Source organism: Bidens hawaiensis, unplaced genomic scaffold (genome assembly GCF_021521415.1).
Source record: "Bidens hawaiensis isolate Kalapana, Puna unplaced genomic scaffold, B.hawaiensis_p1.1 tig00037590_1, whole genome shotgun sequence".
Classification (NCBI taxonomy): domain Eukaryota; kingdom Viridiplantae; phylum Streptophyta; class Magnoliopsida; order Asterales; family Asteraceae; genus Bidens; species Bidens hawaiensis.
This window is the reverse complement of record NW_027505489.1, coordinates 22,501-125,922: the sequence shown is the minus strand read 5'-3', so window position 1 is coordinate 125,922 and position 103,422 is coordinate 22,501. Positions and strand designations below refer to the sequence as shown.

The 103,422-nt window shown below is 36.6% G+C and overlaps 4 protein-coding genes and 2 pseudogenes across 8 annotated transcripts; 3 read left to right on the top strand and 3 right to left on the bottom strand.

Annotated features, from left to right (window-relative positions):
- Positions 1–14,604: 14,604 nt before the first annotated feature.
- Positions 14,605–19,697, top strand: LOC143613484 (protein LAZ1 homolog 1-like). Of its 3 annotated transcripts, none has more exons than XM_077087174.1 (9): positions 14,605–14,860; positions 15,112–15,168; positions 15,793–15,901; positions 16,548–16,732; positions 16,815–16,903; positions 17,523–17,778; positions 17,875–18,120; positions 19,148–19,424; positions 19,652–19,697. In XM_077087174.1, the coding sequence occupies exons 1-8, from the start codon at positions 14,705–14,707 to the stop codon at positions 19,418–19,420; spliced, it is 1,371 nt and encodes a 456-aa protein (XP_076943289.1). In that variant the 5' UTR covers positions 14,605–14,704; the 3' UTR covers positions 19,421–19,424; positions 19,652–19,697. The 3 variants fall into 3 exon arrangements, with proteins under 3 accessions (XP_076943289.1, XP_076943287.1, XP_076943288.1); XM_077087172.1 differs by having other exon boundaries at positions 14,605–14,929; XM_077087173.1 differs by having other exon boundaries at positions 14,605–14,929; positions 19,148–19,379; positions 19,652–19,687.
- Positions 19,698–22,141: 2,444 nt separating this feature from the next.
- LOC143613486 (uncharacterized protein C57A10.07-like) lies at positions 22,142–24,151 on the bottom strand. The gene is made up of 3 exons (XM_077087176.1): positions 23,689–24,151; positions 23,251–23,375; positions 22,142–22,557 (listed from the first exon to the last, which is right to left on the bottom strand). Exons 1-3 carry the CDS (start codon positions 24,128–24,130, stop codon positions 22,240–22,242), a joined length of 885 nt encoding a protein of 294 aa, XP_076943291.1. The 5' UTR covers positions 24,131–24,151; the 3' UTR covers positions 22,142–22,239.
- A 6,123-nt stretch (positions 24,152–30,274) lies between these two features.
- Positions 30,275–34,480, top strand: LOC143613483 (endoglucanase 9-like; annotated as a pseudogene). Its single transcript, XR_013150125.1, has 6 exons — positions 30,275–30,641; positions 31,034–31,331; positions 31,452–31,931; positions 32,989–33,118; positions 33,189–33,364; positions 34,106–34,480. The product of XR_013150125.1 is annotated as an endoglucanase 9-like (transcript).
- A 448-nt stretch (positions 34,481–34,928) lies between these two features.
- LOC143613482 (glycolipid transfer protein 3-like) lies at positions 34,929–43,987 on the bottom strand. Its single transcript, XM_077087170.1, has 5 exons — positions 43,762–43,987; positions 43,579–43,634; positions 35,994–36,124; positions 35,770–35,905; positions 34,929–35,120 (listed from the first exon to the last, which is right to left on the bottom strand). The coding sequence occupies exons 1-5, from the start codon at positions 43,946–43,948 to the stop codon at positions 34,929–34,931; spliced, it is 702 nt and encodes a 233-aa protein (XP_076943285.1). The 5' UTR covers positions 43,949–43,987.
- Positions 43,988–60,117: 16,130 nt separating this feature from the next.
- On the top strand, positions 60,118–62,771 carry LOC143613481 (putative cinnamyl alcohol dehydrogenase 1; annotated as a pseudogene). Its single transcript, XR_013150124.1, has 6 exons — positions 60,118–60,236; positions 60,310–60,423; positions 61,083–61,313; positions 61,380–61,665; positions 61,738–61,888; positions 62,423–62,771. The product of XR_013150124.1 is annotated as a putative cinnamyl alcohol dehydrogenase 1 (transcript).
- Positions 62,772–75,170: 12,399 nt separating this feature from the next.
- Positions 75,171–76,046, bottom strand: LOC143613488 (dof zinc finger protein DOF3.5-like). Its single transcript, XM_077087177.1, has one exon. It carries the CDS (start codon positions 76,044–76,046, stop codon positions 75,258–75,260), a length of 789 nt encoding a protein of 262 aa, XP_076943292.1. The 3' UTR covers positions 75,171–75,257.
- Between the last annotated feature and the right edge of the window lie 27,376 nt (positions 76,047–103,422).

The following is a 103,422-nucleotide window of genomic DNA, read 5'->3' as shown; positions in this document are numbered from 1 at the left end:
GGGGTGTTTGGTAGAGGGATTTGATTGGGGAGAAATGGAATTAGAAATATTTCTCCGACCACCACCCCGTCTCCGGCCGCCACCCTCGTCTCCAAGTCTGCAACAGCCACCTCGTCTCCAAGTCTGCAACCACCACCCCGTCTCCGCCGTTCGCAGTGGTGAACACAGAGATGGTAACCGGTTGTAGGTTGCAGGTGGTACGGGTGAACGGAGATTAGGGTTTCAAGTGGTGGTTCGTGGTAGGTTAGGGTTTTCAGATGGTCGAGTGATTGTGGTCGCAGGTGGGTGACAGTGGTGGTGGAAATCGGCGGTGGTCGCAGGTGGCTTCTGATTATCATCATCATCATCGCCACCACAACCACCACCACAAAATCTCCAAAGAGGCAGTGATGACAGATCTGAGCCTCCTTTTTCTATATCTTATGTTACAAAAATTTGAATCTTTTTAATTTCTTGTGTACTGTGGTTGAAGAAGGGGATTTGGTGGCGGCAGCCGGTGGTGGTGGGCTGTGGTTGAAGAAAGGGCTGTGGTGGTGGTGGTGGTGCTGGTGGTGTGGGGCTGTGGTGGTGGGGCTGGTGGTGGTGGTGGTGCTGGTGGTGGTGGGGCTGCGGTGGTGAGTGGTGTCAGGTTGGGTGGAGGTGGGGTTGGGTATGGAAGAGTTCTCTGTTTATTTTCTCGTGTACACGAGAAATGATTCTCATTCTCCATACCAATTCTCTATCTCTACAATTCCATTTCCATTTCTATTTTTTCTCCTTTTCCATTCTCTGTACCAAACACCCCCTTAGAGTTAGGGCTGCTAGTTAGTAAAGAAAAGTAATAAATGCTCTTAAATTATTTTTGATTTGTGAACAGTTTGCTAGTGAACAGTTGTAGTACGCTAATCAAAAGACCGGACTCTAAAAAACCCAAAACCGAATATTCATGTCGAGCAGACTCTTCAAATACGCTGACATGGCAAAACTACAAATTAAGAGGATTTTAGTGACCTTAATCAGAATGTAAATTCATTAAGCACATTATGTTAGATCATATATAAAAATGGTTTATTAACAATGAGAATTGTTACAAGTATTATTTATTATAGAGGTAGGGTAGTGAAGCTATCCGCGGATTCCTAATTTGACCCGCGAATTGTCAATAAACATCCGCGAGAGGAACACGTGGACCAGAACACTTGCAGTCATAACAAGACCAGCAAAGTCACCCACGGTTCTGAAAACACGCTTCGTGGGTCTCCACCACAAACCGCAGATCACCAATGAGTATCCGCGGGAGGAGCCCGCAAGCAACACAAGGGACTCATCACGCGCATGATTCCCACGTGATATGGAAGAGTAATTGTAACAAACTATTTCTAGAAGATTCCCCCAATATCCCCTGATAGCGATATCGACCAATGGAAAGAGGACACCTGGACACGTAATGACCATCCAACGATGTGCACAGATAATGGCTGTCACATCCAGTAAAGGCTTTCACATCCAGTAAAGGCTTGACACGTGTCCATTCAGGTGAAGGAGGAATATTACGATAGTGACAACTCCACCAATCACCTTCCCCCACCTTCGGCTATAATTACCAAGTTCATCCACTTTAGGTATTCATTCACTCCCACATGCCTTACGCAATTACTGGTATTTGTATCGATTACTCCGATCAATACAGTTACTTATTCTCACGCCGGAGGGTGGTTACGGGAAGACCCCTCATCGTGTTCTTCCCGTGACGAGACTCACGGTGTTCTGTTTTGCAGGCAGATAGTTTGGATCTGACTTCATTGTTATTCAGTAGACTCACATCTGAGATAAACGTAGGTTCGGACTATTCAGTTCAGACTTGTGTTTCTTCAAGAATGTAAATTCATTAAGCACATTATGTTAGATCATATGTAAAAATGGTTTATTAACAATGAGAATTGTTACAAGTATTAATTCAGTGGCCTTATATCATAGTCTCGAATGGTACTGGTACTGGTACTGGTACTGGTGTATGGTATATTATATCGTAGTCTCGAGTGATCCTGGTACTGGTGTATATAGTATAAAGGTGTAAATAAACATTTTGGACAATGTGGTCAACCATATTTGTAGTTATGAAATTTGAACTATAATATAGTAATATATTCATGTCATAAAATGTGACATGATCATAATGATGGCAAGATGATATTTTTAGCATTTACATATTATGGTAATAGCGTAGCATGGTTTTAGATCAATGTAAAAACTTAATCGATTTTTAGCAAACATCGCGATACCGATATTGGTATTACTAAAACGGGTACCGACACTCATTTTCATTTTCTTTGATCGATGTAAAACACATGTAGACATTCTTTTGGGCATACCACAACTTTATTTTTTTGGGTTTTCTCTTTTGGTTTGATATAGCAAATGCTGGTATCGTAACGAACATAGTCAAAACTAACCAAATTTCCGTAGCATCGCGCAGTGAAATCTCTCTAGTTATTTTTTAAGCAATAAGAAAATGGTTTAAACTGTTAAAATCAAACAATTAAACCGTCAAACTATCAAAATCGCACGGATCAACCAACCTACTTAATTGACACACATTGTGTCGTTTCTCGAAATCTTAGTTGGCTAGTTTAACCCATAAATTCACCCTATGAGTTAAAACTTAAAACTTAAAATCATAAAAACGTGATGAATTTGAAGAATAGCAGCCAATAACTAAATCATGTGCATCACTGTAGATCGAACTCAACCTTCCAAAGTTGATGAACATTTTCTTTTTTCTGTACACATGCAAATTAATGTTACTGTAGCAACTAATTAATATCTTTGTACTTTCATATTCAATCTCTCTCTCTCTCTCATCATATATATCTATACACACAAAGCATTTACAAAACTTGTTCTTGGAAATAATGGGAAGATCACCTTGTTGTGAAAAGGCAGGGCTCAAGAGTGGGAAATGGACGCCCGAAGAAGATGAGATATTGGTTAAGTACATTCAATCAAACGGTGAAGGTTCTTGGAAATCTTTACCCAAAAATGCTGGTACCATTTACATATTATTTATATAACATATCAATTTATAAATTTACTCATACTTCACGGATATCTTATTATTGAAAGGTTTATTGAGATGCAGAAAAAGTTGTAGATTGCGATGGATAAACTACTTGAGAGGAGATTTGAAAAGAGGTAACTTCAGCGTTGAAGAAGATGAAAAGATTGTCATGTTACATAACGTCTTTGGAAACAGGTTTGTTAGTTCAATTCTCAACCTTGCACATGTAGATATTAATTAATGATTCATCGTTCATAAACAACTGATGAATGAATCAAAAAGAACTCAAGCATTTTCTTTGTTTTCATTAATGTTTGTCATTTATGTTCGTTCATTTACGTTCCTTTATGTTTGTTCATACATATTCGAGTGGAATATTAACGAATGAACATAAATGCACATGCACAGGCCCGGCCTATGGGCAAGCCAAATAAGTCAGTGGTTTTGGCCCCCCATTATTTCTAGGCCTCAAGTTTATATATTTAAAACTAGGCTTTTTTATTAAGAACTTGTATAAAAAATAAAACAAAAATAAGGGCATAATCTAATGGTGGCCGATAGTTAGAATCCTAGATTATTTATAGTTAGATTTTTTTTTAATGTCAAATAGAATTCAAAAGTTTGATTCGGGTCATTCTAAAAGGTTAAAGAAATAAAAAAGTAATAACTCCGCAACTATAAACTTATTAGTTTATTATTGCGGTCGTAAGCCCGGAAAAGGAAAAGAGTTTACATCAAATAGATTTTTGAAAAAGGCCTCAATATTTTAATTCGCTTGAGGATTCCACGAACGTTGAGACGACCCTGCACATGCACACGCGTTTAATTTGGTAACAAACAAATTATATGAACCAGAAAATCCATTTATTTAGGTGTTTGTGTTCGTTTGTTCGGTTAAGCTTCGACGAACAAACACCGACAAGCTCCGTTAATGTTTCGTTTAGTTTGATTACATGAGTAACATGACTACTGCCATACAGTGATACTTGAGTCAGGTGCTTGTTGAAAGTCACACCTGACATCAGAAAAATGTCTTTGTTACTAAAACTATGAAAGTCACCTTAAAGGGCATTAATAGTCCATATGAAATTACTTTTAGTCAGTCAGTCAGTCAGTCAGATGCTTGTTGAGTGGTACCCGCTCCGCTCAAAATAAATACTCAAAGAATATATTTATTTTAAACAATTGGAGTTTAGAATAAAAAGTATTAAATAAAAATAATTACAGCTTTTCTAGTTAAAAGATATTCACAAAAGCTATCATACTTTCTTGTAAATCAAAATTTGTAACACCATAAAAAGTTTGTTCATCAACTAACATCATAAAAAAATTCTCTTTAAAAGTTTATTCATCAAACAAGTATTCAACCACAAATAATTGCTGCATTATACAAAGTGACACTAAAAATAGGGGATTCAAAAGTCGAAGTTGATGCTTTGAAAATCTAAATTCATCATAATAATATTCAATATTTATCCATCTTGATTCATTCTAAACCTAGATTGTCATTTCCGATTGTTAATCAACAATCAATTTCAATCCCGTTCCAATTCATATTTCATCAACAATCAATTTTAGATTCGCATCTCATCATTAATCAAGTTCAGTTATAACTATTTCCAAAATCAAAATCGTTTGATTCTAATTTTTTTATTCACAAGGTTCAATATCGTATTTCTTTTACATTTGCACGTTTACATTAATATTGTAACGTAACAATTAAAGTACGTAAATTCGTTTAAGTTACTAAAGGGTTCCTTGAATATTTTGTGTAGGTGGTCGATGATAGCTAGCCATCTACCCGGGTGTACAGATAATGAGATTAAAAATCATTGGCACACTCGTCTAAGTCGCCAGAGTTATCGTTTCTCCATGAACAAACACAAGATAAACACATCAATAGATATAGATAGCCTGATTAATCAAAAGAAAAGAAGAGTTGGTCGTGTCAGTCGCAAACTCGCAAAAAAGTATAACAAGAGTGAGGTTCTCAAAAGTAACAAGACACCTTCATCAGCCATCAAAAAATCAAGCCCACCAACAATGATGATCAACAAACAAGGGGATACGAATGTGGAGGATCATTCAAGTTTTGTCAAGAAAAATATGAAAGAAAGTGAAGTTTATGATAATGTTAATAGTGATGAATTGGAGCCAAACTGGTTTGAGTTTCAAGATATTGAACAATTTAACATTGATTGTTTTTTAACAGGCGAAGCTATGAATTCTGTTGGAGCATCGAACATCTATTACGAAGACCAGATAGAACTTAATTTTGGAAATCATAAGAAAAATGAGAGGATTGATGATAGAGAAGTTGAAAACTTGAACTTAAATTCTTCAAAAACAATGGAAATTTGTTATGACAAGAATGTGAAGGATTGTTCAATTTTTGTTGCAAAACATACTAAAGAAAATCAAGTTTACGATAATGTTACTAGTAGCGAGTTGGAGTTGAATTGGTTAAGGCTTCAAGGTGATGAATTGTCCAACATCGATTATTTTCGGGAAGGTGAAGCTATGGGTTCGAATGTAGTTCCAATCAACCATGATGAGGGTCAGATAGATAAATGGTTGGCGGAAATTGAAGTTGAAAATCTTAAGAAAAATAAGAGGAATATTGATGAGAGGAATGTTGAAGGGAGAGAAGATGAAAACTTGAACTCAAGTAGTTTAAAAACAATGGTGTTTGGTTACGATAAGGCTGGATGGGATGTGGAGTTTGACTTTACACAACTTAATATGTGTGATGAAGAAGATGGCATGTTGGTTTCATTATGGGAGGATGCCAATCTTTAAGCACAACAAGTATAAGGATGGGATGGGACTAGTGGCTATTCCAAGAATAATTTTCAAGGTTGATAGAAATTTTATGATGTATGGCTTTCGGTCTGGTAGGGTTACATGATAAAAGGATAAAATCAAATTCATTATGTAATACATAGTAAAAATATGTTAGTCTTCATGTAGCATCCGTTGACTTAGGAGTCATTTTAATAAATAAAAGAGTGTTTATTATATTCTGGGTTTAAATAATTTAATTATGGGCTAGGGTGGCCATGGGCATAATTATGAGCTTCGAGGGTAGATCATTAGTATAAATACCAGCCTTTAACCCTAAAACAAGCCTCTCTCAAAGATCCAAAATGGCGAGTATAAAGAAGGATATTCTATCAGCTTTGTGCAAGAATCAAGCGAGAAACGAGATTTGGCCTCAAATATCATAAACAAGTGCTCATATAACAAAACTATACAGTTTTGAACCCAACAATACTCCCTAGCTATTTGTTGATGAATGATGCATAGACCAAGTGTTACAAAGATAAAAAGAAATTTTAACTATGGCATCTTCAAGTATTCGGTCTTTTTCAAGTGTGAGTGTTTCAATTAGTTCAACCCCTAACTGGCAAATTTAAGGTAATTAGATTGAACCGCCAGAGGTACGGTTTCAATGTATAATACTATAAAATAATACCAATTGTGAATTTATTGCTTCCCGAAATGGAATTTTGAATTGATTAAGAGAGTTACTTTTTGGTAATTGAAGAGACTAACATTATATAGTTTCTGAACCAAATATTACAATTCACAGACTCACAATTGAGGAGGTGAAATAGTATATATCTAAGAATCTTTGATAAGTTTCATGGGGTTTGTTTGTTGCTATCAACAATTACACTCACACTTTTGCCAACAGAAGAAGAGGAGGAGGAGGTAATTAATTACACATCTATGTAAAGAAATGGTCATGCTAAATACTTAACATATTTGTATTTGTATCACTGCAGGACTTGATTTCCGCTTTCCTGTTGGAGCGCCATTTTGCCATCTCATAGTTTTGCTACCTCAAACTTGGGAGAACTGAAGATTTGATTAGAAGGGGTTGCCGATGGATCAGCTTAGCTGCATTTTTGAAAGGGTGAACCACGAATTTTCTTGGGTATAGTATATTATTATACATGTTGATCAATGCTATGCAAATACGTCTAGCTAATTGTGCCTTATTGTTGATGATGTCATGTGTTGGACTCACGGTCACAGATTGAGGATATTGAATGGGCAATTGCTATGCAGAAAAAGGGAAAAGAAAGCATGTGATTGATAAGTAATTGGTCACCAATTCATGATTTATATATTGGTGAATATGTTATATATCATCAAAGATGGAATGTGGCTCAAAACACTAATCACTAGCAAGTAAATATGATAATATATGTATTTTTACATTTAATGTTTTCTAATCGTGCGCAGATTGATATTCTAAAAATTTGGACACTTCAAGCTTGAAGATGCTTATACTTTTATATGTATGCATAAATTTTTTATTTATGAAAGTCCTATATATTTTACCTACATTTTAGACAAAATTTCAATACTTTTGATGCATGGTTTGGAAAAGACACAAAGTACTTTAGACTATGTTCAAAGTACAAAAATATCAACAACAAACCCAAGGTTAGTGTTGACTAGATCAATTTGTTTGTTAATTAACAAGCTTCTGTCTTTTTTGCATGTCATGACTGGACAGAAGACAAATACCTTCAGGAACAAAAGGAGAAAAAGGTAATTTTTCCATGAATCCATATACATGATTAAAATTATTATCTTTTTTCTGAAAGTTTAGTGATTTTTTTATTACTTAATCTAGGCAACGGCTGAAGAGCGCATGAACCAAAATATGAATATCATTAAAGAGGTTCTTTACACTGATTCTATTGGTAAGGTTTTTATCCAAATAACTTTCATTAGTTAAATATATTTATTTCCAGTTGGTAATATTTATGGATGTGTCGGTTACACGTTAAGCTGCAATTTCTTCTATTTTGACAATAACTTTTCGTGTTCGTTTGTTTAAAATCTAAACGAACAGTTCACGAACATAAACAAACATAAATTAACATAACCGAACCACGATAAACGAACATAAATGACCACATATGAAAAAATGTAAATGACTAAATAAACGCACATAAATGAACAAGAACGAACAAATATAAAACCATTAAGTAGATGACTCATCCATAAACGCACATAAATGAACAAGAACCAACAAATATGAAACCATTAAGTAGATGACTCATCCATATAGTATTTAATTATTATCTTTTACTACGTAAACGAAAATAAACAAACATAAACGAAATAAATACATAGACAATAAACGACCATTTACAAACATAAATGAACGAATGAAATATGTGTTCATGTTCGTTCGTTTGATTAAACGAACACATTTTTTTGTTCATGTTCCTTCGTTTATTAAATAAATGAACATAAATGAACTTTCAGTTTGTTTACAGGCCTATATATAACAATATTAACGCATGCAGTTTTCACTACTTTACATTGAACCATAACTCATTTTACATATAAGGGAATAATATATTTTCATGTAGGATCCAAAATTGCTTAATATGCTATTTGCCCAATGTTCTAAACTTATGCTTCAAGAGCTTTCCTCTATCTTTGATGGGTCTGTAAGAACAACAGCTGAAGCACATGATGACTTAAAAGCTACTTTAGCTCCAGAGGTAAGTTTGGTTTTATGGCAGCATTTATATCTTGAGTTCAATTATATAATTTGAAACTAGTCATTGCAACCAGCAATTGTTTTTTGTTCGCTGTTTCACAACTGAATTATTTATTAATTTCAACTAATATGTTTCAATTTTATCACATTTTTTAATAAATAATTATGTTTAGTAACAAATTAAGTTTCTTTCGTTTTCTGTTTCGATCACTAAATGGGCGGGTTGGGTCGGGTCGGGTCGGGTGACGCGTCAAAACAGGTTCATCTCAGACTTGATTTGGTTAAATGGGTTCGGGTGAAAATGAGTTCATGTTAAAACGGGCCACTTTTTAAAAAAATCAATTTAGTTCACGTCAAGACGTTCCATTAAAAAAATTAGGTTCAAGTTAAAGCAGGTAGGTCGGATTGGGTGTCGGGCCAATACAGGTTCGAGTGGACTGAGTTCGTATGAAAACGGGCCAGTTTAAAAATATTAAATCGGTTCGGGTCAAGATGGGCCACCTAAATAAACCAACTTGGTTCGGGCCAAAATGGGCTACCTAAATAATCAATTTGGTTCGGGTTAAATTGAGTCACTTAAAAAGTCATTTGGTTTGGATCAAAACGGGCCACTTAAAAAAACAATTTGGTTTGGATCAAAGCAAGCCGCTTTGATTTGAAATCGTTACATCGATTTGGAAAAAAAAAACAATAATGGTAACTTTATAACATGATGATGAAGTACATAATTTGCAGGTTTATTGTGGCAAATAAATAATGGTAACTTTGTAGCACGATGATAAATCGTCATATGGCTAAGCAGTGTGCACTTATCTATACTGCCGTATTTGAAGAATGTGTGTCTCCATTTTATCATTGTCGTGCACAACTATGCTCAACAATCTTTTTTGATCAACTGATTTAGACACCCAGTTTTCATGTTTTCTAAAGCAAGGTATTCATATATGGTTTTCTAACTTATTTGCTGATTATTGTGACTTGAAATTAGTTTTTAATGTTGCGATGAATATTTTTATAGGTAAATACTATAATGACTAATTAGTCTTCTTTATGTCGCAGTTGCAAATGGAATACCTTCTATACCGTTAATGCAAGTGAGGCATTGTGTGATAGATATTTGCATTAGTATTCTTTATTCTTATCGAAAATCTAATGCGATGGTTTTGTCATCTGGATAGCTTATTCTTATTTTATGCAATGGTTTTGTCATATGGATCGCTAGCCTTTATATCGTATGTTTTTTTTTCTTTCAATAAAGGGCTTTTGAATGTACAATTATGCTTTCATCTCGCAAGAAAAGACAAAAGAAAGAGGGGTAATATGGTAATTTTAGAAGCTTTCATGCCATCAAGTTACCATTTTTAGTTAACGAGTCTAAATGAGCTAACTTAATAAACGGGTCAAACTCATCATTTGTAGTAAACGTGTCACACTCGTCATTTTCAGTAAACGAGTCAAAAATATCATTTTCTGTAAATGGTTCAAAATTATAATTTGAGTAAATGGGCCAAAAAATCATTAATTTTGACTATTTTTGTCAAAATTTGTTTTAGGAGATGGGATGACTTTTTTTTTTGAATTTTGACTTTTGGTTAGTTAGGTGGCTTAAATTACAGTGGTTTTTGATCTTTTTGTAAAACGTGTAACCCTTTTGTTGTAACACATAAATATATAAACATGATATATGAAGTAATAACTTATATTTGCTATTCTTGTGAGCCCGTACCTCCTAGAACGTATTGGGCCGTATATGCTATTAATTTAATGCAGTTGTAACATTTTTGTGTTGATATTCCTGTCCACCGGACGGGTAAACCACTAGTTAATTATTATTAATGTATATAATTTACAAGTTTGGTTCCGCAAGTGGCCATTTGCGGCACCGTATTGGTTGGTGATTTTTTTAGTTCAGTTATCGTAATAAACGTACTGGTCGGTGATTTTTTTAGTTTAGTTACCATAATAAACTAATGGAAACCCACCAAACACCATTTTTTTTTGTTTTGTTCCGGGACCATAACAAATCTGAAAGGAACCGGTCGACGCTACCGACCGACCCCCTCCAAATTGGTCGTTGGTCCACCTCAAGTTTTATATTTTTTCGTTTTTTTAGTTCCGGTACCGTAAGGTATTTAATTAAAACCGACCAAATTCGTGCCAAGTTACCGCCTCAATGCTTGGGACCGGCAACGCTTGGGTTTTACCACCGCCCGGGTTTGCCAACCAAATAAACATCATCTTAAATATATTGTTTTTCTTATATGCTAATGTTTTTTATGTTAATTTGACGAATTAATTTTTTGGGTTTTAACTCTCAAATTTTACCAATGGTGTCTATATCGTAACGAACGCAACTCATATTGGCCGAATTCGTGTTGACTCAACGTCGTAACGCTCGGGTTTTACCAATGCCCAGGTTTCAACGCTGGGGCTTTGCCAACTGTCTCGGCGCAACGCGCCGGGTAGAAAAACTAGTATAGAATAAATGAGAACTTTGGCAACGTAATAGTATTATTGGTCCACTTGGCGATGTGAGATTGGCCAAGTAGTTTTTTGTTGTTTTATATTTGATAAAGAAATTGTTATTCGCGTCAACTCATCGCGGAAACGCTCGGGTTTTATTAACCCGGTTTTACCGACCTTTTGTGTTTTAGTTCTAGTAGTGTAACGAACGTAAACGGAATCAACAAAATTTGTGTCAACTCACCGCCGCAGCGCCCATGACTGAAAATGCTAGGGTTCTACAGACTCACCACCGCAACACTCGGTACTTACAACACTTTGGTTTTACCAACACTTGGGTATTACATGCCCTTTGTTTTAGTTTCGATACAGTATCAAATGTAACCGAAACTGACCAAATTCGCATCGACGAATGCCCAGGACCGACAAAGCTCCTGTTTTACCAATGTGTGGGTTTTACCGACCTATCGTCGTCGTAACGAACATAACAAAACTAGCCGAGCGTCGATTTTTTTAATGTTTTAGTTATGGTGCCGTAACGAACATGTTGGAAACTTACCGAATTTGATTAGACTCACCTCCTCAACTCGCAGTATTGATAACGATTGGGTTACCAACACTTGAGTTTTACCGACCGACATCATTCCATTAGTCCACCTCAATTTTTATAATTTTTTGTTTTACTTCCGGTATAATAATGCATGTAAATGAAACGAACCGAATTCGTATCGACTTACCATATCAACGCTTAGACTGACAACAATTGAGTTTTGCCGCTGCCTGTGTTTTACCGGCCTATCCCGGCGCAACATGCCGGTAAATTTCTAGTTAATAATATATGTTAACGGACATTGGCACAATCCTAGCCCAACTATGTTACCGAGGCCAATCAGATAAAGTCATAAAACGCAATTGAACTTAACATATGGCTGACCATTTGAATTCCTTTTAACACCCGATTGTATCATAAACATCCTTTTCTACACTTTGAATTTGAAGATATATATAATAAAAGTCAAAGATCTTTATTTATACCAAAATACGATGTTACACTACGCCTCTATAAAGTCCTATTCTTGATTAGTAGTCTAACAAATTATGCTTAATTCACTCATCTCAAATTCGTTTGGATATGCCTGTGAGGGTTTCCATAATGGCGTTGTCTATCTCAACTTCAAATGACTAAACCTTTTCAACCTCCCCCTCCCCCCCCCCCCCCCCGGGTCAATCTTATCTGATATACCATTCATCTTAATACTAAAACTTCATTTTTTTATTCGATCCAACTTGGTGTACCCACACATCAACCTCAACATTCTCAATATCTGCTAGCTATAGCTTATGCGTATGTGTCTTCTTGATTACACATTAATTTGTTTAGTATAATATAGTTGGTTAAACTACAACCCTATGAAATTTCCTTTTTTTTTTAATTTGATTGAGAACCTCATGTCACATTATACCCTAATAATGCTTCCCTCTACCCAAGCAATCCATTTGTATGCATAGGCTACACCTCTATCTATATCCCCATCTTTAGATATAAGTAATCCTAAATATTTGAACTTGATTGACTACAAAAACTACTTAACCTTCGATGGTGATTTGGACGTCATCATCGTCAGTTACACCACCGAAATCATAATAAAGATAATCAGTCTTAGCATGATTTAACTTGAAACCTTTGCTCTCTAAAGTTGTCCAATCATTCCTTTGATATCACTTTACCGGTACTAGTTGCTTGCTAAATACTTGTTTAACTGCCTAAGGTAGTGGAATTCTTCTGCATGATGCAACAAGAATTCAACTTCGGTCAAGCGTAATTCGGTCAATCATTACGGTAACGATTAGATACATACTAAAAACATCATCATCATCATCAACATCATCGTCGTCGTCGTCATCATCATATTTAGCTGGCTTCTCTTCATAAATGCATATACGCATCTTCATTAAACTAGCATAAAATATTTTTAATTAATACAATAAATGAAGATGCTTGATATTATCAACACACTTTAATCATCAAACTTATTTACTTATAATTACAATCTCATCCATTTAATACGTTTTCAATAGACACCCAAGTTCAAACTCCGCCAACAACATTTTGAAGGTGGAATGTGTGGCTCAACGAAGAAAAACTTGGAACTTTGTGATCTCCAATTTGATCATGAGGGACATCTGGGTTTTACCATAAGTGGGCTTTGAGCGGGTGCATTTTCCCCAAAACTGAAGATAGCTTGAAGACGCCTCAGAACTCTGTACGACTAGGTTACACTTTTGTTATTAGGTCAACCCATACGAAATACGTAGACAATTAATTCTCTCTCTGTTAGCTTGTCGTTAAAAAAGAATACGTTTACAAAAAAAAACACATGACCGATGGCGCCTGAGAAACTCGGTCACAGCACAGATACAGAATACATATCCACGTCATCAACTTGCTAACCCAGTGAATAGACCGTCACGCAAAAACCACATGACCGCTGTGACTCAGAATCCCATTAGATATTGCGATGCAAAGCCCCACCAACCTCTTTTTCCCAACCGCCAAGGCATCAACAAATCAAATCATATTCGAACCTCTTCATCTCTGCAAATATTAATATTATTATTATTATTATTATTATATCAAAAAGCTTTCCCCATTTTCCGGCCAGATTCCGCTCCGGTTACCGAACCACGCCGGCGAGTTATTCGAATCTCAATCAATTAGATTGTGGAATCGTCCTTCTATTTCTATTTCATCAACGGATTCATTTGTAAGTAATATTTAGGGTTTCATTTCGTAATGTAATGCTGGTCGTGTGCATTTAGGCGTATTGTTAATTCATCATCTTGCTGAATAATGAAATCAAACGTATATGTTATAAAGGATTTGTTGATGATCTTCGTGCCGGATATTATTCGTATTTGACCTAACAATGTTAGTTTGATTGACTTTTACACAATTTTGTTAGGTTTTGTGGTGGAGGAAGGGTATATTAGGAAATAGATATCTATTTTTTTATTGTTATGTTTTTTGCTTATAGATTCTAGATTGAAGAGTTTTCTTATTGGAAGCTTTCTCTTTGCGTGAAATGCCTTGAACGTTGGGACCGAAAACAGATTGACGCCTAGTTTTCTATGAGGAATCAAATCAAAGCTGATAATAAGTCTTTTAGTTTTGTACTTTTTCAACGAGGAATCAAATAACAATCTCATTTTTGCAGAAGTTAGTATGCTTTATCATCAATCAAAGCTCATAAGTCTTTTAATTTTGTAATTTTGACAATTTGACATGGAATTATGTTTCGGTTATGTAGTTTTTCGGTGTGGAATTGAATCAAAGCAATAATGTGAAATCTTGTTAAAAAATGCTTAATATATATATTAGTATCAGTCTCATTTTTTGCAGAAGTTACTATACATTATCATCAGTGTTTTGACTTTTGATAATGTGAAATCTTTGCAGGCTTCTTTCTTGGTGTTGCTGGTTTGATCAACTTATTGGTTAACAGAGATTGATTGAAGTCTGTAAAAACATGGAATGGGCCTGCTAGTTTTCAGTTTTGATTTGTTCTAAATGAATGTATTGCACAAGATTAAAATTCAGCATAGTTGTAATCAATCAAATAGCTGATCTACTTTATGAGTTAATGCTTCATTGAAACAGTTGTGGGATTAAGCAGATGTTTCTGGTTAGATGGAGGGCAGTGTTTCTTTTTCTTTCTTTTTTTCTTACTTTGGCAGAGTCCTCGACTGGACCGTGGTCAATTTGGTCAGCCAACCTTGGTGCTGAGCAGTCATCGGTTTTCACCTGGACAATATTGAGTGCAAGCATTTGTGTACTTGTTGCTCTTTTTCTTTCCACGTATCTTATCTTTGAGCATTTAGCTGCTTACAATCAACCTGAGGTTTGATATTGCATATATCTTAATTCCTTACAAATTTTGAGTTTTGCCTTTTACATCACTAGTTTTTGCGTTGTCTTTGATTTCTGAAATTTACATCATTTACTTTCAGTAATAGCGTTCATATGGTCTTTCTGTTTTTTAACATCTCTAGCTGATGATAGTGAAAATTAATTTGTTTTCAGGAACAGAAGTTCTTAATTGGGATCATTCTGATGGTTCCTGTTTATGCATTGGAATCGGTAAGGGGACCTCGTAGCGGGTATTCTGTTTGTTTATCTACAGAAGTTATAAGTAAACATTAAATTTGTAAAAGTAAAGCTTGCTTGTGATATTTATGGTAACACAATAAGTAATGGATTGGACAGGTTGTTATCTTTCCGAAATTTGCCTTCTGCTATTGAGTGATATAAAAAGAAATATTTATGAGTGCGCTGACGATCTGCTTGATTGGAAAGTGATTGATTTTATTCTGTTCTCTTTTTCTGTATTCTGTTCAGTGAGGTTGAGGAATTTTGATGGAATGAATTATTGATGATCAAATACGACAATCAATAGAGAGAATTTTTTTTACACATTATGAAGAAGCTTGTATATGTTATAATAAGAATAATTATGATTCTTGTATCCCTACACTCGTCTTTGCTTCTCTTTTAATTGCGGTTGATGATTTACTCATAATACTCTGGATTCTGTTCTGCTTACAAACCATTTTTCTGTCAGTTTAGTCTTTTTGAATTTGTTCGCAACTTGTAGTCATATGCAATGATAATGCCTGAGCTTTTGAACTTGTTTGCAACTGATTTTGTATTCAGTCAGTCATATGCAATGATCATGCCTAAAATTCACTTTTCCAAATTGTACAGTTTATGTCACTATTGGATGCAGATGCTGCATTCAACTATGAAATAATCAGAGACTGGTATGAAGCTTTTGCATTATATTGCTTTGCGAGATATCTCATAGCCTGCATAGGTATGTTCTTGAAAGATCCTCATGAGACTATTGGTGTTCTGGACATAACACTTGCCAATGTTTTAGCTTTCTGTTTAGGATTCAAAAAGAATTGAAAAAAAGTCAGTGTTACTGATTCGAAATATCCAAAATTGTCTATTATGTACGAATATGCTAAAGTCAAAGTTGCAATGTTTACATATGAATGGGTCGATTTGGCTTATGTTCTATCCAAACTTACCAATGTTTTAGCTTTCTGTTTAGGATTCAAAAAGAATTGAAAAAAACTCATCAAATTTGTCTATCATGTACGAATATGTTAAAGTCAAAGTTGCAATGATTACATATGAATGGGCCGATTTGGCTGATGCTCTATACAGGGTCAAATGGGTGACACTAAATAAAAATAATAAAATGCAAAATGTGTTGAAAGTGTGTTTTTAATGCATAAAGCCTTTTAAATATTTTAATTTAGTAAATTTGATTAGAGTTGTCATAAATTGAACTTTCAAATCATATTCTGCAGACTACACACTGGTTCCTTATCAAGAAGTTGAAATTTTTGAAAAGAATGTGTTTCAGAGCAACCCTATTTAGCATTCTTGTAAATTGTTCTCTCTTTTTGATTTTTCGTACATGGTTTTAACTCAATTTATGGTTATTGAAGGTGGAGAGGATAGTACTATTGAGTTCATGGAAAGTAATAGCCGGATTAGCCACAGCATACCTCTTATAGAAGAATCATACACTTATGGAATTGTGGAACACCCATTTCCACTGAGTTGTTTCCTGAAAGAATGGTATCTTGGTCCTGAATTCTACCAGGCTGTAAAAATTGGCATTGTGCAATATGTATGGACTACTTCTGTGTATTTTAATAATATGTTTCCTGATTGATTCATATCTTAATCTGATCAAAATTGCCTGATTGCAGATGATTTTGAAGCTGATCTGTGCGCCGTTAGCAATGTTATTTCAGCTTCTTGGTGTTTATGGTGAAGGGAAGTTCGAATGGGGATATGCGTAAGATACTTTAGCATTCTAATAATTTTTAATCAGATTTGTCACACACTCATAACATCCATTATTCCAGCTGATTATGCGATTCTGTTTATAGGATATTATATAATCACTTTCAAAACACACATCCAAACACCCACTTAATCTAATTACAACAGCTTGCTTTAGAATTGTATATTGTGTACCGTATAGGACAAATGGCTAAAAGATCTTGTTTGCAAGTTGTTTCGCTCTTTCTGCAATGCTAAGGGGCTGTGTGTGCATGCATGCATATTCATATGTATATGCAAGGTTTGTTCAATATGGAACCAATTTTAAGTTAGAACTGCGAGAACAGCATAAAAGCTTGTAGATATTGCTCTAGCCTCTAACTATGATACATAAGGCGGTTCTGTAACTGGATAGCCGCCTCTCTTTCTATCTCTCACTATATCTTTAAAGCACCACGTCAAATTGCTTATGCGGTTCTGAAAGTTCTCTACTTAAAAATTCTTCTGCTTAATGCACCTCGTATGTGTATATATACATATATATATGTATGCATGTATATATATAGACGTGTGTGCGAGTGTGTATGTATGTATCTATATATATGTATGACACGCATGTGACGTGCATGCAGGTACCCGTACTTAGCAGTTGTTCTTAACTTCAGCCAGAGCTGGGCCTTATATTGTCTGGTGCAGTTTTATTCAGTAACCAAAGATAAACTATCACCAATCAAACCTTTAGCCAAGTTCTTGACTTTTAAGTCAATAGTATTCTTGACTTGGTGGCAAGGTGTTGCTATAGCCTTCCTTTTCTCAATGGGCGCCCTTAAAGGATCTTTAGCCCAGGAACTAAAAACCCGTATACAAGATTATATCATCTGTATTGAGGTATGTTTTCATTGCTTAAAGGCTAGGGTCTGTTGTGTAATTTTCAAAATGTTGAAGGGGTTTTAGCACTATTGAGTTCGTTACTTGTTTGAGCAGATGAGTGTTGCTGCCGTGGTGCACTTGTATGTTTTTCCAGCTGCACCTTACAAACGTGGAGAACGATGCGTACGTGATGTGTCTGTGATGACCGACTATGCATCATTAGGAACTCCACCCGATCCGGAAGAGGTTCAGGACTGTGAGAAAACACCGAGACTAATTCTTGCTTGCCATGAAGATAGACCGCGCCGTCCCAGGTTACATCAGAGTGTTCGTGATGTTGTCTTTGGAAGTGGTGAAATTGTAAGTTTTTATCCATTGCTAGTAATATATAGGGGTGTAAACAAGCCGGCTCAGGATTGACACGCTTATTATTAATTAGTTATTTAATTTTTGTTTATATACGTATATCAACATATCATTATATATATATATGTATGCATATATATATGTATGCATATGCATGTTTTGGATATCTTCAGAACTCCAAAAAGTTTAAGAACTTGAATAACTCTCAACACCAATCATTTTATTTATCTATTATTTATTTGAGGGTAGTTTTGTAATTTATTATTTGTAATTTTGTGAATACATATATGTAATCACAGGTTTACATAGTGTAATAACCAATTTACATATATGTAATCATAAAATTACATATAATAAATGACAAAACTACGCTTAAATAATATTAAATATATAAAAATGCATAAATAAAATGATTGGCTGTTAGAAGTTTTTAAGTTATTTGGAAGTTCTGAATGATCCAGATCCTATATATTTTTTATTTAATATATATTTATATATAGGTTAAGTTTTAAATACAAAGGATTGTTAACGTACGAAGGACTGGATATAGGCTGCATAATTAATAACATAGGCTGCTTATTATTTTTATAAGTTGCGTAATTATTTAACTTTATGCGTAATTATTTGTTATTGTGCATAATTATTCTCACATTAGCCCCCTTTGTACGATAACCTGTCCCTTTTTATATATACATATATCTATATATACATATATATGCATGTATATTACATTAAGTAAAGTTGTATATATGAATCTGGCTTGTTTAGACTCACAAGCCTAGCTAAGCATGTGCTCGTTTTATAAATGAGCTTATGTTTATATTCGGGTTCTCATTTAAGCTTGCCTTGATTCGAGCTTTTAGCGTGCCGATCTCAAGTATCTCACGAGCAAGTAAGCAACTCGACTTGTTTACACCCCCAGTAACATAAGCGGGTCTGGTTGGTTAACCCGAATAAATCCATTTGTTAATAAACGTGTCGAAAGTATATTAATTATTCTTACCTTATATGCTTGTGACAGATTGCAGACGACATGAAGTATACAGTTTCTCATGTTGTAGAGCCAGTAGAACGGGGATTTGCAAAGATAAACAGAACTTTTCATGAAATATCAGAAAATGTAAAACGACACGAGGATAGAAGAAGAGGCCCGAGAGATGACAGCCATCTAATTCCTTTAAATTCATGGACCAATGATTTTCCTCAAGTTGATGACGTGGAAAACGGCAGTTTTAGTGATAGCAATCTAAATGGTAGGCGACAAAGACAACAACCTAAGACGCCGTTTTCTTAACCATGTAAGACATCAAAATTGATTCCCTATTCATAACTATCATCAACATAACAATCAGTGTGCCAAATACGATTACGAATAGTAAGCTGTTTCAATAATAATATAATAAATGAAAATACTATCTACAGTTTCCTTAATTCCTCTCAGGGTATTTTTGTAATTTCACTTGTTGGGCATGTAGTATATATACATATGATTCAACTTCTGATGACAGTTTACTCTGTTTTCCAGGGTTTGATTAATTAAAAGCCACTGTACAAGTATGTTAGAGGGTAGCAACAAATTGATAAACTTAGGATATACGGATGCAGCTGATAATAGAGGTACTACTAACTAACTACTGATCTTGATATGTGTACTTGAAACGCAAATTGCTTGGTTTTTAAATGAATGATTGATTGATTGTATATATTTCATAGCAATGAACTTAAAATTGACCATGTCTGTGAGATTATTTTTAAGAATTTAAGCCAATGGTCTTCATGTGAAGTTTGAAAATTTCAACTTTTATGGTTGTGATATCAAGTCAAAGTTATTGGTTTTCTGTTTTCATTATGACCTGCTTTTTTCTTCCAGTAATCAGATGCTTATTATGTGTTAGTTAAGTGCTGGGGATTACGGCTGTGAATGTGATTTCGTAAATTACACGGATCATTCTTTATGCTAGGGTTTGTCATGAATTTAGTTCTTTCTGCTAGCTGCTGTTAGAAATATGTTAGTTCTTTTACTAAATGGCCAGTTTGCCCCTGAATTTAGTTTTTTCCGCTAACACGGTTATGTGATTAATACTACATAGCAGTATATCTTTAAACACAAGTTTCTTACGTTATTTAGAGCACGAGAACAGAGTATTACATATTCTTGTATCTCTAGTTTAGAAAATCCCAAAATTTATTTTTGAAAAACGCATGTGAATAGACGAGCATAGCTGTTTATTATTATTTTCACAAAACTATATGTAATACAATTATAGCTGTTTAATCTTATTTTCTATGGACCTATTTTGCTCAGCAAATGACATAACTACATGAAAGACAACTAAACAAACGTGTATTTTGTGTTAGACTTCTAGTCAATCATTTTTATAACAAGTATGCATTCAAATTCATTTTCAATCATTTGCTCTCCTTGACATAATATATAATCCTTTTGAAAATCAATCCTTTTGCTCATATTTCACGAAACCAAGGTCAAAGCAGTGAAGCACTACTCCAAGGCTCTAAACATTACTTCATTGGTTGTAAAAAGTCAGGCCATGAAGGGGTGCATGAGTGCATCTACGAAAGACCAATTCGATGACGAATAAGGAAGTCGAATGTAGGAATCATAGGGATTGATTATAAGTTACAGAAAAGCAATTTTAGCCTTTTTATGATTGTTGGTCACCGTCACCATTGTCTTGTTTTTGATAGTTGGTTTATGCCTCTTAATACAAGGACAATCTTTCTTCACATTGTCAAATTGGGCTTGGGTGAGTTTACTATATTCTTTTTGTTCCTCTTGTCATGAAAGGAGTGTGCATGTGTGATGTGTGAACCCTCATACAACAAAACCTTTGCAATAATGACATATATTTGTGTTTAGAACCTTTAATAGAGAAATTACAATGGAGCATATACGATTATACGAACCACACGTGTTGATGATGCTCTAACGCGGTCATTCCTTTCCCTAACGATAAGAAAAGGCTTAAATCTAGGAGATCCGGTCTTGTGTAGTAAGGCGCGATGCACAAATGCACAACCAAATGAAAGAAAATATCTTATGGGGGACCTATCTAATACCTCATACTGTTGCATTTTGATTACACCTAGTTTGATTGGCCTAAAGCAAGGAGATCCTTACATATCTGTCACTAAAGCAAGTCAAGTAAACATCAATATCTTATAGGTAGATAGTTCCTTACACATCTCTCATCAAGGCAAGTAAGCATCACCATCTTCTAGGTGAATGGTGCCTGTAAGAGAGAGTTTGCCCTCTTAAAAAATATGGTGTCAAAACACTTATAACTAGTGTCTTCATATTCAAACTGTGTATCTAACTAATATATTAAAGCAAAAACCAATTTGTCCGCTTGTCCTTCTCCTAGGGTGTCAACCTAATGTTCCATGTCATCCACTTTCCATGCTTATAATTTTCACATAATTAATCAATTAATTTTAATGCTAATGCTAATTAACATTTAAACCAATATATAACACAAGCATTGTTCAAACTTAAGAATTAAAGTTTTGAATTCATAACTTAACATTTACTTTGACTTTGTTACATATAATCTAATCTATACATCTTGTGGTTTTGTAGAAAACAATGTAAAGAATTCTTATGATAGCTATATATATATGTGTTTGAAATTTTTTCCACCCGTGTGTAACACGACCCACTATCCTAGTTGTACTTATATAGTAATAATGTTAGAACGAATTCTCCCGTATACAATATTTATTTCTCATATTGTCATAATGTCTTGAAATGTACCAGACTAACTCACATTTTAAGAATATAACACGCGAAAAAAATTTGACACGCAAATAAATAAACAGAAAGTGAGCCAAATACTTAACTTTTGAATGAGACTAAATGATACACCAGAATAAAACAGATGCAAATTGTGTTCAAGTATTTCATAGGTATATGTGAAACTCGTCTGACATGACTATAGAGGTATGCGATTTTCTATGTATTTTATGACTAAGTTTTTCCTCATATCTCTGTATAATATATCAAATCCATCTACTTCACATCACTAAAAAATAATACAATCTTTAGAAATAAAGAAAAAAGAAGAAAAAAAGGAAAAGAAAATATAATCAATTTTCTTAGGCCCAAGGAAGTGAACCTGCATATATTGAACCACTGCAATATCTAAACAAGCCTTCAATTTCAGGGCAACCATTAGGGTAAGGTATTGACCTATGAAACGGATCACGGCCGATCTTTTTGCGACTCAGTGAGCCAAAACACGCGTACGGGTCGTGTTCAAATTGAGTTCTCACTAATGCTTCCCCTTTTAATGCTGCTTCTCTTGATGACGTGGCAGCTGGAGTACCCAAATAGGAAAACCGTGACTCGGGGAACCGAATTGCAGACCGGTGCAAATTAACGAACCGTTCTTTCTTGAAATCATAGCCCACAACCTGTGTTTAACCAAAAACTATTTCATTAAGTAAAAAGTTCAAAATCTTAAAAATAAATTCAAGAACTTAGTAATGTTACAAAGGAAGCAATTTCGACCAGTTTAGTTATGAACGGGTCGATTTGGGTTATGTTTTATCTTAACAAGACAAATGGGGTCGATTTGGTTATGCTTTATCTTAAAAAGACAAACGGGTCGGGTAAAAAAAGGAGTTATTTTGACCCAGTTAGCTATAAGCGGGCTGATGTGGGTTGCGTCTATCTTAACAAGACAAATGAGTCGATTTTGGTTATATTTTATATGGGTCAGGTAAAAAGGACAGGCGATTTTGACCCGCTTAGTTATAAACTAGTCAATTTGGGTTATGTTTTATCTTAACAATACAAATGTGTCGATTTGGGTTATGTTTCATCTTGACAACACAAATGGGTTGATTCAGGTTATGTTTCATCTTAACAAGACAACGGGTCTGGTCAAAAATCATTGCTTAAAAGGTAACATGCAGAATGGGTTGAAACTTCAAAGATTTAGATCATTACAGTAACATTTGTTCTTCAAATCATATGCTACCCACTGATTATTTAAAAAGTAATAATTTGAAAAACATGTCTTTGCAGACAAACCCAACCCATTTGACCCGCTACTTAACACATTGACCCACTCATCTTACAAAAACATCTGGAAGCAAACTTACAGTAATATTTTGTGGAAAAGAGCCGGTAAGTTCCCTGAACCGACATACACTAAAGAGAAGATTCTCAAAACTGTCCCTCGCGTGCTCTTCTGTTAATGCTTTCCATCTTACCTTCTCTTGGTTGCCTGTATCCACAATAACAGAATAACGTTAAAAGAATCATTTAACCGACATATGTTGCAGATATACACAGTTAAGTGGCCTGATAATTAAATTAGCTTAAATTCTTATGCTAGAATTTAGATAAATATAACAATTGTTTAACAAGGTGATCCATCAATGAAATACAAAATGCATACAACAAACTAGCTTAATTATCATTCTTTTCGAATAACTTGTTACCATAGATAAACTCAAAACTCAATCTACTCATCATATGCAAGTCATAATAGATAATAAATCAAACAAAACAGATCAAAAAGACATATAACAACTTACCAAACCATCCTTTAGATTCAGCAACCATCCAGTAACTCTGCGCCTCACTTCTCGGCCCGTCATCTTTCCTCGTCTCACCACCACTAAACAACAACAAAGCATCCTCATCTTTCCCAGCCGCCTCAACCCCCTCCTTTATATGCGCCACAAACGTCAACGCCTGGCCCGGATTCTTCTGATACGACTCAAGAAACCACGAATCCTCCTTATCCACCTTGTCACAACTGCTACTAGTATATATAGAATGCCCTGCCAACATCACAAGGTTCCTAAGCTTCGGAAATGGATAACTTTCACCCGTCCCAATATTATATTTGCTAGCATTGTTCATCTTAGTTGTACTGATACCGCTCGTGTAAATGGAAAGAATAATGAGGGTGGCGATACCGAAGGACAAGAAGATTAACAGGATCATTACTGGATGGAGTTTGTAATAGTACATTATTTGGTTTCCGAATGATTTGATCATTGTAACCGGATGGAAATTGGGAAATGGTATGTGTTTGGGCTTTCTGGGTCGTCTAATGTTATTGGATTCTATATCGAAATCGCCTTTCGGGTACGCGTTGAAGATTTGGGAGTGTCTGAGGTGAATTGGTAATTATTGATCATAACTGACGGAGTTAAAACATAATATACCAATTATGGAATGAATCAACAGTGGATCGTGAGAAATAAAAACATTGGAAGTGCATCTGATCTGATGGAACTGGAAGAAGCAATTTCAGATCATAATACTTCAGTTGCTGTTGAGTTTGGAACACGGGAATGAATATGTCAACATATGATCACTGACCTCCCCCCAGGTTACAATATACAGTAAAAAGGACCCCTATAAAAGAATGTTTATTAGTTATACTTCTCGGCCCATCCTCTAAATTATCATGAGAGGTTTTTGTAAATTATATGATAGGAATGTGAATGAAGAAAAGAGAAAATTTAGTGTTTGTTTGTTTTTTTTTTAATTTGAGGGAAGTGTTTGTACGAGTGTTTTGAAACCAGGCCGGTCGTGACCCATGTAACATTCGTTAATTTTTAAACCTGAAACCCGACCCATTTAAAATGTTCAATGTAATTCAGGCATTCAATTATTATTAAAGATGGTTAATTTATTTAATATTTATGATCATTATGTTGTTTATGATTATTATGATGTTTTATTAATATTGTTATCTCAAGCATTAAATTGGGTGTCAAAGTCAATTTAATTCATTTATGTTTTGATTAAATTTCAACTATTAATCTTTCTATAATTATGATTAATTGCATATTTTGAATAGCATTTGTCTATATTTATTTATTTTGATCGATTTCTCACATTTTGACTTATCGTGAATATTGTGATATGTATCTAGACTCCTTTCCAACTTATATGCATGATCCTTTATCATCAAATGGTCATAAAACTTATTTAATTAGTGAAATCTTTGTTTCAAGTCCTTAATACTAGCCTTTTGACTAGTCATTTGTATTTAATTCATTTTGCCTTGTTATTAACGAATCCTTGGCTATACAAAAAGTACTCTACTTGTGCTCATTCTTTGTCACAACCCAACTTCCACTACTATTCATTTTAGCTTTCTCTTTGGTGTTCAACAACCAAGTTCGACTTCAAGTTCTATTCTTTCGTTTAGCATTCATCGGGTAATTAATATGATGTTTTTAGTTTATCTATATATGTTGTCAAAATAATTGACATATGTGGTAACAACATATTCTCGCACTCGGTTCGTTAATGTTCAGTTATGTTCAAGAACATAGTTTTCTCAAATCAAAACCTTTTGAATATGACTTCCAAATTTTGTAACATTATTTTCACATCCTAAAAATGTTGGACATAAACCCGACTCAACCCCAGGTTTGTACCCGACAAAAAACAAAAAAAACTAGTCGCTTAGCCCTTTCTTTTCTTAATAAAATTGGGTTCGTTATTTAAAAACGAACCGAACTCGTTAATTTTGACTAATAAATATTATAGCCAAATCTTTCTTTATAAACCTAAAACATAATGATTTAAAACCAAAACAACCAACTTCTTGAATTATAGAGTGTAATTATAAACCGTTTACCGAACCCGCGACTTCTCTACTTGTCTTTTCTTTTTCCTTTATCATCATCATGAAACTAGAATATTTTTTGAATCTAGGGTCACTTGTAGAACCTAACTACGCCGGTTCACTCGCTTAAGATCGCATTCGTTTCTTTGTTTATTTACATGCAACTTTCATGTGAGTTTTCATAACCTCTTTTTACTTTTACACGTTTTGGGGTGTAGCACGTTACAAACTTTTATTTGCTATTTCATGTTTCATGTTGTAAACTAAAATTCACAAGCGTGTCTTGATGTATTTGTTTGTATCATATTGCTTGAAAATTATGTAATTATGTGATAGTTGTTTATTGTTTTTTTTGGTGAAAGAGAATCATACACATACTCCAGCGCAAAGTGGGAGGGTTCGACGAGACGTACCTGCGCCGCCTATTCTTCCATATTTGTTGGAACGTTTGACGGTACCATTATCATTATCTATACTCCAAGTAGCTCGGCAAACAGGGGTTTCTTAGTAGATTTGACTTATGTCAAACGAACGGGAATATCACGCATTTAATTTCTTTTACTCTATGATTGAGACATTATATCTTGACTTGTGAATTTTACACTTTTCGTATTATATACATATGCAAAACTTAATGAATTCTCACCAACATTAGTGTTGACAAAATATATTATTTTAAACGTGCTGCAGGTTGAAGTTCAATTTAAAGATTGAAGACTAGATAGTTGGACCATTAGGTTATTAGAAACATATCATAATGAATTCAAAGTTATTGTATTATTACTTGATTAATGCCAAATTGTGAACTTGTGATTTAATGAAATTAAATAAATATAATTATTGTCGCTTTAATAGTGTTACGAGCTTATGAGTAATATGTACGTTATACCCGGGCGTATTCTGCTTAAAGCTGGGGTGTTACAACCCAGTCCCTATACTGGGCCGGGTCAAGGTATTTGGGCCATTTTTTAAAAACCCGGACGGGTTTTGTAGGAGGCGGTCGGCCTGGACCCGGTGACCCGCTGGTGAACCAGTAATACCAATTTTTTCATTAAATCCAAAACGGAATGTGCATGCTGGGATTCGAGGAAGCATTAATAATTACCCCATGAGCCAACCAACCAAGTTTCATCAATACCTTTATTGATTAAACGTTAATCATATATATTTAAAAAGCAACGTACATAACAAAAATAAGTATTAAAGTTTGATATTATTATTACTTTTGGTTATTATTATTTTTATATGCATATGAATTATATATATATATATATATAGAGAGAGAGAGAGAGAGAGAGAGAGTTAAGTGTCATTTTAGTATCTGTGGTTTGTCCAATTACGCAACTTTAGTACCGGTTTTGAATTTATTGCAGACTACTTCACTTTTCTAAAACTTGCAATTTTAGTACTTTTTTCTAACCCTGTCTATTTTGTCTGTTAAGTCAGGGGCAAATTAGTAATTGGATTATTTTATTTATTTTCTCTTTTAGTTAAGTGTCATTTTCATACCCGTGATTTGTTCAGTTACGCAACTTTAGTACCTTTTTTGAATTTATTGCAACTGGATACTTTGATTAGTTTTGGATAAACAGGCAAACCAAGAGAGACATTACATATTACAACTAAAAGATCATCTCTAACTCTAAATGAACAGATCAACCCCCTTCCCATGCTCATTGATCCTTCAAACCCTAAACATTGTTCATCTTCAAGTTCAATGAATTACGATATATTGTTTTGTCCATGTGATTCATCAACCGTCATTCATCTACAAGTTCAATTGATGTTATACTAAGAGGTGCGAAGTTGTGTGATTAATATTTGGCTTGATCCTCCGATATATATATTGTTATCATACCCGAATTTTTGAAGAAAAAAAATCAATGTACATAAAGAAAATACAAGAAAAATGGCTAAGATGAACTCGAACCTTAAGCTACTAGTAGTAAATTGACAATCAAGAACAAAAGGCTAAAAAATATGTTATACATTTCATAGTTGTTTTTCATCTTCTATCATGTATTTAGTTACCTTTTAATTGTAATGTGTAATATGTAATGTCTCTTTTGGTTTGTCTATATATCCAAAACTAATCAAAGTATCCAGTTACAATAAATTCAAAAAAATGTACTAAAGTTGCATAATTGAACAAACCACAAGTATGAAAATGACACTTAGCTCAAAAGAGAAAATAAATAAAATAATCAAAATTACTAATTACCCTTGACTTAACGGAAAAAATAAAGGGGGTTAGAAAAAAGTACTAAAAAATTGCAAATTTTAGAAAAGTGAGGTAGCCATTTGCAATAAATTAAAATCGGTACTAAAGTTGCGTAATTGGACAAACCACATGTACTAAAATGGCACTTAACTCATATATATATATATATATAATTTATGACGTCATCCGGGTCAAACACTGGTTCGCCCTCACGGGTCGGTCCGACCTTTGACCCGACAAGGCATCCGGGTAGACGTTCGGCCAGGTCTGAAAACATTGGTAGTAAGTAGAGGAGAGAAAAAAAAATGATGTAAAGTTATGAAAAAATTATTATTTAATTTAATTGAATAATAAAGAAATATAGTGATTTTAATGTAATTATAGAGTTGGAGTTGGGGTGGGCTGTGAATGTTCTTATAATGAAAATAATATGTTTGATGATCGGTGCTTATTGTTAGGACTTTCAACGGGATGTGTCACAATTCAGAACGGGTTAGGTCGGAACGAGTTGATTAAAAAAAATGTTAACTTGGTTTGGGTCGGTACGAGTTTAGATCGAGTTAGAATGGGGTTGGTTAGAATGGGTTTGGGCCGGAACGAGTTTCAAGTCAAACAGGTTGGTTTAAAAAATGTTTTGTGTTATTTTTTTAAGTTATTATACATTTCAGCTTTGCTTATGGTTTTCGATATCGATTACATGTGTTCAGATGTCGGTTATGTGGAGTTTGGTGTTTGTTACGCATGCGGAGCTAGTTACACGTACCAGCGCCGGAAAACGCTCGACCAACACTACAAAAAGCATGTAACATGGCCCAACAAGCGCTTACCTCAACGCTCCGCGCGAGTAGCTGGTATTGGTTACATGCGTTTAATGTCGTTTGTGTGCATCAAGTTGGCTACACCTGTTTGACTAAGGGCTTGACACGTAATTGGCTCCACAAGATTAATCAGATATAATATTAGGTTGTACGTGTATCAGTGCTCATTACGCGTTCGATACCATGTTACACACGTGCTGGCGTTGGTTTACGCACGCATCGCACCGATTACGTGCTTGATGCAGCGTTACACGCATACCGATAATGAATTATGCTGCATCGGTGCTCGTTAGAATCCAATGTCATGTTATGCGGGTACCAACACTAGTAACCCACATCGATATTCGCATGTACCAGTTCCAGATTGCGCTTCCACAATCATGATGACGTGTTACATGCATACCTACGCTGGGCTACATGTGTACTAGCACCGAGTTGCACGGGCTCTAAATTGTGGTTAGAACACGGAGGGAGGGAAAGGAAGGGAAAGAAAGAGAGAATTGCAATTTGCGTCCTTACGGGTAAATATCTCGTTTCACATGGTTTTCAACGTTCACTTAAATGATAAATAAACGGCTAATCTCATAGTAAGATCGTCCGCTATGGGACGCGGAAGAAGGAGGAAGACTGTCGGGGGGCATCGTCAGTGGGGGCGCAAAAGGGAGGGGGGGGGGGTGCGTTCAGGACGACCAGCGCGGAGGTGACTCACTCTCTCTCTCACAACCAATTAATTCCTTCACATTTTTTCTACATTCCAAAACGGCGATCTCAGTCCGATGAAGAAATCCGACGGCGATCTCAGTCCGATGAAGAAATCCGACCAAGAAGAAATCCCACCGGAGCATATCTCAGTCCACCTCCGGGCGCCATGTAACCCCAACAACCACCGGCAGCTTCTCCGGCAACGTACCTCACGGATTCGGCAAATACCTATGGTCCGACGACTGTATGTACGAAGGCGAATGGAAACGTGGCAAAGCTTCCGGCAAGGGTAGGATTTCGTGGAGGGGTTATGTTAAAGGGCTTCGATGCCCCCTCACCATTGAGGGGCATTATACCTTAGGGCTCCGATGCACCCAATGCTCGCGTGGCGTTGACGTAGAATTGTGGAGGGGCTTTGAACCCCCCCACCTTTTAGCAGATAGCCTAAAGGTAAAATAGTAAAGATAAGTGGATCCAAGGGGTTAAAAATTTAAAATATGGTTGCAAGTTCATTACGTGTTTCCAGCATAGAGACCAAATTAATGGTGAACTCTTTTTTGCATTTTTCTCCAATTAAAAGCAAGCAAATGAATAATTCGTTCACAATTTTAAACAGTAATTATGTTTTGGATTTATGGAGATGACAAAATTTGTTAATTAATTAATTGGAGCACTTTCCAAAGCCATGCGCGCTCGTCGATGAATTCATAGCATAACCATAACCAAAAACATATATCACTTTCTCATAAACCACCAAATCTAATTCCTCCGACTCCATCCCATCTCCGATGGACACTGCCGAAACCGAACCCACACTTTACATCCACTCAATCTCTCCGGCCTGTCGCCTTCTGCCATCATCGAGCCAATGGAACTCAATCGAAGTCAACTTCAGCCTCTTCCCTCAAACCCGAAACACTTGGGATTACGAATCCATCCCTTCAAGATTCTCAAAATCCGTTGATTTCAAACTAACAGTTATTAATAAGAAAAACTTCAAACGCTTCATTTATGCTTCATCAGCCATTGTATCACTCATTATAATCCTATGTTTGTTGTTACATTTCTTGTCAAATAAGTATCGTCATCATGGTGCAACAAAAGACTTGACACTAGCACTTAAACATGCTCTCGTTTTCTTCGATGCTCAGAAATGTACGCAAAACTTATATTTAATGGAAGGGTGTTCGAGTTGCTATACAAATCAACATGACTGTCACATCATACGAGCCATATGATGCTGTTATACGTCTCGTATGATGTCAAGTCAAGCCTGACCGTTTTCTTATGTCAAATAAGTGAAGCATATGCTATGTGACATATGATTTTCCCCTTAATTATACGACCTATTTGGCTATTTTTCTCCTGTTACACACCTGTATGACCATTTTCCCCTGTCATACGGCTGATATAGACTATACGACACGCATGACATGTCAATGGTGCCTAGATAATGTGTCAGTTATGTTTGTATAGCTCATCAACATGATATAGTGACGAAAACTTTATTCATAAATTTTTCTTTTCGTTTTTGTTAATTTTGGCAGCTGGGGTGTTGTCGAAAGATAACATGGTTAAGTTTCGAGGTGATTCTGGATTAGATGATGGGAACAAAGTCTTGTTGGTGGATTTTATGACTCCGGAAACAATATTAAGTTTAGCTTTCCTGCAGCGTATATGATCACGTTGTTGAGTTGGTCTGTGATCGAATATCATCCAAAATATGAAGAGATAGGAGAACATGATCATATCAAGAGTATAATCAGATGGGGCAGTGACTATTTGCTCAAGCTTTTTATCCATCAGAATGAAACTTCTCCTGGTTCGGCTACTTTGTTTTCACAGGTACACTAAAAACTCACAATTGCGATATGTTTTACTGACAAAGTGATCTCCTTAACCAGCCTTTTTATGTAAATGTGTCGTAGTTAGACTAATTAGTTTCCTAAACTTAATTATTTATAGGTAGGTGCCATGTCAAACAACAAAACGTCGACTGAGGACGATGACAATTGTTGGCAAAGACCAGAGGATATGAGATACACAAGACCGGTCTCTAGTTGTGACCAGACCGCCTCAGATCTAGCTGGAGAGATTATTGCAGCACTTTCAGCAGCATCATTAGTTTTCAAGGAAGACAATAAATACTCAACTAGTTTAACCAAAACCGCAATGGAGTTATTTGATATAGTCACAAAAGATGACCCCGGGTTTGTTCAAGGTATGTATACAACGAAAGAAGAATGTGGAGGACAAGCTAGAGGTTTCTATAACTCAACAGGGTACAAAGATGAGTTAGTTTGGGGAGGGACATGGTTATTTTTCGCTACAGGTAATACGAGCTATCTTAGATATGCTACTGAAAATCTTGTTTCGGCTAAAGAAGAAGAAGTATCGGTAGATAAAGGCGTCTTCTATTGGAATAACAAGTTCACTGCTAACACGGTATGTATTCATGTCAATCATGTGCTTCTAGTCTCCATTGATTTACAAGCTTGACTTCTATGATCCAACCTACCAATTTCTTCCCAAAGATCATGAATAAGTAATTCAGTTTTTTCATTTTTTGAGAAAGAAGCATAACCAACTCGAATCATTGATTTATTATTACAAATTAAATGATAATGATATAACCATAGAAGATTAAATGGTTTTTCTCTCTAATTATTAACATACAACAACAAATATACCCAGTAACATATGAACACACGTACATAAATATATCAATTCAAGTCATCATCATCATCATCATCATCATCATCGTACTCAGTATATCCCACCAATAGCAATGCTATGGTAGGGTCTGAGGAGGGTAAGATGTAGACAGCCTTACCTCTATCCCATAGGGATAGAGAGGCTGCTTCCGGTGAGACCCCCCGGCTCGATAGTAGTTTTGCATCAAGCCTTGGACATAAGGCACATAGCACTCAATCATCGGGACACCGGCTGATCGGTGCATGTGCCCTTGTCTTTCGGCTATCAACGCCACCACATGACGCCTGATTAACCTTCCGCCACTTTTAACGTTATTTTCACGAGATTAGTAAAATAACGTCAAAATTAGTGCAATTTTACTTTTGCCCACCCGAGGGTTCACACATATATACATTATATGCGCGCACCGCAAGCAGGGCGTATATCAATTCAAGTACACAGGCTAATAGTTGTGTTAATATTTTAGATAAATACGAAAATAAATGAATGTTTAATGTTGATTCTCTAAGTTTATATTATTTACAATTTCGAATTGAAGGTTTCCTATCCAAGGGTGAGGGTTAAAGTCCCGTGGTAGTTAGAAATATTGTAATTTAGGAGTAGAGTAGAAAATGTGTGTGAGTTGCCATTCTAACACACACACATATATTATATACAGTCATGAAGTATTTTGATGATAGTGTAATCCTTTTCAATAAGAATCAATGTTGCATTTGGGATTTATATAAAACACAAACATCAATTAGATTTTTTCTTGGTACATATATTTACTTATTTTTATCTATAGGTTTTGTTAACAAGGCTCAGATTCTTTAAAGATCTTGGATATCCATACGAAGAATCCTTCACATCATCAACCAACAACGTAGACTCAGTCATGTGTTCGTATTTGTCTCCTACTATGCATAAAACACAAGGTACTTCTGTCTAATTTATATTGAATTACACGCATAAAGCACTCTTACTATTTTCTCTTGATACAAATAGGTGGACTGGTATTTCTAAAACCGGATCAGTACGCACCTCTTGAGTATGCAGCAACCACATCCTTTCTTAGCAAACTGTATAGCGACTATCTTGCTCTTTTGCCCAGGTCCAGTAGCAGTTGCCCTGATGGTACTAGTTTTTCAGTTGACACTTTGCAGGATTTCTCTATGTCTCAGGCAAGTGCTAAATTAGTTATCATAATTGAATGTTGAACAAAGAATCTTTAGTAATAATAACAAAATTGATAAACACATGGTAAGTGGGACAAAAAGAACTAAAATGAAGGACAACGGTTTTGATAAGTATTATTTTCTGAGTATTACATAATTGAAAACTAGACCTCTTTATATAGAGATTACAATTAAAAAGATAATAATAAACCTAATTAACCTAACTATTATAAGCCTATGGTTGAAGCCACCACCAAAATTCATCTTATCATATTGTGTCATATAGCGCTGACTGAACCTGATCCTTCACCCTACCCAGTCATGCCCTCCCTCACTTAAGCCTGTTGTGGTCTGTCAGCCTTTAGCGCTCCCCAAAACATCCCTCCACTCACCATTAGCGGCTGCGAGTGGGCTCGCACCCAACCGTTTGCGTCCCTGTTCGCTAGAAGGTGTTATGGTGTTCATGAGTGACGTGGTTGAAGCCCACTGTTCGGGCTTCCACAATGGATAGTCTAATATTCAGACTAGTAACAGAATAATGACTAAAAAATAATATTAAAGATAAATGATAAATTAAATTTTAGTAACTATGATAATCAATAAATTTTGCAAACAGGTGACAACTAATCATTTCTTGATTATGTTTTTGTTCCTCTTCGTATAAACACATAATTAGTATCGATGATCCCTAGCTAGCTAGCTAGCATCAACTTCAAATTCATTTACCTACTATTAATTTTGTTTTAGGTCAATTACATACTTGGAGACAATCCCATGAAAATGAGCTATGTGGTAGGATTTGGGAACAACTACCCAATACATGTGCACCATAGGGGTGCATCTATCCCATGGGATAATCAGTGGCATTCTTGTGCTGAAGGCAATACATGGTTGAACTCTGAAAAACCAAATCCTAATGAACTTTTGGGAGCTATGGTAGGAGGACCCAACCGAAATGACACGTTCTTAGACGAAAGGGATAAACCATGGTTCACAGAACCAACGATTTCTAGTAACACTGGTCTAGTTGCAGCGCTCGTGGCACTCCATGATCCTCCACATGGTGCAGATATATTAGGTATAGATAAGTCAGGCATCTTTCATAATATTCATCTAATTTGATAATTTTGAGTGTTTGAACTTTGAAGCTATAGAGTGTTACAAACCTGTTACTCGACTGCACAATTTTATATTAGTTATTCAACTATCATTAGTCATATACATCTCATGGCATTTACATACTCTACAACTGGGCACAGCTGTAAAAGTTTAATACTTACACAAGACTCAGCATGGGGTTTCTCTAGGTGAGAAAAAGGTAACTATGACAACATACATTAATAAAGCATGACAATTGTTGTCATATGTACCTTTACCAGATAGTGTTATATGATATTCTATGATCTACTGTGTGCATAATTTACAATAATACATATAGTGTTTGTTGTTTCTAAACCGATTTGGAATTCTCTTGGATCTTCAAGTTGCCTTCAGCCTATCCAAACCGTACGTTTCCTGCGGTATATATAAATAAATGTTGATCAAGAATCAAGTGTTGAAATTTCAAGATTTAACCCAAAATTAATATGGGATCACTAAAAATCAACAAGAAGCGCACCAAAATCGAGTGTATGTCATCTAGAAGTGGTATTAGCAAAGCCGTGAAGGTCTTTAAGTCATCTTTGAGTGTTTCTTCGTCTTTTGCTTCAGATAAGAGAATCTCAATGATGGCTTTGTTATCAGGAACTAGTTTCAGTGCAACCTGAAATTCCGATTTAAGGAACTGTTTCTTAGTATATATTGCAATACATGAAACAATATAAGACTGCTATCTCCTAAATGTGACAAGTGTATCATGTTAGAAGCATAAAAACTTCTTTACGAAACAATATTTGATACATCAAATTAATGTGAAACTTTTGGCGAATCCCACAACGCATTGACACTATTTGAGGAAAGAGTTTCTTATCGAACAACATTCTTATATGGATAGGCCAAAATGATATTGTTTTGTTCTATCCACATAGAGATACTAGGCCATAAGAAATTATCCTCAAATATAGTCAATTCGTTTTGGCACATTGGCGTGCATATGGGAGTAGAACTTAAATCCGCATTGAATACAAGGATGTGTGACCTACTTAGAAGCTACCACTCAAATTTGTGAGTTCCTATGGGCTAAAGCAGACAATATTAGGTATGAGGCTTATCTATGCTTCTAAAGAAGTGATAAAGATAAATGCGATATATAATTAATTAGTACTCTATAAGCAGAGGAAGAGATCCATCCATGCCATGGTTTTAGAAATTTGTGAGTTCCTATGGGCTAAAGCAAACAATATTGGGTATGAGGTTTATCTATGCTTCTAAAGAAGTTATAAAGATAAATACGATATATAATTAATTAGTACTCTATAAGCAGTGGAAGAGATCCATCCATGCCATGGTTTTAGAGTAGATTCGTATGCTTCTTCAACAGCGTGCTGCATGTCAACCGCATTATCTTTTTCTATCAACTCCAATAGATTCATTGTAAAGTCTAGAGATCTGTAAACATGAATTATATCTAGGATATTATAAGCCAGCAATTCAAATATAGTGAAGATGTTGTCAAGAAAGATTAATGGTCAGTTACCTAGTTAGCCAAAGGAAGGCTTTGCTAGAACTAGTAACCTTTCTTGACATGCCTTCATGTGCTTCTTTCTTAAGTATCTCCACAACATTAGAATAAAGTTTAGGGTCTGATTCTTGCATCTTCTCCAATCTCTAAGGGTCAAACATGAAACATAAACTCCAATAGTTCCAAATAATAATGATAGGTCAAAAGGAAAAAAAAAACGAAAAAATAATTGTTTTCATCGAATTTCTGGTTTAGTTATTTAAAAATAATTAAAAGTGTACTACAACACGTTAAAAATTTAATCGATCAACTCTATACACTGTATTTGACATATTCACAAATCTATACAATTAAATAAATAAAGCTTTCCTCTAGCCACGTGTCATTCATTTAGCCCACCCTCACTCATCCATTCCCGCCTATGTCCACAATCCATTTAGAAACCATTAACCCGGCCCGATTCTAATTGTTACCACCAGATCTTTCAAACAAACCCTAATTCATCCTTCATGTCCTCCTCACTGGTGTAATCAGGCTGTAGAATGCCTTCATCTCCGTTCGTCTCCTCTCCTGTGTTGCAGCCGCACCCACACCCGCCACCGCCATCGCCAACCCCGTTTTCTCACCGGATTCCACTTCTCCGGTGTTGCAGCACCCGCCACCGCCACCGCACCAGCCACCGCCACCGCCGGTATGCTATAGTTTTTGCTTTCTGATTTGATTCGTTGTTCTTTAACTATTAATATAAACCTTAAATCGATTTGATTATGTATTTAGGCATTAATCGATTCCACTTCTCCGGTGTTGCAGCAGCATGTTCGGACCGCCAGTATGCTATAGTTTTTGCTTTCTGATTTGATTCGTTGTTCTTTAACTATTAATATAAACCCTAAATCAATTTGATTATGTATTTAGGCATTAATCGATTCCACTTCTCCGGTGTTGCAGCAGCATGTTCAGACCGCCGGTATGTTATAGTTGTTGCTTTCTCATTTGATTCGGTCTTCGTTAATTATTTATATAAACACTAAATTGATTTCATTATGTATTTAGGCATTAATCAATTCCACTTATCCGGTGTTGCAGCAGCATGTTCGGAGCGCCGGTATGTTATAGTTGCTTTCTCATTTGATTTGGTGTACGTTAATTATTTATAGAAACACTAAATCGACTTCATTATGTACTTAGGCATTAATTGATTAATAAGCGTCATCTTCGGTGTTCGTTAGTTATTTATATAATTAAGTTAGATCAAGTTATATTACTCTGTCATCAACTCGATTACATTTGCTGTTCGTTAAATTTATTTTATATAAACACTAAACTAATTTCATTATGTATTTAGGCATTAATCGATTCCACTTCTCCGGTGTTGCAGCAGCATGTTCGGACCGCCGGTATGCTATAGTTTTTGCTTTCTGATTTGATTCGTTGTTCTTTAACTATAAATATAAACCCTAAATCGATTTGATTATGTATTTAGGCATTAATCGATTCCACTTCTCCGGTGTTGCAGCAGCATGTTCAGACCGCCGGTATGTTATAGTTGTTGCTTTCTCATTTGATTCGGTCTTCGTTAACTATTAATATAAACCCTAAATCGATTTGATTATGTATTTAGGCATTCATCGATTCCACTTCTCCGGTGTTGCAGCAGCATGTTCGGACCGCTGGTATGTTATAGTTGCTTTCTCATTTGATTTGGTGTTCGTTAATTATTTATATAAACACTAAATCGACTTCATTATGTACTTAGGCATTAATTGATTAATAAGCGTCATCTTCGGTGTTCGTTAGTTATTTATATAATTAAGTTAGATCAAGTTATATTACTCTGTCATCAACTCGATTACATTCGCCGTTCGTTAAATTTATTTTATATAAACACTAAACTGATTTCATTATGTATTTAGGCATTAATCGATTCCACTTCTCCGGTGTTGCAGCAGCATGTTCGGACCGCCGGTATGTTATAGTTGCTTTCTCATTTGATTTGGTGTTCGTTAATTATTTATACAAACACTAAATCGACTTCATTATGTACTTAGGCATTAATTGATTAATAAGCGTCATCTTCGGTGTTTGTTAGTTATTTATATAATTAAGTTAGATCAAGTTATATTACTCTGTCATCAACTCGATTACATTCGCTGTTCGTTAAATTTATTTTATATAAACACTAAACTGATTTCATTATGTATTTAGGCATTAATCGATTCCACTTCTCCGGTGTTGCAGCAGCATGTTCGGACCGCCGGTATGTTATAGTTGCTTTCTCATTTGATTTGGTGTTCGTTAATTATTTATACAAACACTAAATCGATTTCATTATGTACTTAGGCATTAATTGATTAATAAACATCATTTTCGGTGTTTGTTAGTTACTTATATAATTAAGTTAGATCAAGTTATTTTATATATTACTCTGTTGCAGCACCCGCCACCGCCACTGCACCAGCCACCGCCACCGCCGGTATGCTATAGTTTTTGCTTTCTGATTTGATTTGTTGTTCTTTAACTATTAATATAAACCCTAAATCTATTTGATTATGTATTTAGGCATTAATCGATTTCACTTCTCCGGTGTTGCAGCAGCATGTTCGGACCGCAGGTATGTTATAGTTGCTTTCTCATTTGATTTGGTGTTCGTTAATTATTTATATAAACACTAAATCGACTTCATTATCTACTTAGGCATTAATTGATTAATAAGCGTCATCTTCGGTGTTCGTTAGTTATTTATATAATTAAGTTAGATCAAGTTATATTACTCTGTCATCAACTTGAATACATTCGTTGTTCGTTAAATTTATTTTATATATACAATTTGTTAACTTGATTGATTTATGCTCAATCAAATTACTATGTTAAGTCTGGACTTTTAAAAAGAGAATCTTTTTTTGTAACATGAGATACGAAAAATTTATAAAAAAAATAGACATTCAAATAAATTATAATACACATTTTTTTCGTAAAGACATTAAATTTATATTAATCATGACGAAAATTGAATACTTATGCAGCTTAAAATTCGGACTAATATACGCTCATTCAATAATTCTTTAATTAGGTAAATTTATATTAAATATATAATTTTTTAGGTTGACTCATTTATGCTCAATCCATTATCTATGTTAACTTTTGACTTATATAAATATATATTTACCCCAATTTATAATTGCTTTAATTAAGGTCAAAATTTACTAACGTAAATCATGGGCACTGATTAATTTATAACTTTTAAATTTAATGTATTTTTGTTAACATAAAAGGAATCTATACTATATAATAAATAAAGCTTTCTAATGCCACATGTCATCACCAAAATGTTTCTTACCAAATTTTTCCTCCTCTCTCTCATATTAAATACATTTATCCTTCTTATTAATAGTTTTGTACTTCATTTTTTTTCTTTTTAATCTTTCATTTTTCTCTTTTTAATAATTTTTTTCTTGATTTTAAAAAATTAAATACCAGCATAAATATGTTATTTTTTTGTATAAATTTATTGTATTGGTTATTAATATCAGTTTTTGTAAAAGTAACCAATTTTCACATTGATTTTGAATAATGATTGAAAATTTTAATGTTTTAAATATATTATAAATTAGTTAATTAATATTAAGGTTTTATAATAAATGATATTATTGGATGAAGAGACAAGGTTAACTTAAATTTAAAATTTCAATAAACTTTTACCTACTAAGACTAGGTGTAGTGGCCAACGTTTTGGTGAAAACGCGGGGGGTACACCGCCCCCCCCCCCCCCCCCCCCGCGTTATGTTGACTATTTTTTTTGTGCGTTGTATCTAAAACGCGGAGAATGGCACGCAGATCCAAAAAAAAAACCGTTGGTCTTGGAGCCGTTGGGCTTTTTAAAAAAAATTATATTAAATATATTTATACTATATAAACAAACCAAACTCATATTTTTTAACACATTCCTTCCAATCTATACCAATTTACACAAATATTTATATCTTTTACACTAATATTTCTACCATCATGTTTCCAAACAACAACCAAAATATTCTCGGTTTCGGTCAATATGCCCATCAACCCAACCAAAATCCACAACCGAACCAATCTACCGCCCCGACGCCAACCGTATCCGTCCCGCAAATGTATGACCCGCAAATGGTCGCGTACATTGCATATCTACAAAACGGTATGCCAAATACGGTGCCCGGTTTTCAAAACCCGACGGCGAACATTTTTGCCGGTTCGGGTTCCCAACCCGCCCCGGAGACCCAACCCGAGGTCGAGTTCGTGTCGGAGACACAACCCGTCCCGGAGACCGTAGGCGGTTCGAGCCAACGCAGACGTTCGAAAAAACACGCAAAGAAGCCCGCCGGGGAACCTCGGGTTAGAAAGACGGTGATCCAATGGAGTCCCGACGAGTGCGTACTATGTGCTCGTGCTTGGTGCCAGATATCGAAAGATGCCAAATGCGGTAGGTTTTTAACATGCATATATATTTTTTTAAATTTCTTATAACAAACATTAAAATTGTAATGTTTTTATTTTTTTAGCGAACTATCAAAAAACGGGGGTATTTTGGCACAAAATTATAGAGAGGTTTCACAACCTTGGCGGGGACTCGCGTCGAGAAAAAGATTCATTACTGTCGAAATGGGGCGACATAAACACTAAATGCATAGCTTTCCATACGGTTTTCTCTCAGATGAATCAAATTAGGAGTAGCGGTGTCTCGGACGCGGAAGTCATGGATAACGCGTTGGTTGAGTTTCAACATAAGGTCGGTGGGACCTTCAACTACTTTAGCATTTGGAAAGACCTATTGAGGTTTCACCCAAAATGGGGCTTGGTGTTGGGTGTCGAAGCCGAACGACGGTGGCCCGAGTAAAAAAAAAGTCTAAAACATCGTCTTCGGTTGATCCAGACACGCCCAGTTCCGACGCTCGAAACTTCAACTTAAGCGATAATGACCCCGTGAATACTACCGACATGCCTCGGCCTGGGGGTAGAAGAACCAAAGGCAAAGGAAAGGGGAAAGGGGCCGGTTCGTCGTCGGCAACGGGTTCGAATCCCGAATTGGAAAGCCAATTCTAATTAATGAACTCTCGACTCCAAGATTTACACCAACTTGGAACCCAACGACTTCAAGTAAATTTGGACGCCGTCGACCTACTTCGAAGGAATGAGATGGACAAAGACATCGAGTGTTTATCAAACGAGCTATCCGAAGACGACCCGATAGTCCAATCTCTAAAAGCCGCTCGACGAGCGAAAATTTTAGAAAAATATAAATGAGTTTTAGTTTTATTAGTATTATTTATGTTTTTTTATTTTAATTTGATGTATTTTTGTTTAATTTAGTTTAATGTATTTTTTATTTGGAAGTTTAATGTAATTTTTAATTTTATGTTAATTTATTTAAATGATTTAGTATTTAAAAAAAACAAATAAAATTAATAATGACCGGGCGCCACGTGGCGCATAATGCCTGGGGGTGGGAGTTATGACTACAGCCTGTTTTTGTACAAAACCATAACTCTGACTGGGCGCCACGTGACGCATAACCCCTGGTAGTGGAGCTTTATGACTACACATGGTCTAAATATATATGACTGTTCACTAAATTTCAAGTTTTTTCTTTCAAAACCTTAAAAGACAAATTCAGTGTTTATGTTAGTTTAAATGAGCCGGTTTTTTAACTGATTAATGTATCAAACATGGTTAAGGTTAAAACAGTTTATGATTAGAACGAGTTCGGTCACGGGTTGGTTTAAAAATTAACCATTTACAACTTCATTTTTTAATTGATTATTTAATCAACTCATCGTTTATGTTAAGTTCATCATCATAAAAATTAAAAATATATATATAAACACTAGACTACATGTTTTGGTTTTCAGGTAGATAAGACAACTTTTTATCTTTGGCATACAAATGTTAGACATTAGCACACTGTTAATCAGATGAAAAATTGACTTTGTATATCCTTCTATTATTGAAGTTTTCAAAAATATAGAATTCTTTAGTGAATGAGTTGTAGTTGCACCAAAAAAATGAGGTCGTACAAAAAAATTAGCAAACGTTTGTTATCCATGTGTCCGGGAGATGAAAATATTACCATTTTTCAGTAAAATGATACCTTACAAGAAAGTATTAGTTTTATGATGTTTTAAATGGCCTCAAATATAAGGTTGTCAAGTCATAGATTAGTCCTAAAGCCGATGTTGAAGTGATGTTACTTAAAATAAAAAAAAAACTAGAAAATTGGTCTATGCAATGAAACTAAACTACATATGAAAATACAATATGATAGTCGTGCTATAAAAGCCGAAATCATATCCAAAATTAATATTGGAACACATACTTTTATTCGTAAAAAAAATCCTACACCTTTAGATAAAATAATCAATTTCAAAGAATGAAATTTCACTTTATTTTTGTTTTGCAATGACGATTAATAAAAACTAAATTTAATCTTTAGGCAATTTATTTAGCTTATGGTCAGTTATGTGTTGGATTATTTAGAGTTTAAAGCAAAAACAATGTGAAACTACTAAGTTTTGATATATAAAATAAAGTTACAAATAAAATTACAAATATTGTGTAAAAAGAAATATTTTAAAATTTATGAATTTTGTAACAACTTTTTATTTCCATATTGTGTATTGTGTAATTTATTCTACCGTATAATATATCTTTATATTTATTGAAAATATTTTTTGTATTTTACATTATGTTATTATTTAAATAAATTTATTTATTTTAACCCGTGTGCTACACGGGTAACTAACCTAGTTAAAAATATATAGACCTATAATAGAGTATTTAAATCTGAATATTCACATTTAATAATATGGAGATTCGGGTTCACACTCCACATTACTAAACGTCTATATAAATTACTAAAGTCTCAATATATACCTATTATAACTTATGCATAAATTTATAAGATCTAATAGTTATTAGTATTTATATTAGTAATATTTACATGTATAAGTGTAGAATTTTTTATTGATATAATTTGCAGTGTTTTAAAAACCGGTTCAAACCGGCCTGTTGAACCGGATTTCACATAGCAGGCCGGTATTTTGGATCCGGTATTTTGGCCAGTTTGCTATAAAATCGTACCGGCGGTTTTTCTAAAATACCTATTTTACCGGCAAACCGGTTTTATGTCCAAGAAAATTTTGATATTTGCGGCCCATATTTTATCAAAATTACTTTTAACCCAACAATTAATACTCAAATGTGTAAACTTTAGGACTGTTTTTTTAAAATTGAGTGATTTTGTATTATTTTTTTAATATGTTTAAAGTAGTATTTGAAGAAAATTATAAGGTAAACTATTTAAATGGTTGAACCTTCCGGTATAACCCGGTTCAACCGGTTATACCATTTTTTAGCCTAATCCAATACAATTAAAAAAACCTTTTTTTAAAACATTGATAATTTGCTGTGTTGTTCGAAAATCAAAGATTCAAACAACACCTTATGCATACCCTTCTCCTTTTTGTTTCTGTTTTTCTTTTTTTGCAAAATAACAATCCACTTTGAATAAAATATCTGCAATATTTACATATGTTTTTAGACCGAGAGTAAAGTACAAAGTAAAAGGGGGCACCTGTATATTCCTACTGATGTCTTGTCTCAGAACGGCCATCGTTGGCCCTATCTTATCTGCGAAACAAAAAAGTCACAACTTTAATGAAACTCTAGAAGATTACTAGATATACCCATCTCATAAATATAAATATGTATATGTGTAGTGTAGTGTATATATATTTAAAGAGAGAGAGAGAGATACCAAGAAGATGGAGAAGGAAGTTGCAGAGAGAAAGGAAAGGTTTGAGGGGCAGATGAGTGTCATTCTCCTGATTATTTGGAACAACAGGATCATGATTGAGCTTCATGACAGCTAACAAAGAAAGCTCTTCAATGGCGGATCTTAACTCTGATGAGTTTTGTTTCTCACTTTCTCTTCTTCTCTTCATCTTTTTCTCTCTGACTTGTGTGAGGTTCTGTAGCTTGTCGTGGTTCAAATTATATATACATACATATATGCATATATAATTATATAACATAAATAAATATGTTTAAGAGAGAGGCTAGACCTGTGAACTAATATTTTTTAGATACCAATGGTAGTAGAACTAAACAAGAGGGGGGGTAAGGTGGGGGCCATTAAGTTTATTTTTCATCATTATCCATCTTCTTGTTAGCATTGCACCCATTTATTACAACTAAATAGAAATAATTGAGGGAATTTGTTTACATGTTACGATATGAATTCGGAATATGCATGTTTAGAATAACATGAAACGTAAACAAATAGATGCTAGAAATATAAATTTGTGAGTTACAAAGTTATGTTATAGTGCAGTACCACTTCGGTACTCATAGCGAAAATATCAAATAATACTAAAATTGACTCGTATTGTAAACAAAAACCATAAAACTGAATACTGCACCCGATATTCTTAAGTGGCATCAGTTTCGTAAAAGGTTACGTGCATTACATAAAACTGAGTACAGAGCCGTTTTCAAGAATTGTAAGAAAAAAAAAACGAAATTTAAACCTTAAATAAAAGGGTTTTTGGTTCGGATATAAGCAATTTTTTAATGAGTTTACTTAGTTATGATCAAGGTTGTGCAAAAATAATTTGTATAGAGTTAATTGCAGTTATGGTCCATGTGATGAAACCCAAAATGCAGCTTTCAACCCTGTGGTGCTCATTTCGAAGATAAGACCCCCTGTGGTGGTCCTTTTTTTTTTTTTTTGCAATTTGGGTTTTCCGTCCAGTCAAACATTTGGTTGATTGTTAAATCCATGGATAAAGTCGTCTTTTCCAAACAACAACCAAGCTCCTCAAAACCAAATCCAACCAAGACGTACAAGATTTCAACCTAATACCAATAACCAACCGCCGAGGAATCAAGGAATAAATATAGTTGTCATAATAAGACTTAATTGCAGTTTTGACCTCCGTGGTGAAACCCACTTTACAGGAAAGACCCCATGCACCCAAATCTGCAAGTCACATCTTCTTCTTCAATATTCAACCTTTGAAATCCTAACGCTAATTCTCTATTCACTCAAAGTAACATAAAAATTATTGTTGTCTTCTCCATTCATTCAAAACCATCACTGTCTCACACCACCGATTAACCAGCCCCACCGTACACCACAACCACCCACAGCAGCCGTCTCCACAACAAACCGCCACCGTACCCACCGTCCACAAGCCATCGACCTCAGCGTCTTCACACTACCAATCACCACTGACGTCCACATCCCATCCACCAATCGGGAAGGCCGTGGTATCGATTCAGATCATTTTTGTGTTACTTACCAACCCGCTAAAATTCAATCCCAACGCCATGTCCGATCACCCGGTTCAAACGTTTGTCAACCTCAAATGAGGTGAGAGAGTTTTGAAGCAGAATATATATATTGGCAATTAGGTAAACAGAATCAAATCAGTATTTAAATAAATAGAGTTAAAACATTTATTAATACCCAATTTAGTCCAGTTGGTATGGCTAGACCCAGGTTCAAAAACCCATGATGCACGGTTTTGTTTTTAATTTTAATAGCAACTTAACAGATCAAGGGTCTAAATTGCATATGTTTAAAAATCACAGGGTTGCAATTGCAATGGTATAATAGTCTTTTACAGAAAACTAACCTTGGGTTCACGGTGGGATCCTAATTGCAAAAAAAAGAACACCACAGGGGCCATATCTGCGAAATGGCCACCACGGGATTGGAAGATATTTTTTGAGTTTCATCACAGAGACCATAACTACAATTAACTTTTTTGCATAAATATATAAAAATAGACTTAATTAAGTAATTGTATTTAAACATCAATATAAAACATTTGTCATCATGCATGTAAAATAAGGGGATTTATTAGACTCCACCCATTTAGAAAGCATTTTTCTTAAAAAAAAAACGACGTGATTCCTGTTTACGCCCGACCTATGTTGAAAAAGTGGATACTCAGCTCGCTCTAAATCAACAACTTTTCGTAAGAATACATAGATGTTGACTGACACGAAAACGACGCCTAAAACTTTTGTCATCATACATGGGGTTCTTACAATGGTCGCGTACAAGTTCGTCATCAGTGGTCACACGATTCCGATCAACTCAACGTCTTTTAGCAATCGCACATAAAATTTTAGCATGGTGGTTAATATATCGGATCTTGGCTTGAGAGGTTTCTATGAATAGCTCGTCTTCCTCGATCCGATGACGACATGTCCATTGTTTTTTTTATAAATAGATGATTTAGTGTGGTATAGCTAGGTGTAGAGAAAATTAGTTGGAGATTGGAAAGTAGTAGAGGTATAAAAAAATTTGATTGTTTAATTGGCATTTATAGAATTATATTTTATTAATTAAAAAGAATAGGCTCTAGGACGTTCCAATTCGTTCTCTCACACGGTGTGAGAGAACGAATTGGAACGTCCTAGAGCCTATTTTCACGCCCCCATCGTTCTCTCACACGGTGTGAGAGAACGATGTGAGTCACACCTATCAATGCCCTCGCGGCCAAACTTTTCACGCCCCCATCACATTAAGGATGGGCGGTGTTCTACGCCTTTACCATATGAATGCTTCTAACGCCCAGCTTAGCCTCAAAACACCTACCCTTACCAATTAAAAATATTTTTTATGGAATCACAAGTAGTAGATTATTTTGAGATATTAACAAATCATGCATTAAAAAGGTACTTATACTTAAATATCCACTTAAATTTGGAGGTTTTAAATATATCCCTCCGTCTATGTACGTCACTGTATACATTTAATATTTAAAAAGTAAGAATAATTAATGGTGTGAAAACACTTGAAAGGGCATCAAATTATGAAAATAAGTTTAAACGATTCCAACTTAATTATAATTGTTAATGGTCGTTACCAGACAACTGATGGATAATCCATTCTAACAACTATCAGCCATAATCAAAATATGTATACAGTCCACATAATAAGTTATTGTTGGTAAAATTGGGAAACTTAAGTGAAAGACAATTTAATTAACATATTGGACAAAAAATTTAATTTTGAAATTTACAAAGTTATAGAATTACTGTTCAATACTTCAATCTATATAGTTTTAATCAGTATTAAAAACCGGTTTAAATCGGTCGGTTGAACCGGATTTCGATGAGCAGCTCGGTTTTTTGTACCCGGTATATTTGAGCAGTTTTATGGAACATCAAACTGGCCGGTTTTCATAGAAAACTGGTTTATACCGGTTTAAAGACCCACAGGATTTTTGAATAATATTTTATTATGGAATTATGTATTTTTTGGTTTTTTTTGAGTTATAGTTGTATTTATATGAAATAATAAGGTTAAACTATACAACCCGGTTGTACCATTTTTTAGTTCAATCCGGTACGAATAAATTAACGGTTTTTAAAACATATGTTATGTTTTAAAAACCGGTATTTTATTCGTACCGGATTGGACTAAAAAAATGGTATAACCGGTTGAACCGAGAGGTTCAACCGGGTTGTATGGTTTACCTTATAATTTCATATTAATGCAACTTTAACTCAAAAAAAAAAAACAAAAAATACATAATTACGTACATAATAAAATATCATTCAAAAGTTAATACATATTCAAAAAACAATACAAAAGCACTTGCTTTTCAAACAAAGTTATTTTAAAATAAAGATTCGCAATAGATTTATGTCATCGGAGTGTTGTACGCATCGAGTTCATGATCGCTTAAAAGTTGAAATTCACTCTCTCGTCATCCTCGTCAACAAGAGTATAAATACTTTCATTTCCTACAATAATATATAAGAAGTTTTAGTTACCTATAATCATAGTATACAAAAATCACATAAAATAAGTAACATTTACAAAAAAAAAGGTCTGAAACATAAAAAATCTCATGTGCTTTTAAACCGGTTTACCAGTATAAACCGGTTTTCTATGAAAATCAACCGGTTTGATGTTCCATAAAACCGCTCAATCTATTGAGTACATAATACCGGGCTGCTCACCGAAATCCGGTTCAACCAGTTGAGCCAGCCGGTTTAAACCGGTTTTTTAAACACTGGTTTTAATCACCCAAGGTCCGTAAGTGCAAATTTTCTTCCTCGCCCCGTGCCCTTGTTTAGAAATCGTGATCTATATGCGACGGACATAATAATCTTTTTGAAAACTTACAAATGCCGGTATCGTTGATGTAACAAATGCCGTTTCATGTTGAAGGGTTTGCTTCATAACCTTAGTATAACAACAAAGGCAAAGCCCGTCGATATGTTACTTGTAATAATTTTGCATGACATGTGGATGGTGATATACAACCATCACATACTAGATATAAGTCTTGGTATTAACCAATGCATAGATTTTGAGGTTTAGTAACAAGTTCTATTATAGATTTGGACGACTTTTAACTCAATATATAAGTGTTTGTCGGCCTAGTTAAACTCTTTATACAAATCGTTTAAAAAAAATCCTTTATACAGAGATTGAACTCAAGCTAATGTATTATGTATTAAATTAAATAAACTCTAATTTAGTTTTAAGCGCGCTTATGTTAATTTGTCTCGGTACAGGCTTTTAACGAGTTGAACTTATCCAATATCGAAAACTTGTTTATACCCTATTTAAGTGTAAGTTGAACAATTCTCCCAGACAAATAATAAATTGGTTTGGCGGTCGAAATGGATCTCAATTAATGAATTGTGATTAGAATATGGTTCTTGATTCCTTGCAAGTCATTGCTTAGATCACTTTTTATTTTATTACACAAAACCTTGTGGTTGTTTGCTAACGTGTTTTGGAGCATCAAGCATGGTTAGATACAAGTCTGTTTATAATTGCACTTTTTTATTATCTAACAATTATAACTGTTTAATTGGTCTAAATTTCCATCTTTTCTAGAAATAAGAAGCTAGCGAGAATCAGAAAAAAAAATGTTTAAATTAGTATTTTACATAAAACTTTTTATAAAAAGAAGAATGCAATATTTAGAACTAGACCCAAAAATGGACTAGTCGTCTAACCAGTCCATCAATCGGACTAAATTTTAAAACAAGATAACAGCAAAATTAATTGAATAAAAGTACTCTTTTAATAATGGATCACGTTATTTTACAAAGGGGAACAAAAATAAAAAGAATGAGAAGAATTTTTAGCCATACAAAAAAACCTATCAAAAATAATTTAAAAAAATCATAACTCAAAATTTAATAAAAAAAAACAAAAAAAAAGTGAAAACACAAAAATGTTTCCACCGTCTTACTCGTTCTAAAAAAAACAATGTTGAGGGAAAAAAATAATTGTGCATTTTTGTTTATAATTGTCTTTTGTGTTTATTTTCTTTATTGATTATTTCTTTTTTCCTTGACTTTGTGTTTTTTTTCTTGATATTGTGTTAAAAAGTACTTATACTTAAATATCCACTTAAATTTGGAGGTTTTAAATATATCCTTCCGTCTATGTACGTCACTGTATACATTTAATATTTAAAAAGTAAGAATAATTAATGGTGTGAAAACACTTGAAAGGGCATCAAATTATGAAGATAAGTTTAAACGATTCCGACTTAATTATAATTGTTAATGGTTGTTACCAGACAACTGATGGATAATCCATTCTAACAACTATCAGCCATAATCAAAATATGTATACAGTCCACATAATAAGTTATTGTTGGTAAAATTGGGAAACTTAAGTGAAAGACAATTTAATTAACATATTGGACAAAAAATTTAATTTTGAAATTTACAAAGTTATAGAATTACTGTTCAATACTTCAATCTATATAGTTTTAATCAGTATTAAAAACCGGTTTAAATCGGTCGGTTGAACCGGATTTCGATGAGCAGCTCGGTTTTTTGTACCCGGTATATTTGAGCAGTTTTATGGAACATCAAACTGGCCGGTTTTCATAGAAAACTGGTTTATACCGGTTTAAAGACCCACAGGATTTTTGAATAATATTTTATTATGGAATTATGTATTTTTTTTTTTTTGAGTTATAGTTGTATTTATATGAAATAATAAGGTTAAACTATACAACCCGGTTGTACCATTTTTTAGTTCAATCCGGTACGAATAAATTAACGGTTTTTAAAACATAGGTTATGTTTTAAAAACCGGTATTTTATTCGTACCGGATTGGACTAAAAAAATGGTATAACCGGTTGAACCGAGAGGTTCAACCGGGTTGTATAGTTTACCTTATAATTTCATATTAATGCAACTTTAACTCAAAAAAAAAACAAAAAATACATAATTACGTACATAATAAAATATCATTTAAAAGTTAATACATATTCAAAAAACAATACAAAAGCACTTGCTTTTCAAACAAAGTTATTTTAAAATAAAGATTCGCAATAGATTTATGTCATCGGAGTGTTGTACGCATCGAGTTCATGATCGCTTAAAAGTTGAAATTCACTCTCTCGTTATCCTCGTCAACAAGAGTATAAATACTTTCATTTCCTACAATAATATATAAGAAGTTTTAGTTACCTATAATCATAGTATACAAAAATCACATAAAATAAGTAACATTTACAAAAAAAAAGGTCTGAAACATAAAAAACCTCATGTGCTTTTAAACCGGTTTACCAATATAAACCGGTTTTCTATGAAAATCAACCGGTTTGATGTTCCATAAAACCGCTCAAATCTATTGAGTACAGAATACCGGGCTGCTCACCGAAATCCGGTTCAACCGGTTGAGCCAGCCGGTTTAAACCGGTTTTTTAAACACTGGTTTTAATCACCCAAGGTCCGTAAGTGCAAATTTTCTTCCTCGCCCCGTGCCCTTGTTTAGAAATCGTGATCTATATGCGACGGACATAATAATCTTTTTGAAAACTTACAAATGCCGGTATCTTGATGTAACAAATGCCGTTTCATGTTGAAGGGTTTGCTTCATAACCTTAAAGTATAACAACAAAGGCAAAGCCCGTCGATATGTTACTTGTAATAATTTTGCATGACATGTGGATGGTGATATACAACCATCACATACTAGATATAAGTCTTAGTATTAACCAATGCATAGATTTTGAGGTTTAGTAACAAGTTCTATTATAGATTTGGACGACTTTTAACTCAATATATAAGTGTTTGTCGGCCTAGTTAAACTCTTTATACAAATCGTTTAAAAAAGATCCTTTATACAGAGATTGAACTCAAGCTAATGTATTATGTATTAAATTAAATAAACTCTAATTTAGTTTTAAGCGCGCTTATGTTAATTTGTCTCGGTACAGGCTTTTAACGAGTTGAACTTATCCAATATCGAAAACTTGTTTATACCCTATTTAAGTGTAAGTTGAACAATTCTCCCAGACAAATAATAAATTGGTTTGGCGGTCGAAATGGATCTCAATTAATGAATTGTGATTAGAATATGGTTCTTGATTCCTTGCAAGTCATTGCTTAGATCAGTTTTTATTTTATTACACAAAACCTTGTGGTTGTTTGCTAACGTGTTTTGGAGCATCAAGCATGGTTAGATACAAGTCTGTTTATAATTGCACTTTTTTATTATCTAACAATTATAACTGTTTAATTGGTCTAAATTTCCATCTTTTCTAGAAATAAGAAGCTAGCGAGAATCAGAAAAAAAAAAGTTTAAATTAGTATTTTACATAAAACTTTTTATAAAAAGAAGAATGCAATATTTAGAACTAGACCCAAAAATGGACTAGTCGTCTAACCAGTCCATCAATCGGACTAAATTTTAAAACAAGATAACAGCAAAATTAATTGAATAAAAGTACTCTTTTAATAATGGATCACGTTATTTTACAAAGGGGAACAAAAATAAAAAGAATGAGAAGAATTTTTAGCCACACTAAAAAACCTATAAAAATAATTTAAAAAAATCATAACTCAAAATTTAATAAAAAAAACAAAAAAAAGTGAAAACACAAAAATGTTTCCACCGTCTTACTCGTTCTAAAAAAAACAATGTTGAGGGAAAAAAATAATTGTGCATTTTTGTTTATAATTGTTTTTTGTGTTTATTTTCTTCATTGATTATTTCTTTTTTCCTTGACTTTGTGTTTTTTTCTTGATATTGTGTTATATTTTGTTCGGCATTGTGTTATATTTTGTGATCTATTATGTGTTTTTTAGTTATAATCTTGTCTTTTGTTAATTTTCGTCATTGTGTCTTTTTTCGGCATTGTGTCTTTTTGGCGGTTTTTAACGGAAACGACGGGGGAAACATTTTAGTTTTTAAAATTTTTCAATTTCTATTTATATTTTGAATTATGATTTTTTTTTATTATTTTTTGACTTTTTGAGGGGTTTTTTGTGTGTTCACAAATCATTTTCACATTTCTCGTTTTTGAATCCCTTTATATTTTCACTTTTCCCTTAAATTATATATATATACGGGAAATATAGAATGAAGACCCATTTGAATTGTGAAAACCCTATGTAATATTGTCTTTTGTTTTTTTTTTTTTACAAACGTAATATAACATTTAATACAAGACATCGAAAAATATAAAAAAAAATTGTTTTGCTATTTTTTAATATTTTTTTACTAATTTTTATGTATGTTTTCAGGAGAGAAAAAAAGTGTAACAATTTTATTTTTTTTTAATTTTTTTTACACAAGCGTAATATATGTAGGTTATATACACTTAAAAAAATTACAAAATTTTTTACGCACCGAGTCGACTTTTACATATGTGTAACGGACGTAAAAATTAGTGTAATTACTTACATCTTTATTCTCTCTCATATTTTGACTTTTTAATCAGATTCAATCTCAGCCACATAATCTAATCCATTTAATTAAATGTGTGACCAAGAATGAAGTTATTAAGTTCTTCAAACTAAAGATGGTTCTCAAAATATTCCTCCTATATATAGAGAGAGAGAGTTTCAGGATCAAATACAAATCAATCTTAGAATGAAAACAGTAAGAACCAATTTGCTGTTATTATTAGTTTTTTTTAAGTGTTTGCTGTTATTTTTTGTTCGTATTTGCTGATTTCCTATTATGAGACTTTATAAGTATTTGCTGATTTACATTTTTTTGCTATTATTAGGTTTTTTCTTATGCTGTTGTAAGTATTTGCTATTATTATTTTATTGCTAATTTTGATTCTTTTGTTGTTATTAATAGGGTTTTTTCTTTGTTATTATAAAAGATTGCTTATGTAGATTGGTATTGTAGTTATTATTGTTTCCTACGTTCTTATGTTAAGATCATTTTGCACATGAACCTTACCATATATATATATACAAGTATAATTATATAATGTTTTACAATTATAAATATAAACTCAATAAAAAATATAAATTTAATTAGTTAAGTTGTTATAACAATTTTTTATAGCCTTCAACCTATAACCAAGTTCTAAGAACATTCTAATTAACCGATTTTCCATCCTTCAAACTTGTATATATGTTTTAATCTTCAATGGGTTTAATTGAGATGGGTTATAGGTATAGTTAGTTTTTTAAATTTAATATATATAGTTTATAAGAAAAAATATATATACAAAAAATTTGATATTTTCAACTTTCGGGAGACCAAGCCATGATTGGCAGCCGTCCACCTTACCTCTCCCTGCATCTGGCTTATGCCTACATTGAATACTTAAATCTATAAAATCAACAGTTGGAAACTTTCTGCTTTCAATACACAAGTACGGCGAAAACAACAATTATTTTTCATGGAGAGCAAAATTCACTTTTTGAAATTAGTTTTTAACTCGATTCATTTTTTTTTATTCTTATATAGAATAACGATTCCTAGAATTTCACACCAATAACCGGCACCCTACTGAATTTAAACTCCCAACCTTTTGGTTGAGGAGCACACCAATTAACCATCAAGATGTCTCTTTGAGAATGGCACGCAAAATACATACTAGTTGACAATGAGTTCAGTGTCGTTAGAAGAAAGACGATGAATTCAATATTTAGTTGTAGCCACATTCCTTGCAAACGTGATTCCGCATGCCCCGTAGCTTAATTTGTATAAGTCTCAAATAAACTAGATGAATAGTTTCTTTCCGTCACAGGGCTTCAAAATCGTCTTATTTACCATATTTTTGGAAAAGTAGATGGACCGGGGACGAATAGGTTTTCCTAAAATTTTCTTTCGTTAAGAATGCAAATCTTGTTGGTAGACACTTTTTAAACTCAAGATGTAAGTTTAAAAGATAGGAATGACAACCATTCAAGTGGATTTCAACTAATCCACTCTGCTTGTTCTCCAATAGGGAGTTGCTTTACTACCATTTCTCTTAAACGAAAGAGTTCACCAATACATCAATGTTTCACTAGTTCAAAGATAGTTATTACCTTGCACAAACGTTTCACTAATCCAAGGTACTTATCACCTTCTATGTTTCACTTATTTTAAGAGGTAGCGATCACCTCTCTCTCAAATCCCCAAACAAAAATGGTGAACCAGTCGCTAATACACCACTTGTGGTAATCTCACAATAGCACGCAAGTTGAAAAAGAGCTTTAGTAGCCACATCTATTTTGTTCTTCCTTTTCTTGATCTCTTTTATTCAATTTGATGTGTAAATATAAAGGAAACAAGAGAGAGATTACTTAGATATGTATATCGAATTGTTTGAGAAAAACGAGTGAAGTACGTAATGCATAACGGTTTACCTTCAATTTTATTATAATCAATTTATTTTTTATGTATAGAAACAGGTATCTTTATAAGTCAAAACACAAAAGTTTGAGAAGTCCACAACTTCTATTTACACCTGTACAGTGTGCATACACGAAAAAGAAAAAAATAATAATTAACTTTCACCAAAATGGATAGTTTACCCTTTGTTTCTTCAAAGCATGAATAATTAATGAATAACGCATTCCACTTTGGTTTTTGCTTAAAACTATTTGAAGAAGTTTGATGTGTAAAAAAAGTGGGAAGGCATTCCTCCTTACATGGTAACATCCACCCAGCATTGATTTGAATTTCAAAAACCATTTTAAAACATTTTTATAAATCTTTTGACTATAATATAAAAAAATTGATTAAAACTTGGGAATGCTTCATGATTTTTATAAAAGAGCAAATTAGAAATAAATAATTTCAACTTTTATCTCCTGTCTGATAATAATCTTAACTCTTAAAATCATTGTCAATGCATAACTTTTGCCTATTTTTGTGTCAATGGTCCCTCGTTAAATATACTAAGAGCATCCACAACAATAAACTCATACAAACCGTTACATTATCGTCACGTCATATTTCAAACTTTTCAAAGAAAAAAACCACACTTTCTTTCATAACAACAAACCTTTACAGACCTCATTAAAAATATTAAATATGTGTGCATCTGTGTGTATATAAATAAAATATGGGTGTGCATGAGAATGAGAGAGAGAGAGAGAGAGAGAGGACCCTAGTCCAAGTTTGCTGCAAGTCTGCAAAGACAAGCCTGCCAAAACCTTCAATACTCCACAATGGTTGATTTTAGCTCCCCCTAAGTTTGCTTGGTGCCATATGGAATCAAACCTTGAGACATGTAGTCCAATGTGGGTGCTCTAAGCGTTGTTAGATTTTCAGTGACGTAGAATCTGACTTGTCAATTATGTGACATTTCTTAAAACTTTTTATATTTTAACGGTGTTATGGCACTATTCCCCCTTTTAAACATTTACCCAAATTGAAGTCCTCACAACTCAAAAAAAAAAAAACCTAAGTTCGATCATCTGGCTTCTCATTTCTTAGTGTTCTTCATTGACCAAAATTGAAGGCACGCTACTCTATGAACTTCGATTTGAACCTTTTAATCATAGCTAGTTAAAAAGTAACTGTCTTAATTTATCCCTCTATAATGTATTATATACCGCAAAGATATAGATACTACGATCATGTCAGTTTTCATGACTTCTATGTGAACCGAAGCAACACAAACCCCAGCATGAAGCCCAACTTTATTTGTTCAGCTTATAAGCCCATTAACTCTCCATCCAAATCCAATTACCAGTCCCCCCCTCCAATCACATACAAGAAACTGAAAACAATTAAATATCCAAGCAATCTATTCTATTTCTTTCAGATATAAAATTGACATAAGAGACATGTTATATTTTCAACAAACATAGACTTTTAACTAAAAACAATAGTTTACGGGTTTCTACTTAATATTAATAAAATAATAATCAAATGATACCTTTCTTAGGTAAACGAAACGAGGATATATTAATTTTATTTTTACCTAACTCCCCTTAAACATTTGAAATGGTAAAATTATACTAAAACGATTTGACTTTATTGGGTGATGACGGGACACAATACAAATTATTATTATTATTAAAAGCCGCCTCCTATCATTCACTTGGTGATTGAGAATATCACTTGGGTATTAGGCTGAGGGGTGTGGGGGGCTCTAATGGGGGCGCGAGTGGGGGCTCCAGCCAATAATATTGTGACGTGTGGCAGAGAGAGAAACTGGATAAGGGGGGTGTTGGAGCCCCTGGCCTGGTGTGGAGGGGCTCCAGCAGGGGCTCCAGCGGATTTTTTTTTTATTTTTTTATAAATATATTCAAAAAACGTATTATTAAAAAAACCTATAAATTATTAAAAAAAACACACATTTTTTTTAAAATTCAAATTACAAAAAAAAACATACTAAAAATTAAACAAACAATAATACTTAATAATAACACTAATCTAATACAAGATCATCGGGTCGCCTCGCCCACAAATGTTCAACCAACTCATGTCGAAGATCCCCGTGTATCTCACGGCTCTTGATATTTGCTATGTTATGAAGTCTTTGTTGATCACTGATTGTGGACGGTTGTGGCGGAATGTCACCTTGGTAGTTTTGGCAGATAGCTTTGGCCTCGTCTTCTAACGTCATGTTGTGTAGGATCAGACACGTGAAGACGACGTCCGTTATCCTCTCCCGAGTCCAATAACGTATCGGGTTCGCCAGAACATAATATTGTTTTTTTATAGCTCCAAAAGCTCTTTCAATATCTTTTCTAGCAGACTCTTGCTTCTTCGTAAAATACTTCCGTTTGTCGGCGATTGGATCTGTAAAAGCTTGAACTAACAAAGCCCATTCGTTGTAAATACCATCGACCAGATAGTACCCGTACTTGAAGAGTTCTCCATTTGCAACAAAAGATTGAGGTGGTTCAACCCCGTCGATAAGGTTGTTGATCAAATGTGACTGATCGATAACATTAAGGTCGTTATTTGACCCAGCAACACCAAAAAAAGCATGCCAAAACCAAAGATCCTGTGACACCGCCGCCTCAAGTATAAGGGTCGGCCCTTCATGATCACCTCGGTGGAACTGACCTCGCCAGGCCGTTGGACACATAGCCCATCCAACATGCGTACAATCGATGCTACCTAGCATCCCAGGAAAACCATGTTTTTCTGCGTGCACCTCATATATGCGTTGGATGTCATACATTGTAGGTTTACGCAGATATCTCCGAGCGTAAGTCGATATGACTCCTACGTATAATATATATTACAAAATGTAATAAATATTTAATAAAAAGTAAAATAAATGTTTTTTACCTTGGCAGAAAAAATGAAGGGATTCACGTGCAACCCTTTTCGACATCTGTAAATACTCATCCAAAGCGTCCGACGAGATGCCGTACGCTAATTGACGGATAGCAGCCGTGCATTTTTGAAGAGGGGTAAAACCGGGGAGACCCCTAGCATCCTCCCTTTGTTGAAAAAAGGGATACCGTGCCTCTAAATCACTTGCTATACGCATGAACAATTGTCTGCTCATTCGGAAACGAGTTCGAAAATCCGACTCCTCATATACCGGTTGAGGGCTAAAATAATGCCTAAACAAAGTATCGTTAGCACCCGATCGATCACGATCACGAGGTGGTGCTCTAACCCTCGGGAGTCGAGGTTGATGGGCTTGATTTTGCAAGAGATCGACCACGGTTGCGGTCAAAACTCCCCCTACATGAAGAAGCAAATCATCCTCTTCGGAGGAGTCGGAATCAGACGAGTACGACGACATTATTTTAAAAAAAAAAATTTGGGAAGATGGGTTGATTTTGGGTTTTATTTTGAAGTTGTGGTGATTGATATGGGTGAAATGGGGTATTTTATAGATGAAATGGGGTATTATTTAGATAAAAAATATTATTTTTTTTTTAATTTAAGATGTTCCCAACGGCTCTTTTCCTTCCAACGTTCACTTTTCTCTCTCTTCTCCCGCGACCACACTCACGCCTGCCTGGGGGCTCGCGCTCGCGCCCCGTTCGCGCCCCGGTGGTGTGGGGTTAGCGCCTGGGGGCGCGAGCGGAGGGGCTCTCGCGCCCAGGTTAGCGCCCCACACCCCTCAGCCTTAGTATAACCCTATCCTATTCCTTCAGTTCCGTTATCTGTTTTATTTATTTGATTATTTACTGTTACTGTTTTCAGTTTCAAATCATGTTTATTTGTTTATTCAACGATTAACTGTTTACATCATACATCAGTCGATTAAGTTGTTAATCCTGCTGAATGAAATGAAATCATACGATATGACATTTGATCATAGATTTATTAATTAATCTCATGGTGTTTGGGATTTGCTTGTTGAAATTGTTGTCTGCTCATTGACTTTTGATAACTAGTTTTCTGCAGGGCTGTTTACAAACCCAGTCGTTAGATGAGCTCAACCGAGCATGATTCGGTTTGCAAACGATCCGAGCTAACTTCGAGCTGATCTTTTCGAATCCACGAGCTATTTAAAAGATCTTGAATTACGGGCAAGTGAGCAACAGTTAATATTTTAAATATATATAATCTTAGTAAACTAGTCATAATATCCACCACAAGTATATACGCACACACAATAAATTAAGAATAAAATCATTCGAGTCGAACCACTGAGCTCGGCTTGGTTAGTAAATGTTTCTAACCAAGCTGGTTCGGTTTGTCAACAATCCGACTTCTAGATAGTTTTTTCGAATGAGTTTCAAGCTACGGGCTATTTTAACAACCCAAGTTTTGAGGGCGGTTAAATTGCAGATCTAAATTGTTTAAAACTGGTTATTCAAAGCAGGTTGTTCAATAATATAATCCCAAACATCCCCTATGAGCATCTGCTAAAAGTACAATTGGTTTTACTTTTTTGTATCATATGCTAAACATTTGTATCTTTTTTATAGGCTTATTTCAACGTATTAATGATGGATGCTTTATATTTGTATATATTTCTTGTTTATGGCCAAACAGAAAAGTACAGGGTATGTCTGAAATAGGCCCTTTTTTGATAATTTCTTAGGGTGTTAGCTAACTTTAAAGTTATTCGTGATAGAGGTATAACCGTGCAAGTAAATACTATGCGGTCCTTTTCATTTCCTTATATAGTGGGATGAAACTTATTATATGGTTAGGACTGCTAAACGGGCCATGTTTATGGGTTGAACCCAACACGCCATGAAAGTTTTACATGAACCCAAACACGAACTTGAACATGACACATATATTTGCAGTTTGACACAAAAACAGCCCGTTTAACCCAAAAAAAGGTTATGTATCTTCTTTTTTTTCTTTTTTTCTTTTTTTTGCATGTTAATACTTTAAAGTTCTAATAATTTACATATTAGTTTTATTCTGTTGGAGCATTTTTTTTTTTAAATATGGCAACTTACTTTTAAAGTTTTTTGGCACAAAAAACACCCAATTAGTTTAATACTTTAATCTAGTACATTGAACACATTTTCAAAAAGTGTAAAAGTAAACAAATGGGTTAAACGGGTCAACCCATGAACCCGTTGGGTTGACACAAACACGACCCGTTTTGATAAACATGTTCACAGGTTCAACCCGAACTGGCCCAAACCCATTTAGGCTAAATCCAAACCCACGAATTTCGTGTTAGGTTCATGTAGTGCCATATATTCACTCGTATGGTTATTCGGCATAAAATGGGACCCGCAAAACGGAAATTAGTTAACATTAGTATATGTTTTTGAAACACACACCATATGATTATACAGTTATACTAACAAACATCTAGGCTCTTTTTTAACTTAAGTCTATGATTAAAATCTTCCAAAAAAGTTTGTATAATCTTGAATTCATAATTTATATGAATTATCAATCTACTATAACCAGTTTGTTTATGTTTAAGAAAATATAAACTTTTTTCTTTTAAGAAATTAACTTTAATTTGCAGGAATTAAATCTTAAACTCAGTTGTCATCACTCACTATGACTTCCAATGCTGGTAATGAGAACTGCCTCGGATGGGCCGCACAGGACCATCGGGTTTTCTCTCCCCTTACAAGTTCAACCGCAGGTGTGCTTCTATTTTCCAGTCAATTTCAGTTAAATAACTAGTGTCACTCATCTTCAACGATATTCAACCGCAGGGATGTCGGCCCAGATGATGTTTCAATAGTCATCACACACTGTGGAGTTTGTTATGCGGATGTTGCGTGGACCCGAAACGTTCAAGGACACTCCAAATATCCTTTAGTACCCGGGTATTTACAAATATTTTGACATGCTATCATGAACTCATAACTAAATTTTAGTAACCTTCAAATGGGTTGTTTTCTGATTTGATTAACGAACGAACATGAAGAAGATTTTTTGTTTGTTTAGTCAAATGAATAAACATGAACATATGTCTGGTTCTTTCTTTTATTTTTGTGAGTGTTCGCTTATTTATGCTCGTCCATTTAAATTCGTGTATGTTGGTTTGTTTACCTTTGTCTAGGTTTGATCTTTTACTTTTGTTTTAAGTATTCATTTAATTTTTTTTGGTACATTACAATTTAGTCTGGCTTTATCTAATTAAATATAGCACCAATTATAATTTAGACTAGTTTTATTATTTGTTTAGGCCCAACAATTTGATGTTCATGTTTACTTGTAACTGGTATTCGCTTAGTTATTGTCGTTTATTTTCGTTCATCCGTGTTCCATTATATTTGTTCGTTTATGTTCGAGAACTTTTCATATATACTATTAAGTATTAACAAATGAACATAAACAAACACGTTCCTTTTCTTAACGAATGAACACGAACAGGAAAACCTAGTTCGTTTAATCTCCCTCTTGAATGTCATGCCACCTGTCTACCGCAAGCTGCGTTTATACATTTTGAAGATAAATAATTTTGTTATCTTTTCGTGTACAGTCACGAGATTGTTGGAACCGTCCAAGCCATCGGTTCAAACGTTAAACGTTTCAAAACCGGGGACCACATTGGTGTAGGCACATACGTAAACTCATGTAGAGAGTGTGAATATTGCGATGATGGTCTTGAAGTCCAATGCTCAAAAGGCGCGGTATTAACATTTGACGGTATCGACACCGATGGCACGGTAACCAAAGGCGGATATTCATCCTACATCGTCGTTCACGAACGGTATGTTCGTTTATTATACATTTTGGTTTGAAACATGTTTCTAAATCCATATTATTAACCTTGCAGATATTGTTACAAAATACCAGAAAACTACCCTTTAGCTTCTGCAGCTCCTTTATTATGTGCTGGAATAACTGTTTGGACACCTATGGTGGACCATAAGATGAACAGGCCCGGTATGAGTTTAGGAGTTATTGGGCTTGGTGGGCTCGGGCACATGGCGGTTAAGTTTGGGAAGTCATTTGGGTTACACGTAACGGTTTTCAGTACGAGTTTGTCTAAGAAAGATGAGGCGTTGAATGTGTTAAAAGCCGATAAGTTTGTTATCTCGAGTGATAATGAGGAGATGAAGGTGGGACCCATATAACTTGTTTGTAATGCGTTTAAATCCGATTAGTTTAATAAGTTGGTGTTTTTAATGTAGGCGATGGAGAAATCACTCGATTTTATAATTAATACCGCGTCTGGGGATATCCCGTTTGATCAGTATTTGTCGTTGTTGAAAAGTGGCGGTGTGTTTTCATTGGTCGGGTTTCCGACTGAAGTGAAGTTTCATCCTGCAAGCCTTAATATAGGTAAGGAGTGAGTTGTACCCGGGGGTGGTAAATGGACCATGCTCGTGGGGGTACTGGGTCTACCCTGAAAGTCGTGTTAGACGTGTTCTTCCGAGCGCGGCACAAATATTCACGGGTTGAAATGAGCATGATCCGTTTACCTGGATTTTTTTTATATTTTTTCTATATTTTCTCTAAAATTATTAATTCATCGCGATATTAACTTGTACGATTAAGCTATAAATATAAAACTTAATGTCAATTTCTCTTTCAATTTTAAAATTTTAATATAAAATACCCAACTATTTTAAATTATGACATAAATAACATTTAATAGAAATACAAATATTAGACGAGTTAAACGGGTCAATCCAAACCCATCCTGTTTAGCTAAACGTGTTCGTGGGTTTTACCTGGACATGTTTAGACTAGACTCAAATATGTAAATTTCGTGTTAGATGCGTATCGTGCCATAAATTCATACTTTTACTTACAGCACAACGATCAAGAATCATAAATAATGATGTTATAATAACATATGCAATGAATCTACAGGCATGAAAACTATCACTGGTAGTATTACTGGTGGCACAAAACAAACACAGGAAATGTTGAACTACTGTGCCAAGCATGAGATCTACCCGAACATAGAGATCGTCCCAATTCAGTATGCAAACGAGGCTCTTGAGAGATTAATCAAGAAAGATGTCAAGTATCGATTTGTGATCGATATTGCCAACTCACTCAAGTGAATGCGCATGTTACTGAGAATAGAAGGTTCGTTTTCCAATACCTGTTACGTGAATAATATTATGAAAAACTATGTTACGCGTCTGTAACCGTATTAAACTTGAATATGTACCAGAATGAATTTTGTGCAAGGTGGTTGTTTTTTGTTTGTAACTGTGAGAACCTGCTACTAGTAAACACTAAGCACTGATATTAGTAAATGGCGCGTTAGATGCATGTGGTTTCAAGCTAATCCAGATAAAACAGATATTGGCTATAGTTTTATCATTTATGTGTGATGGCTCTGAATGGGCGACAGATGCATAGAACTTTTCAGCGAGACCGTGCTTATTCAACTCTTTGAAAATGGAATCTATTCCAAATATATGTGCCATGATTCCTTTCTTTGACAAGGAAACCGTCAATATTTGACTTTGACTAAACAACGAAAGATCCTTGACATCTTTCTTGATTTTCAAACAAAATTTGTTACTAGACACTCGATTAGTTAAGAACGATTTACATCCCTCAACTAGGATGGCAGAAAAAACTGAAGTTAGTAGGAAAACTTAAAACCCAAAACATTTGACATTTGGGTTAGATAACGGGACATGAATTTGTATGCTCGAGCAGGTCTAGGGTTAACTTAAAAAATATAGACACGGTAAACATTTATTTGAGTATTTAGTTCTTAAGTCGTTTTTGGGATGAGTCTATGAACCAATATTGGGTGATGAAAATCTTAAATCAGTAAAGTTTTACCACAACTTTATAAGCAAAGTTATGTGATTTCGAGGAGAAATGGATGAACCCCTAGACCCTAGTGAGTGGTCGGGTATCAAATGTGTATGTGGTACATGTATACGGCTTTATTGGCAGATACGCCCTTAAACCCCCATAAGGGCCAACTCCTAGACCCTACCAAGGGTGGTGTCCCTCATGACCCCTTAGCTACCATGAAGGCTTCTTAGTACCGACTATCGAAGTTATTTTTATATTGAATGGTCTTGTAACCCACAGTCTCACACCTCCTAACTCGTATCAAACTTCATTTGATTTTGAAGAAAATCATATTACATACCAATGACTCTGAAAACACCAATACCACCAAATTTTGTGAGTGGGATTTTATAGTTTATGGAGTGGTTTAGGGTGTTTGTGAGTAGATGTGAGAGAAAAAACAATGATTTTCTGTATATTTGAAAAGCTCTTGCTTACCCCCGTATAATTTTTTAAAATTTGTTGAAAGTGGTTGTGAGTGTAAGAGAGAGAGGGTGTAATGATAAAGATATAAAAAATATTATTTAATTGAAAAAAAAAGAGAGAGAATATAGTGTTTTTTAATTTTTAGTGTAATTTTGGATTTAGAGATGATAGAGAGGATGAGAATGCTCCAATGCATTACTAGGTTAGATCCTGTGTTACACGCGGATGGAAAACATACAAAACTTCATATATATATATATGTGTGTGTGTGTGCTCGCGCGCGCGCGTTATATACATTTTAACAAATTGTAAACGTCAAATAATCTAGCATTATTATTATTATAAGGTATCATATTGTTACTTTAATTAAAAGAACCCAACATACAAAGACAAATAGAGAAAAATGACAATTTAAAACATAATTCTAAGTTATGCCATATATTTCTAACCTATATCATGAAACAAAAAACGCATATTAGTTAAAACTTCATTATCTACTAAAGTCATATGTTGTAAGCTATAAAGCGTAAACATGTAGATATTGTAATATAAGTTGTGTGTTATAAAAACTATTTTTATTGAAATTATAAAACATTTAACTACACAACATAAAAAATGCTAAAAATATGAATATAACAACGAGATATAATTATAATTTTTATTAAACCGCGCGTTTAATAAAGTAACAATATAATCCAAACCTCGTGACTTAAACCACCATTTCAATCCAAACATTCAGTCCAAACGTTCATAAATAATTTCCCAAAATCTAAAAAAATTAAAATAACAAAGCCTCAAAATTAAAAAAAAATAACAATGAAAGCAATTAATTGTCTTAGTACTCAATAAATGATTATTATAATAATTTATTTTGAAAATTTCTTTACTTAGGAGTTAATGTTTAAAATTAATGTTCAAATTAACATGTGGAAATTATATAAATGAAAAATTGATGAGTTGAAAGCCTATGTACACATGCTAGTTGAATACTATGTGGAAACCTTGTATTGTTTTGATAGTATAATAAGATTTCTTACTCTACTCATGTAATGCATCTTCAAATATTTAACTCACACACTATTTATAATTTTTTGAACGACAACTAGGATCATTGACAAGCCACTGGATGACTGGCATACTTGATCATCTCCATTCTAGGTATGAAATTGTGGGGGTGCTAGGATGGCACGTCCCCGAAGGGAAGCTCGTGCATCAGACCGCCCCATCAGTCTCAACCTCAAATCCACTCTCAGAAGGAAATCCATCATGTTTGAGAAAAAACATTTGTGTAACTTGAAACCCCTGTTTTGTTACATGTGGAATTGAACTCAGACCTTCTCATTTCAAATGAAGTCTTTAAGTGTCTTATCTTAACATTTGGGTTGGGGATCACCGGCTTATGCACTATTTAGATAGTAAATATTTTAATTGAGTTTCTAATTTTTCTTCTAGTTTTTTAAATGTGTTCTCTCTGCATTCTTGCAAGTAACATACGCACAAGTTATGTCATAAATTTCCTGACCAAACGAATCAAATAGAAAATGTTTAAACTCGGAAACAAAAATTAGAAACAAGTTATATGTGTCTTTCACAAAGAAGTTGGAGAAAGATGCAAGTAATTCATTGCGAAGAGTTGTTCTAAATGATTTGCATCATATACCAAAAATGAAATGTTTTAACCAACTCAAACTCTTTGATCCTTCCAAGAGTCGTCTTAAATTTATATAACGTAATTTTGTCTTGTCATCCTGATCAAAAACCTTCAACCGGGAAGTCCTAATAGAATATTTTCTTTTTTTTCTTTTACATTCATTTCAATTACGTTGCAAACAATAATATGGGTCAAACTACAAAAAGACTAACGTTTGATACAGATTTAGGGATGACAAACAACTTGAACTCGGCGGAAATACCCGAAACGTTCAGGATGGGTGACAAATTGAGACGGTTATGTCTTGCAATGCATATGGTGTTAGATGGTACATGTATGATTATATAGAATTAGTCTCATACCCGTCAACACTCATTAAAACTAAGTATATGTATGTAATATATAGTCCTGAAAATATTATAATTATTATTTTAAAGTGAGAAACCGTAAATAATAAAAAATATAAAACAAGTAGAACTATAGGTAGTACTAAAATATCATATCGGTTAAAGGATCAAGACTCTCTAAATGCATGTGCCCAAAACACTGGTAATGTAATTAAGATATATATTTTTAAAGCATAATCCGCAACAAATGTAAGATATGATGGAAGTTTAGAGAACAAAGCAATTGGCAATTTATTATTTTCAAATAAAATACAAAAGAAACGAACATAGGACTCTTTTGTTGGATATTTAGTATTTGCGGAATTAACTAAATCTAGAAAAACAAACATACATAAACAAACCTAATCTGTTTTGTGGGTTGTCAATATGCAAATAAAGACTATTTTTTCACAATAAGACTTGTGAGAAGAGATCGATAAAGAAAGCGACAACGATAAGCTGATAACAATACTGATATTCATATAGGATATTTCATTGTTTTATATTTTTATAATTAGGCTAATAATCTAGTTAATTAAGTTATTTAAATATCGTGGATCATTGACATTTTTTGTAAGGAAGTTGTTGAGATTGAATTAAGCTTGATTAACAATTAATTTGATGAATAGAGTAATTAAAACAACGAGAAGAAATGAATAATAATCAATAAATCAAATAAGATTGTAAAGCATCACAAATTCAAATCATACTTAAATCATTAATCGTTTACAATGATCAAGTTCACCCTCAACTCAAACTCATTTTTTACATTCTCTCAATTACTAGATGAACTAGTGCACATTATTTTTGATCAATTAAATGAATGAAATATTGAATGTGAGAAAATGATACACTTTAAATGCTCATCACAAGCGGTTACATCTCTATTCTCTAACATTATGAGTGTTGACTCACACTAAGGTCATGAGGCATACTTTAACCCCTCTTAACTTCACATAAGCATCGCATCACTTATTTTTTTCCCCTTTCACTTCATCTCACCAAAAGAAATGGTTTAATCAATTTAACTTAATCTCACTCCTATTAATTTTTAATTTAATATATTGTTCTTTGCCTTTAACCCGTGAAAAACATAATCCATGACCCCTTTTAATATATTTAACGCATATTTAAAGTGGCATATCATTTTAATTTATGCTGGGCTCTGGCGTATACCAGTATGCCTAAACGACCATTTGTTTCTCAACAGAAATGCCCTTACAAGGTATCACACTCATAATCATCATTGGAGTCCTTAGCTAAAGACTATAAGTGGAAACATGATATTCCACTGATAAGAGGATGGTTAATCTTCTTCTTCAATATGTCATATCAATTGATTGTCTTCAAACAGTCTCCGCTTGATGATCCTATCAACCGATCCATGATATTAGGTAATCAATGTAATATTTGGTAAAAATTTTGTCTTGAGATCACCAAATTTATCGAACATTAGGTGATATCAATGAACATTACTATGAGTAGTGATCGAGAATGAAAAACATGAAAATCATAGCGGTCTTGGGATTATAAATATTAAATATTTTCAATAGGTTCACCGGCTTTCCGGTCCGGGTATATGTCTGATTTGGGTCTGAAAACATGGACAAGAAGTGTGAGTCTAGAAAGAAAGCTTACATAAAATCATATTAATTATACCATTTGCGACGGATCACCAACAGACCATCTATTTCAAAGTCACCCTCACCCAAAATTACTGAAACGTTTCTTTATCAACTTATTAATTGTTTAAAACTAATAAGTGTGTTATGCTAGCACGTGATCGAGATGACTTTTTAGGAAGTACGTAAGCTGGTTGTTTTGATAAGCTAACCCAAACAGTTTCTATACAGATTTCATTTGCACGGTAATACACTTTTTATTTATTTTTTAACACTTTAATCTACACTAAAATTACGTCTAAATCTATATTAATATCCATAACAAGAATATAATCATCAACCACTCATAGAGATGCGCTTTATTTACCTTTATATAAGTCCTCCATTGTAGGGCCAATATTCTATATTGTTTTTAGGATTGTGTATATTGTTCTAGTTTGTTTTTAGTCGGTGTATTACGTACTCGGTACATTTATTTTGTAGGGTTATTATGTAAACTTTGGAGAAATGAAGACCCTATATAAAGAGTCACTTACCCATTTCTCCACATCCATGACTCCAACAACACAAGACAACCTTTGGAAATAAAAGAAGTTTCTCTCTCAACTTCATCATTTTCTCTCTTCTAGAATAACAAACTAAGATCCGAGATTCGAGTGTCGTTGGTGATTTTCGCTAACCAACAACACGGATTGATCCGAGTAAAGTTGTGAGATCCATCTAGAAGATTTACAAGTGGTATTAGAGCTTTCGGCTTGACTTTTTGTGGTTTTCGGGTCAAACTTTTCGGGTTTTGATCTTAGTTTTGTTGTTGGATTTGAGGTTGATTTCGTGTTACTAACCTCTTTTGGAGTCCCTTATATCTTAGAAATACACGATAAAATCACCAAATCTAAGTTTTTAGTGTTTAAAGTTTTTGTGTCTGAGTTCAGATTCGGCTTAAAACTCAGTTCTAGGCCGATTTATAGGTTTTTAGACTCAAGTGTTTTTGACTTTTTGGAAGTTTAGGTGTTATATATTAAAAAAAAGCACTGTAGCAGTCGCATCGCCGAGGTACTGTAGCAATCGCTTCGCGGGGGGGGGGGGGGGGGGGGGGGGGGGGGGGGTACTGTAGCAATCGCGTCGCATTACTGTAGCAACTTTGTCACGCGAACATTATAGCAATTCGCGCGAATACTGTAGCACTTCGCGTGAATACTGCAGCAACTCGGTACTGTAGCAACTCGGCACTGTAGCACTTCGCGTGAATACTGTAGCAACTCGAACCTGTAGCAACTCGGCACTGTAGCAATTCGCGAGAACACTATAGCAACTCGTGTACTGTAGAAAAAAAAATCTAATCGAGTTAAAAAAAGAAAAAAAAATGTCTTACGAACCTGAGCTTGGAGGAAATCTGAATATGGGAGAAAACCGAAAGGAAATATTAAAAAGAGAATTCGACATGTTTATATTAAAGGAGAATCGGTTGCCTCTCTCATCAACAGATTTGAGTCGCTCGTCACCAAAATGAGAAGTGTCGGTATCATCAATGGTTTGTATGACATCAACATGAAGCTATTAAATTCACTACCTTACACATGGAACGTGGTTACCATCAAGAGAACCACAAACTTGTATACCATGAAACTCTCATAGTTGACTTCTACCATCAAGTCTTTTGAAATAATGAAAGATAAGCTCCAAATGAACAATCAGTCCAAAGAAAAATAAAGTTGAGACAAGTAATAAAGTTGGGACAAGTACTGCAGGTGAAAACAGTCATGCATGTCCTATCCTTCCCGAAGTACACACAAATCTGTGCACACAAGCTTGCATTCATAAAGTTGAGCTCTATAGACATAACTATGATGTTGTTTTAAAAGAGAACTCACAGCTAAAGAGTCTGAACACCGAATATGTTAAAGCTGACAAGATTTATACCGAAAAGATCAAAACTCACCATGATGATGTTGCAAATCTCAAACTGAAAATTTTTCAAACACAACAGGAAGTTATATACTAAAAAGACATAGTTTCAAAACTAAAAGATGAAAATGAAAATTTGAAAAATGAAATTTCGGTTAACAAATCAACTTATGAGAAACACGAAAAAGCGGTTGAGAGATTTGAAATAGCATTTGGTCAGTTAGATGAAATTATTGGAGCACAGAGAAGTGTTAAACTAAAAGCTGGGCTGGCGTATGATTACACTACTGTACCCCCTCCCATGAATGACAATTACACTAGCCTACCCCATTTTAGTTATAACACTCCTCCCGAGGAAGAGATGGTATATATAATTGGTCATGTACCAAAACCAGTAACATTTGTTTCTCCAGCTTCTATAACAACTGCTCCAATACATGTAACTGTTGATTCTAGTGGTGATTCATCTTGTTTAGCTGGTTGTGTTGAAGAAAGTGGGTCGGTGGAAATGGACACGAGTTGTGATTATGAAACCATTTATGATGAAACTTTTGTTGAAAAATGTGTCAACGAAAGTAGGCCTGTTGAGGTGAACATATCAAGTTGTTCATCATCAAGTTGTGAGACTGAGGATAATTCAAGTAAAAACAAAGTTTTTGAAAATGAAAAGGCAAGTACTTCGTGTAAATAGGTTCCACCAAATAAACGATCATTTTCTCAAACACCCAATCAATTAAGAAATCCTCAGTCATACAACTTCTGTGATAACAACTACTATGGTTATTATCAACAAAATTTTGTTGATCCATATTACACAAATGGGTTTTATAATCATGTTCCTTTCCAAGGATCACCTTTCCTACCACATTATAGTTCAGATGAGTTCTTTGGCACTCCTAGGAGAAAGTGCTATTTTGTGTGTGGTCACTCTTCTCACCTTGCAAGACATTGCAAGCACTAGTTCAAGCAACAACTTAATATTCAAAGGCGGCTTAGTCAGTCCCCAAAAGGAGCTTTTAGTAGCCCTGATTCAAGGACTGATCAAGCTGATAGTGAACCCAGTGAAATGGATGTGAGATCCAAAGTAAATAAAGTAAAACGCAAAAACAAACCTTTTTGGAAAACCAAGAAGGATAAAATCAAAAAGGATCCTAAGACTGTAAAGTTTGAGAATTCACCAAAAACAGTTCTAAAATCAAGAAAAGAGAAGTCCAACATTGCCAAACCCAAGGAACAAGTTTTGGCTTGGATTCCTAAGGACTACTCTTCATCAAGTGAAGTTGCACCAAGAAATAAATGGTTTTCAGAAAATAAAATCAAGTTTGGTCGGTTTACGGTTAACCTTCTCGGGACAAAAGTATCCCGGCAACCCATGTCTATTGATGCTAGACTGTCGCTATCTAGTCAAAAACAATATAAATCAATGTCCTAATCACCTTAAACTAGTCAGGGTAAGTAGGGTGTCGAACCACGAGGAGTATGTGGTCAGTGTAAAGTGTAAACGATTCGTATCATTATGAAGTAATTCAATTAAAGTGCTGATCACACTAGCAAACAGTTTGTGTTTTATAATAAACGAACAATTAATCACGTATTCAATCAATCAAACAAGGCAAATCACACCTAGGAATTCAAGTAAGCAAACTAACAGCAAACTCATGCACATAACAGATAAACTATCCTGTGTCAACTACAGACTGACTAACCGGTTAAACCTTAGGCATCCACGCTCGCTAACACACGGTACTGGTTATCAAACGGTCCCTACCAGTGTGACTCAACTAAGAGCAAACGTATGCTTTCTCGTAATTAACAGGTCAAAACAATCCTACAAGCAATTATTATAGCAACTGACACACTAATCGTTCTGATCGAAATAAACCTAAACTGACGTTGTCCACAATCATGCTAAACATCAATACTCATAGATTAACATCAAAGATAGTTACAATCAATTCGTTCTTAATACATGAGAAAAACTAAAAGATACAATACTCTACATCCCGAGCATGACTCGAAGGAACTAGCCGCGCATCGACATCTCTTGGGCTTCGGTTATGATATGATAGGACATGTACGATGCTTGGGGATGATTGGAAGTATGGTGGCTCTCCTTGCTGCTCTAAAAATCGGCTCGAAGGTGAAGAATCCCGTCTAGGGTCGTCAAGATGTAATATAAAACAAAACCCTAACTTTCACGATTTTGGATACCATCGCGTAGCGCGATGGTCTCCTCTCCTGCGCGATGGACCAAAGTCAACGCAGAACATAATGAAGGGCATCGCGTAGCGCGATGCCCTGTCTTCCACACCCATCGCGCTACGCGATGGGTCACTTCACTCAGCAAGTCCATATTAATGTCTCGGTTTGTGTGCTGGACATCCCTGGTCTTCATTCCATGCTCGTACAGACCCAAAATAAGCGCGTTAAGTACATGTGACCTGAAACACAATAAACATGTATGAAGTACCAAAGTTCCTAAACTAAACGATTAAAACGACTAAGTTAGCAAAATAAAATATGTACAAATAGACTGAACATCATCTATTTAAACGCTTAGTGCATGCAGGGTCAATCAAGGAGGACTATCAATAGTATTAGCTACTTAGATAGTGGTTGCACCGGCATATGATGAGAGACGAACCCTTGCTATTTGATGCTAAACCATTCGATGGCGGATTCGAGTCTTTCATAAGCGACATTGGGAGGACAAACTTCAAGGAATGGAAGCCTTGTTCAAATGGCTAAACCACAACTTATCGAGCGTTTCTCAAACTAGCCTCGTCCAACTGCTTCTCTCAAGTGATGGATCCAGCATCAACTGTTGGGTCTCGGTTTGAATCTCTTCAACTTTGTTATACAATGTGATGATGCATGGTTAAGATAGTCCATCTAACAACAACTTTGCTGACCTTTTCACTAAAACCATCAATCATGACCGATTTGAATCTCTGATTGAATCGCTCGGCATGATCAATTTTGATTAAAACAACCTATCTATCGTTTTGTTTTAAAATTGTAAATATTTTTCAAATATGTCACAATTTTAGAGGGAGAAAATGAGTTAAGTTTAACTCACCAAAAAGATTTTCAATTTAATTTAAGAAAAACAAAAACAAGTCATTTGACTTTCCAAAAAGATTTTATGTTATTTTAAGAAAATCAGAAAAATCGTTTCTAAAAGTACTATCCCGTTTAGAAGGAACTCCTGCTTAGAGGGAGTCGGATAATTAAAATTTTTAAATTTTGAGAAATTTATCCAACCCTTTGAAAATGATAAGAAATTATCTCTAACGATCTAGCACATGAAAAGAGTAGATCAAAAGCCAACAAGATCATTGCTTGATGTGTAGATAGACTTGACAAATGAGTAAGTGTCATCGTGATATAAACTTAAATATCTGCCTATGCTAGTGGTTACACGTTATGAAGCTCTAAAGTCATATCAATGAAGGCAGAAACGTAAATAATATGTCATACCCAAGTCTCCCTTTACTTGATCATAGTTGTCATATATTGTCGTGTGTCAATTTTACTTTATTGTGTCAAGAAAAGAGTCAGAAAAGAAAAGAAAAGAAAATTGTCAGAAAAGACAAGAAAAAAGTCAGAAAAGAAAAAGAAAAATAAAAAGACGCCTGTCTTAGGATTTTTTTAACTTCTGCTTTATTTCTTCATTTATTTTGATTCAAGTCTTGGACTTTCTACGTTTATAGTCATACAAGATCTGATTGTTAAGGTCTGAATCTTCTGCTTTGTTTTATTTTCTTTCTTTTGTTCAAGCCTTGGACTTTCTCTGCGCGATAATATGGTATTATCCGACCTGATATTTAAGACCCTGAACTTCTGCTTTATTTTAATCTTTCTAGATAGAGTCACGTGTGCAAAGTAAAAGTGTCCAAAGTGTTAATAAGTGTATCATGATCAGATAAGAAAGGTTTAAGTCAAGTTGAGGTGACATGTGAAAGCATACTACGCCCGAGGTATGATGGAATATGTAATTTGTCGGATTAAATGGGGACCACATAAGCATTTTGCCTAATACATACCTTAACATATCACATTGACATCCAAATACTTGTTAAGTTTAAAGTGGACAAATTATATCTACAATCGACTTTGGGTTCTTGGCATAATAATGTCCAAATAGAAGTATGATCTAGAACGTTAACAGATAATGTGATTCCATGTTGTGATCTTTCTCAGAAAAAATAATTTAGTAAACTTTTTTGTAAATATTATTGATATGTAATATTAATTTCATCTTTACTCACATTTTATTTTTAATTTTTTTTATGTTTCAACTTCAAAATATTATGTATATATTTTCGTTATTTTAAAATATATGAAAATACCAAAAAGATTTTAAGTTTTTATTGTGTTTGTACATATTTTATTAAACCTTGTTTTATTCAAAATCGTGTGTTTTGTTGTCAAGGTCGTTCATGCAAAGTTTGTTGAAAACCTAGGACTTAAACAAATCACTTACAAGTTGAGAGACCGAAATTGGGAGGGTCTGTGAACAAATTCTTCTTTGACCCTCGAGAGGGTCTGTGAACGAATCTTATCGTTCTAAGTTTTGTGCAGTTATACATGGACAGGTAGATCAATATCAAGTCTGTTTGGAGTTGCAGATGTTGAAGCGCTTAAAAGAAAATGAGAACGTGAAAGTTGGTGATTGAATCTAAGATGAACTGATCGTGTTTGAAGACAAGGAAAGAAACCAGTCGGCTCAAGAAAGTCAACAAAAGAAAATTAGATGTCGAGCCTCCCGCATCTGATGTTTCTAAAATTTGCTGTTGCCGATCCTTCTCAGAAATAAGATAAGAACGGAAAATAAAGATTTGTCCAAGATCCAATTTCATTCAAGCTACTGGATCAAGACAAGTACTAGTTTCAAGAAATAAAGACGAAGTAAAGAACTTGACGAAGGTTCCTCGACATACTCAATCCTAGAGAAAGATTGTAGGGCCAATATTCTATATTGTTTTTAGGATTGTGTATATCGTTCTAGTTTGCTTTTAGTCGGTGTTTTACGTACTCGGTACGTTTATTTTGTAGATTTATTATGTAAACTTTGGAGAAATGGGGAACCTATATAAACAGTCACTTACCCATTTCTCCATATCCATAACTCCAACAACACAAGACAACCTTTGGAAATAAAAGAAGTTTCTCTCTCCAACTTCATCATTTTCTCTCTTCTAGAATAACAAACTAAGATCCGAGATCCGAGTGTCGTTGGTGATTTCGCTAACCAACAACACGGATTGATCCGAGTGAAGTTGTGAGATCCATCTAGAGAACCTATATCCATTTTCTTTAACACGACATTACTCCTAAATTACACCATTTATTTTTTTTATAAATTAACTCAATGCCCAATCCCATGTACAGAACCTCGAATTCTCAAGAGATGAACATCTTTATCGCTGAGCCAATTACCCATGTGGCTATAAGCCTTTTTGTTCATATTAGTATATGCTTTTATGAGTGTTAAAATTTAGAGGTTTTAATTGATGTCTTCCAATAATTTTTTGATTATTATTTATTTAATTGTTGTGGTCAAATGTTGTTTTCACCTTAATCGACATTTGAACACACTGTTTAACAATAACTAAACTAAAATATTATCGTTATGTATTGTACTCGATGTGGTTCTTGTTTCTCGTGAAATGAGTTCCCCTTTAGGTTTTTAATATTTTTGGCATTTAAAAAAAAATGAAAATTGAACTCAAATAGAATTAAATTGATTTTATTGTATTTGATACTATATTTAATAACTCCATGTGTATAAATGTGTATGTATATTTTTCTTGGAATGTGACATTTAACTTCCAAGATAAACATCTTTTCCTAATAAAACTTATGACAAAAAAATGATGATCAATAATTCAAAAGCTCTGGAAAAACTTTCCAACAGGCGGTAGATCCAACGATGTTGAGCTCCAATCCTCGGAAGCTACACCGGTAGAGATGTTAAAATCGTCGTTGTTGCATGCGAACGGTTCAAAATCATGTTGCCATGCTAGACCCGGAAGTGTAGTAGTGTCGTCGCTCCAATTCATATCTTGTGGTAATTCTTCGTTAAGCATATCTTGTAGCTCAATAAGGTTTGTGTTTTGAGCTATAAATTCATCAATGTGACCATCTTCGCTTGTAAACGAAGGAATCACCATGTTTTGCAACTCGAATTCTTCACCCATATCGCATAACGGCACCCCATTGCCATTTGACGAATCACCATTCCCGCTAGAAGAATCATCGCACGCAACCTCATGGTTGTGCTGATTTGAATTCTGATTTAAAAATTTAGCAAACACATCCGCAAGGTCAATATTAGCTCGTTCAGGTGACTCATTAACTGAGTCACCACTAAAGCTTGGGTTATTAATATAACCCATGCTGCCACTCACATTTTGAGGGGATCTAGCTGATCGCGATCGTCGATTCTTTCGACATCCGCCACCAACGGGGACGTTCCTAAGCGACCCGCCTTTAGTCCAATACCTCCTACAACCTTTACAAAAGTACCTAGGTTGTGACAAGCTATAGTTATTATAGTAGCAAAACTTGGTGTTGGATGAAGCACATCTTGGACAATTTGGTGCAATTTCAACACTAGGCTTCCACCTATTTTCCATTGGCCTTTGTGGGTAGTGTATCATCATTTGGTCAAACATTTCTTAGAGAGATGGAGAGGTATAAAGAGGGAGAAAGTCTTTGTGTTTTTGTGGGGTTAAAAGTGAAGATATATAGAGAGTTGGGGGGGGGGGGGTAGGGTGGCGTAGGAGGGTAGGGTAGGGGTGTGGGATCATGGGCGGTTCAGTAACCGTTAACCACAAGGAAGGGCGTTAAATCTTGATCTTATTTTCACACTATATTGTGTGTTTATGAGGTTAAAGTTAACGGTTGTTTAGGCTAGCAAAACGTGAGGGTATGAAAAACATTTTTTGTATGAAAAGTTATAGTAAACAATATAATTGACAAAATGAGTCATTATAAACTGTTGCTCTCTGCCTATAAACATACTTTTCGAAATTTAACAATTGTATAATTATTTTTTTATTTGCGAGTTTTTATTTAAACGGCTTTAGCGTAAGTAGTTGCTGAGGGAAGGCTTACCACCCATATACAATCCACGTTATCTCTATTCGAAGCCTAAAACAATGGTGTACTCCTTTATTGAAATAGAGCCAGGCCGGACAGGCTTTTCCCTTATAATTCTTGTCAAATGCGTGGTTCGAACCTGGTACATTCATATCGTTTCACACTTAACCAGTTAACTAGTATTTGCCAACAAAGCTTCGGATCATTGACTTTAAATTTAATAATTTTTGGATATACGGTAATTATATAATGTTCGATAAACATATTTGAAAATATATGTGATTAATTGAACATATGCCCCTTTTCATCATGTGTATTAAAAAAATCAGCCACTAAAAAAATAAAAATAAATAAATAAAATTTAAAGGTATGGATCGTTTTTTACGGCTCAGGAATGTTACGTTGTTGCATGGAGTTGTAAAGTATGCTTTGAATGTTGTGCATGAGTATCTTGGGTTTGTTGATTCAAGTTATTGGAATTAGAGGTGTTCAAAAAAACCGGTTATAGAACCGGTTTGGTCGGTTTAACTGAAAACCGGTTAATAGAAAAACCGGTTATTAAAAAAGCGGTTAGACCGGTTATTGAACCGCCGGTTAGTACTTCGGTTACTCATTCGTGGACAAAAACCGGTTATTGAACCGGTTAGTAAAAAAACCGGTTAAATTTAAAAACCGGTTATTAAAAAACCGGTTAACCTAAAAACCGGTTAACCGGTTAACGGTCAAAAACCGGTTACCGGTTTTTAGGTTAACCGGTTTTTGACCGTTATAAAACGGCCATATGACCGTTTGGGTCCTTTTTTGCCCGTTTTTTCTTGATTTCTAGCCGTTTTTTTTAACATTTTACCCCCACAAACAACTATATATAGTTTAGGTTGGGTAGGTTAGCTCACACTCGATTATACAACTCTACTAGCTCTAAACGTTTATTTCATACGCGATTATTTTGTTATCTCGCACTCAATTATACCACATTACCACTCCATACGCTCTTATTTCGTAGTCGTTTATTTCATACTCGTACTCGTTTATTTCATACTCGATTATACGCTCTTATTATCATGGCTTCCCAAAGTGCTGCTTCATCCGTCAACATGGGTGCCTCGAACACAGACATAACGGTCGTTCGGATCATCCCCACGAAACGAAACCAAGATGTGTGGCAACATTTCGACCTATGCGAACTGTCTAACGTCGCCAAAAAGCTCGATGCAAGCACTGTTTGAAGTTCTATGCCAAAGATGCAAACTCCACTTTAAAAGCGCATATACAACAGCAATTGGGAACAACAGGAGCATCTGCTAGTTCACGATTTAATGTTTGTATTTTTGAGTTAAATCATGAACAACAGTTCTTGGCAGAGATTTCTTCAGTGTTAATGATTTAATGTTTGTATTTTTGAGTTACGAATATGCGATAACGATTTAATATTTGTATTTTTAATGTAAAAACTATAAATGAAAGTTATGTGTTTTTAATCTTTGGTTTGTTGAAAACACATTCACCAACACACACTCATACTCATCTTCCAAGCAAAGAACCCTAACAACGAAAGCAAAGAATGGCTTCGGTCAGTCCGTTTTGCCTTGTAGTTACCGGTTTGCCTTGTAGTTACCGGTTTGTTTATACTGTGAAAAAATAATGGTCTTCATTAAGTACAAAATATAAAAAACAAATATTCGTATTTGAAACCGCGAAATTAAAAAAAAAAAAAAAAACCGGTTAATAAAAAAAACCGGTTAATAAAAAAACCGGTTTATTAACCGGTTCTAACTGGTTTCTAAACCGGTCCTAACCGGTTAGACCGGTTAGGGTTTTGACAGAAAAAAACCGGTTATTAACCGGTCCGGTTATTAACCGAACCGGTTTTTTTCCGGGCCAAAAAAACCGGTCCGGTTAATAACCGAACCGGTTTTTTTAAAAAAACCGGTTTGTGCACCTCTAATTGGAATGCTTGTTGTGTACTTTGGATTGTGACGATGTTTACGAGTCAAACATCATGAAGTTGGCATTTACTCTGTAAAAGACCAAATTGCCCTCTTCTTACCTAATAATAATAATAATAATAATAATAATAATAATAATAATAATAATAATAGGTCCGGTTTATTTTTCCTTTCTATAAATATATATATTGTTCAGAAAAATTTTTTTTTGGGTGTTGAAGAAACACTAAGTGAACCCTGGACAGATTATAGATAATCTGGGGGTTAAGTAATGTTTCCCACGGATGAGATCTAGCTGAGAAGGTTGTTCTTCAGGAGACCTGCAAAACAAACACCGTAAGCTCGTCACTGAGAAGGGGGGGTTCCTCCTTGTGACAACCCTCCGGCGTGAGAATCAGACTAGGTTGCTCTGAATATAAGTGTATATTAAGAGATTGCTAGATAACTGGATAGCAGATGATCTTACCATTCCAAGATGTTGGAGTATTTATAGCCGAAGGTAGGTTTCCCAGAAGGTACAGCCGGCTGAATAGTATTCCTGTTCAACCAACAGTGGACTATGCACAGGCCATACTGGTTGGTGGGTAGGTTACGGCCAACATAACAAAGTCGGCTGCACTATTCCACCAACTGTAGATTATGCACGTCCCACCTACTGTGGATTGTACGCAGGCCATGCTGGTTGGTGAATAGGTTACGGCCAACAGTAACACTATTCCACCAACTGTAGGCTGCGCATGCCCCACAGTAAGGGTTGGTGAGTAGGCAGCGGCTAATAGTGACAAACAGTACTAGAGGGTGCTCCTCCTCGCACTGTTGTTGGTGAGCTGTCACCCTGTGATTGGCTCATGGGCTGTTTTGGTCAGATCGTCTGTCCTATCCATACCTTGGTAGGTATAGTAAAGATCTTTCAGAATCAGACTGGCTCATTTAGGCGGGATTGTTCCCGCCTTGCTCATTCCTTCATGTGACTACTGAAGTAGCTAGTGTCTTGTGCGTGTAGCCCTGCTGTCTGCGGGTAGCCTTCCCTGATGGCTTGTATCCGCAACTGCGGGAACAGGCGGGGTACTTCACCATTGGGAGGCTTTCCCTGCGTGTACAGCTTGCGTACTGCGCGTAAGATTCTATGAGCATGGTGGGTCCTGCGGGAGCAGATGGCCTTTGCGCAGACGTCCCTGTTCAAGGTGAGTCTTGCGGTACCAACTGGTCTCTGCTGGGACCTACCTCTTCAAGTCCCCCCAGTCCAATGTTCTTCTCATGAATGTTTAATAAAGTGAGGTGAACTTTTGGACTTTAAGCAAGGGGTTTTGAAAAGGGTTTTTAGTTTTAAGGTTCTCCGTGGGGATTCTTCCCGCGGGTTTCCTAATGTCACTTGCAAAAATTCCCGATTTTTTTGCTTGATCTTTGGGTATGATGCGGGTAGGTATGTAACCTTCTCGCAAGTCAGGAGCGTTGAGTCTCACTTGTGTGGATTCTCCTTGAGGTTTTAGTGGTTTTGAACATAGTGATCAATTATGTTTAAACCACCAATTCCATCCTGGAGCCTCAAACAATGTAGTTCTCGACGTTCCCGCTATGCGGGGATGTTATTTCCGTTTCCGCAAGCATTGCCCAGAAGATCCTTCTTGGTTTCAATTCCCTGCGGAGCGCTAGGTATGTGAAGGGTTTTGCCTTAACACTGTACCCGCGCTCGTCTTACAGTTACTTTACTTTCAAGGTACCCCTGGCGTCAATTCCCTGTGGGTGCTAGGTATGTGAAGGGTTTTGCCTTAACACTGTACCCGCACTCGTCTTATAGTTACTTTGTTGCCGGGGCATTCTTGGCTTCAATTCCCTGCGGGTGCTAGGTATGTGAAGGGTTTTGCCTTAACACTGTACCCGCACTCGTCTTATAGTTACTTTGTTGCCGGGGCATTCTTGGCTTCAATTCCCTGCGGGTGTTAGGTATGTGAAGGGTTTTGCCTTAACACTGTACCCGCATCCGTCTTATGGTTACTTGGTTGCCAAGGTAAGGGGTATTTTCCCGCTTACTTTTGAATCTTTTTGAATTTTGAATTTTGAAATTCGAAAGGTTGGTAAGGATAAGAACAGTCCAAACATCTGAAACGTCGTGCGACGGTTTCTTCTGACTGTGTCAGGACGTGCAGGAAGTTATGGTGACGTGACAGTACATGGTCATTCCTGCTTTTTCAGGCGCGTGGGCGCGATTTTTCGGGCGCGTGGCCGCGAAATTACTGGCACGCGTCCTTTTGACAGCTGTTGCCAGGTTGCTTTTTGCCACGCGTCATAGTTTCATTGCACCCTCGATTTCTCTCTCCTCAGCATTAATTTCACCGCATTAATTGCGATTAGTATATAAAGGGGGTGGAGGATCCTTTCCAATTCATACTTTCACATTTTCTCTTCATCTTTTCAGCGATTTCCGGTGAATACTCTATTCAGTCGAGCATTCCCCTGAAATCGTTTTTCTTCTTCCTTCTGTAAGATGTCTTCACATGATCTCGAGTCTACCACCGATGACAGGAGTACTGCTGGTGAGTGCCAGTGTGCTCTGCCCGGCGATCAGTACCGGTATGTTGTTAGGAAGTTCATGCTCGATCCTTTCGAGCCTGAGTTTCCTGAACCCCATCAGACCGTGTATGATGCCCCCAGAGGCAAGATCGGGGTTTATGCAGCATTCTTTGTCTATGGGAATCTTAGGTTCCCATTGACAAAGTTTGTTTACCGTGTCCTTGAGAGGCACGGTGTTCATCTGACCGAGTTGCACCCCATGGCGATCGCCAAGATTCGCCATTTCGAGTGGGTGTGCCGGATTCTGGGCATTGAGCCCTATGTGGACCGCCTGATGACCTTCTATACTTGGAGGTGCATCCAGGGGTGGTACACCCTGACAACCCGGATCAAGGGTTTAAAGATTTGCGCGACCGAGCGCAGTCTCCGATCGTGGAAGCGGGAGTTCTTCTACATTTCTGCCCGCGCCATCCCTATTGCCATGAAGTTTAAAAATGGCCAAGCAATTCCAAGCCACCACGCCACCAACTACCAGGAGGCGGAATGGTTTGCGAAGATATCCCGGGTCCAATCTCCGGTTTACCGGTTTGCGGAGTCCGGGATGGTGATGCTGGGGATGAGCCGGGTATGGAAGGAGGCGTCTCAGGTTCCCATCCTTCTCGAATACGGTTTGAACTCTACTCCTTATGGTATGTCTTGTCTTTCTTGCTGATATGAGTTTGTCTTCTAACTGTTTCTTTTCTGTCAGAGGGGAACAATTTGGAGTCGCTCCTGTACCCGCGGGAAGCTGACGACCCTGTGCGGGTGGGTACTCGTGCTCTTGACGAGAACGAGTTGCCCATCCTGGAGCAAACAGCGGATCGGTTTGTGGAGGTCTATCCGCTGGGCCACGAGATCCTGAGCCACCGGCGGCCAGGTAAGGCGTTATTCTCTCCTCCCCCCTCAGTGCTGTACCCGCTGCTGGAATTCCTGACCTGTCTTCTTCTGAGGAATCCGCAGATGGTCCTCCGTTAGCGCGGAAGAAGAGGGCTGCCGGTGGGAAAGGGAAGGAGAAGGCGGCCTCCACAGCCGATCCAGTGCTCCTATCTGACACTGAGTCAGATAGTGAAGAGGTGGCGGGGAACCCCGGTGGTGAGAAGACCACTGTTCCGGATGCTACGACTGTTACCTCCGGAGAACCAATGACGACGACGGTGACCGGCATCAAGAGACCGGCTCCATCGGGTTCGTCCCCGCCCGTCCGTACGTCAAGCTCAAGAAAACCCGTAAGTACAACTCTCTTAGCTTTTATCTTCGTAGTTTAATCTTCAAGTCTTTTTTTTTTAACACTTTTCTTCTTTACGCAGGTGTGGATGTTGGCGCATTCCAGGGTGAGGGGCCGAGTACTACCTCTCCGCCAATGACGGTAGGCTTGGTCAGCCTACCTGAGGCGTCGACCCAGGCGCCTGCGCCTGCTTCCGCTGGTTCAGTTGCTCATTCTGAGCCGACTGTTCCAGCCGAGATGACATCACTGCCGGCTGTGAGTGCAATTTTTACAGCATCCTTCACAGAGCCGGTGGTTACTTTTGCCGCAGATTCTGCGGCAGCGACCGCGGCGGCGACCACGGCGGCTGCTACCATGCCCCCGGCAACGACGGCCGGACCCTCAGGTACGCGTGGGGCTTCTCGCATCTTTCCGCCACCTTCCCATCTGCATGACCTCTTGGATGGATTTCCATTGGGTTCAGGTGATGGGTTCGGCGGCTATCGGCCTGTAATTGACCCTACAGGTGCGTAGGGTTCCTTTGGCCCTTTTTCACTTATACATTTTATCATCTTTTCCTAACTGCTTTTTGTTTTCTGCAGTTTCGGATTCCAATGAAGTGTATGTTCCGCGATGGAACATACGCCGAGGAACAACCCTTCGTACCCCTGTGGAGTGCGTGGAATGGGCTCGCCACGCTGCTCCCCATGGTGCGTTGGGGGAAGCCATGGCTAGCTACCAGGAGGGTAGGCTAACCAACGAGCTTCGAGTTCTCCAAGCCCGGATGCAGCCGCGCGTCGAGCTGCTTTGTCGTGAAAATGACAAGTTGAAAGCAGCTCGCGCCAAGGAAGTATCCCAAGCGCGGGCTCTTCGGGAGGAGAACCAAAAGCTGTCCGCAGCCGCTGCGGAGAAGGAGAAGGCCTTCAAGGCCCTCGAGGTTGAGGTTCAAGCGCGACTCGAGGCCCGCTCCAAGGCTGCCCAAGCTGTTAACGAACAGCTTCGGCTAGCTAAGGAGACTGCGAGGAACGCGACCGAGAGGGCCACCAAGGCTGAAGCCGTTGCCGAGCCTTTACGCGTGGAGAACGAGGAGCTCAAGGCCAAATTAGAGGCTCTCCAACGCGCTCATGATGCCTTGGCCATGGAAGATGCCAAGAAGCTCCAGGAGATCTTGGACCAGAGGGGCGTGCTTGACCATACCGAGCGGAAGCTTAAGGGCGTCGAAGAGGCTGCCGCAAAGGAAGTGCTACTTGCCAACCTTAACAAAAGCGAAGCCGAACGCGCCTGCACCCAAGCTCAAGCCGCCCTTAAAGAAGCTCTGGTTGCCAAGGAATGGCTTCTTCGAGAAGCGTTGTCTCAGGTAAGTCTATCTTCATGTCTTCACGCTTTTCTTTGTAAATAGGGTGCTGACACTTGTATATTTTCTTATGTAGGTTGTGCATCGGGTCTTTTCAGAGACATCCTACGACGATGCAATGAGCGCAGCCCTCAACGCTTCTCACGAGGATGGGGAACGGGTCGGCTTCCTGCTTGGTCTAGGGTTTGTTGAGAAAGGCGTCCCGCCATCCAACTTCCCTTTGTACAATGTAGATACCGAAGCCATATATGACCAAGCAGTAAATCAATATGCCGCCTTCCCGCATCCCGTGGTGGAGAAGGTGAATGAAATTGCTGCTGCTGATGACGGGCTATCTATCCTTAAGGCTTACCTTGAACAGCCACGCTCTACTGACGGCGCTGGTCCAAGTGGAAGTGGCCCTGAAGCCTGATCCTGAAGATCCCTTCCCGCTGCTAGGATAGATTTAGTTTGTATAGATTTACTTTCTTGTAGGCGGGTAGTCACCCAGCCATTGTAACGAATATTTATGAAATGTAAATATTTGTGCGGCTACGGCCGCTTGACTTATTGGATTCCTTGCTTAATAAACTTTATGACTTGCATTCTTTAGTTTAAATTAGCAATTTTCCAAGTGTTTAGGATAAGTTAACCTTTGAACGTGGTAGATAGGTGTGAAGTTTTGCTTCCTCCTTCGTGATTGTGCGGGTATGACCGTCACTTGCACTTGGTAGGATGGCTAAACTTTACCCATATCTGACCTGCGTGTAGGTTTTCCTCATCTTTGAGGATAAGTTAACCTTTGAACGTGGTAGGTAATCGGTGTGAAGTTTTGCTTCCTCCTTCGTGATTGTGCGGGTATGACCGTCACTTGCACTTGGTAGGATGGCTAAACTTTACCCATATCTGACCTGCGTGTAGGTTTTCCTTATCTTTTTTTTTTTTTTTTTTTTTTTTTTTTTTTTTTAGGATAACCTTTGAACGTGGTAGATGATAGTTTGAAGTTTTGCTTCCTTGTTTGTGATTGTGCGGATAAGACCGTCACTTGCACTTACAAGGATGGCTAAACTTTACTTACATCATACCTGCGTGTAGGTTTCCCTTATTTTTAACGTTGTGTTTATGCGGGTTTTGCCGCCTTCCACACGTAACGACTTACTTCTCCCCGTTTATGCGGTAAATACCGGCACCAGTGGGAAGTTCATAAGGATAAAGGTAAACACATTATGAAAGGAGAATCATTTCCATTAGAAGTGGCTCTAGGCCTTTTCTTTACAAGTTTTGGAATTGATCTACATATAACATTTGCGTAATTGAGCTCCGTTCCATGTTCTTTGGATGGGAGTGCCATCGAGCCTTTCGAGCCGGTATGCGCCCTTTCCCAGGACTTCTTTGATAATGTATGGCCCTTCCCACACCGGGGCCAGCTTTCCCGGGCGCTCTTGGTTTGAAGCCTCGTTGTTACGCAGTATGTAGTCTCCTATCTTGAAGTTGCAGAGTTTTACCCGCGTGTTGTAGTACTTTTGCATTTGTCGTTTGTAGTTCTCTTCACGCACTGCGGCTAAGTCTCTGCGTTCCTCGGTTAGCATAAGATCCAACCGTCTTTCCGCATCATTGTCTTCTGGCTGACTCAAGACCCTTGGTGAGGGTAGACCAATTTCGACCGGGACCATGGCTTCAGTGCCATAAGTGAGGCTGAACGGGGTTTCTCCCGTACTGGCCTTCTTCAGCGTTCTGTTTGCCCAAAGGACGTGCGGAAGCTCGTCCACCCAGCCGGATCTGTGTTCCAAGAGTCTTTTCTTTATGCCATCGACGATGCTCTTGTTTGCTCTTTCCACCTCACCATTACCTTGCGGGTGTGCCACTGAGGTAAAGGTGTGGGTGATTTGAAGTTCTTTTAGCCACTGTTGTAGCTTCTTGTCAGCAAAGTTGGTGCCGTTATCGCTCACCAAATTCTGTGGAAGTCCAAAACGACAAATTATAAATTCCCAAATAAATTTTTTGATATGCTTCGCGGTTGTTTGGGCTAAAGGTTTTGCTTCTATCCACTTGGTGAAGTAGTCGATGGCTACCACTAGGAACTGAACATTTCCTGCTGCTGTAGGAAATGGGCCTGTCACATCGATGGCCCACTTCTGAAATGGCCACGAAGAAGTGACTGGAACCAGTTCGTTTTTCGGGCGATGCGTGTTAGGTGCGTAAAGCTGGCAAGACCTGCATTTTCTGATGTATGCCAGTGCATCCGTATGCATCCCCGGCCAAAAGTATCCCGCGTTGTTTAGCTTGGCTACAACAGCGCGGGGACCTGCGTGTACCCCACAGATGCCTTCGTGTACTTCCCTTAGGAGGTAGTCGGCATCTTGGTTGTCCACGCATCTCAAGAGTTGGCCAAGAAAGTTACGTCTGTAAAGGATGTCATTGACGAGTTGATAATTCAGTGCTTTACAGCGTAGTTTTCTTGCCTGTGTTTTTGACTCTGGTAGTATTCCTGCTGCAAGGTAATTTATTATTGGTGTCATCCACGTTTCTGTACCGGTTTGGATGACACAAATTTCCTTGTGCGGGACTGATGGTGCTTCGAGGAGTTCAATGCGGATGTCCTTTCCCAAGTGGGTGAAGGCTAGTGATGCAAGCTTGCTTAACGCATCCGCAGATTTGTTTTCGCTGCGCTTGACGTGTATGACTTTACAATCACTAAAATCACGCATAAGGGTTTTTGCCTGGGCGAGGTACAGGGCCATTGTGCCGTTCACAGCCGTGTACGTCCCATTTATTTGGTTGGCCACCAGCATGGAATCCACGTGGGCTTCCAAGTTTTTCACTCCCATCTTACGCGCAATTCTCAAACCGGCCAAGAATGCTTCATATTCGGCTTCGTTATTCGTACTTGGAAAATCCAACCGAATAGCGTAAGTATATTCTTGGCCTGCTGGGTTGGTTAATTTTAACCCTGCGCCTGAACCCTCGTTACTGGCCGCTCCATCAGTGTAGAGTCGCCAGACATCATTGATGTCCTGTGCTGGGGAGGGTTGAGCCTCCTCCTGGCACTCTTTCTCCCGCGAAGCGGGGACTTCTGCAATAAAATCGGCCAGGACCTGGCCTTTTATGGCTGGTCTTGGCTTGTACTTAATTGCATATTCTCCCAATTCAATTGCCCATTTGGCTAGACGTCCCGATAGTTCGGGTTTGCCTAGAACGTTTGAGAGTTTGAAGTTGGTGAGAATGGTGATTGGGTGGCCCTGGAAATATCGTCTTAACCTGCGTGAAGCGTGTATAAGTGCTAAGACTAATTTTTCGAGGGTAGAGTACCGGGTTTCTACGTCTGTTAGTACACGGCTAACATAATAGATTGGCATCTGGATGCCCTTTCGTTCTACTAGCAGGACTGCCCCGGTTGCTCTATCTGTTGCGGAAAGGTATAGGATTAACTCCTCTCCCGCGTGTGGTGCTGTAAGTGTTGGGAGTTCGATCAGGCGTGACCGAATCTCCTGAAAAGCTGCTTCCGCTTCTGGTGTCCAGCGGAAGTGCGTTTTCTTCAAGCAGTTTCTCAATGTTGACACGAAAGGAAACGACTTATCCGCATGGTTTGCCAAGAAGCGATTAAGTGCGACTAGTCGTCCATTCAGTGTCTGAGCCTGTTTGATGGTGGTAGGTGATTCCATTTTAACAATGGCTTCGACCTTTTCAGGGTTCGCTCTGAAGCCATCTTTAGTAACAATGACTCCCAAGAACTTCCCTTCTTCCATCCCAAATGAACACTTGCTCGGGTTGAGCTTCATGTTTATCTTTCGGAGCGTGTTGAAAGTTTCTTCAATGTCTTTCAACATCGCTTCTGGCTCGAGGCTTTTGATGACCAAATCATCCATATAGACTTCCAAGTTTCTCCCGATTTGGGCATGAAACTCTTTGTCCATTAGTCGTTGGTACGTGGACCCTGCATTCTTAAGCCCGAATGGCATCATTTTATAACAAAATGTACCATCGGGCGTCCGAAATGCGGTTTTGTCCTGGTCATCTATGGCCATGTGGATTTGGTGGTACCCCTTATATGCATCCAAGAAGCATTTAAGGCGAAATGGTGCCAATGAATCCACCTTGAGATCAATTTCTGGTAACGGATAACAATCTTTGGGGCATGCTTTGTTCAAATCTTTGAAATCTATGCACATGCGCCATTGTTTGTCATTCTTCGGTACCATTACGGGATTTGCAACCCATGTTTGATATCTACTAACGCGTACGATGCCTGCGTCAAGGAGTTCCTTGACTTGGGTTCTACACGCGTTAGTTTGTTCAGGCCCCATTACTCTGCGCTTTTGTACGACTGGCGTAACAGCCGGATCGCATTTGAGCTTATGCTCCGCCTTACTTCGGGGTACACCAGTCATGTCAGCTGGTGCCCACGCAAAGATGTCAGCGTTTTTCTGCAGTAAGCGTTTGAGTAAGGTGCGGGTGGGATCAATGATTGTTGGTCCAATGGTAACGGCCTGGTCGGGGTATTTGCCATTGAAGACCCATTTTTCCGGTTCAGTGATGGTTGGTTTAGCCTTTTTCGGTTTGGGTTTAGATGAGACAGATGCGATGCATACCTGGGGAATGCCAGAGATCATCGCTACACCCTCAGCTGTTGGCCATCTCATCATGCCGTGGACTGAAGATACCACGGCGTTGAATCTTGCCATCCCGTCTCTTCCGAATAGGATGTCGTACGTGTGGTGTGGCTTTTTCATCACGACAAAATCCACGTCTTCTGTGCGTGAATGATTCCCATCAGTAAGAGTAACGGGGAAAGATAGGATACCCAGGGGTGTTTCTGTACTGCCGTCAAACCCTTCCATTGAAGCGTAGACCGTTTCCAAGCGTTCTTTGTCTTCATCATCCAGCTTATCAAAGAACTGCCTGTACATCACTGTCGACGAAGCGCCGTTGTCAGCAAGAGTGCGGGAAGTGATGTAGTGCCCCAGCTGGCTTCTGATGACGATGGGGCCTTCTTTGCTGGGGCCTCCTGGCACTCGCGGGAAGCGCACCTCAGCTTCCTTCCACGCGCATGGTTCTATCACCCGTCTTTTTCTTCCTCTGACCTTGCCATGAACCATGTTGATGCTGATGTCGACGGGCTTTCGTCCGTTACCTCTGTACCGGTTGTCATTCCTTCCTCCCTTCCTGATCGATGCCACGAGATGTGCAAGCCTTCCGTCCTTGACAAATGTCTCAATAATATCCTTCAAGGATGTGCACTCTTCAGTACCATGACCCTTTGTCCCGTGGAAATCACAGGATTTGCTTTGATCCGCATTAGGTTTCTGCCGGATCGATGGGGCTTTGGGCCATGGCAATTTTTCCGTGGCAAATATCTCCGTGACGCTCTTCGTGAGTGGCGTCCACCGGTGTTTTCGGTTTGAAGGGTGTGTGTTGTCCCTTCCGCCAACAAGAGGGCGAGAGCTGGATGAGGTGTCAAAGTTTACCCTTGACTGCCAAATACCTAGCCTCCTCTTTTTGTTCTGCCGGGCGATCCGGACATTGTTCTCTCTTGTCCTCTGCGTGTAGAGGTGTGTACTCTGGGGAAGATCCCTTCCCAGTTGCTTTTCCGTCTCGGCAAAGCGCTTTGCCGCCGTCATGATGGCATCCCAAGTTGATGGCATGCCATCCTTACCCGTCAATGTGCGGATAAGTTCTGGGTATTCGGCGCCTTGGATGAAGGCGGCGCGAACCAGATCCTCACTTATGTTGCCGAGACTAAGCTTTTTGGAGTTGAAGCGAGTGATGAAGTCTAGTAAAGATTCATCCTCCTCTCTCACGCAGTTGAGGATCGTCCACTGCTCTTCAGTGTACTTCCTCTGTTGGCTGAAGTGCTGGCTGAACTTGTTCTGAAAGTCCGCCCAGTCATATATGTGGTGGATCGGTAAACGATCGAACCATGCCCTGGCCGCTCCGACCAGAGTCATCTGGAACATGTAGCACCACGTGGGTTCCGTCCAGTTGCTGACGGTAGCCCCCGCAATGAACCTGTTCAAATGGTCGTCTGGGTCGGATAGACCATCATAAGTGCCAATGTTGGACATTTGTTTGGCACTTCTCGGGGCGATTGCTTCCGCAATGTCCCTTGCGAATTTTGACTTTCCTGCATTTGTAGCAGTTGGTCTAAAGGTTTTGGAGAAGTCCCGCGGGTTTCTCTCCGCGATTGGTTTAAAAGCTTCCCCAAAATTCCTTTTTGGTTGGACGTCCGTTTCCTTACGCTTCCCTTTCGCCTTATGGCGAGGGTTCGCGTCGGTGTCGGACTCCAACTCGTCATCTGAGTACTCGCAGTCACTGCTCATATTGAGGTGTTGGCGAGTACTGCCGAATTCGTCAGCCTGTTGAGCTGAACGCAAGCGTTCATCCAATTCGGCCTGGAATTCTCTTTGCCGTGCTTCGGCCCACGCCTTCACTTGATCTAGTGTTTGGCGAGGGACCCTCGTTCTTTTTTCCAGCTGGGTATCGGTGAACCCCAGTGGAATACTTACTGCACTTGCCCCGGCTTGGGTAGTCGGGGTAGTGTTCGTAAGGATTGTATAACCGCCGGTGTTCCCCCCAGTTGCTGGGGTTGTTACCGGGGTTTCTTGGTCGGTTACAGGCCTTTGGACCGGAGTAACGTTAACCATTTCTTCAGAAATTGTGAAAAAACTAAAATAGTTCTAGCTTTTATGCACGGATGGCGCCAATGAAGAAACACTAAGTGAACCCTGGACAGATTATAGATAATCTGGGGGTTAAGTAATGTTTCCCACGGATGAGATCTAGCTGAGAAGGTTGTTCTTCAGGAGACCTGCAAAACAAACACCGTAAGCTCGTCACTGAGAAGGGGGGGGTTCCTCCTTGTGACCACCCTCCGGCGTGAGAATCAGACTAGGTTGCTCTGAATATAAGTGTATATTAAGAGATTGCTAGATAACTGGATAGCAGATGATCTTACCATTCCAAGATGTTGGAGTATTTATAGCCGAAGGTAGGTTTCCCAGAAGGTACAGCCGGCTGAATAGTATTCCTGTTCAACCAACAGTGGACTATGCACAGGCCATACTGGTTGGTGGGTAGGTTACGGCCAACAGTAACAAAGTCGGCTGCACTATTCCACCAACTGTAGATTATGCACGTCCCACCTACTGTGGATTGTACGCAGGCCATGCTGGTTGGTGAATAGGTTACGGCCAACAGTAACACTATTCCACCAACTGTAGGCTGCGCATGCCCCACAGTAAGGGTTGGTGAGTAGGCAGCGGCTAATAGTGACAAACAGTACTAGAGGGTGCTCCTCCTCGCACTGTTGTCGGTGAGCTGTCACCCTGTGATTGGCTCATGGGCTGTTCTGGTCAGATCGTCTGTCCTATCCATACCTTGGTAGGTATAGTAAAGATCTTTCAGAATCAGACTGGCTCATTTAGGCGGGATTGTTCCCGCCTTGCTCATTCCTTCATGTGACTACTGAAGTAGCTAATGTCTTGTGCGTGTAGCCCTGCTGTCTGCGGGTAGCCTTCCCTGATGGCTTGTATCCGCAACTGCGGGAACAGGCGGGGTACTTCACCATTGGGAGGCTTTCCCTGCGTGTACAGCTTGCGTACTGCGCGTAAGATTCTATGAGCATGGTGGGTCCTGCGGGAGCAGATGGCCTTTGCGCAGACGTCCCTGTTCAAGGTGAGTCTTGCGGGACCAACTGGTCTCTGCTGGGACCTACCTCTTCAGGTGTTAAACAATAAAATAAAATCATACTCCTATTTGTACCAATTTAAAACGAACGTGACTTAAGAATTGCGAAGAGTTGCATGGACGGTAAAACATAGACAAAAAAGGAAGTCGTTTGCTTGTTTTCGAATCGAATTTCTCTCATCTGAAGACCTGGTTTTTAAGTATAACTGTTACAATTAAATTTTATAATTTTGATTATAAAAAGTCATGAATTGTGGATTTAATTTGTGATTTGTCATACGTTTATTTTAGTTTTTGGTTTTAGATTTGGACTTTTAACTTTTACTTCCTGTATTAGTTTTCTCATCAAGAAATATATGCATTCTCTATAAGAATAAGTTTTTATTTTTGCTCAACATCATACAATCATGTGAAAATAAATCATATTTTGAGTGAGAAAAATGATAAATGATTACAAAAGTAGGGTTTGCATTAAATACAAATTAAATTAGCATGTTAATTATGAGAATCAAACAGTGTAATTATATATGCAACATAACATAATTATAGTGTAGTGTAAGTACATCGTATTGTAATTACACTACAATGTAATTACATAATTACACTACTTGTATATATGATTACATTACTTGATTCTTACAATTAACACGTTAATTTAATTTGTACGTTAACTTTTTCATACAAAAGTAATCAATTAGAGCAGTCATAAATTCTTTAGTAGTTTTAAAAAGTATATTAAAGAAAGATTTGTGCGTAACTTGCGAAATTAGTAAATTAATATTACAAAATAAGATAGTTCACTTTAAAGAAAAAATTTTGAAAGACCCTTAGACAAAGTAGTAAAAATTCCAAAGACCAATTGGTCTAACGGTAATTTCATAACTTTCCATATGGAAAGTCGTGTGTTCGAGTCTCATCTAGAGTAATTCATTTAGGGTGAGCGATGGGGTTTTGTCCGTTACGAGTTTCCTCTTGGGTAGGTTGCTTGGTCACTACGTTTTGTTTCTTGGATAGAAGGATAATCTATTTACCATGCTTAGTGTCCGAGTCTTAGCTGTTAAAAAATATATATATATTCTAAAATGTAATACTAAAATCCTGAGTGGAAGTTCATGTTTGGCACTAGGAAGATCAGACTTTCGTAACAAGTAACACTAAAATAATAAAAATAAATAAATAAAAAGGCATAGGGATCAACAAAGCCCATTGAAGTTGTAACGTCACAAACACATGTTGCCTTGCACATGCGGACCCACGTACGTGGCCGTTTTTCCTCCTTTTACATTTTATTTTTATTTTTATTTTAACATGTTCCCACTAAAGGCTACGTCTCCATATCCGAACTTGGTTTCATGGTTCGAACGGTAACCGAACACATCATCGAATTGTTAACCTAGGTTAAAGGTCAGAGTACAAATGTTTGATTTTAGTTAAGTTTTTGCACTACAACTTAGGTGAGGGTTAATGAATAATTTAGTTGTGTTGCATCTTTTAATTGTTTTAGATATCTGATATATCCACGCGTGTGCCCATCTACTACTAAACAAAAGAGCATATCTCATGGGCGATTTTCGATGTCCACGGCAGTAGGTAATTAATTACCAATGAATACTCGCAACAAAATTAAAAGAGTGAAAATTGATGGTTAAACTACATGGTCACTGTACTGTTGGCAATTATTGCCGGATTCCCTACCAGTATCTATGTCATTGCTTAGGCCAACAAATAACGATTATTGACGAACATAGTGACTCTTGTTAATCTTCAGACCATTTTTCTAATAGTAAAAGGTCTCACAAAAATGCACTAGATATGAGGGTTTCAAAAATGATCTCAGGTACTTAAAACTGAAGAACTCTTAGTAAATTGTATCATGTCTTATAATGCATGGAGTCGAAACAAAATCTACATTGATTATACTTTTGTATATAATGTAGGCCCAGAAATGATAAATTGGCGATGATCAAGAACTAATATTCGCATATAAATGAAAATGCAGAAGTTATCGGTTAAAATTGGAAACATGCAAATGATGCAGAGTTGAATTCTCTAGTGAAATGGAAAGTTATGGGAACACAAGTTGTCAACTATGCTTGATATAAATAAGCCTTTTTGTGAAAACATGATGTGAAAAATGATATGATATAAGGCAAAATTGTGGCATAAGGGTTCTTTTTATTTCTTTTGCAAAAGACTAATAATAGATTATGAGGAGACATAGTGGTGGATGTAATGACTTTCTAATATGTTATTAGTCTGGTAATACAAGAAAGAAAAGAAATGCGTGTGAATAATCAAAGCTGAAAACTAAAATCAAAAGAATTAATTTAGTAGCTTATTTGACTTTTCATGAAACACATAAAAAAAATCAAAGATCAAAAAGTAAACGGTTACAAGTCTCAAAGTGAAGACCATTTAATTTGTTTCACATATGTAGAATAGTCTAAATACATATGCTAGATCAGTAAATTAAGTTTGTTCAGTTTAGTATTAATTTAAAAGTGAAGTGAAATCTGGAAGTGGGTTGGGATGGAGTTATGAACAAGTCATTCTCCATGTTCATTTAATCAAATCTTGTGATATCTCATTCTTGAAGTCAGCACATTCATGAGTGATGGAGTTATTGCACATAGCAAATGGTCAAACCCATGCATCCTGATTATTTGTTTTGACCACCTTTTTAAAGATTTTCTTGGTTTTTTATTTACATTTTGGCTATCCATAATAAATTTAAAACCACCAAACGCAAGCCACCAAGACTTACAATCAGCTGGGATATCAGGAGTTGTGTATATATATCAATAATCTTATTGATAGATTTTTTTTAACGACAACAAACAGAGAATTGCCTAGATATTCTGTGCGTGGTGACCTAATGGTAAAAGGCCACCACTAGCTGGCTCAGCCCAGCTATGTGAAGCCCTTAAACGCCTTCAAGTTATCTTCAGTTTCGGAGAAAACGCACCTAGCCAAAGACCCACCGGTGGTAAAACCCGAACGTCCTCAAGATCGAACCAGAGACCACAACGATCCTAGTCTTCTTTCATTAATAGAATTAATGTGCAATTTCTGCGAATTACAAGAAAAAAATGACGCAATGCATCTTGGTTTTGGTAGTGTAATTGTTCATATAACATGAGTAATTACTTTACTTTCTATAACTAGAGTCATTAAACTTCAATGATATAACTGTAGTTTTACTAACAATTACATTGCTTACAACTAAAGTAATTACTCTTCTTATAACTTGAGTTATTATAGTTCAATAATATTTACTCTAGTTATACTAAAAATCATGCTACTTATAACTAGATTAATTACTCTCCTCATAACTATAGTAATTACAGTATATTGATATTTACTCTACTTATACGAGGTAGAGTAATTACTTTAGTTGTACTAACAATTACATTACTTATGGCAAGATTGCTATATTTACAACAGTGTCATTGCGTCCTTTTTTTCTACACCTCGTATAGCTTGCATGATGAACTCATTTTTACTTGATCCTACCTTTATCGTAAAATAGCATCTCATATTCGATTAGGGGTGTAACGTCGGTTCGTGAGCTACTTGATATCGGTTAATGATAATCTTGATTTAGGAGTTTTTTTGGCTATACAAGTAATGCTATCTCTATCCCCAGGGGGGAAATTCTTTTATGTAGCCATAATTTATCTCCTATTTTCTTTCTTCCTATCGTTCTATTTCTCTTTTTTCTCTTTACTCACTTATAAATTTAATTTTTAAAGAAAAATACCACTGAAATATATAGAAGTCCAAGAATTATTTCTTTAAAGACGAGATACATGTTTCATATGCAATTTCACGTATACGTGTTTTTTAACAGAATAACAGTACAAACTGTTGTGGCTGTTATAGCTTCAGAGGCACCCTAAGGTGCTGTTTGTTTTTCCTCAAAAGCACTTCTCCACCTCTTTTGTCTGCACTGAGAAGAGGGCGCGCAGACGTTGGGCTCTGCAGTGTGTTTGTTTTTCCGAAGACGTTTCATTAAAAAACGTCTGCGCGCCCTCTTCTCCCAGAAGTGTTGGTATTGTTACTTCTCACCTCTTCTAACCAATTTCTTTCCATCTTTCTTATTCTATCAGACACTTCCAAACCCTAATCCCCTCATCCTCTCCACTGCCACCCAACTCACCCACCATCAACCTGTCGCTCCACTGCCGCCCAACTCTCCCACCGCTGCAACCCCATCTCTCCACTGCTCCAGCGCCGCCGCCCCACCGCCGCAAACTGCCGCTGCCGCTCTACTGCTCCAGTGCCGCCCCACCGCTGCAACCCCGCCGTCCTCTATTCCCCTATATCAGGTTTAATTTCATACCTTTTGTTACTATTGATGTTTGGTGTGTAGGTTCTGTTATTATTGAGTTTGGTGATTTTAGGGTTTATTGAACCAGATTATGCTATCTCGTAGTGGTTAATACATGTTTTGATTGATTTTGGTGATTGTTAGGGCTTATTGAACCAGAGTGTGTGTTTGTTTGTCTCGTGGTAATGAATACGTGTTTTGATTGTTATTTTTATGCTATAAACATTTTCATGATTTTACTTGATAATTGTTGCTATGTTAGGCGTTAGTTTGTGGAAAAGATAATTGCTTTGAAGTTACTTGAACTGTGAATGCTAGCTAATATATCAAACATTAACTTGTTATATGTCTTATGAGATTAGATTAGATTAGATTTAGAATAGTTTTGGTAGTCTGCAGTTATTAAAAAACAAACAGTCTTCTTGTTGCAGACTGCAGAGTTTTGGTCCACCTCTTCTGCTACAGATGTTGGCAGATGTGGTTTCGCAGTCTTCTGACATTTTACCTCTGAAAAACAAACAGCACCTAAATCTGTTTGTGAAACTTGGATGTATTGAAAAGTTTTAGACGGCAAAAGTGCTTCTACATGGGCTCATCAGGCTAAGCGGGCCTCCAATATTAAAAGAGTTATCAAGCGTTTTGTAAGCTTATCAGACATACAGGGTCCGGGTTTCTACTATTGGGCTTCAAAAAGGACCCTGTCTAATATCCAAAATACCAATATTGAATGATGTAATCCAATACAATAAAATCATAGAGGGTTCTTGATCTAGATCATAAGAACAAAAGAATTTTTAGTTATGCACTTATGCATGCCATTAAACTCACTGTTTTTGTTTACTAAATTATTGCTTTTTAGATAAAGTGTGAAAGAAAATAAATAACTAATATTGTGTAATATTTTTAATTCGTTTAACCAAAGAAATATACTTGCAAGATAAATTATTATGATTTAACATATGACTAAAACTAAAATACTTAAGCCAGTTAAATATTTGAACGAAATTGCTTAGCTTAAGGGTTTGGAAATTAAACCTGCTGTGCTATTGAGGTCATTTTTATTACAACAAAACACTTAAAGATTGATATTTTAAGGTTGTTTGATCATAGCTAGTGTTTTAGATTCATTCCATCGTGTATGAATTAAAACAGTTTTTGTTTCGTTTACCAAGTAATACGAGTTAACTGAACAGCCCCCGGGTATTTATATAAAGGGCACTTAAGAAAATTACTTAAGAAAATCTGTTTGATTACGTTTATTATGATAATCCGACTATTTTTGTAAACACTTAAGAAAAATGACATTATCCCGTTTCTATCAAATCAAACATTATCACCATCAAAATTCCATGGAAATTTTCACCAGAAATAAGCTAGTAAAAGGCTTGTCACCTCATGAAAAGACATCACAATTTCTAGTAAACAATAAAAAAAAGAAAAATTGGACATCAATAATCCAAACTATTAACTATTAGTCAATATTAATCCTAACTAACAATGTAACCAGTGGCAATTCCAACTTTCAAGTTTGTTACCAACAATGAACTCAGACTAACAAATTGTTAACCCCGTTAAATTCTGATAACGTAGCATATGATGTGGTAATTACGTGACAATGACTTGAATTTAAAATAAAAATGTAATAATACTAAAATAGAATGGGACCCACCACCCACCACCCACCACTTCGTCTTCTTCCTTTCTCTATTACATTGAAAATTTGAAACACCACTTCTACCACCACAGAACAACCGCCTGCCACCACAGAACCACCGCCGGCCACCAACGCTGCCTACCACAGAACCACTTCTAAATTCATCTGGGTTTCAAAATCAAACCATATTTTTTCAAAAATAGCGAACTTGACGGAGTTGGGTTGGTCGGGATCTCAAGCAAGTCGAAAAAACCAGGTTTCAGATTTGCATTCGACAATTCCGGCCATCGGAGAAACGACCTATGGCTTTTAGATCTGCAGTTCTTTCAGATGTGGATGTTTTAGATCTATGTTATGGAGACGAACGTGTGAGAGACGATGAGTTTCAAGCGACGGTGGCGGAAGGTTTCTAAAGTCTGTTACGGTGGAGATGAAGTTGGGTGTGGTAGTGCGGCTGGAGAAAGCCGGATTTGCGGAGGTGGAGACGTGCCGGATTTGTAGATGCGGCTGGAGGATGAACAAGACGGGGGACGGGCTTGCGGGGGTTCAATGGTACCAGACGTTGGTGGTTGGCGGTGGTTCTATGGTGGCCAACGGTGATGGTTTTAAGGTGGCAGAAAGTGGTGTGCAGGGAAAGGTTGAAACTTTGAAGGAGGGATAAAGTGGAGAAGCTATTTTGGAGAAGATGAAGTGGTGGGTCCCACTTTATTTTAGTATTAGTATATTTTTATTTTAAATCCAAGTCATTGTCATGAAATTGTCACATTATATGCCACGTCATCAGAATTTAACGGAGTTAACAATTTGTTAGTTTGGGTTCGTTGTTGGTAACAAACTTGGAAGTTGGGATTGTCGCTGGTTACATTGTTAGTTAGGATTAATATTGGCCAATGGTTAATAGTTTGGATTATTGATGTCCAATTTTCCTAAAAAATAAAACAATTTGCTAAGTAAAGATATCAAATTTCTAATGAGTCAAGTTTGAAGAATCCTAATGAACCTAAAATGGGTAATAGTCTAGCGGGGTATATTCTTGTAACCGGCAACTCATACTTAATCTCGTTGCCTATTTTCGCTAACAAGGGAATGCCCCAAACAAATTTGACATTATTTTATTTGTTTCTAAATACTACAAGTTAAAAGACTTTCATCTACCGACGTCATTGGTGGTAGTCCCTCGTTAAGGGTAAGATTCATTGGTGAAGGTTTGTAGGACAAGAGGTGAGGGAAGTGGCGAATACATGAATTTTCGGTGGGAGGGAGCAAAAATTATGGGTCGGGTCAACATAGGTTGGATCAAAATGAGTCGGTAAAAAATAACAAATACGAATAAAATAACACTAATCAATGATAAGCAAATTAAAAGTAGTAAAAACTGAAGTAGAAACAATTAAACAAAATTTTCACATACAATAACAATTATCAGTGTGTTGAAATATATGGATTTTCAATGTCAAGTGAATATTTCAATTATCAATTTAATATCAAATCTATGTTAGAGGATAATAATGGTTTTGGGCTAGCTGGTTGTTTGATTGTGGGCTAAAGATTTCAGCAGGCTGATGACATAATTGGGCTTATGGATCAACTAGAATCTTTCTCAGGGAGTCGAGGGTTAGTTTTTTTTTACCGGTTTTTAAATTTTTTTTAGAAGGTATACCCTTTTTATTAATCAACTAGCGTTTTTTTGGTCGTTTCCGATGTTAGCTAGCACGCTGTTTCTTGTGGGCATGTGGAAAAACATTTTTAGCCAGAAAACTCATCTTTTAACATTAAAAGATGGGACCGTCAACAACCAATTTAGTTGGGAGTTGGGACCGGCAGTGACCAAAAAATAATAGTTGAAATTAATAAAAACCAAAACACATTTTTTATAGAAAAAATAACCATCACATGTATATTAACCCGGTTGGCCACCGGGTTCAAACGGGACTGGGTATGCAGAACGGGTAACCTTTGACGTGTTCAAACATTCATTGACAAACGAAACCGGCTGAATATTTTATTTTTATAGTTTATTTATGTGTTTAATTGATGTACCTGAGATGCATTTCCTCTGGCTCCCGAAAAAGACATTATATGTACTGGATTAAAAGGATCGGTCATCCGAAAATTAGGATTCATTTCTTGTCGCAAATATTCACTTGTGGCATACCATATCTGTAACACCCCGACCGATGGCGGATTATACATCGGGGCGCCACGTATTGTTTCATTACTCGTGACACTATTTGGGTGTCAATATTTAATAAATACATTTTCATTGCGCACGCGCAGAACACAAAAATCATAAAGTAACATAAATCATATCATAACTCAAAATATTCAAATAACATAATTTGTCTTGTTACATTTTAATCTAGGTCCAAAGAAAAAAAAAACATCCTACGTGTCCTTGAGATTCCCAAAAGCAGCTACAGCAAACCTGAACATATGTTAAAATAAAACGTCAACACTTGCGTGTCGGTGAGAAATCAAGTTTAATAGATATAAATAGATAATAACAAACACTGCGCGCAACATGTGCTTAACTGGGGTTTAACATAGGGTGTAATCAGATTGTGATCAAGCCTAAATAGATCATAGCTCATAGTTCAATCCGTGCTCCCAATCAAGCACAAAAACAAGTAATCATACGTGCATGTGTAAACAAAACAAGAAAACCGTAAACGATAGGTCTCCCGTGTTCATCTAATGGATCCATGAAAACTTCGGAATAGGCCGAACAAAGCGGTTAATGATTCACACATACAAATAAACAGCCAAGTAAACGTCCATAACACATGGGGTTTTGCGCACATAAATTTCATAAACAAGTTTAAGACTCAAGTTGTACGAACACATGAACATCCCAAAACGTTAAAAATAAAAGGGGATTAGGTACGAGATTACTCACTTGTAAACGGTGCGTTGAAAGATAATGCAAGAATCCAATTTTTAAACAAGCACAAGTTAACCTATAAATAAGAGGTTATTGGTCTAACGATTGGTTTTTATGTCTTGAATATATGCAGTAAGTATCGATTTTTGTTAGTTAAACAAATTAAAACAAAATATATATTTATTTTTACCGAGATTCTGGGCAGAACAGAAGAGAAGACGGAGGCAAAGAGAGGGGTGGCGTTGCTGAGGAACTACGGCAGAGAGCAAAGGGAGAGAGATTTGGGGAGTGTTTAAGTGTAGTGTGTGTAGTGTTAAAAAAACAAGAAATTAGCTTAATTTATAGGAAAACCCAAGGGAACACAATCCCTTGAAAAAGGGGAAAAGATCTTATCAAATCAAGCAAAAGATATTAAAAGCACAAGAAAACAAAAGCAAAAGATATCAAAAGATATGCCGGCAGCTGCAGGGGATGGGGAAAAGCTGACAGGTTACAGATCAAAGCATGGGAGGTGTCAGATAAAGCACTGTTCAAGACATGCAAAAGAAGATTTCAAAAGATTATGTCAGTCACTTTTTCTGTCAACCAATAGGATTGGTGCGCATGCTGCGCCGAAAGTGGCTTTTCGGACAGATGTCGGAACTGACCTACAGTGCTCAGATAAAAGATAAGATATTTCAAAAGCATACAGGCTGACCTAAACTGAAGAAAAGACTTAAGGTCTAGCGCGAGAAGACTCGAGCGCGCGCGAGGGCGAAGGCAGACAGAGAACAATCCTTAGCGCGCCGCGGGAAGAACTACAATCCTTAGCGCGTCGCGGGAAGAACTAAAATTCTTAGCGCGCCGCGGGAAGAACTATAATCCTTAGCGCGTCGCGGGAAGAACTACAATTCTTAGCGCGCCGCGGGAAGAACCATAATCCTTCGCGCGCCGCGGGAAGAACTACCATTCTTAGCGCGCTGCGGGAACAGTTCGCCTCGCGTATCGCAGGAACAGTTGGTCTTCGCGCAGGCTTCCTTGTAAGGAGTCTGGCGCGTGGAGCTGCGCAGACATCCTTAGGCGGGAAGAACCAAAGGACAAGCAAAGAGTTAAGAGAAAAAGGGGTTCCAGGCTTAAGGGTTAAGCAGAGGGGCGGGACGACGACAAGAGAGAAAAAGGGGCGGGACGGCGACAAGAGAGAAAAGGGCGGGACGGCGACAAGAGAGAAAAGGGCGGGACGGCGGAAAGGAATTTATTATTATTAGTAAGTAATATAAATATATATATATATATATATATATATATATATATAATTTATTAAATGTTAAAATTACAAAGATTAATAATCAAATTTTAAATCATAAAAAGAATCGGATTCGAAAACGGGTACCTGGGTCGGGTCGGATTGGGCAGTTGTCACAATATCTCGATCGATTGACGTAATTTTTCTACCGCGTGTACATTCCCAGAATGAACCAGATCGAAACATTCAGCTGTCGACGGACACACTTTGCCGGAACGTCGACCGCAAACGAAGGATAGCCAGGCCCCGGTTCCCAGGGTTAGGATGAAGAAGTAGGAACGGGTATTCGAAAGGCTTTGAGAAGAGGGGCAACAGTGAAGATGCCGAGAATGGCCGTGTCTATGGGGATTACCGGTCTTAGTAAGAATCTGTTGCAAATGCATGTGAGGGAGGAATGCGCATAATATCATGAAAAATGGATACAAATTTTTGGCTGCTACTTAGTATCGGCAATAGGTCTGAAAAGGTATCTAAAAATAAAAACTTTAGATATCTATACCCTGTCGAAGTAAGGAACCATGGCATATATGTTTGGAATAGATTCCATTTTGAGAGAGTTGAATAGGCACTATCTCGTTGAAAAGTTCTATACATCTGCCCTTTCTCACCCGAAATGGCTGGGGAGAGTAAAGGTTCCTTTTTTTGAGGGTACTTCCGGGAACAGATCCAGCGAAGACGCAATGGGGCCTGTAGCTCAGAGGATTAGAGCACGTGGCTACGAACGGGGCTTTTTATTTGATCAAAGCAGAGAAGCTCGCCTTCTTGTTATCCAAAAGCAAAAGTCGGTCGAATCGGTCGGGCCCCTGCCCCGGAACGTCGAATGAAATAGGAGATCTCTCGAAAAGTCTTTAGTGCGCATTTCGGTCAACTCTCCATCATCTTCCTTTGGCTGAGCGGCATGTATTTCCACGGTGCTCGTTTTTCCAATTATGAAGCATGGCTAAGCGATCCGACTCACATTGGGCCTAGTGCCCAGGTGGTTTGGCCGATAGTGGACAAGAATTCTTGAATGGTGATGTGGGCGACGCAATTATCAGGGGCGCGCTCTACCCACTGAGCTAATAGCCCGTCGTGCGAGCCCCCCACCGGGGGCCCACTATGCCAAAAGCGAGAGAAACCCCATCCCTCTCTTTCCTTTTTTCGTCCCCATGTCACCACACCGGCGGCATGGGGACGAAAAAAGGGGGATCCTATCAACTTGTTCCGTATGCCTACCTTTTTTGAAACATTTCCGGTCGTTTTGGTAGACGGAGACGGGATTGTTAGGGCCGATGTTCCGTTTCGAAAAAAAAAATGAAAAATAAAAAGGTCGTCTTATTCAAAACCCCAATTATGACATCCCTTCTCTCCCACTTCACACCTCGGAACGCGCCGTTCTTATAGAGATAAAGTAGAGATAAAGGCGCTTTGACATCTTCTTAACCCGAAATGGCTGGATTTGTTTCGTTATTGTCAATGTATTTCTTAATAAATTTTTTTGTTGATTCCATAAAAAGTTGTAGAGCGATTCTGCGCATATTAATGATACATAGAAACACTGGGACTGAGACACGGCCCAGACTCCTACGGGAGGCAGCAGTGGGGAATTTTCCGCAATGGGCGAAACTATTCAATACCCCTACGAAAAATTGATCACATCCGAGCGTTTCCGCGGCCGAATCCACTTTGAATTTGATAAATGCATTGCTTGTGAAGTATGTGTTCGTGTATGTCCTATGCTTTCGCGCATTCTTTCCGGTTCTTTTATTCGTCGCTCTGATGATGCTGTTCTCTCTTCTCTGTCATGTACTAGGGGGAATCTCCTTTTTCATTTCTATTATGTCAAAAGTGGCAGGCTTCATAGCGGCGAAGGGCCTATCTAGCTGTTTGAGGGTTAGTATAAAAAACCAGCCTCATAGTATAAACAAATAACTATAGAAGTAATAACCAACTCATCAGTTCGTATTATCTGGATCCAAAGAACCAGTCAAGATATGATATATTGGTCATATTGTTGTAGCAACTGACAGAGCGGCCTGTGATTCAGGATTGATCGACGCCCGAGGAACGCTCTACCGAATGAATGAGTCACAAGGTGTCCTGGATT

What these genes read in the sequence shown, in the direction of transcription:
- LOC143613484 (XM_077087172.1), top strand. Translation starts at nt 14,705, where the DNA reads ATGTTTCTGGTTAGATGGAGGGCAGTGTTTCTTTTTCTTTCTTTTTTT. An exon ending in CTGTTTATGCATTGGAATCG is followed by an intron (nt 15,169 to 15,792) that starts GTAAGGGGACCT and finishes CAAATTGTACAG; the next exon opens with TTTATGTCACTATTGGATGC. An exon ending in TCTTTGGAAGTGGTGAAATT is followed by an intron (nt 18,121 to 19,147) that starts GTAAGTTTTTAT and finishes TGCTTGTGACAG; the next exon opens with ATTGCAGACGACATGAAGTA.
- LOC143613486 (XM_077087176.1), bottom strand. Translation starts at nt 24,130, where the DNA reads ATGTACTATTACAAACTCCATCCAGTAATGATCCTGTTAATCTTCTTG. An exon ending in TGAATCTAAAGGATGGTTTG is followed by an intron (nt 23,376 to 23,688) that starts GTAAGTTGTTAT and finishes TTGTGGATACAG; the next exon opens with GCAACCAAGAGAAGGTAAGA. An exon ending in CTTTTCCACAAAATATTACT is followed by an intron (nt 22,558 to 23,250) that starts GTAAGTTTGCTT and finishes GGTTAAACACAG; the next exon opens with GTTGTGGGCTATGATTTCAA.
- LOC143613482 (XM_077087170.1), bottom strand. Translation starts at nt 43,948, where the DNA reads ATGAAGAGAAGAAGAGAAAGTGAGAAACAAAACTCATCAGAGTTAAGA. An exon ending in GCCTTCCTTTGGCTAACTAG is followed by an intron (nt 35,906 to 35,993) that starts GTAACTGACCAT and finishes TCATGTTTACAG; the next exon opens with ATCTCTAGACTTTACAATGA. An exon ending in TCTCTTCCACTGCTTATAGA is followed by an intron (nt 35,121 to 35,769) that starts GTACTAATTAAT and finishes TCGGAATTTCAG; the next exon opens with GTTGCACTGAAACTAGTTCC.
- LOC143613488 (XM_077087177.1), bottom strand. Translation starts at nt 76,046, where the DNA reads ATGTTTGACCAAATGATGATACACTACCCACAAAGGCCAATGGAAAAT.